This window comes from Ictidomys tridecemlineatus, chromosome 9 (genome assembly GCF_052094955.1).
Source record: "Ictidomys tridecemlineatus isolate mIctTri1 chromosome 9, mIctTri1.hap1, whole genome shotgun sequence".
NCBI classification, from domain to species: domain Eukaryota; kingdom Metazoa; phylum Chordata; class Mammalia; order Rodentia; family Sciuridae; genus Ictidomys; species Ictidomys tridecemlineatus.
The window spans coordinates 95832144-95976322 of NC_135485.1; the positions used below are offsets into that span (position 1 = coordinate 95832144).

Genomic DNA, 144179 nt, shown 5'->3' on the forward strand with positions numbered 1-144179 from the left:
GTGGCAAAGTGACCATTCTTTCCATAGTCCAAGGCAGCAGGGATAGAGTGAGATAGATTATTTTATTGAATTAACTGTTTTATTAGAAAAAAAAATTTCCACATCAGGAATGCATCACTCATATTTCTGGAAGTTTCTGGGGAGACAGAGCAACAGAATTCAGGTTATCAGTGTGTAAAATAAGGGAAAGGTAGGTAGAATAAGACCTTTGGAAATAGAAGCTTGAATTTGTGACATTAAATTTCACTGACAATGAATTTTGCTTTACACTAACAAGCTTATGAACTTGTGCGAATTCTAAAACACGTGCAAATTCTCTTGTGTTCAAGGCCCTTTTGAATTGGGAGCCAGCTTTCTCCCTTTTGAAATGTGGAAAATTGAATTGCAAGAAACAAACTGCGAGAGTGTAATTATGACAGGGAGGCAACTAGTTATCTTCAGTGAAAACAAAACTCAAGTTTCAGCTCCAACACTTACGAACCCTTTCATCTCTTGAAATGGGGTCACCACCTCTTGCCTCACTTACTTCATAAGGTTTTAAGAAGATGAAAGAATGTATGTCAAGCATGAACTGTAAAATGCTGTGCCTTATTAAACATGCCACATGAATTAAATGTGCACTACGTATGTACTCATGGTAGCACCTAATCCATTACTGTTCTAATTTACATTAGTGAGCAACCCAGTTTTACACTTCTGATATTCTTATGTACTTTATTAGAAGAAAATGAAATGTTAGGTGTTAAGATTTGTGAAGCTTCTATGACTTTACTTACCTATTCCTTTTTCATGGGTACTGAGAGAAGATACAACAAGACTCCTAGGTCACAGACAAAGGACTTCGTAACTCAGCACAGCAGTAGCTGAAATGTCAGCATGGTTGCTTTGAATTCCCTTATTCCCCAAATCCCATGGAGAGAGGTGACTTGGAGGGATCAAGACAGATACCACACATGTAGTGGGTTTGTCAATCAGTAGAGAAACACTGAGTTTGGGATTTTATTGTGTTAAACAGAAACAAGCCTCTTTATTTTGGGCAATATGCTACCTAATCCCTCAAGACGGATCGCTGCAAGCACAACAGCCTGGGTAACAATCATCAGGGTCATGCATTCTTGGCAGACTCAGCAAAAAAATGTGTTGGTATAAATGCTCAGGGCCCATAGCTGGTTGCTTCTCCCAGCATTTAGATGAAATAAAACCTGGTATCTCAAGTAGTAAGTAAAACCTTACTATTCTACTGCAGTTCTGCTAAAATAGTAAATAGAAAACAAAAATGGCAAAATAAGTGGCAATGTATCCAAAAAAGTAATCAGCTTCTAGTTTTTCAGAATACCTAGTCATCAAGGCCCTCCCAATGTTTTCTTAATCTTGCAAACCCAAGATACCATATTTTATGCAATTGCTGTTCTTGTTGCTGTTTTGTAGTACTGGGGATTAAACCCAGGGGTATTCTACTACTAAGCTAAAACCATCCCTTTTTGAGGCAGGGTCACCCTAAATTGCTAAGGCTAGCCTCAAATCTGTGATCCTCCTGCCTCAGCCTTCTGAGTAGCTGGGATTTCAGGTGTGTGCCACTATGTCCAGCCAGTAATTTAATTTTTTAAAGTTCTAACTTACTTATAGGTGAATTTTACAGTACATTCACCTCTTGATGTCAGGAATTGTATTTATCAGCAGCTCTGGTATGACACACAGTGGAACTCAAGAAGCTAGTGAACAAGTTTAGTTCCTATCTTCCTATCTCTCAGGAGGAGATTAAAAATACTGAAGACGATGAAATATCATCAAAACTTGCAATCCCTTCTAAATAGCATAAATTATCATTCAGATAGAATGAAGGCTCTTTCTGAGTTCAAGATGTAAGCATCTTTAACCTAAAAATCTATATCCATAGATAAAACATGCATATAGATGTTGCTTTTCCATCTTCAAACATGGTGGGGATGGGATGGAGGTAGTACCTTTTAGTGATACTAGCTAAAATCTTTTACCTACTCTTAGCATGTCCAACACTGGTGAAGACTTGGACACACCACCACACCCTGATTGTAAAATCAACAACGGTGAAGTCTCAACCATGCATGTATGGTGATCAATTTTTCCTGCCAACCATTCTTTTTTATTTTTTGGTACTGGGGATTGAATTCAGGAGTGCTTTTCCACCGAGCTAGATTCCCCAATCCTTTTTGTTTATTTTTAAAAATTTGAGACAGGGTATGGCTACATTGCTTGAGATCCTCCTGCTTCAGCCTCTGGTGTCACTGGGATTACAGCCATGCACCACCGTACCCAGGTCCTACCAATCATTCTTATTTTTGTTTTAAAGTAGTTATTACTTACAAATCTTACTCACCATTATTATGATTCAAAATGCCACTTTCACTGGGTGTAGAGTTGCCTACTGATTCGTTAATTGGAATTAGCTTAAAAAAGAGAATTGCCATTTTAAAAATGTCTAGAGATTTTTACCCTCTCATAGGAGAGGCATCAAAAGTTTTCATATAAAGAGAACAATGGAACCCAGAATAAATCCACCAATTAATAAGAGCTGCCCAGTCCCCTGTGTGAAGAGCAAAAGTTCACATTAGCCTCTCGTACAACACATTCTAGACAAGGGCATAAGGGCAGTCTGGGGCCGTAGCCAGCAAAATCAGCATGCAATGTTTCAAAAAGGACAGGACTTAGGCATGATGAGCTTTCTATTAGGCCTGGGTGGAGGTGGTGGAAAAACTTTACTTTTCTCTATCATTTCCAGATGATATCTATATTCAATAATCCCTGATCTTTGAACCTCAGTATCTTATCCTACTCCCTTTGACCCATTGAACTACTTTCACTAACTTTGACTTTTGGGTAGGGGTCATCCTCTCATCATTCATCAAGGGGTCTAAAAATAACACCCTGCAACCTGCTTTGGCAAAGACTAAGGAATTCAGAGGGCATTGACCTCAGATCGCTTGGTGGAGGCACAAGGAGACATTTCTTTCAGAAATGAGCGACAGGACTCTGCTTTCTTTAAAGAATTAATGATTTTTGCCCATTTGTAAACTGAAAATTAGAATTATAGAGCATGTAACTATTTTTTTCCATAAATGAACTTATATTGTTGTACCTTATTTTTTATTTTAAATTTAAGGGCAGGAAAAATAATACTGTGCAGTTGACTCATGGTTCCATTAACTGGAGGTTGTCACCTTATTTTTAAAATAGTGCTAGAAGAAAATAACCCTCTGGTGGTTTTATTAAGTACTTTACTACTAAATAAATATAAGAACACATTCTGTTAAATTGAAAGAAACAGTAATACTAATTTTGAAAAGACTGTTGATGTCACTGTGGTTTATTGGATAAATACAAAGTATAGGCTCTTTAAAGCAAAACCAAAGGGATTAAAAACCAAGTACACAAATCCTCTTTTGAATAGAAACATAAATTAGTTTAACTAACAATTAGGCACTTAAAATGCAAATGTAAGAGGGTACTTTTAGAAGTATAAACAGTAGTTATAACTTCTAAATTCCTCCTGAAATGTTTTTTTTTTACAAATACAAAAGCATAAGCATGGAAAATATTTCTAAACACAACAACAAAAATTTCCTCTCATTAAAAAAAAAAGAAAGAAAAAAGGAAAAAGAAAATAAAAAAGAACCTGAATTCAAATATCATATGATAGAACAATGATTAAGGTGGGTAGGAGATAACAGTTTCTGAAATTTACATATTTGATTAATAAACTATTCAATAGCATACAGTAGATATCATAATGAAAATATATGTCAGGAAAATAATGAGTTCTAGACTTAAAATTTTACTTTACAACAAGGCACTTAACACATTGAAATAGTACAGTAAATTTCCAAAAGAATGCAACTGGCTATCCCTCAAAACCTTGTAATAATATTTCTTTTGTGAATATACTGTAACATAACCATACATTTTGCAGCATTAATCATTGCATAGGAGGTAAATTAAATAATAAATTCCAACTTGGCAACTAGATTAGCTTATGTTTATAGTTTTTCTTTTAAAGGACAATTTAAAATAATTCCACACGACAGCACTCTTCTTTCATGATTCATTTAGAACACAAATATAGTTATTAAGTAAAAGTAACTCAGAACTTACAAGGTGTCTATTTGTAAAGACTTATCTTTGGGTACCTTTGACATGATTTGCAGTGTTTGGATAATGAAGTCAAGAGCACTTCTTCATAAAAGCAATATTTTCAACAACTGAGTCAAAGGAGTTAAATTATTGCAACACAATGACATTAAAAACACAAATATGAGGAATCTTTATACATAAAAATAGAAAAGCCTTCCACACATTACACATAACTTATAATATGCTTGATTTAAAAGCTGTAAACTCATTTATTAAGAAATTCCTTCTCACACTTCCTTACACTACAGAGGTGAGTGCGTTAAGACCGGCTTAAGTGTTTAATCAGTTTTACAGTACAAAATTAAAACAACAACAGTAAATGAAATGTTCAAAATATTCAAGGAACAGGATGTGAGCTTTCAAATACAAAGGAAACTTACGAGTTTGAGCATGTAAATTTTAAAAAATAAGAAAGACAGCTGACTTGGGGTTTCAAAGTAAACAAAAGTGTAGGTAGTTATAAAGGGAGACATTAATGATTGTGTAGCTAGAGGTAAAAATGATCTGCAAATTTTCTTTGATCATATGGATGAAAGATTCAAATTGCAGCTTCCTATAATCTGAGCACATTTTACAAGTGGGAAGGGCTTGAAACGTCTCTAAAATAACTTTTCCCCCATAGTTTCAGTTGGCAAAAATTGAAAAACAAATGCCTTTAAAAACAAAAATACACACTATAAAGTGACCTCTGCTTTCCAAAAAACATACAACCTATAGCCACAAGGGGGCGCTGGTAATACAGCAAAAACCCCCTAGTGACCCTAATGCCACGTCACCCACAAAACAGTTTTCAAGCTTACTCTCCAAATAGCCTGTCTTCCACAGCAAAACTTGTTTCCCAAGATGCCGGTTAATTAAATGACAAATTTGTCATTTATTCAGATGGAACTGGGGGAAGAATGCTTTCTTTTCAGATCTAGGGGAGGAGCTTGAAAACTAGAATCTGAGAGAACTTCATTTCCATTGGAAAGAATTTAGGAAAAGGTATAGCATAATTTATAGGCATTATCTATTATAGGTATTTCGTAGAGGGACTAAATTACAAGAAAAGGTTTCAACAGGAGCACAGGCTTACAAAAACATGGATAATGGATAAGATGTGAATCTTCACTGGCAAAGAAAAGATGTTGCAAAATTTTGCTGTTTCACAAAATCATAATTGTTTGTTTTCTATCTATCTCAGAGTAGCATGTTGGGGTAAATCCCATGTTTGCTTTCCCACATGTCAATGAGTTTCACTATTTCTCTTCTTTTCCCATCTTGAATCTTTGAACGACCCCCACCCTCAGCACCTGTCAGAAAGCTATGACACATCTTGTGTAGACTACATGGGAGCAGTAGTGTCCACACCCTGAGTCATGGGTGTTTATAAAGTTCTTGAGAAGGTGAAGATATTATTTTTTTAAAAAGTGAATTACTTGATATAAGTGCGAGGCTTACTGTTTCAAAGGTGTCCAATAATCAATACATACGGATTTTTAAAGCTTAAGCACTTTTCCTTATTCAATTGGAGAAAAGTGGGTTATCCAAGACACAGATGAGTGAGGCTCTAAGGGACATTAGATTGTTTTATTTGAATTAGAGGCTCAGGGAGCAGTATCCAGGCTTTAGTGTCTGATGATTTTCCTCCTAATCAGACAATGGAATTTAAAATCAGTGTTTTCAAGCAGAACACCTTGTGCTATCACAATTGGCAATATTTAATAGATACACTTAAGCAAAAATTACATAGAATGATGTCTAAACACACAAGGCATATGTTTATTATCATTTTATATAATAAAAATACTGGAAAAATCCTTGTGTTTCAAAATCTGCCAAGATGTTTAAGGTTTTAATTCTTATTTAAAATAACCAGATTAGAGAGCCTTCTCCCGGTCTTTGAATTCAACCACTTTTCCTTTAGTGATTCTTCTATTACATAGAGGAGGGGAAAAAAAACACTTTGAAAACTACACAGAATTTTAGCACCAAAGGATAATGACCTCTCTGAACAGATCTATATTGTGCTTTTCTCAAGCAATTTAATGGCCAATTTTGTATAATCAAGGCTGACTAGTGTATAATGATAAATTTAGAGATGTTTCTCATGTAAGAGGAAATTTCACCTTTAATATACTTGTAACTGCCTCATCCCAATCTACTGGCCTATCCTATCTCTGCCCTCATAGAATATTTTCTAAGTTTACCAGAAGTCTTACAAATTGACCTTTAATTAGTTAAGAATTTAAGCCAAGAATTATCCAAAAATTTCAATAGCAGTAAATAAAGCACTAAATCTGATAGTATTAAGTCTGATCAGATTTTTAAAATCCACCTGTTTTGCATCAACTCAATGAAATTTAGAAACAATTATCCCTCTTTTTCCATGTAGCTGTGCCTGTCTAACAAGTTGATTCCAAAAGCATATTAAAGTACAGCACCATGTATTAATTTTCACAGGGTAAAAGTCCAATTACTCAGTGGTGGTACATGTCCTCAGGAAGAGTGTATGGGAGCTGAGGCTGTTGATAAAAGTCAAAGGTACATTAAACCTTCAGGCTCTGTCTTGTTTTTTCCATAAAGTACAATGCAACTAGGAAGAAATAATTTTTAATGAAATGTGCCCAGATATCTTTTGGGGTTCCAATTAGGAACCTTAAAACAGACTTTACCCCAGCACCTGAGCTGGAAGGGAAATACATACTTGTTCCCCAAGGGGTGTGAGCACCTGTTCACACACGCATGTTTCCAGCCTGTGCTGGCGCAGTTGACATCCCTGGGGTCCCAGATGCAAATCTGCCAGTCAGGCTGCATCTAACTGTGTGCATGAGGGCCATTCCTTAGCAGAAGGAACCCCCTGCTTCCTGTGTATCTGCCATAGATATTTTAAAGTGAAATATTTACACATGTGTAAAATCTGTGGGTGAGTCAAATACTTTTATATTTCCTTGGATCACCTTTTAAAATAAAAAGATAAAATCGTCAGTTAAAAACATAGGACTAAAAGTGATACATAGTGCATAGGGTGGTAGCAGCAGAGTGCATTCCTACACTCCCCCCAACCTTCCTTGCAACAGGGTAGAAGCAAAAGTGCACCCAAATGTGACTCACAGCCGTGGACTGCCCTCCCCACCCAAAGCCTAATGCTAAAAACTACTTTCAACATTAGGCTACTCTATTTACACCGTGGCTGTATACATCCAGACATTTTATTCAAAACATTAACAAATTCTTCTGACCCTGGGAGGAAAAAAATATCCTGAAAGAATGCTGAAGTAGAAGATTTTAGTGGCGAAAGAATAAGAAAATGGGTAATATGTTCTTTGGCACCTCTTTAACAAGCTCACTAGTAAAATCCCAGGATGGGGGCTTGTCTCCAATGAATGAAGAGCTGCAAGAAAATATATCTTTCTCAGGCTGAATTAAAAAAGGAAACAGTCAAAAAGTAATACTTTGTTCATCTTTCCAATCATTTACACAAAATTTTGGTCCACGTCTTCATTTACCAGTCTGTTTTCCTAAAATAAAAACAAAGCTATACCTTTGGTTGCAGCATGAAAACTCTTTTGGTGTAAGAGCTGGTGCCTCTGGATCCTCAGGTAGACTTCTCGTTATCCTCACCAATCTTTTGGACCCGTGAATACTTTTTGCATGATGACTTGAAGCAGCCAGGAGGCCAAGACAGTGGCCAGGAGAAGCAGCAAGGAATTGAGCCTTGTACATTTTTTTCAAAAAAATAAAAGATGGGGAACCACCACGCTCGAGATAAGAAATTAGTCTGTGAAGAGACTTTCAAGTTCTGCAAAGGGGAGGAAAAAAGCGAAATGAGACATCTTTCATGATTCGTCCCCTAACTTTTTTCTTAATTAAATGGTCATTCATTGTAACTTAACAGGGGAGGCCGAGTCTGTATCCCATGGCAGTGACTGCTGTTACCCACTTTCCTCAACTCTGCTGTGACTCTAGTCCTCAGCATACCAAAGCACCTTTTCCTGTTTGAGGCACATGCCATTTCTTCTGCCTATAATTTCAGTAAGAAGGGAGACTTGGGAATGGTATTCAGTAGTAATGATTTCTAGAATGTGTGAGTGTCACATCTAGCTGCCTCTACTAGAGCTCAGAAGGTTGAAGATATTGAAGAGGAAAGGCGAAAAGTTTGATTTGGTAGTGTGAAGAGGCATCTAGAAGGAAGTGCTAAGAAGGAACATGGAAACAGTAAACTACAGAATAGGAGAGAGAACTACAAGAAGAAATAAAGGAATGCGTAGAAAAGGTATTTATCAGTGGACACCAAGAGATGGATGCAGGTTTTTCTAGAATGACATATTGATCACTCACAAATTTTCCAAACCTTGTATGTACTGAGAAATACTTCGAAGTTTATTCAGAGATAAGTAAGTCAAGGTGTTGGGAGTTGCAGACCAATTCTATTACACTAAAAAACCACATCAAAACTTGAAAAAGAGCAGTGGAGGAGCAGATCTACCTTGGATCTGGAGAGGGAGAGAGGAGTTAGGGAAAGCTTTCTAGAAGCTCTGCAAGAATGAATAGGAGAAGAAAGAACAGTTCCCCCTGGAAATAGGAAGAAGCAGAAATAAATAAGGAAGGAGAAGAAGGGAAGCCAGAGGGCACCAGTCATCCAGAGATGTACCAAAGCCAGTAACTCACAAGATATTTATTTTGCCTGATTAAAAAAGAAAAAGATACATGGCTGTCTCTCTCTCTAAAAATTAATTTATGTGCTTTGAGAATAGAGCAGGTACCAGGCTGGACCATGATACTCGTACAGAGATGGGTCCTAAATTTTAATCTAGTACATCTCTCTCTCTTCAATTCCAGTATAAATCAGCTGAATTACTAAAACACCACAATGTGCTCTGCGATTTTACAGCATTTCTATCTTTGCATGGCCTTTCTATTTGTGAAGTTATTTGGCTTCCTATTAAGAAGCAGGTGTGGCTCTAAGTATAAGTGGACTGTTGAACCCCACAACTGGGTGGGGCCAGCAGTTATTCCCATGAAGCTCTCTCAAACCCCACAGCATGAAAGGGGTCCTCTGAATTTCAAGAAAAGAAACCATCCGAGGATCGTCACTGCTCTCACCTTTTCATTGGCCATTGAATGGTACCACCAAAAGAGCCGTGTTGTGATATAATAAGCAATGATCACATCAACAGTGTAGTGTTCATGCGCTACAAGAATGCAGATGATCCCGGCGGCACTCAGGAGCCAGCAGATTAAATGATACCACCAGAAGTGACGAGGCGAATCTGGACAGTGGAAAAATTATAGAGTTAATGAGATTTCCAGAGATGATTTTATCTATCTATCTATCGTGGAGCTGGGGACTGGACTCAGGGTCTTGCTTATGCTAAGCAAATGCTCTATTACTGAACCACACCTGCAGCTCCCAGAGATTAATGATTATAATCTGTCCTAATTACCTGGAGTAGAATAATCTAGGATTGGAAAGTTACTAGAAGGAGAAAACTGACCCATATGAGTCACTATGAACCATCCAGGATTTGCTCAGGTAGGAATGGGCAGCGGGAAGAGGTAGGGGCGGTGGAGGTGGGGACAGACCATGGGTAGAACAGGTATAACTGTCATTCACTGTGAGGGGAAGGCAGTGGCTCATAACAATAGATATTCGAGGCCTTGCCCTCTGCTAATAAGCTGCTTAATAGGGAAGAGAATGGATTTCTTATGAGGTTGGCTGGAATTGGCTTCTCCTGGCTCACCTAAGTAACCATGCTGGAAAGAGAAGCAGCAGGTGTCAAAAGAAAAGGTGCTCATTCATGAAAATAAGGGGAAAATGTCAAAGCAGGGGAAATTTCAGGTTATAAATGCACTTTTGTTTCTCCCTTGTGTATCTGGGTGGAACAGGGAGGGGCCCTGTAGCAAGCAATAACTCGACTCTTGGCAATTTCATACTGTTATCGACAACAGCACTGGGAAGCACTGTTCCCTATGAAAACCTTAGGAGTCTTGCCCATTCACTTATAGATTTTTAGCCTTCCTTTTTAGTCATTCATTCCATCGATTAGCTGTTAGAGAGAACTGCAGAATTGGTGGGTTAAACAGGGTGGGACTTCTCACCCAAATGTTAATGACAGGCACAAATGGAACCTATTCATCTCTAATTACTTGGTCATCTGTTTCATTTCTTTCTTTTTCTATTTTAAAGCTTTATTGGCTCACAATAAAAGTTTAATAATCCAATAAACTGAAATTTATTCTCTCTTTAAACTTTTTTATATTCTCAGCTGACATTTTCTTTCCAGTGTAGAAGAATGGTTGACTAGCAAAAGGCTGCATTCCTAGAACTTCAGATGAAACACCAAGTCAGTCATCACTTCAATACAAAATCTCTGTGATAAAATAGCTGTTGCTCTTTTGGTACCAGGTAGAACAGAAAGGGAAAGTAAACTTACATTTGCATTTGAACGTCTGATTTTCTAGTTTTGGATATGCTATTTATTCACTTGCTTCATTGTACAACCAAGTTCTCCAAGGTAACTCAAAGAAACCCAGAATTTTCAAATTTTATTTTATTTTATTTTATTTTTTGGTACTGGGGATTGAACCCAGGGGTGCTTAACCACTGAGCCTCTTCCCCAGTCCTTTTTGTATTTTATTTAAAGACAGGGTCTCACTGAGTTGCTTAGGGCCTTGCTAAGTTGATGTTCCTCCTGCCTCAGCCTCCTGAGTTGCTGGGATTTGAGGCATGTGACACACCATGCCTGGCATGAATTTTAATGCTGAGAGAGACTTTAGTCTTAGGGCCTGAGGGGGTCAGATCCAAGCCCACTGTTGATCTGTTAGGCTCAGCAGATGAAAACTGGACAGGACATCATCCTGCAGCATCACAAACCGAGCCTTCCTAAGGTCTCATGCCAACCTTCCTTGATTACTGGGTATTTATGAACAGCTCAAAATGTTCAGGTAAACCAGAGCCATTTTGCATTTTTTTGGGGGGGTGGTCACAAAAAGGAAAGCTGAAGTAGATAAGGAAAAAGGAAGTAACTTGAATGGTCATTTTACTACTCTTGAACTGAAAGTGAGGTTTTAAGAATAGCTGGAAACCCTAACATTTTTCTATGATGCTACCACTGCAGCGGGACCACTACTCATGAATTCAGAACATTGGCTGACCCCTTTCTCCCAAAGGTATTTTAAAATAAAAACGGCAAAATGGTAATCCTCTTTGTTCTCCATTCTACCCATAACATGGAGCTAAAAGATGGTGACACAGGTGGCTGGGGTGTGGCTCAGCAGCAAAGTGCTTGTCTTCCATGTGTGAGGTACTGGGTTCGATCCTCAGCACCACATACAAGTAAATAAACAAAATAAAGATAATGAGTCCATGCACAACTAAAAAATATATTTTTTAAAAAAGATGGTGACATAGATTGTAACTGACTTCACTGTCTGTGTGGGATCTTAAACATGATGGGCACTGAATAATAATGACAGTGGAGTTGGAGTGGTGGCAAGGTTAAAAATGACAATGATCTTTCCTAGCCAGACATCTGGGGTTAAGAGCATGGCTGATTTCTCCAGGCAAATTTTATAAGGAGTCTAGGTCCCACTGATAATATTTGCACAGTTGTGTAAAGCCCTCTTTTGTTAAACCACAAAATGGTCGTGGTCCCACCTTTTCATTTGGTCTCACAACTAAATTTAAATCCACTCATCACAAGAGAGCAAACAAGAGTCCAAGCTGAATAAAAGGCAGGAGAGCAAAACATACATAAATGATGCATGTCATTCTAGAAGCAGACTTTTCAAAGAAACCACTGGAACCTCTACTTCCTCAGAACAACAACACATGGTGTAATTTAGAAAGTGACTGTTTTCCCTAATCACAAAGAAACAGGCACAAACATGGAAGACCCTGTTTAGATACAGAACTGGTTATGAATCGGAGTTTGTAGTATTAAAGATTTGCCATTTTACGTCTTCCCCCAAAGTGGAGAAAAAAGCAGAATATAATCCTTTACATGCTACATGTAAACTCACACAACTTTTAAAACCCCAGCTGATGGATGTCTTGGGAGAAAAATATTTCTACATATTGGGTGACCTTCATCAAAGAGAAAGGTAACTACAAGTTGTCAGGCTCTGACGTTAAAAACCGAACAATAATGAAAATATACCTTGTTTATAGATAGGGAAACTATTCCTTGGCAATTCTATAAGATCAGATAACTCAAATTTCCTAAAATCCTAAACAAAGCCAAGAAATGAAGTCCAGAATCTCTAGGGTCAGTCGACTTGAGTCTGAACACCCGATCCTCCAAATTCTGGCTGTGGTCCAGGGCCACAGTCATGTGGCTTTCTCTGTGCTTAAGAAGAAAGACTGGGGGGGGAAACAGTGCCTCCTGTTGCAAGGATTATATGAGTTAATTTGCATCAAGGGCTCAGAACACTGCTTGGCCTAGAAGTAGTAGTATCACCTCTATGCTACTAGTGTTAATATCACTTGTTCCTCAGTTATTTTGGAAAACCGGCCTAAAGTCTCCTGGGATGTTTTCTCTTCATTATTTTGTGGTTTTCAACTCACAGGGCCTTTGCTCTGACCCTTCTAATCCTCCCCACCCCATCCTCTTTCATAAGTTCCTTTTGCCTTCGAATTAGAGAGAAGGTCCCACAAACTAAATAAAACCGTGAGTTAGAAAATAACTTCTTATATTCAGGTGGAACTTCCCCTGGAAAAATCTAGAGTTAGAAATATAAACAATGCACTTTCTGGAACCAAAATTTAGGTATTAGAATATAATGATTAAATTTCAAGAGTCTGTCCCCTGATATTGGTGTATAAACGAGATTTAGCCACCGACCCCGATTCCCCCCACCCTCACCATATACCATAGAGTGAGTGGAAATAAGGGAGAGGTACAGAAGGCCTCTGGCCTTCAAACCAAGCATGACAAAGACCCCACACGTAGCTAAACCTATTTGGATTAATGAAAGGCCAAGAGGGGAGGAAAGAGCCAGAAAGGGGGCGGTGGTGGGTGGGGAGGTCTCTATCTGCAGAGACACTTTTTCTACAGGCTAAGTGAAGAGAACTGAGATGTACTTCTAAGAACACTAGCAGGAGGCATCTTGGATCTAAAGATGAAGGTGAGCACCGAGCAGCCTTGTATACATGAAGGAAGAGGTATCACCATTTCAAAAGGACTCTGAGATGATGGGCCCAAATGGGCCCAACCTCAGGAATCTACAAAATTGTGACCTGACAATGAATAAGACATTATTTCATCAATGAAAGCTACCAGAAACACAAGGATGCTGTATAATGGAAAATGACTATATAAATATGAAAACAGATTTCAAGTTCTTGCCTCCAGGTTTCCTCTTAAGAAGAAAATGATTGGAACTGGCAAAAACTTCCATCAAGATAAGATGTCTAATAAAACATAGAAAGTGGCTAGAAAATGATGGAATGAAGTGGGACTCAGAAATGGTTTAAGGAGGGAAATGAAGGAACTCCCTAGAATCATGGAATGGAAGGGTCAGACAAATAATTCAAAGTTTATTTACTTTTGGATTTAGAATGGACTAATTCTTTTTGCAATAAATTTAATGTTTCTATTCTTCTTAGATCCAATATTAATAAAGCTTTTCATACCTTGAGTTGTTTGGGAAGCATGCTAAGTGTTAGAGAGAAGCCATAGCCAGGTTTTAAGACTTTGGTGGTCACAAATACTTAGTTGAAATGATAACACAGACACAGACACAGACACACACACACACACACACACACACACACACACACACAAAGTATTTACATCTGTCATAGCTATTAACCCCAATAGAATAAGGGCTCTCCCATCCATTTCAGAGCCAAGGGACCCCTCTGCTTCAACAATCAATTACATGGGAATGAACCATTACTTACATTCCTTGATGAACAAATATGTAAGTGTCAGCACAACTGTGTGACCACTGAAGAGGAAGTCTCCACACAAGATGTGCGACCCAGTTATGGACAATCCACCACCAGAAATCAACCGGAGAATCCGCTGTATTTTTGCCTGAGAGTCTCCATTGAGCTGAATGACACAAGAAGATTCAGAAGAAAATTTACAAGCTGATAAAAATTATGTTTCAGCCTAAGTGTGTGACAGAAAGGTCACCAGGTTGTGATTTTTCCCTCCCTTCTAACCTAAAATGTCAAAAAGAATCCAAGGGGGAAGGTCCTCAAATTAGATTCCATGCATTGCACTGGCCAACTTTATTGACACATTTTAAATTATTCAATATGTTGCTAATAATATGTTTTGGTGGGCATTGTGTCCTTGGGCAAAGCTTTTAAAAATATTAATAACCAATGACTTCACCACAGTTATGCACTAAAAAGCAGATCAAAGCTACTTTCTTTCCTTTTTGTAGGGGGAAGTGGAGGTTTGGGACAGTTAATATTTTATTCTGTTGTATACCACATTACTAATATTCTGCAGTGCCTTCGAATCTTGTATTAAGTGGGCAGCCTCAAGTGTACCTAACAGCTATATTAATGTCTGATCAAAACACTACAGTTAAAAAAAGAAGAGCTACAACTCATTAAATCATTCAAATAGGATTGAAAATGACAGATTAGTGATGTACTGGCAGTTTTAAAAATGACTAGCTTTGATCAGGGAAAACATCCCCAAAAGAACCTATGTGCTGAGGCGTGGGGTCAGGAGAGGGCTGCTGTGGTCAGGGGCATTCTATAAACCTCCTAGAAATCATTATGGTGAAATGGAAAATAACATTGGGCTAAGGCAGGAAGTGCAGGCAATGGGCAAAAGTTTACTAACCCTATTAAACTTTAAGCACACAGGAAGGAGTTGGTCAAAACAGTAGACATAGAAAATCGGAATACAGAAATGCTGGGGGGAGCTACGTGAAAGGTTTCAGATGAGTCTAGAAAAGCACCGAGAGGCTTAGAAAATCAAAGGATACTTGGAGAGAGATCAAGAAATAGTGTGAATGGAAGAGAAACACAGAGAGCCCATTACTGACTACTTCTTAGGAACCGGGGGGACAGGCACATGACATGCTGCTTTTTGTACTCAATGATGATCCTTCTGAGAAACTGACCCTTGACTTGTGGCTGGCCCAACCTCCATAGTGGTACTCTGGTGGTGTGAGCACAGTCAAATCTTATGCAAGTGGATGCATGATATAGGAGGGTCAGAATGTGCACAGGGGGACGAGAGTCTAGGAGGGGAGAAATAAGTCAGTCCCCAAAGCAGGTGGCAAACCATCCTATCCAGGACAATAAGGAACTGGGTCAAGAATCCTTGCCTAAAAGATCCCTCTTATGGTACAAAAGTGTCCTGATTTTAAAAAATCATATTGGGGGGGGGCACTGGGCTTGTGGCTCCGTGATAGAGCACCTGCTTAGCATGTGTGAGGCACTGGGTTCGATCCTGAGCATCACATAAAATAAATAAATAAAGGAATTGTGTCCATCTACAAATAAAAAAAATGTTTAAAAATCTTATGGATCCAGAAAGCCTTCTGGTATTGAAGAGACTATTGTAAAAAGTTGAACATACCAGATTGCTTGGCAGTTAAGAATAAGGTGCTGCGTAGAAAATGACAACACAAGCTTAGAGGAAGGGTGGGAAATGCAACTGTAGGCTTTAAAGGAGTTTCAAAAGCATGCAGACTGTTGACAGAGTTGCATGACTCGCTTCAGGCATACCGCATAGAAGTCATGCGACAAGCTACATAATGCACTGCGACATGCCCTTGGTATTGAGGATTCAGTCAAGCCATGTGCTTTATCAGATTGGCCACATGAGGAATTTCTTCTGATGAGGTTGGAACAACTACTGCCAACACTGAGATCAAATAAAAAGGTACATACGCTCTGTCCAACCATTGTGTTCCCAGTTTCAAAGGACATATTATTCTTCATTTCAAAACCATAACTTTTTTTTCTCTACTCACATATCCCAACTCTATAATTTTCTGAAGGCAAAAACACTTAAAGCCCTCAGTCCCTTTACTTGGGGTCAACGGTGTAAAGAAATTAGGAGCTGAGATAAACCACACGCCCCCTTTCCTCTGCATTCAGTGGTGTTGGTGGACAGACATCCCTCCCCAAATCCATGGTTTTGTTTTCCAAAGTCTCAGTTGCTCACTGCCAACATAGTCAGAAAGTTGTTTTTTTTTTTTTTATATTTATTTTAGTTTTCGGTGGACACAACATCTTTGTATGTGGTGCTGAGGATCGAACCCGGGCCACACGCATGCCAGGCGAGCGCGCTACCGCTTGAGCCACATCCCCAGCCCAGTCAGAAAGTTTAAATGAAAAAATATTGATTAGTTTTAAAATAACTTCTATTGCAGTATTGTTATAATTATTCTATCATTAGTTATTGTTAATCTCTTACTGTGCCTAATTTATAAGTTAACTTTACTCATATGTACATATGTATATATGGGGAAAACATAGTATACCTAAAGTTCAATATCATCTGAAGTTTCAGCACTCATTGAGGGTCTTAAAACATACTCCCCACAGATAAGTGGGGGCTACTGAATGGAGATTCCTGATACACTTGATTATATATGGTGTTTTCAGAACAGAGGAAAGATTCTCTTCTTGTCTTCTTAATTCCTCAGTACTATTACTGCCAATCCTAATAATTCATGCTTAGTATAAATGCTAAATAAAACCACAAGTAAAGAAAAGAAAAAAACTGGTGAAGAAAAGGAGAATAATGGGTGTTAGAATTAATGGATTTATTTTTTCTAGTTCTTTTCCAATTTACTGGGCCTCCCCATCACATGTCACAAGACTCTCAATACTATTAATTTCTTTGTTTTCAGACACAAGTCTGTGCAGTAACTGGATATGGAATTAAAGATGCACAAACCTAAAGAGAAGCATCAATCAAAACAGCCAAGCAGACTAGGGTTCCAATGTTCCTAAGTGTTCTTACAACTGCGACCTTCATTAAACACCTCCCATAAAAATAACTGACGTGCAGGAGAGTCCAATATGGGGTCTGCCAAACCAGAAACTTACAGGCTGTCCCTTCCATTAAGGAGAGAGGTCTTTGGCCATCTATGGCTGGGATAGAGGGGAGAGCTGTCCGGAGAGCTCTCCCAGGGAAGGAACCCATGCTCTATCCCAGCCAAACATTCTTGGGTCAAAAGGATTTAGAAAAACTAAATGATCTCATAAAATCATTTCATAATCAATAAACCAAAATTTATCTAAATACACATTGAAAAAATACAAAAGTCTTGACTGGAAACCAAAGCGGGGGTTGGTGGCTGAAGCAAACTTTAAGTAAAGGACTTAAAGTGAGCTGCAGGATAGATGAGAGAGGGGGTAAAATGTGGAAGTCACGGGTTCACGATGGTGACTCCTGTGATCACATCTGGTGGATTGCAAACTGCAGGAGCCAGTCACTAGCTGGGACACCCTCCGATAGTGATTTCAGTACACAGAGCCCTGGCACTGCTCATCACGAAGGGCATGCCATGGAGCCAGAAGCACAGGCAACAGGTAGATTATCTCACAGCCTCCTAACCACAAAACTCTGAGTGGCACTCAGTGCCAGCCGGTGAACCACATTTAGAATGCAATTCCAAACTCCTCTTCTGTAGCACCTCATCTCTAATCAGGCAGAGTGATCTGGAACCATAACCTACAGCTGCCTGTGCTTTGGGAAGAGGTGCTGACAAGTGAACACAGCAGATGATTAGTTAAGGAAGCTCCCCAAGTTTCCATCAGGAATGATTGTGGCTCAGTTATCCCACAGCACATTTACCGTTGTGGCTCCTGAAAATTGCACCTCTTTCATGGAGGGCAATCTTTAATCTACTGTCCTTCCATAATCATAGCAATCCATCCCTGCAAACCTCATCCATTAAAAGGATGGGCTTGCCCTTTTTTTCCTGTGGCCATTTCTTCACTCAACACACTACAACAGGACATTAGAAGAGTTTATTGTGCTTCTGAACTCCTCCCATGCCTTGAATTAGCTTCACTAAAAAGCAGCCAATGTGTACACTGTTTTAATTACAGACACTTTCTGCTTTGATGACTTTGGAAAATTATGGCTTCTCCCAACCACACCTATATTTGGTAAGGGAGACTGCTGGCTTCTTCAGAACAACTCTATTTTTTCCTTTACCTCAGACATCTGCTTAGTGTTCAGTAAAATATGATGTTAGACTTCATTCCCTGTCTAGAAAGCACATGATTTGTACGCTTCCATTTTATAAGCAAGTCTATACAGTTACTGGATATGGAATTAAAGATGTACAAACCTAAGGAGAAGCATCAATCAAGGTATGCAAAGGTCTAAGGGGATTAACAGCTCTCCCAACAGGACAGAAATTGATTGCTGCTCAGGGCCGTTTCAGGAGACATCCCCATACAGTGTCTTTGCAGAAGGCTACCCTGCCTTTTACAACTGCTAAAAACTTTGAGGGTCATCCTTGACTGTTTTCTCTCAAATCCATATCCAACTTATTAACACAGCCTATTGATTCTGCCTTCAAAATATGTCCTGAATTAAATGATTTCTCATCAATTTCACTGCCACCATTCAGGTTTAAGTTCTTACAGTGGGTCATAAGAGCCTCTGAAACCTGTGGTGTGTACCCCCACTACTGCCCCCCAAACTCCCTGCTTTTCCTCTGACCCAAAGCAACTGAAATATTTGCTTGGCCTGGAGCTCATATCCCATCCTGGGGCTGTTCCCTTGCCTGGTTCCTGCCCAAATGCTCTCTTATTAAAGAAGTCTTTCCTTATCTCTATAAAATAGTTCCTACCCACTTACTGCTCCTCATCAGACAATCACCTGACTAATCATCATGTGATACATCTGAAATTATCATCTGTCATCCTTCAATAGAACATTAGTTCTAGGGGCAGGACTTCATTTAGGTTATTATTGGGCCTGGGAACATAAGCTCAATATTTGTAGAATGAATGCATGAATGTATAAGAAAATGAGGTTACAAAGCAGAAAAGCAAAATGATGGTAATGTTCAATTAGCAGAAAATGATATTTTTATACACAAAGATGTACTTTTACCAATTTTGATTTCTTCCCACAATCTAAAGAAACATAAAAAATATGTTAGATTTCAGTGAGCACCTATGAAAGTATGTATACGCATGTTCCATACAGTGGGTGTTTGGTAACTGTTTTCTTGATTCCCTCTAAATGGGAATGCAAAGCTGCTTACCTTTGGAGCACACTGGAAATGCATTCCAGGCACAGGGAGAGTAGTAACGTACATTGTAATACAGCGATATAGGTATAAAGTTCCAATGATAAAAAAGAATCTGCGCCCCACTATTGACCTAAAGGAAGAAGAGGGATGGGGAAAGACAAGCTTACTGGTTGCTTTTGTTCTTAATGCAATCAATAAAACCTAAGTCAAGAAAGAAAACTTTAACAGGTTAAAAAATAATTAAGAATAGCATTAACAAACCAGTTTCACACAATTTAAAGGCTATGAGCTGTTCATTCTGTAATTCCATGGTGATACTGTACTTCCATTTCCAGAAATAATGATTCATGTGCTACAATAAATGTAGGTGATTTGGAGCCCAAAATGACTAAGTGTGTAGGAGTGTGGGCATTAAAGTAGACCAGGAATTTAGATGATCCCCTCTCTCTTAAAAAAATGTCACTCTTTGCCAGTGAATTCAATGACTTCTATGTTTTCAGTCAACTCATTGATTAATAAAACCCTCAAGGACATATCAAAGATATAAGTGAGCCACAGTCACAAAGGAATTAACTAATGAGCCAGGTGATGTGACATAATTGGACACACAGGGAAATGTGACAACCCATTAAACTCAAGTTCTATAAACAAGGTTTATTTGGGGACCATCTGAAGGTATTTTGACAACTTGGGAATGAACTATATTTTCTCTGACTAAACAAATTTCCGGAGAATTACATTTTGAAGATGTCCAAAGTGCCCTTATATGTTAAGGACATTTAATAGTGAAGCTGTAAATTGATTTACTTACTTTTATTCAATCTCCATCAAAGAGGAAAAAGAGGAGTACGAAGCTTTTGTATGCAGTTTGATTGTGTTTATTGCAGCACTGTTCACAATAACCAAGAAATGGAGATAACCTAAGTGCCCACCAACTGATGAATGGATAAGGAAAATGTAGTGCCTATACACAGGGAATTCTATTCATCCATAAAATGATGGCATCCTGTCATTTCTGACAATATGGCTGGGACTAGAGATCATCATATTAAGTGAAATAAGCCAGGCACAGAAAGACAAGCACCACATGATCTCACTCATGGGGAATCTAAGAAAGTTGATCTCACAGAAGTTGAGAGTACAGCAGTGTTGCCAGAGGCACAGGAGGTTAGGTGAGCAGAAGGAATGGGGAGAGGTTGATCAGTGAGTTCTAAGCAACGGTTAGACAGGAACAAGAAGTCCTGGTGTGGTATTGCACAGTAAGGTGACTATAGATAACATTAATGTACTGCATATTTCATAAAAAAATGTTTAAGGACTCTAAATGTTTTTACTATGAAGAAATGATAAATGTTGAGGAGATAGGTATGTTTAATTTTATTTAAATATTACGTATAAGGAGGCTGGAGTTGTGGCTCAGCAGTAGAGTGCTCATCTAACATGTGCAAGGTATTGGGTTAGATCCTCAGCACCACATAAAAATAATAAAATAAATATATAAATTTCCAACTACAACTAAAAAAATTATTTTAAAAATATTACATATAGGGCTGGGGTTGTAGCTCAGTTGTGGAACGTTTGACTTGTACGTGGGAGGCACTGGGTTTGATCCTCAGCACTACATAAAATAAATAAAGGTATTGCATTTATCTAAAACTAAAAAAAATGTATTTAAAAAAATATTACATGTATTCAAACATCACATGACAGTTCAATTTTTTCTTAACATTTTTATGTATGAGTTAAAAATCATTTAAAAGTAAAGAAAGACAAAAATGCCTAGGTAGACATCAAGGGGTCCGAGTGTCCTCGCAGCTCAAGGTGACAGTCCCTTTTTTGTTGTTTGTTTGGTCTAGAAGCTCTGGCTCTGGGAATGGAAAATGAGTGGGATTCCTTTAACCTCTGGGTTGCTAGTTATAACTTCTCCAGAACATAAAATATATTATTGCAATTTTCCCACTCAGAGCTACCAGACTTTCCAAAGTAGAACTGATCAAAGACTTCTGGAATCACAGTGAATTTCAGGGTGAGACATGTTTGAAGTTTTTCCAAAGACTGTGGTTCTGACATGGATCAAGTTCTAATTCAGGTAACTATTGGATATTCTAATTTAAAGAATTGTGTACAAATACATATTTTAGCTGCCTGACACCAGTAGCTATTTTAAGAATGTTTCAGGGTTTCTGGGATTTAAAAAAAAAAGAACACTCTCTAGACTATGAAAGAATTTCTTTATTCCAAGACTTGCTATCCTAGCTCTGCCTTTTCTCCTACTGAGCAAGGTAACCAATAGTGCTCTCTCCCCACTTGGTTAAAGGAAGAACAATTCACCCTTTGACTCAACCACAGGTCCCAGAGGAGTGCTATTTGAATCGTGCTGCCTGCTTTTAGACAAGGTCAAGGAATGAGCAGAAAATTATAAGTTCATTATATTCATTCCAGCATTCTGAGTTTAGCTATACTCAGAACAGAAAACCTAGGTGAAACAAGCACTCTGTAGCATTATGTAGAAAAATAACCACTGCTTATGATTTCTTTCCCACAGCTTTGAGAGGTGCTTTTAATAGAGCAAAGAAGAATTTCTCATTGGGCTGAGATGTCTAAAAGAGGTAAAGCTGGGTGTGGTGGTACATGCCTGTGATCCCAAGTTCAAAGTCAGCCTCAAAAACTTAGGGAGACCCTGTCTCAAAATAAAAAGTACAAAAGGGCTGGGGATGTGTCTCAGTCGTTAAGTGCCCTGGGTTCAATCCCCAGGACCAAAAATGAATAAAAGAGATATAAAAAGGTAAACTCATGTGACTTGTGACTAAAACACTGGATACCATTAAAATGTATGGTGTGATGGCACACACCTGTAATCCCAGCAGCTGAGGAGGCTGAGACAGGAGGATCAAAAGTTCAAAGCCAGCCTCAGCAATTTAGTGAGACCCTAAGCAACTCAGTGAGTTGCTTAAAATACAAAATAGGACTGAGGATGCGGCTCAGTGCCCCTGAGTTCAATCCCCAGTACCAAAAAAAAGAAAAAAGAAAAAAGAAAGAAAAGAAAAAAAAAATGTGTGGCTCGGGTATATGCCCATGAGTTGTGACATAAGGAAATTTAATCTGGTATCGGAGAGGAAATGAACGTCTAGATGATGATTCAAATAAACCAAGGTGAAGATTCCACTTCAGGGTGGAGTTCAGCTACTTACTAGACCCTGGAAAATGTCTCTTTTTATATACAGGAACAAAATTTTGCTGCAAATTAAAGGAGAAAAAAAACCACCTATGGCCTGGGCAGGCCCTCTTATGTTCAGTGTATCAATTCCAGATACTGAAAAGAAAATCACTAACATTCAACAAATATATTCCTTGATTTTCACATATAGCATGCCTTAACTAAGTAAAACACAATTATCAGCTCTTTTACTTAAAACATACCATGAAAGTAATGTGAAAGAAAATGCTTAAGAATGACTTCAGTTTGTAGAATAAGTTTTCAAGGCTGCACCTGAGAAAAGTCTATGGCCAAGACAGACTGAATCACAAAGCAACAAAGAACGGGAGGAACAACATGGCATAAGCTCTCCCTTCTAAAAACCATCTTGTGGCAATCATACTGAAACCTTAATTGACTTGGAATCCTCAAGCTATATCAACTCCGATATTTTGAAAGCCCCAGACCATGGGTAGTGGTTGGATCAAACTCCTATATTTCAGTGATTTAACTGCTAGAATCCTAGTAGAAAGCAAATATTTAATGACTGAGATGAAAGGGGAGTTGAGGGGTCTTCATTTTTTATGGACCAGAAGTCAGAATTCACACGGAGAAGCATGAATAACCGCTTTAGATCTATGTCCAATTTTCAAGTGTCTTCAAAGCAAAAACGCTGGCTACTACACTTCCTGATTCCTCCTATTCCAAGACAGGGGTGGGGAACAGCCGAACCCAGTGAACTCTGAGCTCCTTTGTGGTGCTGAGGTGAAACCAGAAGACAAGTTTCCTTTAGAAATCTAAAACCCAAACCACAGGGACCCAGTTCTAAATTCAGTTTCTTTAAACAAACATTTGTGACTGGGTGGCCCACAGGCCAAAAAAAGCAAAAAACAAAAACACCAAAAACCTAAAACTTGAGAACTTTTGAAGACAGGCAAACCTCAAAGCTTGATAGTCATCTCATTAGGAATAAGGGAGAAAAAAAAGTTTCCCAGCCTCCTCCCTTTCCCCACTTGTCAAGAGCCTGAAATAACCCAAGCAAGAGTGTATGTTATTCCCTTCGATGGCTCTGGATTTATCATACAAATGCCCTAGCACCCAAGTTGCTAGAAATGAGGAGCCGGGCATTAAATTCCAACACTCTTTGAGTCATCCACCACAGTACTGCTGTATCCTTGCCAGTTTGATTGCTCAGTGAACACTTTTTGTCTCAGTGTCACTAAACTTATTAGGAAGAAAACAAGAAAGACTTACTTGTATCTCAGAAAGAGCCACTGGGTGATCCATAATCCAACTAATATAATCCCATTGATTTCTGATACAGAAAATGCCCATTTCACCCGATCAATGTAATCAAAAAACTTGTCTGGGAGGGGAGGGCTGAGCTCCTTGGGAGGGACCCTCTCGTGCACAACTGTGATCATGACTGTTGTCAAGACGAGGTTGAAGAGTGCGTACACGAAGGCAATGCCCGTTTTCCACCACTCTAGGGGAAACTTGTTCCTCGACTCGGTGGGCATAGCAATTTGGATATAGTCCGGGTACTTTTTGGTGCCCTTTCGCAGCCCATTGGATAAACTCTTAGCTTTACCATTGCCATTTTTGTTTTCTTCCTCGACGGGCTCAGCAGGTCTTGTGTAGGTGTTTGCTGGATCATTGGATTGATTTTCCAAATGTTCTTCAAGTTTTGCTGTCTCTATGATATCCATTGTCCCCAGTCTTCAGATCAAAAAGGAGATGGTAAAGTTCTTGTTCTTTGTGGTAACTTATTTTTTTTGAATCCTTCTACTTCCAAGATCAACATGGACTCTTATAATTAATTTTGTTTCCTAATACAAAATGCAGAAGGTAGCCATCTGATTATTGTTCCTGCCATGTAGCTGTCTGCTGCACGTCCACCACTCTTACGAAAGGAAGCCAATTCTCGTTCCCCCAAAAGATGTTACTATCCCACCTAAAAATAAAACAAAACTATGCTCAGATAATAAGTTTGTCCAATTATCAAAATTCCGAAACAAAAACATTCTCAAAATAAGGAAACAAATACCAAAGCCATTTGCTTTATAAAGATATTGTTAGAACACAGTTGACATTGCAGAGATTGAATTTGTTTACAAAACATTGAACTGTTTAATCCTGGTATTCCTGTCTCTTTTTGAACTGATGTCAGTATAAATAGGAACATTTTAACTATCAATTCCCTTTAAATTTCTTTAAATAAAAGACAGGACCCAACATTGTAAACACTTCAGACTGTGTTACTTGTTGCTAATCATGAAGTCATAATAAGCTAGAACCTGCCCAGAGGTCACATCATTCTCTCCTAAGACTGTATCTTTTCTATGAACCTTAAAGAAAAAATTAAAAACTCCGGTAAGTTGCTTCAATTGTCCATGCACGGAATAACTGTTAGTCTCTGCATCTGTCAAAATAGTCTATTTTCTGATGAAAACACGGATGTCCTTTTGGTGACTACATTTAAGAACCGATTCCAGAGCAAGACATTCAAGGTATTTAGAACAGCACTGCCTCAGTTTATCCTTGCATATTCAGAGATACACACCATGCACAGGAAAAGTTGGCAGCCTTCAAAATACTTAGTGAAAAGAAATACAGAACCTTGTCTATGTTTCATTTAGAAAGCAAGCTGTTTTAAGGATAAGATCTTTTACTACAAAGTCATGGTAAATTAGTAACTGACAATATCTGACGCAACCATCAGAGTTTCTATCCAACACAGAAACTGGCATCCAGAGGACTCGCTTGGGGCCACTTACTCACCGTGACACTGATGAGGAAAGGGTAAGCTTGGCTTAAGCTCCACAGGCTCCAAAGAGCAAAGACTTCTTTGGGACACAGAGCACCACCACCAACTCTCTTATACTAGCTAGCAACATGCTCCAGCTGTTCTTAATTTAGCAAAGCAGTATTTTAGTCACACTATGGAACCACCACCTGAAGAGGTTTTCAAACCTTGTAATTAGTCCCCACCCTGAGTACACTGCACAACTTTAGCATAATCCTTAGAATTTTAAAGGACTCTCTTTTCAGGGCAATTTCAGGAAAAATAGAAGGGCGAAAAAATTCAACATAGTGACAGCTAAGTCTTTCTTTAATGAAAGAAAAAAGAGAAAATTTAAAACAGCACCCTTAGTAGGTACAGGCTATATTTATTTACAGCTATGAGTGGTAAACAGAATAACTACAAGTGTTTACTGTGCATCTGCTGAAGGATATATGAGGGGAATTTAAAGGGGGTTTTAAATAAGCTAAAATACCTAGATATTCAGCCAAAGAGCTTGTAGTCTAACTGAAGAGATAGAACCAAAGCAACAAACTGTTGGAGAAGACTGAATACATACTGTCAAAGGAAGGCAAGGGCTAAACTGATCACTAGATAAAAATGTAGGCTTAAGTGGGCTCCGTGGTGCACGCTGTAATCCCAGCGACTTGGGAGGAGGCCAAGGCAGGAGGATCAAAAGTTCAAGGTCAGTTGTGGCAATTCAGTAAGACCCTGTCTTAAAGTAAACAAAATAAAATAAAAAAGGGGGTAGGGATGCAGGATGTAGCTCAGGGACAGAGCAGTCTGGGGTTCAGTCCCCAGTATTAAGGAAAAGAAAAAAATGTAGGTGAGTTGTACTTTATTCTGGTCCTGTCAAGAGGTCTCCCCTCACAGAAACAGTCCATATTTGAGAAAGCAGAAGCTGGAGGGAAGGTGACCTAACAGACAACTGGAGAATGACTGGAGAACGAGTTTGGCGGAGAGATGTCACTAGCTTTCAACATCTTGCCTGCCTCCTGTCCCTTTGAAAAGCCTCCCGCTATTGATACATTAAAGCAGGATGAGAAAGTCCAAAGCCCTCTGGCCTCACATATTCTCTAGAGTGCCCTCCCTCGTATATACAGTGGTGTGGGAAGCAGCAGCACCGTGAAAAGGTGCCACCGCAAGATAGTTTCAATAGCAAACCTTCAACACCACGGACTACTACTTTAGTAGGCACCAAAGTTCTAATTCAAACCACTGCCTGTGGCTTCATCAACCCTCGCCTGATCCATCAGAGCATCTTGCCAAGCTATCAGTCAAATTCCCATCAATACTTCACGTGTGCTCCTAGTCTGATGTTCACATGAGAAAGAAGCTTGTGATTTTGAAACCCCATTTCTTCCGTAGACATACAGATGAGCTTTGTAAGGTAGGCACCTAATTCTAGAACACAGAATGTGGAACAGAGGAAAATCTAATTAACTTTTTTTTTTTTTTTTTAAATGAGGAAGCACTCAGGCACCCACCTCAGGGGACTACGACTAGGATGACTGAAACAATTAATTGTGAAGAGCTTTGTGCCACAGGGAGTACCAGCACTCTAGGAGTACAATGCCCATTTGCTGTCATTAGTAGTAGGATTGATATTTTCCTTGGGATTTCATTAAGAGGATTAAAGGTACATAGCACTTTCCTCTTGTGTCCACCAAACCTGGGACTCAGTGATTGTCATCAAGTTGACGATTACCACACACTCCTTCCTATAGCCATCCTTTCCTATCAGCATCTGGGATCGTGACAAAATTAACAAGTTCTTCTCCACGGATGGCAATTCCATGAGCTCATTTGTTTAGGTTGCTATGCAGGAGCCAATGCCCAGCTTTCCAAGTCCTCTTATATGTAAAAAAAAACTGCAAGTTTACCTGGATAATAGAAAAAATTCAAGATTTTTTTCTTTTTTTGGTGGTGCTGAGTATTGAACCCAGGGCCTTGTGATGCAAGATAAGCACTTTACTAATTGAGCTATATCCCCAGCCTCCAAAAGTTTGAGATCTTTATAGACTCGTGCCCCTTTGGAAAACAAATGCAGACGCAGAAATATTGAATACACTGATATTGTTGTTAAAATTTTTTAGAAATAGGATACATTCCAAAAATGTAAGGGTGGCTTAAAATTAGGAAGCGAACATACTGATACATCACAAACACACGTGAAAAGCAAAGGTGTGATTATCTTGAATGCATCGAAAAGGGCATTTGATAAAATTCAACATGTGTTTGATTTTGTGGGGGAGACATATTCAATGGAAGGAACAGATTCACAGCTATACGCTTTCAATGACAAATCACAATTTTAGTACTATGACTTCTGCTCAGATCAAGCAAAAAGTTTCTCACTGTTGCTCTTCTTTTCTCTCCCCAAAAAACTTTAGAATCTTTTTTGTCAAATTATTAAAAAAAACACATATTTACATATCACTGCATTTCTCTGTTTTACTTAATGTCATCTCTACTACCTCACATTGTTTTAGTAAAAAAAAGAAAAAGAAAAAAAAAACCCAGGCAATTACCAAAATTATAAGAGAAATGCATATATGAAACCAACTATCTCAAAGATATAATATTCACCTGGAAGGTCTGTTCTAGTCATAAATTTCACACACACAGAGCTTCCGTACAGAACCAGTGATAACCAGTTAAAAATTTAATAGAAATATGATTGTGTATGCTGGCTATTGATGTAGCCACTATTCCAATGGAAAAAATGCCCTCAAGAACTTTGGTTTCTGTAGAAGGGAGTGAGGGGAGGGATGGGGCTGTGGGGACGGAAGGACAGTAGAATGAGACTGACATTATTACCCTACATACACTACACGTATGATTACACTACTGGAGTGACTCAGCAGCATGTACAGCCAGAGGAATGAGGAGGTGTGCTCCATTTGTGTACAATATGTCAAAATGCATTCTACTGTAAGATAAATAAATCAACAAAGAGAATGTCACTTTAAAAATCTCTAAAATAAAAAAGAATTGCTGGGGCTGTGGCTCAGTGATAGCACACTTGCCTGGCATGTATGAGGCACTGGGTTCAAATCTCAGCACCACATAAAAATAAGTAAATAAAATAAAAGTCTATCAACAACTAAAAAAAAATTTTTTTTAAAGAAATTGCTAAAAAAAATAAATAATGCCCTCAAGTCCTGGTAATTAAAAGGGTATGTTTAGAGCTTATAGGAAGAAAGCTATAACAATTAACACTAAGATCAAAGAAAACACAAAGCTATACAATATTTCACAGGAGAGAGGCTGAGATATTAACATTAGTCATTACTTTTAATAATCCCAGGAGTGTGTTTCCTTTAATTTGACAAACGTTTTAAGTTTCATCAATAAAAATAGGAACAACACATTTGCACTACTAGACACAAAACATAACTAAATTTAGGTGTGCAGCACCTTTACCCTGTGGTCCTCTTTTGTAAGTTTTTCCCAAGGAAATAAACGTACAAAAAATATTTCTACAATCATTTTTAATAGTTGCTTATAGGAGAAAATCGGAAAAATCCAAGTAGTTGAGATGGGATTAGTCCAACAAATTACAGTTACCTTTATATTGTGAAGTTCCAGGTGGTAAAACAGGCTGCACATCCAAAATCTGAAACACTCTGAAATCTAAATTCCTTTTGAGTGCCAATAAGATACTGCACAAGCCTGATGGTTCAATGAACACAAACTTTGTTTTCATGTATAAAATTATTAAAACTATTGTATAAAATTATCTTTAGGCTATGTATATCAGGCACATGTGAAAGAAAGAAATTCTGCGTTTAGACTTGGGTTCTATCTCAAAGATCTCTCTCTCTCTCTCTCTGTCACACACACACACACACACACACACACCACACACGCACACAAATATTCCCAAATCTCTAAACCCCCAAACTGGAAACACTTCTGATCCCAATCATTTCAGATAATGGATAATCAACCTGTGTAATGACTATAAAACTGCAAGACAGAGATTTAAATACTAGAAATGAATATAGAATACAACTAAGAAGAAACTTTGATTGAAATAGAAAATGTAGGATTTCAATAATTCATTCATTCAGAGGTCATGGTTTGATTAAAACAAACAAACAAAACTGGAAAGGGGCCATGTGACAGATACTCAGGATATAGAAGAAGGTGAAAATGTGAAGGGCCACTCCCATGAGACTCCATCAGCAGTTCTGACCAGAGGCAAGGTTAATCTGCAAGGCCACTGACCATGAAGTCAAAGAGCTTACATGTGCTGTTGACCAGATTTGCAAGTCCGCCTACCTATGCATTTGTAGTGCTTAAGGTGATAAGATATATTAAATATGTAAATATAGTTTCAAAATTAACTGAACTTATCTCAGTTTATTTGTGGGTTTAAAAATTAAGAACTTATCTAAGCTTAAACATGGGTTTTAATGTTTAAAAGAATTTAATCTGTTAAAGATAGAAGCTTAACATCCATCAAAGAAAATATATTCCTAAATGTTCAAATTGGAATTATGAATAAAATGATGCAGATATGGAGCCTAAAGGCTCAAGAAGAACTAAGTTTTGAAGAATTTTATTAAACTGAATGTCTGTTGAAAAAATAGTTGATGGGTTTCTTAACAGACCCAAAAGTTTTCTCATATCTTACATAAGAAAACTTGTCTCCAAAAAGCCATAAAAATGGAGTTGTCAAATGAAACAGCCCACAAAACAACAGTTCTCAGCAAATGTTACTTAAATACCAGGTAATGTACTTATATTTTATCTAATTATTCCTACAACAACACTAGGAAATATTGCTAGCCCAATGTTAAAGAAATTGAGAGAAAGTAAGTTGCTTGAGGTCAGACTGACAGGAAATGGCAAAACCTACAGTTAAAGCAGGAATCTGACCTCACAAGCCCCTGCTCTTAACTGGCTTACTACTACCTTTAGTGTTTGAGATTTTAATAGGTGAACAGGACAGTCAGCTGAAAAGACCAAGAGACAATTTTGAGGTTTTTCTTTTTTTAAAAATATACATAAATACACAATAGGTCCTCTAGACAGCATTATTAACAAGTCTTTGTAATTTTGCAAAAATCAATATAAACTTAGAGGGCTGAGGATGTAACTCAGTGGTAGTGTATTTTGCCTAGAATGTGTGAGGTCCTGGGTTTGATGTGCAGCACCAACAATAAATTAATTAATTAATATAAACTTAGGGGGATTTTTTTTCCTTCTTTTTGAATTGGAGATCAAATCCAGGACCCCTGTGCCTGCTAGGCAAGAGCTCTACCACTGAGCTACATCTCCAGCCCCACTCCACCTACTTTTTCTTTTGAGACAGGGTCTGGCTAAGTTGCTCAGGTGACTTTGAACTTATAATCCTCCTGTTTCAGGCTCAGAAAAATTTTTATAATTCATCCCTCTTGTGAGGAAAAAAGCAAAGGAGCCTGCTGACAATTTCCCTATAACCTATAGTCACAACTTAATTAAGGCACCATCTTAAATTTCTAATATAAGTATATTACTTTATGTAAACAGATCCACTTTGGTTAAGAAATCTTACATCTGTACAGTTTTTCCTAAAGACCAGTAAAGACTGGGACATCTTAACTTTTTCTTATTAATAGTCTTAGAGCTAAACTTGCTTGTAAAAATATCCCCATCTAAAATGGACAGGAGGCAATATGCTTATACAAGGATGCTTTGTAAGAGATGCAATTCTATTTTGGAAGAACCTGCAAAAGTTATTAATTAGTTTTACTTACAAATTCTCTAAATCTGAACACCCATTGCTTACTAAAAATTATCATGTATGTGTGATATACTTTCCCAACAAAAGGAACGTGGAAAAGTATCCTTGTCAGATCAAGTTTTTATAATGCCACTAACTCCCACATAAAATAAGATTTAAATTAGGGCTGAGGTTGTGGCTTAGTGGCAGAGCACTTGCCTCCAACATGTGAGGCACTAAGTTCGAGCCTCAGCACTACATAAAAATAGATAAACAAAACAAAACAAAAAAATATTGTGTCCGTGTATAACTAAAATTTTTTTTAAAAAGTTTAAATTGGGATGGGCAAGCTTCCAAAATATCTTGCTAACACTTTAGTCTGAGAATAACTTGGGAAAAAAATCTAAAATAAAAGACATAATTGAAAAACCAGCTACTAATGACTATACTCTTAAACTTTGTGGTAAGGAATATGCTTTGGTGGAGGACAGATGTTTTAATCACTCTGGCACATACCATTTCACATGAAGTAGATGGGATTATTTTATTTCTGATTCTTAGTTATTCTAAGAGAAAGGTACACCCTATCAATAGATATAGAAAGTAATTAGTGATTACCTGGGACTGCAGGTGAGGATGGGGAGTGATTGCAAAAGGGCTCTTTGGGGTGGTAGAAATGTTCTAAAATTAGAGATGATGCTTGTGCACATTTGTAAATTCACTAACAATCATTTAAGTTACCCTTAAAACAAATGAATTTTATAAGCTTGAGTTATGAAGCAACTCAGCTGTTAAAGAAAAAGACATAGCCCACTGGGATTATTCACTATATAATTAGAAAACCAAGGACTATTCCACACTGTTATTAACCTCCAGGTTCACATTTCCCTTTATAGTATTGTACTTACCAGCTGAGCACTTCTGTAGCAATGATTGCAAACATTTGTAAGATTTTTTTTTTTTTTTTACACAGACAAGACCAAGAACTAGTCAAGGAACAGTAAACTGTTTAACAAAATTCATGTAAACTGTGCTCCCAAAATAAACTTGTAACTAAATAATGTGAAATGACAAAAAACAGATGAGTTTTCTAGCAGAATTCATCATAATTCATTATGAGTTAGATGACTAAGGGTTTTTTTTTTTTCCCTTTTTGCAGTTTTAAAGATTGAATCCAGGGCCTCACATATGCTAGGCAAGCACTCTATCACTCAGCTATATCCCCAGTCCTTGACTTAGATTAAAGGGGAAAAATGAGGTCTTTCTCATTTAAAACAAAACAACAACAACAAAAAACAAACTAGTTACTTTAAATGGCTGACATGAAATACTTACCCAGGACAAATATTAGTTGTGCAAACTTGAAAACAGTAAATTGTGGGACTGGCAGTATTGCACAAGAAGGGATGGCCTACGGGTCCCACTAGAAGCTCTTCTGCCTTAGCTAAGTTGATCCTGTAAAGGACCTTCAGTGAGATCTGATCCAATGTTTTATAGGATATTCTAAAATTTAGCTTCTTTTTGTAGACTGTTTGTTGCCTGTTCAGTCTTCTGTTGGTGATTGGAAAAATTCTGATTATCAGTTCTGATCCTGGGTTATTTTAGAAAAACAATATTCTTGAGTTGTGTAGGAGAGGAACCTCAAAGGGCGGTGAAGTCACAGGGAAAGACAACTTGACAATCCTGGTATAATACGGAGCATGCGGTCATGTGAATAAGTGAACAAATGCATAAATAATTAATGGCTAAATAGGTGGACGGATTAGACAGCTTGATTAGACAGATGAGTAAACAGGTAGAATGAGACAGCACACAAGATAGGATTGGTAACTCAGACCCTGAAGATGGAAGAGGGCCATAAAATATAAGCCAAAGTCTAGGGAATATTTAAAAATAATCTTTTTAAGTTTCAATTCAGATAGTCTACATCAGAGGTTCTCAAAATTAAGGGAGGGGAGTGGGGGACATGCCACACCTTTGAGGAGCTTTGCCCAAATGATGGGAAGTGGTGGCTTTTGCTTGTCTCCACCTCCAGGACCCCTCCCGATTCCAGGCACATCTAGTGAGACTTCTGGAAGGTGGAGACGGGGAAACTCCCCATGGGGTGCTTTCCTCCTTCGTCTGACTGTTTTGGACACTGGGTAGAAAGAGCCAGGCTGCTTTCTCCTTCCCACGCCTTTCCGCATTTAAATGCCAGTGAAGTATGAGATACAAATGGCCTTAGAGAATGAGCGGGGCTGAAGGTTTGTCTTTGGGTTAAAATGCTTATCTACTTCTCATTCCCACGGAGGAAGCTATAAAGAGACGTTCACCCTTTTAGTAACCTGAACTGCAGCTGTGTGGCATTGGTGGTATGGTGGTAAGCATAGCTGCCTTCCAATAATCTGACCTATAATTTTATCAATATACCAAAAAAAAAAAAAAAAAACCCAAAACTAAACAGGATAGTTATTTGTTCACGGGCACCCCTTCATGCAACTGGCATTAACCTGCTCTAGGTTAATGGCCAAACAAAACCAGCCAGCACTTGTTTAGTAGAAATACCCTGGGGCCTTTATCAGAAAGGTTAAATCTAACAGCTGAACTGAACAACAGTGATAATTATCTGCTTCTATATTCCCAGCTTTCCTTATATATCCCTAAGATTTATATACCTAGAAACTGATTCCTTGGGGGGTTTTAATATTTATTACTCTGGAATAGGTAGCTGTACATTACCTATCAAAGTGAGAGGTATCTGAAAAGTATTTAATCCCATTTAATAGTTTGGAAAGGGATTTGTCTCATATTGGTGGGAATGCTTTCTCCCAAGAATAATGGCTGGTCTAAGAAAGAAAAGTAGAAGCTGAATCTAATAGCTTAGCATTATACTCCCTGACCACACAGCCCTTTCTAAATGACATAGAGGTCTCATTCTAGGTTACCCCCATAAGTCACAATCAAAATCAACAGTCTATTTCCTAGTCAACCATAAAACACTATTAGATTTGGAAGCAGAATCTTACTGCAGGAAAATCAGGATAAGAAATGAAAAGGGGAAAAAATGTAAAAGATTAGTTCCTTTTAAATAACTTCATTATTCTGCTTTTTTTTTAATTAATTAATTAATTAATTAATTTTTTTTATTGTTGGTCGTTCAAAACATTACACAGTTCTTAATACATCATCTTTCACAGTTTGATTCAAGTGGGTTATGAACTCCCAACTTTACCCTGTATACAGATTGCTGTTTCACATCAGTTACCCTTCCATTGATTGACATATTGCCTTTCTAGTGTCTGATGTATTCTGCTGTCTGTCCTATTCTCTACTATCCCCCCTCCCCTCCCCTCCCCTCCCCTCCCCTTTTCTCATCCCTGTTTAATGTAAATCTTCTTCTCAAGCTCTTCCTCCTTACCCTGTCCTTGTTTACTCCCCTTATATCAAAGGGGTCATTTGGTATTTGTTTTTTAACGATTGACTAGCTTCACTTAGCATAATCTGCTCTAATGCCATCCATTTCCCTCCAAATTCTATGCATTATTCTGCTTTAATAATACAACTCCTTTATTTCATGCTTTTCAGATTATTTTAGAAATATACCTATTGATTTCTCCCTCCAGCAGGTGGTAACCAAATAGTGTGTATATTTCATACTATTTCCAATACTCTGCATAGAACAATATAAGCAGGCTACTGAAATAGGTGTTTAAAAATGACTTCTTCGCCGGGCACAGTGTCGCACACCTGTAATCCCAGCAGGTCAGGAGGCTGAGGCAGCATAGTGAGTACAAAGCCAGTCTCAGGAAAAAATAAAAATAAAAAGTGAGTTGCTAAGCAACTCAGTGAGACCCTGTCTCTAAATAAAATATAAAATAGGGCTGGGGAGGTGGCTCAGTGTTCCAGTGTCCCTAAATTCAATCCCCAGTACCATCCCTGATCCAATCCATACTTCATTAAAGGACTATCACAAATGAGGAAGAAACAGCAAGAGAACAGCCTTACTAAAGAGATTCAATTTACCTAAAAGATTAAAATCCTGAATCTATCAGAATGCCATTTAACGATTTCAGAGAATGCAAACAGTTACACTGAATTTAAAATATACCTATAAAGCATTTATGCACTGAATTTTCATTTATTCTAATAAATTAAGGGAATGAAGAAACTATCATAAAATGTCAATTTCCAAAATTTTCACCAGAAAGACTGTATATTTTCAAAAATTCACTTGAAGGAAACAAAAGAAGTTTGGTTTATTCCTCATAGTATTTAAGTATTATTTTAAGAACTATTAGTGGCTAAGTATATGGGTGTTCAGAAATTACTGCCAATAGACACATGGTCCCCTAGGGGAAAATGAAGTGCTTTAGAACAAAATTCTTATGTTTTTAGTTTTAGAGCAACTAATCCAATAACCTTCAGGGATGACGCATCTCTCTCATAAGAGGCAGAACAGCTCACTTAAGACTCTTCATTTTCTGTGATGTACATACACAATGGATTTCCATTTAGACATGAGAAAAAATGAAGTTATCTCATTCACAGGAAAATGGATGGAACTTGAGGACATTATGGTAAGCAAAATAAGTCAAATTCAGAAAATCAAGTGTTGTATGTTTTCTCTTTTATATGAAAGAGAGGAAAAAGGCGTGTGTGTGTGTGTGTGTGTGTGTGTGTGTGTGTGTATGTGTGTGTGAGAGAGAGAGAAAGAAATCTCATGAAAGTAGAAGGAAGACCAGGAAGACCAGTAGAGTACAAGAAGGGGAACAGCAGAAGGAAACAGAAAGGGGAAATAATGGGTAATAACATAGACCAAATTATATCGTTATTTTGTGTGCATGTATGAATACGTAACAAATCCCACTATTATATATAATTATAACACACCAATAGACCATATGGGGAAAAAGACCTTCATTTTCATTTGTGATCAACTCTGTTGGTTTTCACAAGTATAAAGTCAAGTTTCTAGTAAATGTGTCTTTTGAGGTCCACTCTACTAAATGTCACCTGTACAAAGCCTGAGCAATCCACCACAAAGTGTAGGCTGCTGTTGGTATAACAACTATCATGCAGTGATATATTTGTACACCATGGATTTTACAGTGATTCCAAACCAACTGTCTATTTCCCTTTTGAAAAAATCCTATAACAGGATTTTGCTCTCTTACTTTGCATTTCCCTTCAGAATCCATAACATCAGAAACTTAGGTCCAATATACCCAAGCTGTCTCTTTGGCAGATAATTAGATAAAAAAGGGAGATGAGTTTGTAAAAGAAAAAAGATAGTAGAACAAGTGTAAAAGAGTTTCTGCAATGGCCCTGGGCGACTAAGTGAGACCCTGTCTCAAAACAAAAAATAGAAAAAGGCCTGGGAGTGTGGCTCAGTGGTTAAGTACCTCTGGGTTCAATCCCCAGTACCAAAACAAAACAACAACAACAGCAAAATCCCAAAACAAAAGAGTTTCTGCAATGAAACTAAAAGAGGAAGAAGAAATGGATAAGTATTGGGTGTAGTGATATACACCTGTAATCCCAGTGACTCAGGAGGCGGGAAGCGGGAGAATCTTGAGTTCAAAGCCAGCCTCATCAACAGCAAGGTGCTAAAAAACTCAGTGATACCCTGTCTCTAAATAAAATACAAAATAGGACTGGGTTTGTGGCTCAGTGGTTGAGTGCCCCTGAGTTCAATCCCTAGTACCCAAAAGAAAAAAAAAATGGAAAAAGTAAAGATAGACAATAGAGTTGTACCTAAATAGTTCTTAGGGGCCCAATGTCAGCCACATTCAGTGAAAGCTCTGCTAACAGCTTGGGGACTGTGAGAGACACTGGGATCCTATGGAAAACCAAACTCTGGTAGCAACTGTGTGTTGGTGCTCCTACACTTGACATTAAAAATGCAAGGACCCCTAAACAAAGCCAGAGTAAACATAACCACAATAAAACACACGAAAACATAACAATAGCACTTTTTAGCAGGTACTGTTAGTTATTATGCGACAATAAACATATAACAAATTACAAATTCCACATAAATAATATATAAAATATGAGTATTTATTTGATCAAGGCCTTCTCTTGGGGCCCAGGCTGTCATCTCGCTTTGCTAATCAATCAGTTTTTCATTCTCCAAATTTCTGAAGGCAGGTGATTTCAAGAACCCAGCCTTTGAGCCCCACTCTCAAATACCACTGAGAAAACGTGGAAAAAAACAGGAGGAACGGAGAACAATTTTTGCTGTAATCATCACTTTTGTAGTAAGTGGAGAAATAAAGAATAAAATTGAGGAGGCCAGGTCTCATAGCCACAAATCGTTTCCTTATTTCTGTTTGGAGTTGATTTCTCCTATACCTTCTCTGAGAAATGGTAGGTCAAGGAGTCCCTATGATACATACCTCCCAATTATTAATAATGAGAACTTCCTGCAAAATGTCTCATTGACAAATTAACACACAAGCATCTACCTTATTGTAATTCATGGAAAAGGGACACTGGAAATTTACCTTGAAATAAAGCCCATTAAAATGCAATTTAAGCTGTCATTACAAAAGTATAAAAACTGCACTGAAGAGTTGGACGGATCAGAAATAGGCACATTGTTTTGAACATCTCTTTTTTTATTATTGATTTATACCCTTCAAGTTTAATCATTCATAAGCAGTTTTGTATTTTTGTTTTTGTTATTTTTGTTCTGAGGTGGGGTCTCACTATGTTGCCCAGACTTATCTTGAATATGTGAGCTCAAGTTATCTTCACGACTCAGCCTCCTAAGTGTCTGGGACTAAAAGTGCACACCACCATGCCTGGCTGTCATAAGCTCTGTTGTGGTTGTAGTTTTTAGATATACACGATGGTAGAATATATTTTGACATATTATACATACATCTCTTTTTAAACACAAAGAGCTTTAAAAATGTATATCTCTTGAAACAGTAACTTTATTGATAAGAATTTGTTTTGGAATATATATTAGATATTAAAAAACAATGTTAAAAACAGTAAAACATTTTCATAATCTCAATATCAGCAGTTGGAGACTAAAGCATCCATAATATACACTGAATTATATATCTAAATTTTCACAAAAAGTAAATGTGAATGTTCACGGCATGATTTACCAGTTATAATTTGCAGTTTGATTCATAATGCTTAGTGGGTATTTGAGGGATAACAATAGTTAAAAAGTCAATTCCTTTATAGAGCTTTTCATGCTGCCAATATAAAACAATAATAATATTAAAGATAAAAAGTACTATGAAAAAAATAAGTGTGATAGGGCAAAAGAATAACAGGAATATTCAAAATCAGGGGCACCAGGATTAAAGGTAATCTCAATTTAAAATTTTACATGACTACTCATTTTCATAAAGGGAAAAAAAATCTGTGCACTATCCAGTCAAAAGAACATCTTTGTTCCAAACTGCTGAGGCTCATAATCAATTTCCAGGAATCTGTAGCTTTTTAAAATTCAAAAGGAATTCCACTGAAAATGCTCTATACTAAGACAATTGTGGATTTTTTGCCTCTGATTCTTTATTTCTAATTGATCAAGAGGATGTGCCAGTGTGTATCCAGATAATGTCTAATTACATTGCTCATAATAATTTTTTAAAAATTGATCTTCCCAGTGCTGTTTTCTAAGAAGTGTTTAATCTGTCTGAGGCTTTTAAGAAAAGGTTAAATATCCAATATTATGAACACAGAATATTTTTTTAATAAAAGCATTTTGTGGGAGCAGAAAACCTGAAGCTATCAAATATCTAAACAAAGACTCAGAATTCAATTTGACCTTCAATGCAGAAGGATATAAACTACAGGTATGGGAAATGTTTAACTGTATCCCGAGTTTAATGAAACAGTGACCAAACAAGATAAGCAGTTGTTTCTAGTCAAACATGTAGCAATTGTTACACTATTGCTAAAAGCCTAGAAGGTTAGGCAAATAAACAGATAACAGATATAGAAGATGATTATTTCTGTTCTCCTATTCAGGAAGGTAACAAGAGAAGGCTGGCTCCTATCCCAAGGGCCTTTTGAGTAACTTCTCCCACCATTTCCCCAGCCAGAAGTCACTTAAGAACAATGAGTCATGAAAACTTTAAAAAAATTAGACAAGAGCCTGAAATAATACTTGAAGTTTAGTGAAACCATATGCCATATAGAAAAATTCAGATGATAAAAATTAAGTGGAAAAATAAAAGACTTGTTATATACAATGTAGGATTTTTTTAAAAAGTCTATGGTATGTAGATGAAAACTGAACATAAAATTCTAAAAGGGAATAATAGTCCTGTTTTTAGTTAATAGCCTTTTAAAATGCCAAGCTCTACTTATCAGTAGTGAGTAGAAAAATCAGAAAATTAGTTACTCCATCTGGCTTAGCACTGGTCTATCCATGGAGTCAACTCTGATCAGAACTGTTTTCCATGGGGTGAGGCAGTTTTAGAGAAACACAAGATGATTAAAAGCACTGACTCTAACCCTAGACGTAATGCTAAAGGGAATCAGGAAACACTATAAACTCAATGCTCAATTAGAGTCAGGAAGCTAAAAGATGTAATTCCGTATTTAATCTTATTTCCATTAAACCTAATTTCCATCAATGATCCTACAAAAATAAGTGTTTGACTACAAACAATCACTTGAATTGCTTTTCAATATATATGTGTACTGTCAAAAACCTATATTTAAAAAAGGTTCACAGAAATTCTACTTTATTGCTCCTCATTAAAAATACAGCTTAGGGCTGGGGCTGTAGCTCAGGGGCAGAGCCCTTGCCTAGTATGTGTGTGAGACACTGGGTTCGATCTTTAGCACCCATTAAAAAAAAAAAACAAATAAAATAAAGGCATTCTGTTCATTTACAACTACAAATTTTTTAAAAAAATATATAACCTAGAAAATATTTTTGTTGTTGTTGTTTGTACTGGACATTGCATCCAGGAGTGCTTAACCACTGAGACACATTCCCAGTCCTTTTTATTTTTTGAGATAAGGTCTCATTAAGTTGCCAAGGCAGGCCTTGAACTTGCCATTCTCCTGCCTCAGACTCTAGAGTTGCTGGGACTACAGGCATATGCCACCACCCCTGGCTGAGCTTTTTGTATCTGCTTTTATTTCTACAACATTTTGTGGCATAATCTGTATTAAGAAGCACACAGGAGACTGGGAGCCCATTTCCAAGCTTATACTGATCAAGACCCAAACTGACATTCTGACTAATGTGTATCTAAATTTCAGAGCACTACTATGAATGGCAACAGTGATTGTGGGCTGATGGGGAGCATGTTTAAAGGAAAAGAGTGAATTCCATCTAAGGGTCCCATAGCCTAGAGATGGAAAAGGCAGATGCTTACAACTCAGGTCCCCAACTACACTTGTCATTTCCTTCTGTCAGACAGGCACCTCCTGATTTGCTTCTTTTCTCAGCAAAGGGTACCACCATCCACCAGTTGCCCAGAGGAAAGAAAATCTTAGCTATCTATCATCTCAGGTTCGTACACCCACTCTGCCCTGATTACCTGACACTCACCCTCAATCCTGTCCATTTTCATCTCCAATCTATTGATTTACTGCTGCGCTATCAAGCTTGGTTCAGATCACAAACAACTCTGCCTTACAGAGGGCAGGAATGAGTGCAAACACATCAGTAGCCAAAATAAATGTTAGGTGGGTTGAATCCATCCACTAAAAAGGAACGTAAAATTATTATGTTTAAAAGCATTATGGTAATAACAACATTGGGTGGTACTAATACTTGTACATGGTGAAAGTATTAAGAGAAAATAGGTAATGGAGAACAGTTTACAAAGAAGATATAAAGCCATGGACTTTTTTTTCCACAAGGAGAAACCAGGAACTTTGCAGCCACTGGATTTAATGAAGCAGACCCTCCCTCTCTGGTTTTGCTCCCAGTCCATTTCCTGCTTTATGAGCCACTTTAAAGCACTCATTGCTTATTTTGACTTATGAGGGAAAAAAACTTACAACAAAAACAATAAACATATCAAAATCAGCATAGTATAGTACACCCCATTTGCTATCACAATTATTAAGGGAAATCTTAATCTAACTTCAACCCAAGTTTTTGGGTTATTTGAAGCAATCTCAGAGACCATATAATTCCATCTGTAAATAATTCAGTGTACCTCTCTAAAATAGAGTCTTTAAAAAAAAAAAAAAACCCAACCCTATTGCTATTGTTACAAATAACCAAAGTTAACATCACTTCCTTAATAATATCCAGTCAAGTTACCTTTCTCCAATTTTTGGTTTTTGTTTTCTTGCTTCTTAGATAGAGGTGTGTCCTTCTGACGTGTATTATTTCCTAGAATTGCTCACAAGGTCCTTCATAATCTGGCCTTTGCTTTTACAGTCTTTAAAACTTGCATTATTCCTTTTCCCGATTTAGGGAAAAGGAATAATGCCTTCAACTATATGCACTTAATTTTTTTTCCACTCCCTGGAAATATCCCCTTACCAGGTCTTTGCCTGTCATTTGTAGCAGGCTGCCTCCTCTCATCCAGAACCTCTGCTCAGACACTATGTCAAACCTCAGGACATGGTGCACAGTCATATCCTCCAAGAAACCCTTTCTGCTGTGATTCCAAGGGCTTTGTGTGCTCCTGCATCCAGAAATGAAGCCTCTACTACCTGATGACCAAACCTTCTGCTTCCTCTCCCTCAAGTTTCATTAAAAAACAAACACTAATTTATAGTTTTCAGCTTGTTAGAAATTAACCTTCCCCTGTTGGGTGCGCTGTGGCCAAAATTTTCATGGTATGGTTATCATTCTTCATCTTATGCCTTTTGGCCTGTATGTTCATGCACAATTATCATGCAGATCTCCTTCATATGATGATCTATAGGTGCAAAGAAGACTTGTGTTCAAAGATCATTTGTCAATAGAGGTTGAGTACCTCTCTGAAATGCTTGTGACCATTAAGATTTGTTTTTCTGTTCTTTCTTTCTCATTTTTAATTGTCCTTTTTTTTAAAAAAAATATTTGCGTATATATGAGTTTTCTTGGGAATGGGACCCAGGGCTGAACAACAACAAAAAATCACTTATATTTCATATATTCCTCCTATACACACAGCCTTAAGGTAATTTTACCAAAAATTTTAAAATAATTTTGTGCATTTTAACAATGCATCACATGAAGTGGTGTGTGTGGAATTTTCCACTTGTGGCATCATGTCAGTCCTGAAAAAGTTTTGGATTTTAGAGCATTCTGGATTTCAGATTTTCAGATTAAAGATACTCAAGCTACAATAAGAAAATCTAGAGAATTACTTAATAATTCTTGGTAATTTACAGGATATTTAATAATCATGAAGATTTCAAATGTAAAAAATAATTGTGTATGACAAGGACAAGGATCAAAAGGCTACTGGAAAAAGACTCAAACTGGAAGGCAGGGATTCACAACCCCAGGGCAACGGGAGCACAAAACAGCTTCACCTTATTCTGAAAGTGGCACCAACTTCCTAAAACTTACATGCACTCAGAAACATTATTGCTTTTCAAAAGATAACAGACTAAATAAACAGACTTTATAGATATTTTGGCTGAAGTACAACCAGAAGGCTATAAGACAACTGTCAAAGGAAGTTTCTGTAGAAAAGTTGACCACCTTGTATAGATTTCATCATCTGTAAGTTGGTGCATAATCACTAGGCAGAAGTAAAAAAAAATTCTGAGCCCATAACAAATCTAATTTATATTGTGAAGCCAACTGATCATTTTTGGCTTTGTTATTTGAAGAAAGTTTTTTTGAGAGAAGTATTTACAAATACTATATATGCTTCGAACAATTTTTAACAATTGGGATCATGCAAAGCTAAGTGGAATTTATCACTTCTATGCTATATTCTTTCCACCAAGGAAAAAAATTTGAGACAAGGACTTGCTGTGTTGCCTAAGCTGTCCTAGAATTCCTGGGCTCAAGCAATCCTTCTGCCTCAGCCTCAGAGTAGTTTGGGGACAACAGGTGTGCACCACCACAACCAGCCTGAAAATCTTAGGTTGGTTTGGAGCTTTTTTTATTGTTATCATCTTGATTTTTTTTGTTTATTTGTTTTTAGATTTTTGCAGTGCTGGGGGAGTGGAGCCTAGGGCCTCATGCATGCCAGGCAAGTGCTCTACCACTAGTCAAATCTTCCACCCCCAAAATATTATTTTTATTTTAGTTTAACAAGATTAGAATGTTTGGGCTGGGGTTGTGGCTCAGCAGTAGAGCACTTACCTAGCACATTTGAGGTCCTAGGTTCGATCCTCATCACTACACAAAAATAAATAAATTAATTAATTAAATAAAGGTATTGTGTCCAACTACAATTGAAAAATAAATATTAAAAAAAAAAGGGCTGAGGTTGTGGCTCAGTGGTGGAGTACTTGCCTAGCATGTGTGAGGCACTGGGTTCGATTTTCAGCACCACATATAAATAAATATATAAATAAATAAATGTCCATTGACAACTTAAAAAATATTTAAAAAAAGAGATTATAATGTTTTTAAGTGCTTAAAATTTTGAATTCACAACATATTAGTGACGTAATGTATTCATAAAATCTTCTGAAGAATAAGAGTACAGCTAACATTTCTATGGTACTTTTTATTATACAAACACTAATAAACATACTTAACTTACATAATCTTCACAGCTCTATGAAGTATGCATCATGATTACCACATTTCACAGATGAGCAAAGAGAGATAAGTGAATTGCCCAAGGTTATCAGCAAGTAAATAGCAGAGCCAACATTTGAGGCTAAGCGTGCCATTCTATGCACTGTTTGAGAAAAGCACCTGCAAATGCACACACAGGTTCGGGATGAATTCTCACAGCAAAGGAAAGGAAATGGGGTACCATGTCTTTGTGCGCCAGGAGAAACAGTGCTAGAGACCAGCAGATTCTCAAAGCCAGCTGTTCCCGGCCGCTTCTTCTTGCTATACACTAAAAATGTTGCAGAATCAACTCGGAAGACATTTATAATATTCCTTTTGTAAATGTGATTCCCAGGCTAGGTCACCTTTCCTCCCCTAACTTTTCTGCTTATGTTTAATTTCAAATAAAGGAGATAGAAATGCCCTAGAATAATTCACCTAGACATGGTCAGATTGTTGTTGTCAAGGAGGTGATGGAATGAGGGAAGGAAAGACATTACAAAAGAGTGTCCCAGGAAGACCTTGTGAATATGTCTTCAGGCTCCCATTTTGCTCCAACTTACAGAACTCTCTTTGTGTCTATTTTGGAGGAATTATCCAAAAATATCATCTGAAATATGGCTTCCATGGCTACAAAAGCTGATAAACTAATAGTGTCATGGTAAAACCTTGGGTCAGAAGTCAACTGGCCATAAGCAAGCCACAATTAGGTCTGGGTAGGTAATTTAGCAGGGCCAGGTTTCAGTTATCTCATTTAGGACAGTCCCACAGATTTCTTAGATGTTTAGTCATATTTGCAAACAAGTAAATAAAATTATATAAAAGAAGAAAAAGGTATGTTATTCATCTCACTAAATACAGCTGAAGAAAGCAAATAAAAATTTCATTCTTAAAGAAAGAAAAGAGGTAGGGTAAGGTAACAGTGATGGAGGACACTAATGATTAGATGTTCCAGGTATGTTTCCTTAGTGCTCAGAATAACTCTTGGGGCTTGATCCAGTGATGTGAGACGTCAATATTTCCAAAAGCTTAAACAAATTTTTTTTTTTGGTGATGTTCTTTAGCTTGATGAAGAGAATTTATGGGTAACACATTCATATGGTCTTACTAAGGTAATAAAAACAATCAAAGTTCACTTAACAACATGGTCCCTACATTATGCCTTTGCTGTTCTCAGAAGCAAATTAAACACAGATATGTTTGTATGGTAACATCTTAGAAGGGAAGGGAGGAGGGATGGGAATAGGAAAGACATGAATGAATCAGACATATCTTTTCTATCCTCATATATAAATATGTGAGCAATGTAACTCCACATCATGTACAACCACATTAACGGAATCCTAATTGGAATAAATTATTCTTATTCTATGCACGTATAATATTTCAAAATACACCCCACTTCATGTTTAAAAAATAAAAACAAAAACCCTTGGCTCTGTCATCTTTGGGCCTGCCTAGGTAAGTCTGGAATTCCGAGAGCAGGTCATCAGGAAGGGAAGCCTGAAACACTGGGACAAAAGGTAAAGCTGCTGTCTACAGGCAGAATTTCTTCTTCAGTTGAGCCTCAACTCCACTTTTAACTTATTGTATCAGAACTCATTCTCAGATTATCTTCAATACTTTAGATCAATTTATTACAGATTTTAATAACATCTATGAAACACATTCACAGTAATATCTAGATTAGTGTTTAAGTGAATTACTGGGGACTGTAGCCTAACTAAACTTAAACATCAAAATGACAATCTCATATGCCAAAATAAATAAATAATGTGCTTTGCATTTTTATTTTGTAAACTTTATTTCTTCCCTGTGTATTTACGTAAGGAGTTGATGGCTACCAATTTATTTTGAGACAAAATGTGTATAAAGTGTGTAATTCTTACTAGTTATAACTGCCTCCTTTAATGTTTTTCATTAAAATGTTTGTATGTCAAAAAAATATTAGTATTTTATTATCTTAAAAATATATCTTAGAAGCCCATATTTGGCTTCTAACCCTGACTCTGCCATTTGATGAGAATTTTAACAGTCTCCTTGGTCCTGTTTCTTCTGCCCTACTTTAAACTATGCTAAATAATTAACCTTTGACTTATTATAATTTAAAAACATGATTTACCTTATATCTCTATTCTTCAGGTAAGCACACAGGATAGGTCACACGAGAAGGGAAATCAGTCACGAGCAATCACCCAACAGCTTCTATCCACTATTTAGGCATCTGAACGGAGCAAGAAAGAGGCTGTTTTTGGAGGCCTGATGCAAATCCCCTTTCCCACCAGGACTAAAAACAATTAAATAAGATCTTAAGGAACAGTGCTTCATTCAGGTTCATTAGACAAAAGCATTAAAACTAAAGAAAATAATTTCATAAGGTTGAAGGTTAAGGTCCAAACCCTTAGAACAAGACATGATTAACTGAAAGCAAGTTAAACAATGGAAAGTTACTGGGTCAGCTCAGAAGCCAACACCAATGGACCTACAAGTAAAGTACCACGTTACCAATTGACCATCATATGCATCCAGATACAAACTTAGTAAATAATAACACTCATTAGTCCAAATCCTGATTAAAATAGTTGGTGTTTAAAAGGTCTTTCTGGAAATATTTAAACTTGGGAAATAAAAATGTTCCAAGCAATCTGAAATTGCTTGCATATCTTGATTTAAGGAGTCCATGTATTTTACTAGCATCAAAAGCAGAATTTATAGTAGCAAAGAAGACTAGACCTCTCTGATAATGATTTGCAATCCTAGATTTGAAATTTTTCTCTGGGTAGCAGACTGTTCCAATTTTTACCCTAGACATGACATACACACCGGGGTCAAAAAGTTGAAAATGGCAGCTGATGTTCTAATTTTTGCATTAGAACTTTGTTAATTAAAATAACAATTTCTACCTTAAAGACTTTTGGAACAAATAAATATAAACAAGTTTAGTTAACTCGTATCAGTGTATGTATTTGAATCATGTGAGGAATTATGTGTGGTTTCTCTTTATAAATAAGTCATGTCGGCTTAGTGATATTCTACGAGCAAAAGTTAATACAGTTTTCTATCAAGTAACAATGATTCCTGATGAAGTATCTAAAATTCATGTAAATGGCAACAAATGGGAAAATTCTAGGCCCTTCATAAAATAAACCAAACTTATGAACATTTCCCCCGTATCAACAACACACACTTATAGGAAGTTTTTCAAGGTATATGTCCACATGTAAAACAGGGGTTCCACATTCAAAGTCAAATTAAGTGAAGCACTGTGTGTTGTGGCTTCAAGAAAAGTCAGAACATTTTAGAGTTGAACATTTGCTTTTCTCTTACTTTTAATAGAGATCCAAGTTAACCTTAAATCACTGTGATATCATGTTGCTAATAAAGAACACTTGATATCATGTTGTATTCTTAAATGTGTGCATTTTTTGTGTGTTTCAATTCAAAAATAAATATTTTGAGAGGCTGGTGTGTATATACAGTCCAGTGGTACAATGCACACTGAGCATTGCAAAAGGCCCTGGGTTCAATCCACAACATCCAATAAATACATAAATAAATAAATAAATAAATAAATGCTTTCAAAAAGAAATCTTTATAGTTATTGAATAAAAAGATGTCATGTACTTACTTATGGGCTGCACCTTTGGCCATGGGTACAAATTAACAATAATGATGGGTTTCTGAAATAACCCTGAAATTTCCTCCCTAACCTTTTCCTCTTCTGAACTTTAGAGTCCCCCATTTCCTTGGGAAACACCCGCACCTGAGATTTGATCCACCCAGACACACTGGAATGAGAAAGATTCTGCAAATGCAGGAATAAGAAAGACGCTGATTACCTACATTTCCTCTCTCCAAATGACATAGCACTCTCCGGCCATGTTTAATTGCTATAGAATATCATGTAGGCACTGCCCAACTCCTAGACCAAAATGCAGTCACATATTCCCCATACCATTCGCTGACATTCTCACCTCTCTTTAAAAAAATAAAGTCCAGAGAAGTCACCTGGGATTCAAGGTCATTGGTTCTCTCCCCTTCCCTATGTTCTTACCCATTTTTGTAGCAGGCCCTGCAGTTTTACAGTTCACTGCTTACACAGGGCTCTCTCCTCTGCTGGTTATGAGCTGCAAGGACAGAGTCCATGTCTTATTTGTTGGTGTCACTGGCTGCTAGCCAAGTACCTGACATTCTGGGCCTAGAATGGCTGCCGAATGGCTACATCAGCCCACACACTCAAAGACACCAGAGTTACCTTACCCTTTTCCAAAGAAGCACAGGTATCTTTCTTTTCTAAATGAGTCAGAGATGTGTCTACAGAATTGTGGGCCTATCAAATACTAGTCCCGTCTGACTTTCTATGGTTTACTTCATGTAACTGCAACTTCTATTATAGCATATCTTACATAAATAGGTGGGATATGATGCAAGGTGTAAGGAACACACCATATCTGGCTTCAGAACATCAAAGCAATGCTGATGTAGCTTTTCGATATATAATTTTCAAAGTACGTAATTCTGAAAATCCTTGGAGAGGCTTCTCAAATGATTTATGGTTGTAATCTCTGTAATTACAGTCCTTGGAATCATTAAGGAATCAGTAAATCCTTGAACAGGGTCCTGCTTATCTTTGTGATTTCTTCATTCCTTCATGATTCAGCCCTCCGGGAGTTGTGGAGAATGGAGGGTGAGCCACCCCAGCCCCAGAGCTTAGATAATTAGGGACTCTGGTTCCAGAGCTTCCCAAACATGGACATTGAAATATGGACAAGCACTTCATGAGGTTGGCATCCTTCTGCCCCCATCTTGAGTTACGAGAAGTAAAATTTCTAACAAGTTGCAGAAATGGGATTTGAATCCAGGCAGTGTAGGTTCCACTATGTTCTGTTGTTACTTTCTGGCTATTTTTTTTTTTTTTTTTTTTTTTTTTTTTTTTTTTACAATCAGGACATACTATGATTTTCCCCTAACAGCAGCAGGTTTCCTTCCCTGAGAGTCTTTCAGGGCAGATGGCACACCTTTTCCCCTTCAACGCTTCCTGGGGACAGTTAGCACAGAGGTAACCGGCTGTTTGCCCTGTGAGGTGACATCCTTCCAAATATTAGCTGGTCCCACCTTCTTACATACAGTTACCAGATCTGGGCCATCTGACTCCCTCAGTGCCTCTGAGAATGTTTATCCACTCTCTGGTGACTTAGAAGAGGGGCATTTCCTGGAAATACTGAGGTTGGACATTTCATTGTAGTGAGGTGTTTAGAGTGTGTGACTCACTCCTGTTGCCTAGTAACTCATTTGTGTTTGGCAGGATGAAGGCAACCGAAGCACAGGTACAGTCGGGCACAGGGCAGATATTTATTCAGCACAAGCCCTTCCCAACACTGGACTGTTGATTTAATGTTTAAATCTTGACACCGTTCTTTCCCACTTCCTTACTGGTCATAGAAGCTCCTTCCATCTTTCTTTGTAAGTCAGGAGAATTCAGAAAGTATTATATTATGCAAAAAATCACCACATTCCTTATAGCTGAAATAAAGGTCACGTTATTTTTCCTACTGAATTGTCTCATGGTGTTTGGAGGGCAGGCCGCTCATCCCCAGAGCTTGTATAATTGCACACTATGGTTCTAGTGCTCCCCAAATATAGATATAAAAAAATGCGCAGCCAACTTTACAAGGGAGACATCCTTACTGCTCTCATCTGACTTATAAGAAAGGAAACTGAGAAATCTAGCAAGTGACAGAAAAGGCAATTACAGGACCCTTGCAGGTATAGGGAACTGGAATTACCCAGTGTCATGGAGGTTACTTGTCATCCCTAGAAGAATTAGTTTTCTCATGAATTCACTGTTAACATAATGTACTCGGTAAACAGCACTGAGTCACTAATTCTGACCTCACAGTTAAGAGATAATTTTTTTATACATAACAGGACCATTGACTCATTTAGTGGGCTATATTCCAGACCACAGAATTGTTAACACTCAAATGCACATACTTTCTTTTTCTTTTTATAAAACTTTTTTTAAAAAAATATTTTTAATAGTAGATGGACATGATATCTTTTTATTTGTTTGTTTGTTTGTTTATTTGTTCTATAGAGGAGGAAGAGTTTATTTGAGGGCTCACGGTTTATTTATTTTTTTAATGTGGTGCTGACAATTGAATCCAGTGTCTCACACATGCTAGGCAAGTGTTCCGCCACAACCCCAGCCCTTTTTTTTTCTTATAACAAGAATTGATTAGCACAATATAAATAGTTTCAAAAATTAGGGGATTCACCCTCAAATATCATAAGGAATATAAATCATGGGACAGCTAGACTAAGGTCACCTTACTAATCTTTTGTCTTCAAATTAAAGATATCATGGTCTTTAAGTCACTGTAGAAGCCAAAAATTTAGAAAAAAAACACTTTGGTTTGGCATCCTATATAAAGTCTCCACCAGTTATTATTTTCCCCATAAATGTTATGACTCCATCACTTTCCTGGTCATTTCTCTACACTAATGGATAGAATTTATTCAAAGGAAGAAAAAGTATTTTTTAAAGCCACACACACACACACACACATACACACACACACACACACACACACACACACACACACACACATATATATATATATATATATATATATATATACACAACCTAGCATGGGTGGGTATTTCCAGTTTATTTATTTTTTGTTTGTTGTTCTATTTTATTTAAATGTCATACCTCTGCCCATGGGATATACCTGCTACAGACACAAGAAGGTAAGATATAAGGATATAACTAAATATTACTTCTAATCTTAAAGGGAAAGTCCTAGATCCTAAATTTATTTATTACTTTCAGACTAAAGGATACCAAAATAGTTTTAGAAATTTTTCTTCTTTCTTCTCATCAAATAATATTCATTATATTATTTGAATGGGTTTCATAAGTACTACAAAAGTCAAACAGATAATTTTGCTTTGTTTTTCACAGCTGTAAATGGGTATATACGTTTCCTTAGTAAATTTCATCTTTAACATGTTAAAACTTTATCTTCTATGAATTTTTCCCCTTAAATATGTCTCTCAAATAGAGAAATCTTTCCATGTCTAAAAGCTTCTTAAATTCTACCAGATTAGATTCTTAGCAGATTTAAGAAAAGAGTACTCTCATTATCTAGAACTGGCTAATTGTAGGTTAGAGTAACAGGTGGCAAGAAATATGAGGATGAATTGCTCTCCAAAGTATTTTAAAATCCTTAACCATGTCTAAAGCAGATTTTTCTAATTTGGGGTTCATAGTTGACAGGTAGACCTCCTAAAGCTGTAAAAATCATCTTGGCTCCTACATATAATGGAGAAAACAAAGTATTCAGTTCTGTAAACTCTCAAATGGAGTGTAGGTCCTGAGCAATAAACTTCCAGCAGATGGCTAAGGATTTAGTTCATAATTTGTTGCTGACGACCTGCTTAATACAAACTGTAGTTAAAAAAAAAAAAAGAATATTTTTTTCAATGTTGTAATTGAATATTTCTAATCATTAAATAGGAGTAGAGTTCTCTACCTCTGACAGTGAGCACAGTTTATTGCATTTGTGTACTCTTAAAGTGAAATTATCATTAATTTTCTCATATTTTGAAAATGTATCTAACCTTCATTTAGCTACCTGTTACGGCCAGGCAAACAAGACAGACTTTGTCCCTGATATCATAGATCTCGTGAACTGGTTGGGGAAACAAATAAAATCACACAGTGAGTAAATGTTTGCAAAATTAAAAGTTCAAGACTAAAGGAATACATTGCCAAGGCACACAAGCCATTCCGGAAAGTTCAGAGAAGGTTTCTTGAAAGAAACTCTAAACTGAGATCAGAAGGACAAAGTGTCAGGCATGTTGGGGTAGGATCAGTAAAGACAGATGAGGTGGTGTGTTCAAAGGCCTAAGAAGCAAAGCAAGGTATGCATATTTAGCAATGGTGAGTAAGCTTGGCAGAAATGGGGGGAAGGTTGGCTCTGGAATAGCCTGGTAAGACCTATAATACTTGGGTTTTGCTCCAAGGGTAAATGGAATCAGGGAGCAACACACTCAATTTTGTATTTTTTAAGATCCCACATATGATTTCTTATGCTCAGTGGAAAATGAAATTATTCTTTTACCCAAGGATAGGTGTGCAGGAGTCTCCATATAACCAGTTTTCTGTAGTGCCAGTGAGCTATTACCATACGACCAGGGAATAATAAGGGCTCAGCCTAGGAAGAAGTACAATCTGAATTCCAAATCCAGTTCCACCACATTCTAGCAAATCACTTAACTTTGGGAAATTCACTTAAACCCTAGATGCCTCAAAGCAGAGGTAATAATAACTACCTCACAAGGCTGTTATGAAAACTAAAGCATTGAGAATAGAGGCTGCCACCATGTCAAACACAAACCGGTCAACCCTGGGATTGAGAACCATTGTTCCTGGCTATATTTAACATTTTAAAACTATATATATATAAACTCTGGGGACTGGAGGTGTAGCTCTGAGGTAGATGATGTGCTTAGCATGCACACAGTCCTGGGTTACATTCTCAGCACCAAATAAAATAAATAAAATCTTTTATCTTTAGAAGCTATTTCAGTTCCTTAGGAACAGCAGCTTAAACAAATAAATCTTTATGTTTAACTGTCTTACACATTTTTCTATTTGAATTTTTAAAATTTTTAAATGGAATGCAAATCCAACATAATTATACAAAAATAAAGTCTGATTTCTGTCTTTGGGCCTTGTGCCATATTTGGGCAAAACTCTCCTGTCCTGCAAATCAGCATTTACGTGGCCTAATTGGCCAAAAAGTGGCCCTGATCTGGAGTTTCTAGGACTACATATTTGCAGATAAGCTTCAGAGTCAAAGCATAATTCAGAAATCAGACTACTTAACTAAAATTCTGTGCCTATGAAATCTAAAAGAATTTGGTAAACCAGTTTTTGAATAATTTAATTATAGAGAAGGAGAGCAAGGAGCTTGTATATCTAAATACAAACATTAAGATAACCAAGAATCAGTCATGTGGCTTCACCACTAAGCATAAAACGATCTAATTCCCAGGGGAGACTTCTTGCCATCTCCATTTGTTAGGTGTAAATGCTAAATCAGTCTATTCAAAAATCTGAAAGACTGGACATTTTACAATAAAACACAGATAAGTTAAGACCTAGTGCTAAAAGTCAATTATGTGCTAACATATCTGTGTCATTTGCACTAATACTGCAGAAGACAGACTATCTAAGTCTTTACAATGCTGAGTGTCTGCAAGGGGGTTGACCACCCTCATGTCAATGACTCACTAGGAGGCTTCAGACAACTCTGCCTATGGCAATACTCACAGCTATGATTTATTGCTGCAAAGGGATACAAAGCAAAATCAGCAAAGGGAAAAGGCATTTGGGCAAAGTTTGGAGATAACCAGGCACAAGCCTTCAAATGAGCCTCTCCCAGTGGAGGCAAATGAGATGTACTAATTTTACCAGCAACAGGTGTGAAGTAGTGTAGACCAGGGTTTTAAAATTTTATTTATTTTTAATTTTTTAAATTGAGGTTGGTCACTAACACATCCTCTGCCAGACAGAAACCCAAATTCAATACTCCCTGCAGGAAAGCAGGTACTCAACATATACCTTATTTTTTTTTCTAAAAATAGTGTAGAAGCTGGCTGTGATGGTACATACCTATAATGAGGAAGCTATCTTAGCACTGATTTATTAATTTTTCCTCCATATATTGTTTAGAGAAATTTCTTCATTGCAGAGAAGTATAGTATGCTATTTTTTACAATTTGAAGGGGGAAAATATAAATTCATACTACTATTTCCTTCCATCTGCATAAAGGAATCCAGAAGGATCCATTTAGGTACTGACAACTTGGGAGACTGAGTCAGGAGGATCACAAGTTGAAGGCTAGCCTCAGCAATGTAGCAAGAGCCAAAATAAAATATAAAGGGATGGGGATTTAGCTCAGTAATAGGGTGCCCCTGGATTCAATTCCCAGTACCAAACACAAAACAACAAAAATGTGTAGGAACGGTGAACCCCTCCTATCAGGACTGGTGGGAATGCCAAAGGACTGACCCTGCAAGCAGGTCTAAAGGACAGCAGCCTCAGGCCTGCGATGTCAGCTCACTGCACACTGATTTGTTTCAATTAGCTGTAATATAGGATCAAGCTATAGCAGAAAGGTCTTACTTTTAGTTCAGCTAAGTATATCACATACCTGAGAAACACTTTTGTCCTGTATATTTATGGAATATACAATGTAGCACTTTAAATAAGGGCAAACATCATCTTAAAATTTATAATAGAAAATCTAAAATGACTTGGCAGACTTTTTTTTTAATTACCCTCTGGCAACATGTACAATGATTTTTATTAAAAAAACCTTTAATTGCAGCTCTATTTGATTTTCCAAGAATTTTCTTTTAAAAATGCCACTGAAAATTCCGAATAAATATTATTCCCAAATTGGAACTACTTTTGAGAAACCATTTAACCTATCAGGATTGGCAAAACCTCCAGACACTGAAAACAAGTACCTTCACAAGTTTCTGGTAGAAATGTAGTAAGAAAACCTACTCTGGAAAGCAGTTTAATGAAATCTGTCAAAACTACACATACACCTTATAACCTGCAATTCTCCTTTGCAAGTTTACACAGATGTAATTGCATACATGAAAAGTAGCCTATGTACAGTTATTTATTGCAGCATTGTTTAAAAGCCAGTGATTGGCCTCAACCCAAATGTCCATCAATGGGTCACTATTTACATTGTGGTACATCCCTACAATGGACAACACTGTAACTGCTTTAAAAAAAAATAATGAGGAGCTCTCTTAGCACTGATTTGTTAAATTTTCCTACATATATTGTTCAGAGAAATTTCTTTATTTCAGAGAAGTACAGTATGCTAGTTTTTACATTTTGAAGGGGGAAAATATAAATTCATATTTCCTTCCTTCTACAGAAAGGAATCCAGAAGGATTTATTTAGGTACTGACAACAGAGGCTGGTTAGGGACTGGATGGCAGAAGCAGAATTTGGTCTCATTCCTTAAGTCTGAAAACAATAATGGATAAAAATTATATACTCCTGGGGCTGGAGTTGTAGCTTAGTGGTAGAGTGCATGCCTAGCACATATGAAACACTGGGTTCGAATCTCAGCACCACATAAAAAAATAAATAAAAAAGTTATTATGTCCATCTACAACTAAAAACATTCTTTAAAAACTATATATACATACTTGAAAAGTAATCCTTTCTCAAGTCCAAGCTAAGTTAAATCAACCTAGTCCCTTTTTTGGGCTGTTGTTTCAACAAACTTCTAAAAATTCTGGACTGAGTAGAGCAGAAGATTTCTTTATTTTCCAAATCATGTTCCAACTCTCTCCTTTTCTACTTGTGTCCATCCACCATCTTGCAGGGGGTTTTCCCGGGGTTCCTGAGAGAACGAGAGTCCAGTTCTCTATGCCTTCCTGCTACCATTTGCTTTCTGAGGATATCTGGGAGTTTTTGAAAGATTCTTGAAAGCAAGAATTTGTTTTTTGTCCTCTGCCTCATTTGCCACATGGAGAAAAGGGCCTGGCACTAGAGAAAGTGTTAAGTATTTGTTGAATAAATGGATTCTTTTCTTCATCCAATGTCAATGGGACAGACAACACCACACAAAGGGAGAGAGAAAATTTGTTGGTGTCAAATATATTAGAAATACTTGCCATTCCTAGTACTGGCCCAATATAGGCGTTCTGATCCTTGCAACATTCCTAGAATTATTCTGGGTTTTATAGAAGGTGAACAAATAAGCCTAGAGAATGCTGTGTGGAACAATGAACCTTAATTATTCACAACATTTTATTTTTTAATTAACTTGTGATTACATGTACTTTGGGTCCATGTTAGGATGGAAGTCTTTCCAGGGAAACACAACACTAATTAGTCATGAGGTAAAACAATAGCTACCTTAAGTCAAATGAGTTCTAGTCCTAAGGTACCCAGAGGGAAAAAGAAAATCTTTCACACCAAACAGAAAATCTTTTGCACCAAAAGTGCAATAACTATTTTTATTTTCAAGAATAAAATTATCCTTGAAGTTAATTTCAAGCAGTCTAGCAGTGAATTTATTCACACAATATCGATGTCAATCACACTGAGCACAACTTCTTCCTCCTCAGTGGGCACAGAGACATCTCTTTAACCTTGGAATATATAACTTTTTTTTTTTTTTTTTTTTTTGCACTAGGGATTGAACTCAGGGGCACTCCACCACTGAGCCATATCCCCAGCACTATTTTGTTTTTTATTTAGAGATAGGATCTCACTGAGTTGCTTAGCACCTCATTTTTTGCTGAGGCTAGCTTTGAACTCGTGATCCTCCTGCCTTAGCCTCCTAAACTGCTGGGATTACAGGCATTCGACATCACACCCAGCCTAACCTTAGAATATGTGACAATAAAAACAGAATAATCGTACTAGTAATACTTCAATAATGTGTTGAATATGTGCATAGCTGATTGATTTATCGTGAAGATTTTTAGTGCCACAAATTTTTCTTAAGCTTGGTTGAGGCCACTGAGCATTCTCATTTAGCAGAAAGGTTTAAAACTTTGGGTCTTATGTCCATTTCTCTTGCTGTATTTAAAATAGCAATCCAATAAGTGAGGAACCATCCATCTACCTGAAAGAGCTTGCCATTCAAGATTCTCCATAGGATAAAATAAAAATTCTAAAAGTATTTGTGCAATATATTTTATAGGGCTAGGAGTGGAGGTGGGGATTAAACTCAGAGGCACTTCACCACAGAGTTATATCCCCAACCCTTTTTATTTTTTAAGATAGGATCTTGCTGGTTTTTCAGTGACAACAAGATCCAGCCCTACACAGGATCTTGCTGGATCTCATTGTCCTTTTCAGCGTTTTACTACTTGCTCCTTACCCTCCAATCCCCTCAACAAAATGATCTAACCCCCACCCCACCCCCCTACACAAAAATAGGATCTTGCTAAGTTGCTTATGACCTTACTAAGTTGCTGGGGCTGGCTCAAATTTGTGAACCTCCTACTTCAGCCTCTGAGTTACTGGGATTAGAACTATGCACCACTGTGCCCGGCTTGTGCAGTATCTTAACTGGAAAAGGGGAGACAGCAGAGAAGTTGCAGAAGTGGTGGCCAGCCAACCTTGAGCTGATGATACAGCATTAGATACACCAATCCTACCTTTTGTAGATGATAGCATGGACAAGTCCACCTTGGTCCTGTGGCAGTTAACACTCCAAGTCTTGTGGCAGATGTTTTCTGAGCGTTGTAGGGCCAGAGGATGCCAACTGTAGGAAGGGGAAATGGTCAGGTTAAGAATGATGCTTTGAGCCATGTGTAGTGGTGGACAACTGCAATCCCAGTGACTGTGGAGGCTGAGAAAGGAAGATCACAAGTTCAAGGCCAGCCTCAGCAACTTAGTGAGGCCCTGTTTCCAAACAAAAAAAATAAAAGGGGCTGGGGATGTGGTTCAGTGGTTAAGCATCCATGGGTTCAATCCCTGGTCTCAAAACAAACAAACAAACAAACAAAAAAGACTGAAGTAATGGTACATGCAACATTATTTTAAATAAAATAAGCCAGTCAAAAAGACCACATGTTGCATGATTTCATTTGTAAGAAACATACAGAACAGACAAATGCAGAAACACAGAAAGATAAGTGGCTACCAGGGGCTGAGGGAAGAGGAGAATGGGCAGTGAACATGAGTGGGTATGTGGTTTTTCTCCAGGGTGATGTGTTCTAGAACTAGATAGCAGCTGGCTGCAGATTCAAAATATACCAAAAATACAGAACTACACACTTCCTAAGAATAAGTTTTATGGGGTGTGATTACTTCTCAATGAAGTTGTTAGAAAATTAAAAGGAAAAATGTGTACCTGAAATGCCACCTAATGATAAAATAAACTTCAACCAGCCCCAAAGTTCATACCAGGGTAAGGCCCATCAGAGTAAGTGGCCTAGTGTCACATGTCAGAGGCTGTAGGCTTCCCTCCAGGGGCCACACTTATCCCTATGAAGAACACTACATATTTGGAGGATATTTTCCTTATCTCAACTTGAACTTTAATCCATCCACTCCCCTCTGGCAACTCCACCCACCACTACCACCGGCCTGACTCTACTGCCCAATACCATCCTGCTTACCCTGGATCATTGTGTCCCATTTTCCAAGCTGATCTTTCTAAAAGTTCACACTCCTACTTTAAACCCTTCAGAGTTTCCCCACACTTAAGAGATCTCTAGGGCACTGAGATACCAATGTATTTTATTTCTTAGGTAGCAGGGGCAAGTCAAATCAAAACAGATAATTGTTCTTGGGCTTTAAGTTTGTGAATAGTAATAATTTATAACTATTTTAATGTGGTATAAATGATACTAATAATATTGTTATCTTCTAGGTTATATTCAAGTCCATTGCTCTAAACATGGTACCTTCTAGTCACTTACATGTGGGCCCTTGTCAAAGAGGAGAATGGGGCTGCCAGCTATGGCAGAACACAGCTGTAACCCCAGCAACTTGATTTGAGAGGCTGATCCAGGAGGATTGAAATTTTGAAGCTAGCCTAGGTAACTTACCGAGACTCTGTCTCAAAATAAAAAATAAAAAGGGCTGGGAATGTGGCTTAGTAGTAGAATATCCTTGAGTTGGATATCCCCAGTATTGGAAGAGAGGAAGGGAGCAGAGAGTGAATGGCTAAAAGGTAACAACCGGAAATTGAAGGCAAATACATGCTCACCATTTCAAACAACAACAAAAAAGTTTCTATACACATTCTAAGGTGGTGTTATGTTATAAAAACACTTATTTTGAATGGTATCATGAAGTTTGTGATTTGTTAATATAAAGTTTATGGATCATGCGTAATTTTATAAAGGAATAAAATAAATGATATAACTTTCAACTGACGGAAATGAGGTAGAATCAGAGAGCTTGGTAAATACACGCCAGGTGTTCTTGATCACAAGATGCAGAGGAAGAGGGAGAATTGTTTCCTGTGACTTAATGTCATTCCACCTGCTGCCAGGGGCAAGTCACTGCAAAGGCAGCAAAGCTGGTGGATCCTGAATAAGGATCCTGAAGTCCACCCTGAGCACCTGTGTGACTCCAGGTGAGAGCCCAACCCTCCGGGTGCCTCAGTTCCCTCATCCAATTGGGACAATAACTATGCTCACTTCATAGGATCCCTCAAAGCACTCAAGAATTGAAGGAATTAATAGGAATGAAGAGCTTAGAAACAGCCTCTGGCATTTAGTGTCCTATGCATTTGATAAGATGGAACTAAGATGGGAAGAAACCGGGGGAAATTCAGTGTATTAGTCAACTCTTACACACTGATGGAACTTGGGCTGCATATTTGGTTCTCAACTCCTTTGTTGCCAGAGTCAAATACAAAAACAAATAACCTACAGACCAAAACTCAGAGAGAGGAAGAGGGAGAGAGTCCATATCTGTATGTATTTTGAGGAAGAGGACTGGGGAATAATATTCTGTTCTCTAGAAGAAACAAAGCCTTCCTTGACTCGTAGCTTGGATATGTTCGCTGTGGGTCCATAAACAAGAGGTGACGAGGAGCAGTGATGACCAGGCAAGCCATCGCAGGGTGCTCTGATAGGCTTTCATTATGTCCCTCCATGAATTTCAAAGACTAATGCTCCAGAAGCGCTTCGGTAAGAAGCCATGAAATGTGAGAGGAATGACCAGCTCTCATGGGCTGGCTCTTTTCAGGGACACAATTACACCAGAAATTCTCAGTCCATCTTTACATCCGTTCCCCACAGCCATGCTTCTGATGATCACGGTTGAGGAGAGACTGGTCCAGATTTATGAAGCAAATCTCCTAACATCAGGAGATGGCCAAAATAAACCACATGAAAACATTAAGAAACCTGATGCGTTGAAAAGCATCTGTTTTTAAGCTTAATGGATTTGAGAGTCATCATCTGGCAGAAGTCATCATCTCAGGGGATCAAACAACTTGGAAGGATATTCCCATCTGTCATAGTCACCCGAGGCTCTAAGCTCTTGTGGTTAAGACATATTTTATTGTAAATTGGACAACAGATGAATTTTCTGTAAAAGACTGGTTACTAGAGAGCAAACCATGGGCATGGTGGTACATACCCATGATCTCAGAGACTCAGGAGGCTGAGGCAGGAGAATCATAAGTTCAAGGCCAACCTCGTCACAAAATAAAAAGGCTAGAGTTCATAGTGGCTGCCAATCTTACTGGAGTGAGATGGTATCTTAGGGTGGTTTTGATTTGCATTTCTCTGACTGCTTGAGATGGTGAGCATTTTTTCATGTACTTGTTGATTGATTGTATGTCCTCCTCTGAGAAGTGTCTGTTCAGATCCTTGGCCCATTTGTTGATTGGGTTATTTGTTATCTTATTGTCTAATTTTTTGAGTTCTTTGTATACTCTGGATATTAGGGCTCTATCTGAAGTGTGAGGAGTAAAAATTTGTTCCCAGGATGTAGGCTCCCTATTTACCTCTCTTATTGTTTCTCTTGCTGAGAAAAAACTTTTTAGTTTAAGTAAGTCCCATTTGTTGATTTGGAAAGCAGTTTGGAGATTCCTGGGAAAGCTGGGAATGGAACCACCATTTGACCCTGCTATTGCCCTTCTCAGACTATTCCCTGAAGACCTTAAAAGAGCATGCTACAGGGATGCTGCCATATCGATGTTCACAGCAGCACAATTCACAATAGCTAGACTGTGGAACCAACCCAGATGCCCTTCAATAGATGAATGGATAAAAAAAATGTGGCATCTATACACAATGGAGTACTATGCAGCAATAAAAAATGACAAAATCACAGAATTTGCAGGGAAATGGATGGCACTAGAGCAGATTATGCTTAGTGAAGCTAGTCAATCCCTAAAAAACAAATACCAAATGTCTTCTTTGATATAATGAGAGCAACTATGAACAGAGCAAGGAGGAAGAGCAGGAAGAAAAGACTAACATTTAACAGAGTCATGAGATGGGAGGGCAAGGGAGAGAAAAGGGAAATTGCATGGAAATGAAGGGAGACCCTCATTGCTATACAAAATTACATATGAGGTTGTGAGGGGAATGGGAAAATAAACAAGGAGAGTAATGAATTACAGTAGATGGGGTAGAGAGAGAAGATGGGAGGGGAGGGGAGGGGGGATAGTAGGGGATAGGAAAGGTAGCAGAATACAACAATTACTAATTGGGCATTATGTAAAATTGTAGATGTGTAACCGACGTGATTCTGCAATCTGCATTTGGGGTAAAATTGGGAGTTCATAACCCACTTCAATCTAATGTATGAAATATGATATGTCAAGAGCTTTGTAATGTTGTGAACTACCAATAAAAAAAAATAAAAAATTTTAAAAAAATAAAATAAATAAATAAATAAACATCCAAACTCCAAAAAAAAAAATAAAAAAAATAAAAAGGCTAGAGCTGGGGATGTGGCTCAGCGGTAGTGTGTTTGCCCAGCACCACCAAACATAAAAATAAAAAGGCTGGGGATGAGCATGATGGCCCACACCTGTAATCCTATGGACTCAGGAGGCTGAGGCAGGAGAATCACAAGTTGGAGTCCAGCCTCAGCAATTTAGCTGAGACTATCTCAAAAAGAAAAACAGACTGAGGATGTAGCTCAGTGTTAAGAGTGCCCTTGGTTCAATCCTTGGTATTGCAATAAAATAAGTAAATAATTTAAATAAGACCTGTGCGTCTTCAGATAGTCCCAAACTACCAATAGTCCCTTACCATGATGTAGTTGAACGTCCATGGTTACTCCACAATTCAAATAATAATTGAACTTCATGTGCCTAAGCCAACATCCCAGTGATTTGTCATTCTTTTCTACTTAATCCAGCAAAGTATGTTGTACTTGGAGTTAATTATTTCAAAATTTTTCTTCAGACAGAGTGATGTTAAAATCTTTTTATTTAATAGAAACATAACAATTGTACATATTTATGGGGTACTGTGTGGTGTTTCCATACATGCACACATCAGGGTAACAGCATCTCCATCATCGCAAACATTTATCATTTCTTTGGGAACATTCCAAACACCCAATTTTGAAATATATACTAAATTGTTAACTGTAGAAAAGGGTGTTAATCTTCAGGTTGAAATCAACTACAGCAATGTTTTTTTCATTTTAATATATGTGGAGTATTGTTAAAGAAAGCAGAAATAGATTACTTAAATTGTGGTTCTCAGGCATTGAAAGTAGCATTCTGCAAAGGAGAGAGAGCATTTATAATGAATCCCTGCGCATCTTGGATAAACATCACTTCTTCGGAGAAGTAAGATCAGGCTTCCTTTCACTTCCCCCACCATAATTCTACACTTTTTCTCCATCCTATTTGTTTGCTAATTGCAATCGTTTAGTCAATCAAAAGACAAGATTTACTTGTCTTCTTTCTGTGAGACTTTTAAGATTCATGAGGGAAGAGGCCACACCTGCCAGGTTTTCTGCTAGTTTTCAGGCACAAAGCCTGGAAGAGTTGATGGCTATATCTGAGTACGGGTTCACAAACTAACTCTATAAGAAGCACATGTCAGCTCCTTGAAGAACAGGTAAGGAAGTCACTGAAGCGATCCTACAAAGGAGGGAGGGAACGAAAGCATTTTACTCTCATCAAAATGTGCCCCACAGTTGGATACTTGGAAGGTGCATTTCAGAGACAGAGTCCCTGGATGTACCTAAGGCAGATATGAAAGAGAGGGAGGGAGAAAGGGACTGTGGAGGACTGACCCACTAATATAGGCGGGTGCTTTCAGAGTAAAATCTTATTATTAGAACTTAAATAGTGTTTTCTAATTATAGACTCAAACCTAAAATATCTTGAAAGGTCACTCTGTACTTCCCACTGCCTAATGCACACTGCATTCAAAACATCCCCAAAATAGGAATCTTTTTTTTTTTTTTTAAAAAAAAAAAAAAGCCCAGAGAAGGAAGGTTGAACAACAGATTGAAAAGCCCTGTGTTCACAACCTCTGCTTTCTGCAGTTTTTCTATTAGGTCCTCTGTGGATCAAACAACCAGTAAGCTGGTTCACTCCTCCAAGACACAGAGTTGTTATTGTCACAATCAAACTTCTAAAATCCTCAGAGTAAAAGTCATAAGAAATCATAAGAATGTCACATAATAGTGATCGTTGAATATTTTTAAAGTCTGTCAAATGCCTTCAAACCTTCTTCAGGGAAAAAAAAAAAAAAGCCCCTTACACTTGCACATTGAAAGTCAGAAAGTAGTAACAAACAAATATGAAGTAGTAAGCAAACAAATATGAAGTCATTTTCTTCACATATTAAATTTTTTAAAAATTAAAATTATAAAACTGCTTTCCAGGACTACTATTAAATGCATTTCTTACCTTTTTGTAAATCTAAGCATGTGAACAAAGATTTAGCTCTGAGCATATTCACCATGACATTGTTAAAAATAGAGAAAAAATTGAAAAAAAAAACTTTAAGTGTCTTAAGTGCAAGTGCAAGATATTGCTTAAGTAAACTGTGGTAGACACAATGTAATTATGAAATACTCCTTCACTAGGTTCAGTGGGGAGGGATTAGAAGTTCATGATATACTCATGGGTACAAAACAATGATACATATCTGACCCTATTTATCCTGTTATTTGAAAGTTGCATATGTAAGCATAAATGTTACTGAAAAAAAAATGTAAAATGTTAACAGGCAATAGATTTCTAGATGATTTATGTTTTTCTTATCTAGGTATTTACTTTTCTAAAATAAACATGGCCTGCTATCATAATTTAAAAGTAAAAGAGAAGATCTGGGGCTGTAGCTCAGTGGTAAAGCATTTGCCTTGCATGTGTGAGGCATGAGGTTTGATTGTTAGCACCACATAAAAATAAATAAAGATACTGTGTGTTCATCTACAACTAAAAAAAAAATTTTAAAGTTTAAAAATTAAAAGAGAAAAAAAGACATTAAAATTCCCCAAATTTCCAAATATCAGCTACCATATTAAGTCTCTAAAAAAATTTATTATGACAATCTCAAGGACTGTTTGGTATCCTATTTACTAAAGATAAAAAAAGCAAATATCATTTTTACTTGTGGTCATTATATGTGTGTGTGGGGGGGTGAGCAAATAAAAATATTCAATCCTGGAATTTTATAAATTTTCCTTTTAGCAAGATGCTATTTGTGGTGATGTACCGCCAAGTAGTAAAGAGGTCAGCCTCTTTGATTAAAAATAGCATAATTATATAGTTGATAAAATTAAAGCAAAATGTACATATTTACTATGATTGCTACTCTTAGATAAAAATCATGCTTTTGAAAACATAAAAGAAACTCCAAGTAAAAATAAAATGGGACACTTAAGGGACTCAGGACAGAAAGAAATTGTGGGCCTGAGGATATAGCTCAGTGGTAGAACGCTTGCGTAGCAGGTGTGAGCCACTGAGTTCGATCCTCAGCACCACATTTAAAAAATAAAACTAAGTAAAATAAAAGTATTGTATTCACCTATAACTAATTTTTTAAAAAAAATTTGGCCTGGGTTGAGAGAAGGGGGTAACATCACATAAGCTGCCCAAAAGGTTCTCCTTTGCCCAGGTAGAAAAAACAGAAGTTGGAGTGCAGAATGAGTCTTCAGAGTAATGGAAGTATGATAAAACCACAAGGATCCTGTAGTGTGCATACCTAAGAAGGTTAAAAGAATGACAGAACGGGTGTACCTGAGAAACCTGGGAGATCTAAACGTGTGCTGAGCATCCAGGAAGGCAGTGTTCTTTCGATCCCCAGTCATGGGAGTCTCTTGGTAGAATGAACTGGAATTACTTACTTAGTAACTCATTTCCTCTAGTTTTTTTTTTCCTCTTTCCTTATCTTTTGTTGTCCTTGCTTGTAAGATTTCTAAGAGGGTGTTTGCTCTGGCTACCTCACCGGTTATCAGCAGTTTGCTTGTCTTGTGAGAAACTGTCTTTCAAACATGAACAATCTGTCCTTGTCAAAACTGTTATAAAGAGGCACTGGGTTTCCCATGCGCACCACACCCACCTCAGACCTCTGCACCCCGCGAGTTTCCAACATTCCTTCCAAGCAATCCTAAAGCAAACTGCATATCAGCATATTTATATAAACCCTTATCTCACAAAGCACAATCTTTCACATCATTTTTGAAGTCTCAGAGGAAGGACATATTAAGAAAACAAAATGGGAACCAAGAAATTAAGCCCTCGGGATCCAAAGAGCTATGTGGTATTGAGATGAAAGAAACTCTTAAAGTACTAGGAATAGCTGGATAAAGGGGAAGGAGAAACAAGGAAGTGAAATGGGGGACACATTAGAAGTTTTTGCAACTGTATTTTGAGCAAGAGAGAGGAAGATGAAGCAAAGTGCCCGGTAGCCTAGAGAGATGACCACATCTTGGGGGTGGGGCGGTGGACAGAAGTACCCCAACCAAATAAAAGGAGGGAGGCTCTGCTGGTGGAACTGAGGCACCACTCAGGTTCCAACAGGTTGTCACAAAATGGGATGGTGCTGCTGACAAAGCAAATCCATCTTCCACGTGCTTTTACCTTGAGCTTCTAAGTCACGCTGGGCCAGTCACGCTGCCACCCACTCAGGTGGCAGAAGAGAAAGTGAACTGGGAACAGGCTTTAGTCACCTTGATCTCAGAATATGGCACCTTCAAGGGGCTGGGGTTGTGGTACAGTGACAGAGTCACCTTGATCTCAGAATATGGCACCTTCAAGGGGCTGGGGTTGTGGTACAGTGACAGAGCGCTTGCCTAGCATGTGTGAAGCCCTGGGTTTGATCCTCAGCACCACATAAAAATAAATGAATAGAGGTACTGTATTTATCTACAACTAAAATAAATAAATAAAAAGAAAAAGAAAGAAAGAAAGAAAAGAATAAGGGCTGAACACATGGAAAAAGCCCTGAGGTCCCCCAACCATCTCCTTCAGTATCCCTGGGTTCAAGTGTCTAAACCTTGCTGTTGAGAAAAGTGAAGAATTATTCATCTTTACAAAAAGGTTAACAAATAGAAAATAATCCCAGTTTCCCATGAAAGTTCTGAACAAGCAAACATGTATGCATGTGGGCTTTTTCAAGTGGGAATACATATTATTTTTTTACTTTTTTCCGTGTGTGTGTGCACGCGTGTGCGTGTGTGTTTTGTAGCTGGGGACTGAACTGAGGGCCTTGTGCGTGCTAGGCATAGGCTCTACCACTGAGCTACACCCCCAGCCCTTTACTTGTTTTCCATGGCCCTTTGGTTAAACTGTAATGATGTATTACCTGGTCAGCCACCTTCTAATTGACAGCAGTGAGAAATATGACAAAAACAAGAGGCAAAGGGACTTCCTGGGCAAAAGAGCATGGGCAAAGTATATTTATTACAATCAGAAGACCTGATTTTAATCTGGATTCTGATATTACCGCAATCTTTAAAAATCACTTGAATTCTGTGATCCTCAGTGAATTCTACCTCAAGTAGAATTCTTCATCCCTCTATCCCCAGTACCTAGAAATTTGTAAGGTACATAATAGGTGCTCATCAAGCATTTGCTAAAGAAAACAAATGAACTTGTTGGACTAATAGTCTTTCAAATTTGTTCCAACTTTCTATAATGGTACTATTTAATACAACCACCATAAGCTACATGGAGCTACTTAAGTTAAATTCATTAAAATTCGAAATTCAGTTCCTTAGTTACTCCAGCCACATTTCAAGTGGTCAGTAGTCCCGTGTGGCTTATAGTTGCGGTAAGGGACAGTGCACAATTTGGGGGACATTCCATCACCACAGGATGTTCTGTACAGGGCTGTCACAACAGTGCATAACTTTGGGCAAAAGGCAAAATCTTGTACCCACATGAAGAGGGGGCTCTCTAATTCAGGAGACTTTGTGAACCATTTACAGAAGGCATGCATGGAAACTCATGCACGAATGAAACATTGTTCCCTCAGAAAATCCGTCTTATTTTTTAAATATTTGCTTCTTCTGGTGGCGCACACCTGCAATCTCAGCAACTCTGGAGGCTGAGACAGATGAAGACAAGTGTAAAGCCAGCCTGGGCAACTTGGTGAGACCCTGCCTCAAAATCAAAAATAAAATAAAAAGGACTGAGGAATACAGATCACTGGTAAAGTATCCCTGGGTTCAAGCCCTAGGAGAACAACAACAACAAAGTATTGCTTCTCAGGATAGTTTCAACAAATTGTGTTGGAACAACTGGATAACTACATACACAAAACAAATAGAGGGGCTGGGCTTGTGGCTCGGCAGTAGAGCGCTTGCTTCACACGTGTGAGGCACTGGGTTTGATCCTCAACACCTAAAAATAAATAAAATAAAGATATTGTGCCTATCTACAACTAACTAAATAAATAAATAAAACAAATAGAGGTACTGATTCAGAGTATAACATGAGAAAATCTACTTGATCTTGGGTTCAGCAATAGATAAATATCCATCAAGCATAAGCCAGGAGAGAAAAAAACTGATAAGTTGGGCTTCATTAAAATTAAATACTACTCAAAAAAATCAAATATTGCTCTACAAAATGCAGTTAAGAGAATGAAGACAAGTCACAGACATGGAGAAAATGTTTGCAAAACAGATATCTGATCAAGGACTTATATCCACAATACACATAGAACTCACAAAGCTTAAGAAACCAAGAACCCAATTAAAAAGTGGGCAAGAGAGGCTGGGGCTGTAGCTCCATGGCAGGGCGCTTGCCTAGCATGTGTGAGGCACTGGGTTCAAACCCTAGATCACATAAGAATAAACAAATAAAATAAAGGCATGCTGTCCATCAGTTAAATAAAAAGTGGGCAAAAGATCTAAACAGACACCCCATTGAGGAAGATATATAGATAGCAAATTATCATAAGGAAAAGAGTTGAATACTATCTGTCACTAGGATGCTGCGATTTAAAACAATGAGATACCACTATATACAATAGCTAAAATCCAAAACACTAACACTACCAAATGCTGTTAAGCATGCGAAACAAATGGAACTATAATTCATTGCAGTGAAAATACAAAACAATACAAATTTGAAAGACCGCTTGCCACTTGTTGCACAACTACATAGTCTTATCAAGTGACAAGGCAACAGTTACTCCTCTGTATTTACCAAATGTCTTGAAAAATCAACAATCTGTAAAAAGAAAAAAAAAATCTTGACAACAATTTCATTCCTAACTGCTGAAAACTGGAGGCAACCAAAATGTCTTTAAATAAGTAAAATGAATAAACTATGATGCATCATACAACAGATGATGATGATGATGATGATGATGATGATGATGATAATGATTGTGATTATACTAAGGATTGAGCCCAGGGGCACTAAACCACTGAACCACATCCCCAGCCCTTTATTTATTTATTTGTTTGTTTGTTTATTTATTTATTTTTATTTATTTTGGTACCAGGGATTGAACTCAGGAACACTCAACCACTGAGCCATATCCCTGGCCCTATTTTGTATTTTTAGTTAGAGACAGTGTCTCACTAAGTTGCTTAGTGGCTTACTTTTTGCTGAGGCTGGTTTTGAACTCTCGATCCTCCTGTCTCAGCCTCCTGAGCTGCTGGGATTACAGGTGTGTGCCAACCATGCCCGGCTTTATTTTTCATTTTTTTTAATATTTATTTTTTAATTAGAAGTGAACACAATACCTTTATTTTATTTTTATGTGGTGCTGAGGATCAAACCCAGTGCCCCTCCCATGCTAGCCAGATGCTCTATCTCTGAGCCACAACCCCTACCCCCTTTATTTTTTTATTTAGAGAAGGGACTCACTAAGTTGCTGAGGCTGGCCTTGAACTTGTGATCTTCCTGACTCAGCCTTCTGGGTCACTGGGATTACAGGCATGTGTCATTCATGCCAAGCTAGAATATCATTAAGTACAGAAAGAAAAGCTATCAAGCCACAAAAACCTGAGGAAACTTTAAATGCAAATTGCTAAATGAAAGAAGCCAATCTGAAAAGGCTACATACTATAGGATTCCAACTAGGACATTCTGGACAAAGCAAAACTATGGAGATAATAAAAAAAGATCTGTGGTTGCCAAAGGATAGGGAGGTTGGGATGAAAAAATGAAGGACAGAGATTTTTTAGGACAGCATAATACTACAGTGATAGACACATATCATCAGACTTTTCAAAACCCATATGTAAGAGTGAACTCTATTGTAAACCATAGACTTTGGTTAATAACAATGTATCATATTGTTTCATTAACTGTAACAAGTGTAACCCACTAATGTGAGGACACTGGCATGCAGGGGACACAGAATATGGAAACTGGTTTCTGCTCAGTTTTTCTGTAAACCTAAAATTGCTCTAAAAAAAAAAGCCTATTAATTTGCAAAAATAGTACTTCTCAGAATTAGCTATAAACTCTCGGTAATAAAGACAGCAACATTTTTTTTTTCAAAATTAAAGCACTCCAAATACTGATTTAAGCTCTAAAGCAATACTGCAACATTATGAAAAAGCAGCCCCCAGTTACATGCCTTAAAAACAATGATAATCTGTTCAAACATAATCACTGACTTCAATCTGCTTTATAATTCTAAAATGCTTACTAAGGCCTTGTAAACACACAGAACATTCTGAATATGGTTCCATGATGACAAAACAATGGTGGTCAGGTTGCAACTCCAGCACCGACTTCTACAGGTTTTCATATTCAACATACAAATTTATACTGGGTATGGTGTCGGCATGCCACTATAGCTGTCATCCTGGCTACCTGGGGGGCTGAGGCAAGAGGATCACAGGTTCAAGGCCAGCCTGAGCAAGCTGGCTAAACCAAGTATCCAAATTAAAAAAAAAATAGGGCTAGTGATATCACTCAGTGGTAGAGCACTTGCCTAGCAAGGGCAAAACCCTGGGTTCAATGTCCATCACCACAAAACAAAACTAAAAAGGGAAAGAAAAAAAGAAAATGAAAAAAATCGGTTGTGGTTTTAGCTCAATGGTAGAGTACTTGCCTAGCATGAACAAGGTCCTGGGTTCAATCCCCAGGGTCTCTCACACACACACACACACACACACACACACACACTGAAAAGGCTACATACTATAGGATTCCAACTAGGACACAAATTCGTTAAGATGCTACTTAGTAAAGCAAATGGCAGGGCCCCTCTTAAGCAGCCCTGCTAAAATGAAAACTCTTTTCAGTATGTAGCACAAGCACATATGGGGGGAGAGGTAGCACAAATACGAAGTGTGCACTTGCAAAATTATACCTTCCTGAAACCAAACCCAAGAAGACTTGTTTTGCTTCCAAAATGACATTTTTAGGACATCCCCTAAAATCATTCTTGGAATCCTTTTTGGTTCATAAGTTTGATGATGGGGTGTTTAATGCTGTTGTGTGAAATATGTTTCCCTCTAAACTTTGTTATGACTTCAGTAATTACTTGTCTCATGGGGGAAAAAAAAAACAAGAATATTCTTGATTCACATTAAAGGACCCCTTAATTTAAGAGTTTCTTAGCTGCTTGCCTCAAGGAATCATGCTACCCAACAGGGCTCCTTTCTTGTAAACCCTCTCCTGCAGGAGGGCTTTCTTGCATTTTGGCTTGCTGGTTCCCATTAGGTTCACTGTAACCATGCTCACTTGGAGGCTGTGGACTATGTTGGCAATGCAGGAGAACAGGGTGCAACAACACTGAATGAAATAATGACCATATACACTCCCCTTCCTCCCTGCCAGATCAGAGGCTCCTGGAAGACAGGAGAGTCACTCTCTCTTTGGAGCATTTCCTATTTTCACTACCAATGCCAGACTGCTCTCAAAGGCTCAGAAAAGGGAGTTTCTTCTAACCTAGACCTCCTACGCACCTTGCAGATTGTCACAAACATCACTGGCCTTGTCCTGTGGCCCCAGGGACAGACTCCCTAGGGAGTCACAATAGGTGCTCACTGGCTGGGAGCCTCTTGCCCCTTCTCCAGAGGGGTTCCCCTTCCTGGCTCAGCAAAGCTGCTAGTGTAAGCTGCATGTAAGAGTTCTGGCTTGTTCCCCACTTGAGGGGACAGGGAGAAAGATTTCCCTTCCTCTTTTCTAGGAGACTCAAAATCGCTGTCACAACTGCTTATTCACTTTGTCCCCCAGCTATGGGGAGGAAAGAACAGATGGTCCAGTCTCCATCAGAAACCAAAACCAATAGCTACACAAATTAGCAACTGAAAGAAATATAATTACTTAATCTTTGTTTGACTGTAGCTAGGTTCCATTTAAAAAGGAGCTATTTGAAGAGATGGACGGGGAGTGTCATTTCTTTGGATCATTTCAGTATATAAAATTGCATCCTGCTAAGAGCAGACATTCATAGAAAAAAATCTTTTTTAATAACATAACCACTTTGGCCATTCCACCTGGCCAAATCCAAGATGATTTTTAAGAGGTATTTTAAGCACCTCTTGAAAACTGACAGTGTCTTCATAGTTCACACGATACATACTTGCCAATAAGATAAAAATGGGACCACAGAAATACCAGCCACAAACCTAAAGATATTTTTTTCTGCTATTTTCGAAAATTCCTTGTAATTATTTTACTGTGATTTTAAATACAAACATCTCAAAGGACTTCCTGAGAGTTTCTGTCAATTATATCTACAATTTAGAATTACATAGGGAACCTGGTTGGTCTCCCTGAACGCCCTTCACAAAACAGTATTCCAAGCAATGCAGGATGAATTTCCTCTTTAGCACTAACCCACAGGATGTGAGGTCTCTGAGCCTTCCCAGTGAGTGTACCCTCAGGATGAAGGATGGCATGAGGACTGACCTCAGTACTCCAACCCCAATCTCCCGTTGCCATGACAGCCTCAGCTAACTCTGCTTCTCCTTGTTGACAAGCACATCCATGGCAATTCACAGCTGACACTGCACTGCCTCTGCTACTTCTGCTTCCAAACACAGTGTCAGGAAACTATTAGTAACACTATGGTTTACAAAGTAACCATAAGGCCAACTCATCAGGCAGCTAGCTGTATTTGTTAACTCCTAGATATGGATAAGGAGTCCATCCACACTCTCTCTAGAAGATAATCAACTCTTATTTGAATGAATAAAAATGTTTTTGAGGACAAATAATTTTTAAAGAAGCATTTTGTCAAAATGTCCTTCAAGTTTCATGTTGAAAGGATCAAAGGGTTCTTAGAATTCAAACACAGCTAATTAATCACCCAAATAAAAATAGATATGTATCCAATCCTAAGATGGTTTGACAAGTAGCATTCTAGTAAAAGCAAGGTTCAAGTACATCATGTAAAATAAAAAATTCAGCCTTCTTCAGTGATGACAGCAAAGCAGGACTGAAGCTCAAGTGCCTGTACAAACAGGGCAAGGAGAACAGAAAAGAAACTCAGGGACCAGTACTACCCATTACCTTCAGTTTGTCTTTCCCACGAAACCACTCAGAACAACACTTCTCAACCCCATCCTACTGTGTGTAAGTTTCATAATTTTCCTGCTCTTTGCTCACCTATTAAAGGCAATTTACATTTCAAGAAGGAAACCAAAACAACCAAAAGGAAGATTTTTAAAAAGAGAGGAAAATGGGGCTGGATTACATTACAGGATAAAGAGTCTTAAAGTGGGAAAAAAAGAAAAGCAAGGTCTACATATGACTAGTGGCCCATGAAGAAATAATAAATTAATAATTACAAAAGTTTGAGGTCTGCTTGGTAGAATGAGCCTAACCTCAAAAATCATGGAGATACAATTGGAAATGACAAGAGGTCATTAAGATGGGTGGATATATCTTAGTTTCCATGACTATCCACCCAGACAATTAGAACTAGGTTGATCCACATTTCTCTCTCACATGCTTTAACACACAGAAACAGATATAGAGAAAGGTCCCTGGGCTATAGCTTCCTTCACTTTATTTCAAGTACATTCCCTGCATTCCGCTAATATATACTACATGAATTATCCTCCATGAATGTATATCTTTTAGACATGTATAATTTCAATTCAATGACAGAAGAGTCACAATGACCATCTAACCTTAATTTGCTTCCCTTAAAAAGTTACTAGTTGCCCATATTTTAAGTTCAAGTTTCTTCTCTCTTCATATTAACATCATCTTTGGAGACAAATGCTATGCTAACTTTGAGATGCAGAACTGATCATCAGATTCTTCCTCTTCATTCCTGTGAGCAGCACTTTTGTCACCATCTCCACGACTCTGTGCCATTAGAGTACTGAAGAGTCTGCCAAGCTAACTAATCACAACTTTCCACACATCCAAATCCTTAGGCTGCAGAATAAGACCTGAATTCCTCCTCTTGGTATTTCACATCTTCCTGCCTATGGTCCTTACCAAGACCACCCTGGAGATAGCACTACGCTGGGTTAAAAAAAAAACTAGTTAATCCCACCTTTCCTAATAATCTTGGTTTTGCACCTACATATAAAGAAGTTAGACTCACTAGGCCATCTAAGAATTTTCAAGGTCTTAACTTCCAACCTTTTCATTCCACCCTCCCCAGCTTCATGAAAATTAAAAAAAAAATGCCATAGTAAGTTGACTCTATTAATGTTGTACCTACTAGTTCTTGTCTGTGTCGGGAAATGTACAATCCATTTAAAGATCCAAGGACACTAGGCTAAATGAAAGTCCACTTCTCACTGTCCCCACATGAGCCCTCAATAGGGCATTTTGATAGACCATGGATTCTCAATAGGGGTATCTTAGTTTTGCTTTCTGTTTCTATATAGAATACTTGAGATTGGGTTATTTATAAGGAATAGAAGTTTATTTGACACATGATTTTGAAAGCTGGTAAGTTCAAGATCAGGTGGTCACATCTGGTGAAAGACTTCTTGCTGGTGGGGACTCCCTGCAGACTGGCAAGAAGGGTGTAAGCATGACAGAGAGGTTTTTGCAACAAAGCTACCCTCTGTATAATCAATGAACCCATCAGTCCATAAAAGGATTTAATTGAGTCACAAGGGACAGACACTCATGATCCAATCACATCTTAAAGATCCCATTTGGTCCCACCTCTAAGAACCTGGCACTGGGGATTAAATTTCAACATGAGTTTTGGGTGAAAACACTGTGATTGAAAGGTGAAAATTTGGTTTGTGATTCTTCAAAGGGCATTCAAATTTCACAGGATTAGGAAATCAGTTAGGAAAAACCTGTCTAACAAGCTTCCTTAGAGAAGTGGTATTAGGAGAAAAAAGAGAGAAAGAAAGACAGTGATAGAGGAACCCAGAGAGGGGCTCAAGTCACTGAGTTGGTTAAATCACCTCAAAAAAATTCCCAAGCCTGAGTCTCAGTCTGATATTCACAGGGCTACAAATGAACAGCATCTTTTTTTTTTTTTGTGGGGGGTGGGGAAGGGTTTGGAAGGAATATAAATATTTTGAAACGAAAGACTGTCCATCGAAATGGCATTTTTTGACTCCTCAGGATGTTCAAGTTCTAAAAGATCTTTCCTATCCCTGTGGCTGTTTTTCTGTCATCAACTGTGTGAATAATACTCAACTCCTGAAGAACTTAACAACAGAACTGATGTGATGACTCCAGACTCTTCGTTTGGCATCTAGAACATGGCTCTTCTGTCCCCTAACTCACTGACAACTCCATCCCCTTAATTCACTTTGCTATTCCTCAAAGCTTCACTGCCTACAAAATCTCCCTCGGTGTTCCAGATGTCCCATGACTTCATGATGTACCATTTCTATGTTGACAGTTCTGTCCCTGCTCTCAGCCACACATGCAAGTCACAATCACAACTGGCTAGGTGACATGTCTTCATGGGGATGACTAAAGAGCAACTCAAATTAACCAACAGCCAAACCATAACTCCATTCTTTACAACTCGCCCCCTCACCAAAACTAGAAAATATGCCTGATTTCTCCTACTCTCTCATGTCATACACACTATCCTAAATCCCTGAAACTCCCAAACCTAGCCACCATCTTCCATCTCTAATGTCATCCACCTACTTGGAGCTGCATCACAGAATGTTGCTACGGCTTCCTAAAGGATCTCCTGTCTTTACTCTTACCTACTTCTAGCCCACTCTCTGCCCAGCAGCCAGAGGGCTGCTATCACAATGTAAACCAGATCATGCCCTTCTTATAACACTTCATAATGCCTTCTCGTGGCATCTGCAAAGAGATTTAGATCCCTTACAAAGTATGCAAGCCCTACCCACCCTGGACCTGCTAGCCAAGCCACATCTATCTCTCACCTATCCTACTGCTCATCTGCTGAAGCTAGACCAGACTTCCCATTCCTTGTGTAAATAAGCTCTTTCTCTGGTGCACATGGTGTGTCCTCTGCTGAGTGTTCTCATCCTTCAAAATCTCAGTGCAAATCTTCTCTCTCCCCGACTGCGCCACAGTTGGCCAGCCCCAGTCTCTCTCTACTTCCTTCAAGGAACTAGTCCCAATCTAAATTTACATACTGATGAGTTTTCCTTGTGTATCAGCCTGGCATTCTTCCTTTCTTTAGCATCTTTGCCTCTCTTCACACACACATTCAAACAATCTCCTTTAAAGAAAACTTGAGTGACGTTCACTGCTGAATCCCCAGATCAAAAATGTCTATTATATAGCATGTGCTCAACCGACATTGTATGGAATGCACCAATCAATTTCCCTAGGAACTGAGGAAGGATGTACTTCAGCCACCTGTGTACAAGTATCTGCTAAAGTCAATACATTTATGGAATCCAAGGCAACCTGTCCAGAGAACCTGGGGAGAACAGCAGCTTACCTGATGGCTGGAGAACTGTCAGCTATGAAATCCTTTCTTTGTACCCCCAACCCCGCACAGAACTGCATGGTCTCCCTCATCCTCCCCCCTGCCCCATCCCTGCTCTGAATCTATTGTGCTGGTGTCTTCTTACATTCCAATGGTTTCTGTTCCAGGCAGACCGATATTTGATATCAAGTAATGATTTCTCTGATCCAGGTTTTACAGTGGCCTTGATTCCTAAACTGTCACAATAAACATCAGAACAAGGGCACTAATGAGTAAACATCATGTCACATATAAACAGGGCAATGGCAGGGTGAAGGTGGCAGTAGATAACAGGTGGACGACCAAGTGCCAGAGGAGTAGATGTCGTGAAGCCCTAGGGCTGAGACTGGTGCAGACACGAAGGCAAAGGAGCCGTCATCTTTCCTAGACCCACAAATCTAATAATCCAGGTTTTTGTTTACAGGCCAAGGCATGTCTGGTTTTGAAATTCACAAGTTCAAGCAACTGATAACCTTAGAGAAACATCTCAGCGCACTCTTTGGTCAGTTAAGTCATACTGGCAAAAGGTACCAGAACCAGTTTTTCTTTTTCTTTCTTTCTTTCTTCATTTTTTCCCCCTGCAGTTCTGGGGATTAAGCCTAGGGTCTCACATATGCTAGGTAAGACCACTGAGCAACGTCCTCAGCACTTTTTTTTCCCTTTGGTACCTGGGCTTGAACTCAGGGGGACTCAACCACTGAGCCGCATCTCCAGCCCTTTACGGCCTCAGCCTCCAGAGCGGCTGGGATTACAGGCATGCACCACTGTCCCTGGCTCCTCACACACTTTTTATTTTTTATTTTGAAACAGGGATCTTGCGAAATTGCCCAGGCTGGCTTTGAACTTGAGCTTCTCCTGCCTCAATCTTCCCCACAGCTGGGATAACAAGTGGGCACCACTACCTCCAGCTCTGAGCTGCTCCATGGTAGAATGTGGGTTTTGAACTACAATACACTAAAGTCATTCAAGAGCAACTGCTATGGTTTGGATATGGTTTGAGTGGGTCCCCCACACCTTTATGTGCTAGAAGCCTGTCCCTTGTGTGGGTTGAAATGTGGTAGAATCTTTAAGATGCGAGGCCTTCTAGAAGGTAAATTAGGGGGCATCGCCTTCAGAAGGAACCAATGCCATCTTTGGGAGTGGGTTAGGTCTCTTGGGACTGAAGTACTTACAGCAAAAGCAGATTGCCAAGTGAGGCCACCCTACATTTGGTCTCTTGTGCATGCACTGTTTGTCACTCTCACAGGTGCTCCTGCCCTGTGATAACCACCCATCATGCTGTCACATAGCATGAACCACTCATCATGCTGTCACATAGCACCAATGCTAGCACTACGCTTTTGAATCTCCAGAGCTGTGTGTTAAATAGGCCTCTTTTCTTCCTAATGTACTCAGCCTCCGGTATTTTGTTATAGAAACACAAAATGGATTAAGATAGCAACCATTAACAGATTTTCTTCAGATACATGTGGTATAAATTGGTCTGAACTATACTGCCCAATACAATAGTTGCTAGTCAAAAGTTGCTATTGAGCACTTGAGATGCAGACAATCTGAAGAGATGTGCGAGATTTCAAATGCAGAAAAAAATGTAAAAATTTCAAGAATTTTTATATTGATAGCATTAAATATAATAATTTGATGTATTAAATTAAATGTATTAAATCAATTTCACCTGTTTCTTTTTACTTTTTGCAATGTAGCTGTTCGAAAACTCAAGTTACACATGTAACCACCATGGTGGTTCATATCTTATTTTCACTGGACAGCACTGGGTTCTCAGGGGAGGGTTACCTCCTGAGCGCAGGTTAGCACAATGATCCAGAGTCTGGTGTTTGCAAGTCCAGAAAGTATTAGTTCACCTAGGAGAAATAAGCTCTGGAGCTCTGGTTCACATTAACAAAAGATCCAACAGAGAACATCATCGATTAATTTCTCAATGATGGGAGACAGAACAGATACCCTTCTGGTCTCAGTGAAGGTTAATTACTTGGCCACTTACATAGTGAAGGCATCCTTATTCTGCTACAAAGATGCTATGGTTTAGATGTTACATTTCCCCTAAACACTCAATATTAAAGGCTTGGTCCCAGAGTGGTGCCACTAGGAGGTGGTAGGAGCTTTGCTCATAGGATTTAGTGGGAAGTCCTTAGGTCATTGGAGTCTTTCCCTTAAGGGGGACTATGAGACCCTGGACCCCCTCCTCTCCATTGCTTCCTGGCCATGAGGTGAGTACTATTATTCCACCAAATGCTCGTACCATGATGTGGGTCTTACTATAGGCCCAAAGCAATAGGGCCAACCAATTAGAAATGAAACCTCTGGAACTGTGAACCCAAACAAACCTTTTCTCTTTATAAATGGATAATCTTGGGTATTTTGCTATGGAAATATAGGAACTAGAAGGGAAGAGCAAATTATTAACTAGGAGTTGCTTAATTAAGATAAAATGCATGTAAATGAGTCAGTCCTACAGAGCACTGTACCTTTAACAAGAGCACAGGACATTTGTATATCAGAAGACTGAGGACCTTTTCCAAAAGCATTTTAGAACACACAGCAAGACTTCACTTATATTAGGTTTTTTCCAAACCTTTTGATAAGAGGAAATAATCAATCCATCTTCTATACACAGGCACGCATGCACACATACACACATGTGTATCCCCTAGTCTAACAAAGTAACTCAAAATCTACAAAGAATACATTTAAAAGAACTGTAAATATGAAAATAATCTCTCTACAGTTTTTGAGTTTCCAAAATCACACAGCTAATTTTCCACCTATGTTTCTTAAAAAGTAAAGTATTGTACTATCCTCTGAGTTCATTTGTCTCTCTCTTTTTTTTTTAAACTGGGTACTGAACCCAGGGGTTCTCTACCACTGAGCAATACATTAGCCTTTTTTTTTTTTTCCCTTGAGACAGGGCCTCACTAAGTTTCTGAGGCTGGCCTCAAACTTTCAATCCTCCTGTCCCATCCTCCCAAGTTGCTGGGAGTACAGGCATGTACCACTGCCCTTGGCTCGCCTTCCTCTTTCAAAGCCAACAATGGACACTGGAGTTTTTCCTAAGGATGCCAGTTCTCGTGTCCTAACCTGCTTCCCTTTTTCACTTACATTGTGATTACACTGGGCCCACCCAGATGACTGTAAGGATGGCCCTAAGAAGGGCCTTAGCCTAAGTAACTCCATTTTAAAATAAAACTGCAGTCCCCACCGGGCGCGCCTATGGAGCCTTCCAACATGGTCATCAGGCATAGCCTGATAAAATAAGTCACTCTCCACAACCCTGATAAAACTCGAGGGAAGTCTCTGTCATTTGCCTTCACCCTGATAAATGCAGAGGGGAGAGATCAGGCAGAAACCACCAGACCAGATATCCTGACTTCAGGACGACAGACATCCCTCAGAAACCTGGAAACAGCTGATAGGGACTGAAAGGGCGGACAGAAGCCCCAAAATTTAACATAAACGATAGAGCAAATGAACAGACATTCAGCCAGCCGACATTGAGGCACAAAAGCCTGAGAGCCTCATGAGGACCTGGACTGACATCCCAACCCTTCTCATCCGCCTGAACCTCTGTGTTGTCCTCACGGCTCTCAAACTTTACAGCATCCTCTTGACTCTGGTGAGAAAAGGACTTCTCCTTACAACTGTCTCCTCATCCGGCCATCAAGTCCACCCCAGGAGAAGCCTCTATCAGTTCCTGACCTGGTCGCTGCAGTCTGAGTGTACATCTGCTGGACTTAAGACCTAAGACGAGTTTAAAACTAGCACTTCAGCTTAGCATGCAGAGGGAATATCTGTAATAAGTCTGTCATGATTAAGCGTGTTTGCAATGCTTGGAATTAATTTAGAATTGTTTGCTTTGAATTGATCATGTCTGTTGCAGTGCCCAGCATTAAGGATTATCATTCCTTGATTAAGAACCTATAGCGTGAAATTGTATTGAGTGATTTGAGTGAATAAAGCATTGAAAAGGGCAGAAGTGTGTGGACATTCTTTCTCTCTCCCCTTGACTACATATGTTGTACTTTTGCCCATCTCAACAATGACCTAGGATAATCTCAATTTCTCGTTGTGATGTAACATGACAGAATCCCAGGTTCTGAGATTAGCATGTGAGCGTTGCTGGTGAGCCACTGTTCTGCCCACTACCCACCCCGCCCGCACCCCACTAGTAGTTAGAAAACAGTGAAAGAAACCTCATGTGGACAAGTTCCTTTCTTCTGATAAGGATTTTAAACTACTTTAAAAATTAAAAATTCTAAAGCTAAAAAGCAAAACATAAATTGTGTCAAATAGCAGGTCTGAGACTTCTGCTTTTCTTGCTCAGCTGAGTGTGCCCATCCTGGACATGGGAGAGGGCACTTCTCACTTCCTGGATTCGCACCAGGGCTGACCAAACGCTCAGAAGCTTTGAGAGAGAAATGCTTGGCAATACCACTCTGGAAACGAAGCCCTCAAGTCTTTTACTGAATTCTCGTATCCAATGGCAGCGTACAACCCACTTGAATACAACATTCCAATATAAGATCAAGATGTAGTCCTCCCCATGTGGTAAATGGTAAGGAATTGACAGCAAGTTTGGACAAGTGTGATTTTTTTCCTTTGATAAAACTGCATGGGCGCCAGGCACAGTGGCACGTGCCTGTAATTCCAGCGGCTTGGGAGGCTGAGGCAGGAGGATTATGAGTTTAAAGCCAGCCTCAGCAAAAAGTGAGGCGCTAAGCAACCCAGTGAGACTCTGTCTCTAAATAAAATACAAAATTGGGCTCAAGTGTTGAGTTCAATCCCTAGTACCGAAAACAAAAACAAACTGCATGCACAAGTGGGGCCCAAGCTGAGACACTTGTTAGATCTACATCAGGCAGAGGTTAGACATCACAGGCCAACTGCCTGCTTTCTTGCTTGGTAATTTGTATCTATTACCAAGCAGCCATGACTTTGGATAACAGACATGAATGCTAATTGTGCTGCCCAGCAAGAGGGTGTTGAAGTTGATGGAAGCTCTTCCCACACGTAGTAATCCTTACAAAGGACCCATTACACTCTCTCTCTTTTGTGATGCTGGGGCTTGAACCCAGAGCCTTGGGGTTGCTAAGTAAGCACTCAGCCACTGAGCTACACTCCAAGGCCCCAACTGCCTGCTCTCAAGACCTAATTCTATTGTGTACTGTGTGATTTTTAGCAAGTGATTTAGCCACTCTCTTGTCTCAAATGGGGATCCTTCAAACAGGGATGAACATATCTGCCCTCATGTTTTAAGAGTAAATGAGGACGAGTTCTAAGTACTCGGGACAAACCCTAGCACCTCATGAGCACTTAAAGTATTTGTTGAGTAAAAATTTTAAATGTCCCTGCTGGCTGCTTATAACTTGCAAGGGCAAACTATTCCAAGGGAACATACTTCTCAGCCCTAACTAATCCATCATAGAGGACATATTTTATATACAGGTTAATATGTGCAATGATGTTCTTCCAGAAGTGCTCTAAAATACTAATTTAACAAAAACAAAAGCCCTCTACTGCTATTGAAGTTTGGTAGCAACTACTGGGGTAGGAATGACTTGGTCGAACAACTCACTGAGCAGAGGCGAATCCCAGAAGACAGTAGCAGCTGTGTTAAATAACCGTCTCAGGGCCTCCTAAAGAAAGACGCACAGCACTGGCGAGGACAGTAGGGTTTGTGATGCTTAATGGCCCCGGCATTTTCTGGGACAGTGGTGTCCATGGTACAACACTCTGTGAGGGACAGTACCAGTTGTGCTAGACTAGCCCTCCTGGCATCTGCTGAGAGGAGGGCAGGCATATTATAACTGCACTTCCAAAGCTTCTCAGCCTTCGCAGCTGATGCTACATACTTCTTATGAACATTCTCAAAATACAATGGCAGTGTACAACTCACTTCAATCATTTTATTTTAACCCCAAAGGAAAGGGGAAGGGGTTGGTGGGGGGATAGGATCCAGACCCTGTCAGCGCAGGCAAGATATAACACATGGATATTTATTACAGAAAAAAACCAAGTTACCTTAATGAGAAATATCTGATTTTGCCCAGGTATGGTGGTGCATAACCTGTAATCCCAGCCACTTGGGAAGCTGAGGCAGGAGGAGCACAATTTGGAGGCCAACTGGGCAACTCAGCAAGCCCCTGTCTCAAACAATTTTGCTCAGTGATTGAGCACCCCTTGGTTCAATCCCCAATACTGCAAAAAAAACAAAAACAAAAAAACCTTGAGCCACTGAACATTTACTTTGAGCCAGGTATTACTCTCAAAGTTTTATACCCACCAAGTCACATTAATTCGTATGGTCACCCTAAGAGGTAAATGAACCTAGTGAAAAACCTGGTGATGATCATAAACCTAGACTGCCACACAAAACCTGTCAGTTCTCCTTATGTATTCCTTCATGACTTAAAGGCCAAAGAACTAAGAATTACAGACATCAAATTCTTTATCAAAATAGAGGCCTCCAAACCTGATATCTCCAAAGAGATGTCAGACAGCCAGGAAGGATGCTGGGAAGGGCATAGGCATCCCAAAGAGCTGGGCTCACTTTTGAATCCCTGTTTGCTTCCCACCACCTCTACAGCCTTGGGTGCACACACTTTCTACATTGTTTCTAAACTTCCACAGCAGAGACAATTTCTATTTTGCAGGTCTATCTGGAAACAAAGACAGTGTTTCACCTAATGCACAGGAGTGCCTATCTCACGGGATCTACCATTATATAACCACCACTATTTTACCCACTCCCTTTATATTCTGTGTATGGTGGAACTCAAGAAGCCAACTCCGCTGTTTGACCTGCATTTCCAAGGCTGAACTCTGCATCAGCCAATGCCGACAGTCTTCCTGAAGGTCTGCACTTCTCTGTGGGGATGGGCTACAACATAAAGGTCTTTCTCGGAAGAATCTCAGTGGGTTAAGTGGCCTGTGATCTAAAACCACTTACTTGGTTTTTGACCCTCTTCCCTCCCCCTAAATAAAACCGCATTCTTTCATATTATCTCAAGATGTTCGATCAGACTACCGAAACTAAAAATATCCCCCCCAGGTGAGGAAAAGAATCCTTATGCCACCTCGGTGGAGTGGGTCTGTGAGGAAGTGACATCGCAGTACACTCACCCACCTTACCCCACCCAACTGGGCCCTCCAGGATCACAAGACAGCCAGGACCACAGTTCCATTGGGGGGAGGCACCACCACTCTCTGGTATATTCCCTTCTTTCTGTCTGTAGCTGCCTTCCCACCTCCAGGGCTCTCCCTCCCATTAGTCCCTTCTAACGGGTGGAAAAGCTTTTTTTAAGTTTAATTCCTACATATCTTGAATTTCCAATCATCTTAATGAAAAGAGGTGATTAAATTCTTGTGGTAGGTACTCATCCCAATTTTCCATGGGCATGATGTCTCTGGTTCCAGAGATTCAATTGGATAGCAATCACCTTTGTTCAGATACTCACTGAATACCTTCTGGGCCTAGGCAAGTACGGCCAGGTAAACTTGGAGCTGGACACCCCCAGGGCAGGTATTTAAACTCCTTTCCACTACTGCCTGAGGCTAGCCCTGACATCAGGTGCTTTTTCCACAGGTGAAAGGAACCAGGAGACATGAACTTCAACACAGCCCACCAGCTGGGAAATGGCACTTACCTGAAGGACCCTGAAAAGTCTCTCCACTTGCCCTGAAGGAGCCTGCCTTTCATTTCCCTTTTAAATGATTTTAGTCTGTGACTCACTTTTTAAAAAAACATTGTATACATACAGGAATCCAGTTAATGAGTCCATGCTTTGGGGGAGGGGGCGGTTACTGAGTGTGGAACCCAGCAGTGCTTTATCCCTCATCTACAAGCTATACCCCTCGTTCCCCCACATACACCGTATTTTTTTTTTTTTTTAATTTTGAGACAGGGTCTTGCTAAGGTGATGAAGCTAGCTTTGCACTTGGAATCCTCCTGCCTCAGCCTCCCAAATCACAAGTGTTTGCCATCATGCTCAGCTAATTAATGCTTCTGGAAAAAGAAACAACACTTGAGTTTGGTTTGAAATTTTTAAGTTATACTATCAATTTAAAGGAAAACAGAAAATTATAAGACTGCATTTCAAGTTGTTACAAGCAAAACACCAAATGATATAAAGGTTGGGCAATAGGGCAAACCAATTAGCAAGTAACCTTTGATCCCCTTGACACTTAATTTTATTAGCTGTTTCTTTAAATGTTACTTTGGATCACAAAGTCATTGAACTGATCTGAGTGGATGAATTTGACACTGCTTATATGAAAGCATGCTTTATGAAAATTATAAGAAAAAAATTAACTAGCATTAGAAATGGGACTATAAACCCAAGGCAAAATTAAAATTTTGACTCAAGGTGACCTATTTATTTGATATTGATGCAACTTATTCTAAACCTAGTGATAAATCTACTAAATGAAATGTCTGGAAATACTTTACTTCACTGGTACTAAGGAAGTAAAATTTCTTTGTAAGAGCTGCCTGGCAAAATTAGCCCTGCTCCACTGTGTTATAATACCTCAAAAAATAAGTTTAGCTCCACAGGCCAATAACAAAAGCACAAACAGTGCTTTAAGAGAGTTCCTATGTTCCCTTTTCATCAGATAATCCCTTGAATAACAAGCTACTACCCCGCTGTGCAGCTCCACAGAGGTTGATCCTCTTGCTGAAATCTTATGAGACTCAATAAAGAAAAACAGAAGTTAAAATTCTTTTAAGTTAAAAAGAAAGGAGGTTGGGCATGTTGGCACACGGGGATAATCCCAATGGCTCAGGAGGCTGAGGCAGGAGATTGCAAGTTCAAAGCCAGCCTCAGCAATTTAGGGAGACCCTGTCTCAAAACATAAAGGCCTGGGGTTGTGGCTCAGTGACAGAGCGCTTGCCTAAGCATGTGTGAGGCACTGGGTTCGATTCTCAGCACCACATATCAATAAATGAAATAAAGATCCATTGACAGCTAAAATATTAAACAATAATAAGAAGACATGAAAAGGTCTGGGAGTGTGGCTTATGGTTAAGTGCCCTGTCATTCAATCCTTGGTACCTGGACTGGGAATACACTTCAGAGACAAAGTGTGTGTTTAGCATATGCAATATCCTGGTTTTGATCCCCAGGAACACATTTTAAAATAATAATAATAAAATACATAAAAGCAGGGGGAGAGAAGATTCTGTATTTCTGAACATGGTTCTTTAAAAGGCAGCTAAATTACCTGGTTCATTGGCCCACATCTGTAATCCCATCTACTTGGGAGGCTGAGATAGGAGGATTGCAAGTTGATGTCCCACCCAGGAAGCTTAATGAGACCCTGTCTTAAAATAAAATAAAGATCTGGGATATAACTTAGAGGTAGAGCACTCCTGAGTTCAATCCCCAGTAATGTGAGGTGAAAAAAGAAAAGGTAACCAAATTAAATGTATTTCACTTTTTAAAAAGTGAAGTAAATTATAGAAGAAAAATTTCTTTTTTGAAAATGAAATACTCATGGATCTCCAGATAAAGCTAGGAAGATATTTAAAGCAGAGCTGCTTAAAATAATGACAACTGGAAACAAACTAAGTGTCCAACGATAGGGGATTAGTTGAGACGCATGCAGCCATGTAGTAGAAAAGAAAAAACGATAAAAACGATGCTATAGAAGAGTATTTTAGAGACTAAGTGGTGTCCATATGGGGGGGGGAGCAGAAAATAAAATATAAAGAACAAACCCAGTTTTGCAGAACACAACTTCCTAATTGTGAGACTTCACAAAAGTTACTGAATTTCCATAAATCAGTTTCTCCCTCATAAAAAGGGGGTAATAAGAGTACCTATCTCTAAATGTTGGAGTGGGGATTATGAGATGTTATAGTTACATGAATGCAGGGGACACTTTTGGCCCAAAGTAAACTCAGTATATGTTACCTCTTTATGTTGTGTGTGTGAGAGTGGAAAACAGTGAGAATAAATAATGTAAAGTGGTTTTCTGGGTGGTTAAAATTTCTATAGTAACACATTGCTTATAATATGAGGAAAACTAATAAATGGGGATATCTGCACACAGTGATAATCCTCTTAAAGATCTACCATAGTGATTTATTCACGGTAAACAAGTCTTGATAGAGCTAAACTGAGCCTTCAGATTTCATTTAAACAACTTGCTCTGGACCATTTAAAATGGTTTAAACTTAAGAGGTAATTTGTCTTTAATGTTTTTTAAACGGCAAAGCTAGACAGACCTGCATTATTCAGCCTCATAAGGATTTATGAGCCTCAATTCAAGAACCTTCAGAAAGCCACTGGATTTCTCCTTATCAGGGAGAGGCAGCCTACTACAGCCTAATCACTTATTTCCTTCGAATTCCCTAATCCTCTCCTCTTTGACTCCTTTTCCCTCTTCATAATTAAAGTCTGGGGTTTCTCTCTACTGGACCATAGGTTTAAAGGACAGTAACAGGGATTCCTTCCTCTTAGCTTCAGTAGCATCTGGCAAAATGGCTGGCATATAGTAGTTGCTTACTAAGTGTTCAGAAAATAAATGACTTGAATAAATATCTCATAGTAGAAATTCAGGCTTCAATTCTACCATATGTGAATTTAAAAAAGATCAGTAAGCCTTAAAGTCTGAAATTTAGTCTGAAACTCCAAAATTCTTAATAATTTTTATTTTATTTTATTTAGAAAAAAGAAATATCTTGCTGGTTGTGGTGGTGCATGCCTGTAATCTCAGCAACCTGGGAGGAGGATCAAAAGTTTGAGGCCTGCCTCAGCAATTTACTGAATTCCTGTCTCAAAATAAAAGGGACTGGGGGGTGTAGCTCATTGGTAGAGTGTCCCTGGGTTCAATTCCCATAAGTAATAATAATAATAAATATCTTACCTCAAAGTATCACTTTAAAAAAGTTCTCATTTGTACTTCACTATTTTAATATACATAAGATTATTTCTATTTTTTCCTTATATTTCATTTAAAGTTCCATAAACACCCAAGAGAATTTGAGTAACTTCCTTAAAATAGCAGTTAATAAATGACTACCTTTAGGTAGTCTTGGGTCTTGGGTCTGGTTGATTCCCAAGTCCATGATCTCTCTATACCATCAAAGTTGTTGTCATAGAATAAGAACAAATGCTTTCACTAAGATCTGAGCAAAAGCTTCAGATTCTTCTAAATATTTCCTGGGGTTTTCACCAGGATCTGGGAAAAGTGAAACAGAGCACCTCCCAGGAGCAGCAACCTAAGGGTCTCCAAATGGCTCCCTCCAGATCATAACTCAACCAGCTTTACTTAAAAATGAAACTAAAGAAACCAAATTAAATATTAACCAGTAAAAGAAACGACTTCACCCAGAAGACTATCAGCAGCAGACCCAGGATAGGTTTATAAAAAGGAAATTTTACTCTGCTTCTTTAAAAAAAAAAAAAAAAAAAAAGGTGTGTGGGGTGGGAAGGGGTAAAGTTGTAGAGTTTTCCACACATCCCTTCTTCCTGCAGGCTTGTCACTTTCAGTCACTGCCATGACGTGGTTTAAACAGTGAGTGGCAGTTCCTATGACACAGGTGGGAATCAAAACCTTCTCAGGTATCCACACTGAAACGTTTGACTTCCTGAAAATATCACTTTCCTCTTTCCACGTCAAGGAACTTGCCAATGGATTTCACATGCTAAACCTCAGCCCCCCAGGTTTACATATATGTATAAAAATCTGTGGAAATTAATTGATCATTACCTAAACCAGCTGGAATGTGGTCTTATTTATATATAAACAGTTACAATTTGTTGGAATCTGCTTTGTACCAGCCATTATGATTAAGTCTCATGTGCTTTAATCATCATTGTTGTTCTCATTATTAATCCTGATTGAATCCTCATAATCATCCGAAGTAGTTATAATCCCATTTTACTAGTTTAGAGAGCTTCATATACCTGAGAACCCACTGGTAACAGACGAGACCAGGAGTGAAGTCACGGAATTGAAAAGTTAAGGACAATTCAAAAGCCACGTCCAAGCCCTAATGATACTAAACAGCTGATTCTCTTCAAAATTCAGTCAAAATGGTTTTAAGGTCATTTTTGAGGTGGCAAGATTTAAATGAGAGGAATGGCAATAAATAAAAATAAATGATTACAAAATCTGAGTTGGTTTCTATTCACCGGCTATCTGTACCCACAGATGGTGACTAGGGGTCCAGTCCCACCTATCTATCCTAAGAAACCAAGTCTCACTTCAAGGGGTGCAGATCTGATAGCCAAACGTTGAAAGGTTTCTGCGTTAGCAGCCCAGCGCTGTGTTCGTTCACACATCATCAGTAAATGTCTCTCGAGATGGAAAAAAAAAAGTCCCTCCTCCACCACCCGAACTTCAGCCCTGACCTCTGGAGTGGCCCTGGACAAGCTATGGTTTAACCTGTGTGTGTCCAACGCCTGCAGCTGGTTACCCGAAATGGGCTGCAAATGAATGAGCTGAAATATCCTAGCAAGGAGACTGAGTCACACAGCCTTCCTCAGGCCGATGAAAATCCGAGGAAGGATGCCCTGGGGCGGGGCAGGTGGGGGCCGAATATTAGAGCCCCATCTAAGGCTGGAGATCCACCCCCCCCTTCCCCACGCGCTTAGCAGGACGCGCAGCCCCGCAGCCCCGCAGCCCATCCTCCCCGCGGCCCCTCCGGGCGCTCCTTACCCGCTCGCCGTGGAGCTCGCCACACTCCAGGCTGTAGGCACTTGCTCCCGGGAGGAGGATCTGTCAGGGGACCCAGCCCGCTGCTGCAGCCGCTGCGGCCAGTCCCGAGCACCGCCACCCCCAGGCCTAAGCCTCCAGAAAGTTTGCTCGGGGTCTAGTCCTCACGCACCGCGGCTCCGCGAGGGGAAAGAGCTCTCCCGGTTCCTCCCGCGGTCGCCACCCGCGAGGCCGCACTCGGCGGCGCTGCACCACTGGCCGGGCTCCGGGCGGCCGAGGGCGGCTCCGCGCGCTCCGAGGGCGGGGTCTCCCCGCCCGGTTCAGCCCGTGGCGCGGCGCGGCGCAGCGCTCGGTGTTTACCGCGGCCCCGCGGCCCGCTCTCCCCGCCCGCCGCGCGCGGCCCGCGCCCTGCGCGCTCCTGACATCATTCATTCTCGCACACCCTCGCCCGCCCACTCCATTTCCAAACACTGACTCACCCTCCGGCTCGGTGGCGGCAGCGCCCGCTCCCGCTGCGGTGGCTCTCCTGGCGCAGAGCGGAGCTCGAAAAACCGGTGCGACTTCTTAAGAAGAAAATCCCAGTGGACCCTCCCCTCTCCCGGCCCTTAAAGATGCAGGGAAGGAGGGGCTTGGCACAGCGGGCAGATTGGCTGGGTTCGCTGAGGTTGAGCGCCCGGCGCAGACCTCCCGGAGCGGTGACTTGGATCTAACTGGGAAAGTTCCTTAGGTGTCACTCCTAGCAACTTTCAGGGTGGGGCTGGAAAGGGATCTACCACCCCCGCACCTCCGCTTGATCCAGAAACTGTTTCCTGACTGTGGTGTGACTAGGTTTGGGGAAACCCGGGTTGATTCAAAGGGTGTCGCCCTGGCCTAGGTCAATGGAGTGGGTTTCCAAACATCACAGGATTGCCTAGAGATGTTAGTCATCCCACTTAGTAGCACCTCTAAGTGAACGGGAAGGGGCTTGAGGCTAATGAGACTAGCCATTTTTCCATTTGTCCTGTTAGTTGATTTGCTTCTAGATAAGGATAAAAAAATAATAAAAATAAACATTGGAAGAGTAGATCTTTACTCATTTGAGCACTGCGCTGTTCTCCAGATTTGGGGGCACAAGGTGGCTGTGTGTGGTTTCGCGGATGACCTCAGCAGTTCTGTTTTTAGAAGGGGTGTTGCCATCTTAAAAATGGTCAAGGATCTACATTTTCTTGGATACCATTCATACACCTGCTGAGCAGTTTTCAAAACTGTCAAGATTTTTTTTTTTTTTTTGCCTTGCAGTCCTGGAGATTGAATTTAGGGTCTTGAGCATTGGTGAGCAGTTTTCAAACTAAACGATGGCAGCTTCAGAGGGTCTAACTAGGAATCTGAGGGAATTGGCCAAATCTCTATTGAATTTATTTGACAGAAATGTTTTTTGTTAATTTCTATTTCCAGAAAAGGTACTTCCCGTTTAGAATTCGCACAGGCTTAGGGGTGATCCATTTAACAAAACAAACAAACAAACAAACAAAAAACGAGAGGCATCTCTCTCTGGGTTTCTAGAGTGGATATAATTTTTGTAAACAATCATTGGTCCATGGTTATTAACCATGATTGTAACAAAAAAAAAAGAACATATAAGGGTATTTCCCAAACTGACAACTATAAGATATTGTCACAACTCAGAAATTTCCTTCAAATAGCAACTGCTCCTGAAATTAACCAAAGGTTCAACATTATTGTGTGGAAAATGCATTCCTTTAAAGAAAGGAACCCAAAAGACAATACCAACAATCAAAATTTCTTTTTCTTTTTTTTTCTTTCTTTTCAATGAGAAGTTCATCTTCAGTTTTACAAAGGCCAGGCATTGTGCCCAGAATGCAATAGCAAATGGATCTGTTTGCTAGGATGCAAAGTAAATTCAAACAGTTTTGGCCAGCAATCACCACTAATTCAAAAGCTTGAGGGTTCCATGCATAGGTTACACAAAGGTTCTAGGTTCAAATGTGGACCCAAACATAGGCAAGTTTTGGTGAAAATCCATTCCACCTACAACCTATTTTATGACACAAATATTTGGACCTTATGGAAGTATGGACCAATAAAATTTTCTTTAAATATCGGAAAAATGATGATGTGGCCTTTGGGTTTATGTATGTAGATAAAGTAAAAAAAGCTCCAAAGCCTGCAATTCTATCCACATTGTTGCATGTAAACCCTGCAGGTCTTTCATGGGCCTTTATCTTTGTGAAAGACTATTTAATGGATTGTTTTTAACTTGTGGTTACTATTGTGCCTCAGTTTAAACATTGTGAAATAATCAGATCATTTTATTATAAAATTAAATACCTCAAATAGATATAATAGTGTAATTGTAAATAAGTTGCATGAAGTTTTTCCATGTTACTCACTGAGAAGGAAAATTAGTCATCGTGATTTCTGTTTTGAAAAAGTAGTGACATCCATCTCACAGAAAATAATGATGTCTTTTTTATATTTTTAACTATCTTTTCTTCTGATTATGTATCAAAATTTATTAAATCTATGATTTGTCACCTTTCGAAAATAATGATGCTGAATGCTCTAAGAGAAAGGATTGATAACTATGTTCTTGACATTTTTTTCCTAAGCCAGTACATAATGTAAATCAAATTTTATAGAAATTCCTTTGGTTTGATAAAACAAACTGATTGGGGAAATATACATATTTATAGTACTTATCTCCTCTTTTAATTACTACTGTTCTGAACATAACTAAAGTCATTTATTTAATCAGCAAGTTTTATTGTGTTTCCTCTTCATGCACATGGCTGTTTATCTAAGAATCACCACTTGCACCTTGTAAACATGTCTCAGCAATAGGAAAAGATTTTTTTTTAATTTTGCATGAGGATGTTTATTGTAGTATTATTGATGATTTTCCTGGGGTCCAGCATAGTGCCTGACATATAATCATTGAGTGAGTAAATAAATGAACAAATCTTTAAAAGTACAAACCAGTAGAATTCCAGCAACTTGAGAGATGGAGGCAGTTGGACCACTAATTCAAAGTCAACTTCAGCAACTTATCAAGACCCTGACTCAAAATAAAAACTAAAAAATGGGCTGAGGATGTGGCTTAGTGGTAGAGAGCCCTGAGTTCAATCCACAGTTTAAAAAAACAACAACAAAAAAAAAACAAAACCAGTAGTCAAGAAACTCCATATTATGGGATAATATATAGCCAATTTTAAAAAAAAGAGAATAAAGTAGTTCAATAGGCTCTAATTTAGAAAAATACCCTTGTTAAGTGAAAAATATAGCAGAAAAATATATACACCATTTTCATGAAACAAACCATATATAGTTTCTTCTTGGTATTTGATAGAGACTAGTTGCAAAACCCCTGCAGTTTTCAAAATCTGTGGTGCTCGGGTCCCTTATACAAAAAGACACAGTATTGGGCTGGGGATGTGGCTCAAGCGGTAGCGCGCTCGCCTGGCATGCGTGCGGCCCGGGTTCGATCCTCAGCACCACATACCAACAAAGATGTTGTGTCCGCTGAAAACTTAAAAAAAAATAAAATATTAAAAAATTCTCTCTTTCTCCCTCTCTCTCACACACACTCTCTCTTAAAAAAAAAAAGACACAGTATTTGTATATAATCTACACATATTTGTATAGATTACATTACCCCAAAATTGCTTATAATACCTACTACAAAGTAAATAGTTGTTATACTATATTATTTAGAGAATCATGACAAGAAAAAGTCTGTATGTGTTTAGTACAAGTGAAATTTTTATTTCATTTACTTATTTACTGGGGATTTAACCCAGGGGTGCTTTAACTTTCCACTTTCCACACTATTTATTTTAATTTTAATTTTTTATTTTTATATATTTATTTTTATATTTTATTTTCCACACTATTTATTTTTATTTTGAGAGAGTGCCTCTAAAAGTTGCTAGGCTGGCCTCAAAGAGATGGGAAGTTTTATTATTTTATCCTCCTGTTTTACAGGTGTGGTTACCATGTCCAGCCAAAAAGTGTCTTGTCCATGATTGGATGCTGAGGGGAGAAGAGGAGACAAGACAATGGGGGAGGTCAGTCAATAATTAAGTTTCCTGAAACGTCTGGAAGAAAATGTTCAAAACACAGATGGGTAGCAATGGCCTAAGAAAAAACTCCAAGACAAGGGGAAACAAAAGCACGAGTGGAGCATAGTTATGTCTGTAGACTGATGGTGAAAACTTGGAAAAAAAATTCCCTTTGACTACTTTCATTTTCCTTTTAGTTAGGGATCGTGTAACAAATGAACACGAACTTATCAGCATGAACCTGCACAATTGTATTCATCTCCTCATAGGACCTCATCATGTAGGTCAGAGGTCCTACACGGTTCTCAGCTTCAGGTTCCACAAGGGGAAAGCAAGGGGTTGGTCACAAAGAGCTCTACCAACCTTCTAAACTCAAGTTGCTAGCGGAACCTAGTTTCTTCTAGCTGCAGGACCAAGGTTTCCAGTGCTTTACTGGCTCACCTGTGGCCACTTAGCTCCTACAAGCATCTGGTCGAGATCCAGTAGCCGCCGTATGCTGAATCTTTCTCCTCACACATGGAATCTTTTTGACTTCAGCCACATCCCTGCCTCAGCTGGAGAAGGTTTTTTAAGGGCTCATCTAATTAATTGGGTCCACCTGAATAATTGTTTTAGTCATTTTTTTTTCTCACTGCAACTAAAAGATCTGACCAGTACAATTTTAGGGGGAAAAAAGTTTATTTGAGGACTCACAGTTCAGAGGTCTTAGTCCATAGAAGGCTGGCTCCATTTCTCTGGGTTAGAGTGAGGCAAGACCTCATGGTGGAAGAGTGTGGCAGAGGGAACCAGCTCATATGATGATCAGAAAACCAAGGGAGGGAGGGAGGGAGGGAGGGAGAGAGAGAGAGAGAGAGAGAGAGAGAGAGAGAGAGAGAGAGAGAGAGAGAGTGTCTCCACTCACCAGATAACAAATGTATACCCCAAAACCATGCCCCCAATTCCCACCTCCTCCAGCCATACCCCACTACTTCAGTTACCACTCAATGAATCAGAGGATTAATTGACATATTGGGTTAAAACTCTCACAACCCAATCATTTTGCCTCTGAACCTTCTTGTGTTGACTCACACATGAGCTTTTGGGGGACACATCCAAACCATAACAATAATCAAGGCTGATCTATTTTAAGAGCTCTTAATTATATCTTTAAAATCTCTTTTGCAATGTAATGTGTTCCCAGTTTCAGGGATTAGGGTGTGGACACCTTTGGGGTCTCATCCTACCAACCACAAGGTGACTCCATCAACTAAGAATAAGGAAGTGGAACAGATGGGAAGTTTTATTATTTTATTTTTTCAGATACTGGAGATTGAACCCAAGGACCCTCTGCCACAGAACTACATTTCCAGTCCTTTTTATTTTTTATTTTGAGACAGGGTCTCACTATGCTGCTCATGCTGGCCTTAAACTTCAATCCTCTTGCTTCAGCCTCCACTCACCTTGAGCTGCTAGGATTACAGGTGTGCTTCACTGCAGCCTGCCATGCTGAGTCTTACGAAACTAGAAAGTCCAGGCAATGCTGCTCCAGGCTAATCTCCCCCAGGAATCAAATCATTGTCAACATGCAGCCTCCTTTTCTTTGCTATTGCTAAATTCTCCAAGGACATGTTTTATATAGCCCAACACCCCTCTTAGGCCAAACATTTCCAAAGGTTTAGCCTCAGAATAATCATCCACCTTTTTTGCTATACAGTTAGGGGAAAATCATACATGTTCTCAAGAAATATTAGCTATGATTTTCATGAGGGATCATGCTGTCTTGGAAGTGACTACAAGAATTATAAGTGGGAGTTGGGTGCAGTGGTGAATGCCTGTAGTCCCAGCAACTCAGGAGCCTGAGGCAGGAGGGTCATAAATTCAAAGCCAGCCTCAGCAATTTAGTGAGGTCCTAAACAACTTAGTAAGATCGTGTCTCAAAATAAAAAATTAAAAGGACTTGGGATGTGGCTCAGTGGTAAAGTGCCCTTGGGTTCAATCCTTTGTAGTCCCCCTACACTCACTCCCGTGAAAAAAGATTATAAGCGCAGTAGGCTGGAGGAGAGAGTTGAGAGGACAGAGGGAACAGATTTAAATACGACCCCCCCCAAGAGACTCACTGAGTCTCCTCCTAAAGAGTGAGGGCCACCCCCACCTTCCTACTCCTGATCTCTATCTCTGTTTGATAGTCACTGGTTTAAACTCTAGTGTAGAGGAAGAGAAATCACTACTAGATTAAAAATTACATCTGATTTTTAAGAGTGTTCTGTGACTCTGTGACCCTCTCTGAAACCCTAACACCTTGATATTCTAGCAAGGTTGAATTTCAAGCTAACCAAACTAAAAACAGCCTTCACAGACAGGTGCCCGGCCAGAAAAGTGACTCCAAGTAGGAAACCAGGACATGCTCCCAGGACATGGCTGCCTCTCCAATTGTTTCCCCAACCCTATTCTAGTTAGAAGAGCACATACATCCTCCTCCACAAAGTTTCTTAAAGCATTGCTTATGATTATATCACTTTACTCCACTCGCCCTTCTTAAGAGAACTTGAAATGCAAATTAAGCAGACTTTTTCTTTTTCTTTTTTTTTTTTTTGCTGTAATTTAAAATGTAAAGGAGGATGATTTTGCTGGAGGATATGTTTGCTTTATGCAGATCTGACTTAAGCTGTTAGCTCAAATGAAAATGTCTAATGAGAAACATACAGAGTCTGTTTATCTAAACCTGTTCTTTAGAAAGGTCAGTAATAATTTTACAGTGCTGTGCTTTCTACATGAAAGTATCTAGTCAGTGACCTCAAACATGCAATAAATTCTACATCAGTTATCTTTACAACTTCCTAGTACTGTAGTTAAATATGGTCCAGGATAAAGAGATATAAAAGATGAGTAATAATAGACTTGATTTCTCCTCAGCCTCTTCAACTCTCCTGGTCTGTGTTTTCTGAGAATGGCCATTAAAACATATATCATATATACAATCTATAAATTCAACATGAAACAACACCTTACTTTTATACTAATGGTGTTACTGAAAAGAATCCAGAGCCCTTTCATATGCCATTAACTCATTTATTGTAGCTTTACAACATCCTCTTAAATTTAGCTACTATGAATCCTTAGTCTGCGTTCAGTATTTAATATCAAGTGCTTATAGATTCAGAAAAAGTAATTGTCTATGATTCTTTTAAAAAGAATCTATTTTCTTTTTGTGCTCTTAAAATCCTATATTTTCTATCTAATTTCCCAATGTTATGTCACACCCCCCCTTGCAAATACCCCACCTGCTATTCTTTATTCTCTCCTCCTCTGGCTCCTTTCTCCACTGCTGCCTTTTTTTTTAAGCCCTCTCTTCCCTTGATCTCTTTTAATTTATTATATTTACTTATCTTTTGCTAAGTAATTGGAGGGAAAGAATTTACCTTATTTTTATACTACATATCTTCATTAGCAATCTGTTGGTACTCAGTATATGCATTTGATTAGCTAGGCTTTTCACCCATTTTGACTCCATCCATCATGTAAACACCAAGTACTCACTGTATCCTGAGTTTTATAAGGAACACATGGAGTAGCATACATTCCCTAAATTCAGTGTTTCCAATACAGTTGGGAAAAGAAGAGAAACATAAGAAGATTACATTGATCATAATGTGATCATATTTCACCTGGAAACAAATTAAAACTTAATGTACTTGTTTCACCTTCGTCTTCAAAGGTTTTTAATCCAACTCATGGGTGACATGCCATTCTGCTTGGAACTGGTTTTAACTGTCCCTGGCAGTGCCACCAGGCTATCTAGCTGCTGGTTTCCCTCTGCCCCTTCCACATGCTAGGTAGCATGGTGGTAGATTACTATATAAACAGAAAAGGTTAAGAGAAAACCTAGAGTAGTTTTATTTATAAGAGTAGTTTTATTTCCTGAAATACATGAGCTCACAGAAGTCAGGATCTTGGCAGAGAAAAAGGATTCATCCTCAAAAGAGTTTGACTAAAATTGAAACAGGGGTTCACTTGATGCTTTGACTATATCCCTTGTGGCTTTGAAACTTACATGTTTTTTTTTTTCTTTTTCCCAACCTTCTTCTCACTGACCTTCTCCTCCCTGATCTTCTTTCCCCTAACCTTTTCATTGAGCTTCTCCTTCCTGATCTCTCCTCTCTAATCTCATTTTCTCTGAATCACCTCTTTAAAACCCCCCTGATCTGGCTGATGGGCAGAATCCCAGCTTTTGGGACAGGAGTCCCCTGTGTTTCTCATTTGCTCGCAAAGCCATAAACCTTTTTCATTTTTCTTAAAACCATGTCCTCATTATTGGATTGGCATTGGAGCCAAGGACCCATCTTTCAGCAACAAAATGGGTTTAATGAAGGGATTGTTTATATAGGGTATCATATCATCAGAGAGGCCGGCTTGAAGATGTAGTAAGAAATGTTGGAGAACAGAGACACTGGGGAGTCATTACACTCCTTTAGTTCTGAAGGGGCTAGAAGACAGAAAGATCCAGAACGGATGAGGACTGGAATTGTGGAAAAGAGTCTGCTTCACAGAAGCTGGGGCCTCCAGAGGAGGAAGTTAACCACAAAAACCACAGGAAGAGAGAAAGAGAGGAAGAATCACAAGTACCCTGATCTTTCTTTCTTCCTGCCCTTGGATTTCCTGTGTTGCCTCCTCTGGCTGACCCCACCCAGAAACTGAAGGATGAAGAAATACCAGAGATGCCTGCTTTAAAGGACCAGTGTCCAGGGGTAGGGAACAGGCTGAGGAAAGTGAAGACCAGATCTGGAGGATAAGTTTTGAATAGTCAGCACAACTCCATGTAAAATTGTGGGATCTATGCAGGTGAGGTTATGCTAAGGTATAAGGCAGCCCCCCATATATATATATGTGTGTGTGTGTGTGTGTGTATGTGTGTGTGTGTGTGTGTGTGTGTGCTTTACCACTGAGCTACTGTTTTACATCCCCAGTGCTTTTTCTTTTTTCTTTTGAGGCAGAGTCTTGCTAAATTGCCCAGGTTGACCTCAAACTTGAAATTCTCCTCCTTGTGCCTCCCAAGTCTTGGGGATTTCAGGCATGCACCACAAACTCCAGCATTCCAAACTCAGCTGGAAATGGGGACAGTTGGGCAAATGCAGGAGACTAAGCCTCAGCATTTAGCTTGGCCAAGCTCTCTCCTAGCCCTTCTTGCTGTACACCTTACATATACTGTTGAGTGCCAAGTGGTTAACATTTTATCCCTTCTTATTTTGGTGAGAAAAATATATGCTCTTTTGTTAGGGCAAATCTTTCCTTCATAGTGAGTGCCAATTAGGCGGAAAGGACACCAGCATAAAGGCAAGATGAGCAGTTAAGCAGGTTTTCCCTGGACAATTGAAGTTGAAACTCCCCAATACACATACAAATACACACACAACAAAACATTGTTTTAAGATTTGTAATGCACAAACTCTGTGAGTGGCCTCTCCTCAGAAATAGACAGACAATTAATCTGCACTCAGGACCTTAATTAATTAGAATTAATTTGTGAAATCAGTCTAGGGGTGTAGTAGTATACAAGTAATTTTTTTTTTCTAGTAGTACTGGGGATTGAAGCCAGGGTTGCTCTACCATTGAACTATCCCCAGCCCTTTTTATTTTTGATTTTGAGAAAGGGCCTCACTAAGTTACCCAGGCTGGCCTCAAACTTGAGATCCTCCTTCCTCAACACAGAGTAACTCTTGAGTGTCACAATTTACCAATTACTTAGCCAATTAAGACTCTGGGCCCCTTTGCCCATGGTAATGACCCCTTCTCTGGCAACAGAACCTGACCATAGATTCCTAGGCATTACCTATGGATGGCAAGGTTTTCCTAAACAATTGGGCATAATCAAGGAGACAGTGAACAGGAAGTAGTCTTCTTTTTTTTTAAATATTTTTTTTAGTTGTCAATGGACCTTTATTTATTTTTATACAGTGCAAAGAATCAAACCAGTGCCTCACACATACTAGACAAGCGCTCTACCACTCAGCCACAGCACCAGCCCAGTGGGCTGCTTTTATCTCCACCTATTTCTTGGCCATCAACTCCACATTATCTTGACCAAATAAAGAACAGATGAGGGGGCTGGGTTTGTAGCTCAGTGGTAGAGCCCTTACCTCGCACGTATGAGGCACAGGATCAATCCTCAGCACCACATAAAAAAAATAAAATAAAGCTTTTGTGTCCATACACAACTAAAAACATTAAAACACACACACACACACACACACGTGAGGGCAGAGAAGCAGACATTGTACTTGTCAGTAAGGCCACTGGAGTCCTTTGCAGGAGAAGTCTAGTGGACTGACCTTTGTAAAGGGAATTTCCCATCTTGCAAGGCAGGTTGGTGAGCCATAAACAGGTGAGCAGAAGATAAGCCTCTTCAGTTCCTGGCATGGCTGGAAGGGGCTGACATGGGTGCCATGACGTGGAAAAGTTGGAGAGCATTACAATAGAAAGAAAAAAGTCAAATAGAAGCTATGGAGGTAGAGATGGAGAAATGGAGGTGGAGGCTGGGAGTACAGGAAATTCTTATAGGAGACATTTCAGTAGAAGAAGGAGGAATGGAGGGTGGGAGAGAAAGAGAGTAATTAAATGTGAAGGGAAAGAAAAAGTATGTGGTGTTAAAGTGGAGAGGAAGAATACTGAGGGAGATCATGATTGTGACTGCCATTTCCTTTGTTAAATAAGAATGTTATCATGGAAATGGAGGGAGACCCTCATTGCTATACAAAATTACATATAAGAGGTTGTGAGGGGAATGGGAAAATAAACAAGGAGAGAAATGAATTACAGTAGATGGGGTAGAGAGAGAAGATGTGAGAGAAGGGGAGGGGGGATAGTATGGGATAGGAAAGGTAGCAGAACACAACAATTACTAATGGGGGCATTATGTAAAATTGTGGATGTGTAACCGACGTGATTCTGCAATCTGCATTTGGGGTAAAAATTGGGAGTTCATAACCTACTTCAATCTAATGTATGAAATATGATATGTCAAGAGCTTTGTAATGTTGTGAACAACCAATAAAAAAAAAAGAAAGAAAGTTATCAGCTCAGAGTAGTGAGGCAGGATCTTGATAGGGGTTTAAGAGAAAAAGTTATGAAGTTGGGCGCAGTGGTGCATGCCTATAATCCTAGTGGCTTGGAAGGCTGATGCAGGAGGAATGCAAGTTCAAGGCCAGCCTCAGCAATTTAGCAAGGCCCCAAGCAATTTAGCAAGACCCAGTCTCAAAATAAAAAATAAAAAGGGCTGGGGATGTGACTCAATGCTTAAGCACTCTGAGTTTATTCCCTGGTAGAAAAAAAAAGAAAAGAAAGGAAGAAAGAAAATTTCTGTAGAGCTAAGCTCTCTGTGGAGAAGCTGGAGTCCAGGAAAGAACCCAGTGGAATCTCATAGAATAAAGGAATCCAGATTTTGGGGCTGACAGCAGTGGATTAAGAAATGGCAATCCCTCCCCCCCACTCCTTCTCTATCTCAAGGCTATAAATGAATTACTCCCAATGGTACAACTAGAGTGTAGACTTTGTATTCCCTCTTTAAAAGCTTATGGTTCAACTGGGCATTGTAGTGCTTACTGGTAATCTCCGTGACTCCAGGAGGCTGAGGCAGAAGGATAGTAAGTTTGAGGCCAGCCTTGGCAACATAGTAGACCCTATCTCAAAAAAAATAAATAAAAAGGGAAAAGGTCTGGGGCTGTAGCTCAGTTATAGAGAACCTCTGGTTTCCATCATCAACAACAACAACAACAACAACAACAAAACATGGTTCCCTGACAGTTAGAATCAATATCTAGGACAGGAGTCAGCTGTGTATTATCCTTTGCTAACAAAGCAATAAAATGTTGTTTTCCTTTTTCTTAAAGACAAATAAATAAATACTCTCTGAATGATTCCAATGTACAATCATGGTTGAGAACAAATGGTATAGAAAAAAACTAACATAAAATAGACTAATAAAATTCATATGGGATAAAATAGACATTATTATTGCTGTGACTGCATGACCAATGTAATTCTGCAACCTGTACACTCAGAAAAATGAGAAATTATATCCAATCTGATTCAAATGTATGATATGTCAAGATCATTGTACTGTCATGTGTAACTAATTAAAACAAATAAAATTTTTAAAAAAGAAAGAAAAAAATTAATAGGGGGAATGAGGGAATAGCATTCAGATTCGACTAGAAAGACCCTGAAACTAGGCAAAGCGGATTGGGGCCTGAGGATATGTTGTTATCAGGGAGAGAGATTTATGAGGTTTTTAATTTGGAATGGGCATAGTTCCAAATGATTGTATGATTTCACCTCATTCTGGCCAGAGGGCTTTTGGAGCTTGTTATGGAAGAGGTAGTTAAAGGTCTAAAGTTAAGAGAGCTGCAAAGTTTGTAAAGTTAGCTGTTAAAGTTTCATGGAGGGTTGTTGAGAGCCACAGCCAAAGGGGCCCCAGCAAACTTCCAGCTGCCAGCAAGCTTCAGACTGCCAGCTGATGATTGGTTCACAGTGGCCCCAGCAACATCTAGCTGATTGGCTCCTCTGCGGTGATGTTCATTGGGCTGTTTCCCTGCCCTTCAGACTGCCAGCTGATGATTGGCTCACAGCGGCCCCAGCAACATCTAGCTGATTGGCTCCTCCACGGAGCTGCTCATTGGGGGACTTCTTTGGCTCCGCCCATGCGACCCAGCCAATCGGCCTCAAGAGCAGGAGGATTGTGGGAGGTTGGGAGGTTGGTGGGAGGAGAGGCTTGTGGAAGCCGGTGGTGGCAGTTGGGCTCTGAGGGTTTTTTCCCTGAGGAGCTGTTTTGTTTGGCGTTTGTAGTTCTAAAAATAAAGTTAGTTTCTTTTTGACAAGTGGCTCCTGATTTGTGCCAAGCCAGACTTCGGCAGAGGGTGGCCAGGAGGAAGGAGGGGAAGACTTGTTCATAGCACTGAGATTGGACACTGATCTCAGCTGAACAGGCTCTGACCTGCCCTTTCTTCTGTTATCTTTGGGACTCTGACTCCATGTTTTCCAGAAAATTCCTCTTGCCCTCTGAGAATGTGATCACTTTGCTTTTGTGGAACTAAGAAACACTGCTGGCTGGTGGTGCAGGCCCATAATCCTAGCTACTTGGGAGGCTGAGGCAAGAGAATCCACAAGTTTGATGTGGACAATGAAAGGAGACTCTGCTAATAAAACAAAACAATAGCAACAACAAAGACGCCTACATACCAAATCTTGATGTGGATTACTTTATCCATTTTCCTGCTTTTAAGAGAGTATCAGGGGCTGAGGATGTGGCTCAGGCGGTAGCGCGCTTGCCTGGCATGTGTGCAGCCCAGGTTCAATCCTCAGCACCACATACAAACAAAGATGTTGTGTCCACCAAAAACTAAAAAAAAAAAAAAAAAATTAAAATGTTCTCTCTCTCTCTTAAAAAAAAAAAAAGAGAGAGAGTATCAGGCCAGGTGTGGCAATGCACACTTGTAATCCCAGCGGTTTGGGATGCTGAGGCAGGAGGATTTCAAGTTCAAGGCTAGCCTCAGCAACTTAGACTTGAAGAAATTTAGTGAGACACTGTCTTAGAATAATTTATAAAGGAATTAGGGATATGTCACAGTGGTTAAGGATACTTGGATTCAATCTGTGGTACCCCCCCCCAAAACAAAAGGAGAGAGAGAGAGAGAGAGAGAGAGAGAGAGAGAGAGAGAGAGAGAGAGAGAATATCAGGCTGAGGCACTGAGGGCTTCAAATAAAAAATGTAGTGAATATTCAAGTAGAAAAGGCTAAATTCACCTCTTTTATTTATAATTCTGCTCAAAGTTATTTGCCCAGGGCCTCTTTATTGGGCAAAAAATAAAAACAGAAACAAGCCATAATTCTCCTACCTCTACAAATCCCACACTGTTTAGAAGAAAAACAGTCAAGGCTTGTGACTGTGGCATTTAATCTTTTATTTTATAAGGAATATATCTACTGCTCATTTATCTTTTCACAACCCACAGCCACTATGTGGATCTTACCAAGTCACATTGTGCATACTCTGATGGTGAATTAATTAGGTCATTAGAGTGGGTTGGGCTTCCAGGAGAGAAATAATTCCCACCCTCCTACTCCCTAACACCCAATTCAATTCCAAGAAATTATTTGAAAGTAGTTGGACCACAGTAGATGGTCAGGTGGGGAAGAAATTCATAACTCATTGTTTTATGTTATGAAGAAGTAGCTGGACTTCTCCAGTCAGGTAAACCTTAGCCTTCTAGATGGAAGACTGCCGGTCCTTTGCTCTGTGGCACTGCTCCTCACAGAGCACATCTCCAGCTCTTGATGGCAGCACGTAGAACCCACAGCACAAACCTCAAGCAATATTCGATTAAGAATTGTTGCCTTCTTGGAGGACAGTAAGCTCTCAAACCAGCAAACCCAGGTGAACTCTCCTTCAGTACCTGTTACCATAGCACCATGTATTGGCACATTTGGGGATAAGTCCTCAGTGCAGTAGGTGAGAGGAAGTGAAGCAAAGGGATGGTCACAATGCAGTCTGGGTAGGAAAAAAGAAGATTTTTTTTTTTCTATTTTTGGCAGGGTGGGGGGGTGGGGTGGGGGTAGGGGGGCACAAGGTTGAACTCAGGGACACTCAACTACTGAGCCACATCCCCAGTCCTATTTTTTTGTATTTTATTTAGAGACAGGGTTTCACTGAGTTGTTTAGTGTCTCGTATTTTTACTGAGGCTGGCTTTGAACTTGAGATCCTCCTGTCTCAGTCTCCCAAGCCGCTGCCACAGCGCCCAGCAAGAAGATATTTCAAACTGAAGGTATGATGTGCTCACCCATGATTCTCATGTCAACATCCAGTCCTAGGCCATCACCTCCTGTCTCTCATGAGGATCAGTAGTGGTTTCCTAATGGGGTCTCCCATCTCTGGTCTTGGCTCCCTCCATGCCATTCTACATTCTACAACCATTGAGTTCTTTCTAAAATGCTATTTTGGGCAGGGCACGATGGCACACACCTGTCATTCCAGAAACTCAGGAGGCTGATGCAGGAAGATCGAAAATTCAAAGCCAGCCTCAGCAACTTAGCAAGGAACTTATTGAGATGTGGTCTCAAAATTGGAAAATAAAAAGGACTGGGGATGAGGCTCAGTGATTAAGCGCTTGGGTTCAATCCCCCCACCCCACCCTACCCCCGTATGGGGAGTGGTGGGTGCAGGGAGAGAAAGGGGGGGAGAGCCATTCTGGTTTGGTTTAATCCTATTTCCTCTCTTGCTTAAACCCATTATGTAGCTTTCCTTTCCTTCCATTTTTCAGGATAAAGTACGAGTATAGCTTTAAAGGTCTATTATGACTTGATTTCTGCCTATCATTCCTCCTTTTGTCTTTTGCCACTCTCCCAGCGCTCACTCTACTTTGTAAACAAAGTGGTGAAGCTCTCTGTCCCTCTTTTTCTGAAAACTGTCTTCCTTCTTTATCTGCCTTACTCCCTCTTCTTAATCAAAACTCAATTTAACTCTTCTGTTGGTTTTTCTATTGAGTGTTTCATATTCATCATACCCTATATTAAGCATTTTCCTTATACATATCTTATGTGATTCTTACAACAATCTTGTGAGGGAGACACTAATTACAAATAATTAAGCTGAGGGTGATGTTAAGTTGTTTGCCAAGATGTAGAGATAGCAAGCTTCCTAAGGGCAGGATAGTGCCAGAGTTGCCTGACATTCAAACCGTGTCCACCTAGCATGTAGATGTAGTTAGCACTTACATTGAACTTGGAATACGCTGGGCCTATTTCAATCCTATATCTTGATACAATGGAGAAACTGAGGGACACCCACAAGCCACAACTAAGAAGTTTCAGGCTTGGACTAAGCAGCTTGTTCCAGAGAACCTACTTCTAATTGCTGCCATATTCTTCCTGCTCATGAACTTGGTATTGCGGAAACACTAAGGAAATAAATGAAGCAGTCAATTAAGTGACCACCACTTCTAAGGCAAATCCTTTATTCTGGAAACTACCTCTCATGAAGTCTTTCCACTATTCCAGTAGAAAGCTGGATGCATAGTCCCAGCCAAATAAAAACATGTCCGAAAGAAAGGATTTTTCTTTTTAAATCCAGTAGCATCCAAGCTTCACCAAATAGTAATCAAAATATTCAACTCAAACATTTCCCTCATTGTTTTGGCACAGAAATATATACTTGAATGACAATCTCTAGGGGAAAATTGGAGAGAAAAATCCAGTGGGATTAAGTGAAAACTTGAAATCAACCAGCTATATTGAGGGAGGACTGCTGTGGTCTGGGAAAAAAAGGAGAATGGAAAAATCTTTGCAGTTCCTAACAAGGCAAAGAAGTTTAGTTTGGCCTTGGCAAGTACAAATAGAACTTGGGTGGCAGAAAGAAAGAAAGCAAAGGAATGCTTTTATAGTTGTGTTTTGCTCCCTCCCCCCAAACAGAAAATGTTATTGCTCTGTTCTTTCTGATTTCTGTATTGTTTTGGTGCTTTCTAACCCCAAAGAATTGTTTTAAAAGATCATTCCAGCATTTTTTTTTTTTGCTTTTTATAAAATAGAAGAAATGTGAATGATGAACTGGAAAACACTTTGCTTTTGGAGAGATGATGACTTTGGAGATATGAAGTCAAGGGGGGTTGCTGAGTGGGTGAGGGACTCTTTCCTGCTGTTATATATGTCCCTCCAGCTGGTAGCTCCAGCAGAGACCCCAGTACCTGGCACAAATTCATGCCACAACTTTATCACTTTATCCCTTGGCTTCTCTCTCTCTCTCTCTCTCTCTCTCTCTCTCTCTCTCTTTCTGACATTTGCACTATCCTATACTTTGACCTATCTAGGATTACAACATACAGAATAGTCCTCACTGGTGATCTCAGCCCCTTAGTCAAATAGGTTTAACTCAGTGAACTCCATTTGCATCTTATTGATTATTGATAAGTGCTATTATTCTCAGACTCATTTATGTAAAAGAGGAACTTGCATGGTAAGTCCCTATTATTTAGAAATTTGCAACCAAATCTAAACCTTATTAATTATTAAGAAGTATACTTATTTTCAATGCAATGATAAGTCATTAAAGGATTTAAAAAAATTTATTTCACATATTGTTTTATGAAATTCACATAATATAGAATTAACCACTATATTGTTTGCTTAATTAACCATTAAGCAAACAATTTAGTGGCATTTAGTGCATTCTCAATGTCAGGCAGCCACCACCTTTATCTAATTCTAAAACATTTCCATCACTCCAAATAAACCCCTGCTCATCAAGCAGTTCCTCTTCCTTTCCCTTTGTAGGGTTTTAAGCAAAGGAATGATGTGATTTGATTGACGTTTTCAAAAGATTGCTGTGGAGAGAATGGGTTGGGCTAAGAGTGGAAGGGGGAGGATACACTCACTGGAGACAGCCATGACAGGTTGGGCTGGAAACAGTGGTTGCTGAGGAGGGATGGTGATTGTGGAGACAGGGAGAGCTCATGGAGCAGGAACAGGACTCTACTGATGGACTTAGGGAGAAAGAGGTGACAAAAAAGGAGGAGCTGAGCAGAGCTCACAGTGTCTGGCCTTGGCTTCTGGGTAGAACCCATTTTAGGGATGGCTTTGGGGAAGAATGGATTTAGGGAAAACGTTTCAAATTCAATTTTGTACAAGTTAGTTCTGAAATTTCTGCACTAGGATCCTACTAGGCCTCCTACTTGCTTTACCCATATTCCAAAAAATTACAGGATCTATTCAGTACATTGCAATAAGGAGAACCTTTAAAAGTTTATTTCAAAACCACCTATATCCAACTCTACATCCAACTCTGTGAAAGACAAAGTCATTTCAATCATTTTAAATCCTTCCATCTTCCCCCACCTCCAGTTTACTCCCCATTTACCATATGTTCTGCACCCCTCCTTGCTTATTCTGTTCTACTGGCTTCTTTCTTGTTCCTTGAACTTGCCAGGCACACTTCTACCTCAAGACCTTTATAGCGTCTCTTATTTTTTTTTTTCCTGGAATGATTTTCCTATAGATATTTTAGACATCTTCCTGACCTCACCTCGTATTCCTCAAAGCCTTTGGCCAAATTTCAGCATCATATTATTCTTTCCCTGGAAGTAGGAATTGAAACCAGGGTCTGGTGCATGCTAGGCATGTGTTCTACCACTGAGCTACAGCCCCAGCCTCAAGTTTCCTCATCTTAATGAGGCCTGTATCAAGTATCCTACTAAAAATTTCAATGACTGTCCATCCCCAACACTCTACTTTTCCTTCTTTTTTTTGTAGCGTTTCTATTTCATTATGTTTTGTTACAATTCTTTTTAAGGGTTATTGTTAATCTTTGTCTCCTGTCACTGGAAAACATCATGAAAGAGACAGATTTGTTGCTGATGTAGACCAAGAGCCTAGAATAGTCCCTAATACAGAATAGGTACCCAGTAAATATTGGTCTGGATGAATAAAAATAACTATTCAATGACTAAGAAGAGCTGTCAAATGGGAGGTTGGACAAATCAGTCTAACATTCAGATAAGGGGTGGGGTATGGAAATATTAAACTGGGAGTGAATAGATGGCTGGGAGAATGGATAAAATCATGCAGGGAAAAACCATGACTAGTAAAGAAAGATTCTGTTATTAAGTTTGGGGAAATTCCAACACTTTGAGGTCAGGAAAAGGTGGAGAAGCCAAAAAGGAAGACAGATAATTGGAGCCAGTAATGTAGGAGGAAAACCAAGAGATATCTAAAAGAAAGTACTCTATGAAAGAAAGGGGGTGACATCTCAACAGAGTCACTCAGGCTGTACATCTGGGAAAGATAAGGCTAGAAGAGCAACATGGAGGTCTTTGAAGACCTGGGTAGGAGTAATTTCTGTGGCAAGAATTACAAAGGTGAGTTTACCAAAATGACTTAAGGATAAACCGAAGATGGCTACTAAGTAACTAACAGGCAGGTAGCATATCCTGGAAATGATGGGCAAAGGGATTATTCCCATCCAGGGTTGGATAAAATGAGACTGTAATGGATTTCATCATGTTACTCCTAACAAAGCACAATTTTAAACTATGGAATGTTTGTTTCTGGAATTTTCCATTCAATATTTTCAGACTGATCTTCCATATGTATTTGAAAAAATGGCAAAACGTCCCATCAACCTAGTCCCTAAATGACTGTACAGAGGGGTCTCCCTGCCATCCTGTCCACCCTTTGCACTGAACAGTTATGTGAATGTCTTAGTTTGGACTGCTGTATCGCAGTACCCTAGGCTTAAGGGCCTAAACAATAGACATCCATTTTTCACAGTTCTGAAGGCAGAGAAGTTCAAGATCAAAGTGGTGCAGATTTTGGTTCCTAATAAGGGCCCACTTCCAGGCCTGCAGATAGTGTTCTTACATAGGGTGCAGAGGGAGAAAGCTTCTTTTTCTTATCAAGCCACCAATCCCTTCCCTTGTGACCTCATTGAACCTTAATTGTCTCCTAAGAGATACAATGCAGTCCACAGTAGTGAACAAGAAATAAACTTTACTAATATATGTTTATATATATTTTGGGATCTGTTTTTAATGGCAATTATCCCAGCCTTATTAATACAAGGGATTCCCAGAGGAAAGAGCAAAGAGAACTATGTACCAGGCCTTTCTAGAAGGTAAACTACTTACTCCACCTGGACCAGAAGATACAAGTGGTAGGTGAAATGCAGAATGGATGTGTTCAAGTGCCTGGCAAAAAGTATTGGCAGGGATTCAGCAGATCTATTACATTTAGAAAAAAAGAAATAAATAACTGGTGGACACCTGGGAAGCTTAGCAAAGCCTGTTGCAACTCCAGGATAAATGAAAATGTTCATAATGTACAACTTGAGACAGTAGGATATATTGACTGGTCACAACCACATCAATGACTGTGCCTGCTCACAGCCTAAAATTATAACAATGCTACACTGAGAGGGTGAGAAAGAAAGAAGTGAAGTTGTGTGTGTATGTGTGTGTGTGTGTGTGTGTGTGTGTGTGTGCGCACACCCATGTGGACACATTTCAACTTCTGGAACAGGAGGTACATTTAAAATATTTAAATATATCAAGAAGCAGCAGTACATGCCTGTAGTTTTGAGAGATGTCAATAATTACCAGAAAAACAGGATAAAAGTTTGGTAAGGAGATGTTAGTTTTCAGTAAAGCATTGTAGCATTAGCTGACTACTTTAAAACTATGTGTGCATATTGGATAAAAGTCATTTATGCACTAATTTTTTTCCTTTAAAATTAAACAGGAGGAACAGAGGAGATCGAGAAGAGCAGACAACTCCTTCAAGACGCTTTGCCTGCAAAACAGAGCAAGGGTAGCCCAAACATTCAGAGGAGGAGTTAAACTTTCTTAAAAATTAATGAAATAAACTGAGCATGGGGGCACATGCCTGTAATCCCAGCAACGAGGAGAGACTGGAATCTTTCTTGCAGGAGGATTGCAAGTTCAAGGCCAGCCTCCACAATTTAGAGAGACCCTGCTTCCAAATAAAAATAAATAAATAAAAGGGCTAGAAATGTAGCTCAGTCATAAAGCACCTCAAGACTCAATCCCCAGTGCCAATAAATAAATAAATAAATAGGTATAATATTTGAGTAATGAATGATTTAGGTTCATAATGAAGAGGAAAGTCCTCGATCCTCTCCTTTTCACCTCATAGTTTTCCATTCCCTTATCAATATTTACATGCTGTTTTCTTTCAGCAAAGGAGTGGTGTCCTGCCTGTGAGAGGAAGACATAGATGGCATGAGAGGTGCAGAGGGAGAAAAGCATCTCCAGTCCTGTGCATGAGCACCCAGCAGTGGCCCAGTTGTCCGCCCAGTTCTCCTGCCACTCAAGCCCTTCAGAGGGAAGGAACCTGCAGAACAGAGCCAGGAAGCCAGAAGTTGGGTGTAACTGCAGCTCTGCTTTCATTTTCAACGTCCTCACTAGAAACATGCCTGTGCAAAGGGAAAAGAAAAATCTAATTTGGTTTTCATGGTAACTGAAAGCTGTGAGCACCAAATGGGAGCGAAGAAGTGAACCAGGATCTCTGTCTCTCCTGCGATGCAAAGGTGAGATGCACTCAAAGATACTTTTCTGTTGACTCCTTTGCCCAGACCCTGTGTGACCATCCTTATAAAGAATCATAGGCTTGATTTTATGCTCATATGTCCACTGAGATTATGGAAAGTAGGGATAAATTTTATTGCATTCAAGTGCCTATAACATAATATGTTTAATATTAGTTGTAAACATACAGTGTTTACTCTCTGAACATTAGTGAAGCAACCATACCAGCACAGAACAATTGAAACTATGAACAATTTTAGAGCAAATAAAAATTCCTTAAGGAAAATGACTTTGCTGGCCTGCAAGTATATATGTCAAAATATGTCATGATTTTTAAAGATTATGTCTTAAATTACTTGGCTTCCCCTGCATCTCCTTTTTTCCAGCACATTTAAGAGAATGACAGATATGCTTAGTTTAATGTAATATAATCCACTACTGAATTACTGAACTCAAATGCTGAATAGATAGTGTTAGTGCAAACATATATGCCACTGCTTAAAAGTGGTAATTCATTTTGAAGGCAGGTGGTGGTAATTTTGAAGAATTCTTCTCATTCTTTAAGAAGAATCAATCCACTACTTTCAGAAGGATATTTCCTAAGCATTCCCCCTGGAGGATGTAACTCTCTGATGTCTTCTATGACACGGTCAGTCATATGGAAATGTCAATAGGGGAATGCAGGCACCTTATCTTTTAACTGTGGCATGAGGTTATACCAGCCTAGAAGAGGGAAATTCAGATGCCTCTGGGGACCAGTCAGGAAAGCAAAATGGGAGTGACCATGAGATTCAAGAGCTTGTGTATTAAACTAAACCTGCACTTGCACCCAGTTGAAAAAGAGTCTGCTGTCACCATCCTTTCTATGGGATTCCAATGTGCTATCTCTGTTTAGGAATGGGAATAATCCACCAAGAAAAATGGTGGCCCATGCCAGTAATCCCAGCAGTGTGGGAGGGAGGCTGAGGCAGGAGGATTGTGAGTTCAAAGCCAGCCTCAGCAACTTGGCAGGGCACTTAGCAACTCAGTGAGACCATGTCTCTAAATAAAAATAAGCACCCGGACTTAATCCTCAGTACAAAAAAAAAAAAAAAAAAAAGAATGGGATAATCCTCTAGGATGAAAACTGCCTTTAGAGTCTCCACGGTTTCTAACCTCACCATGGAGCCTAGTAGTGATTTTGTCCTAAAATAATCCAAAATGATTGCCAGAAGTTTCCACCATCCTTTAAGGCCTGCTAAAATCCCAGCTCCTTCCTAAAATCAACGCTTCCTCCTTTTGAAGATGAGCCTCAATCTTCTGCTGGCCTTCCTTTTTTTCCTGTTACAGAAATTCTTGTCCTACCGTGTCTTGGATATGTACTGGTTTCACCCCCAAATCTCAAGACCCAGCCTTATCAATGCCAAACGTATAAAACTCTGTAAAACTAAGGAATTGCTAAGATTAGCTTATAGAAATTATTAAAAATTATAGAAATATATCCAAACCAGGTATTCCCATTCAAGGTATTCTCAGTGTTTTCCAAACTGGTGTTCCTCAGAACATTAGTCCTGAGAAATGCTCTCTGAAAAGTATTTTGTGATCAAGTACTGCATTCTACATCCTGAGAGAGTCACAAGGCTCCCTAGTGTGGTAGAGGCTCTGAGATCAGGCGAGATTAAATAAGAGACCATGTTTTTTTTTTTTTTTTTGTGCAGGGAGGTGGGGTACTAGGGATTGGATTCAGGGGTACTAGACCACTGAGCCACATCCCCAGCCCTTTTTGTATTTTATTTAGTGCCTCACTTTTGCTGAGGCTGGCTTTGAACTTGCAATCCTCCTACCTCAGCCTCCTAAGAGACTGGGGTTACAGGTGTGCACCACTGTGCTTAGCGAGCCCATGTTTTTTTTTTACCCAGAGTTCTCTTCATATATTTTATCCCTTTTATTGGAGCCATTTAACAGCTTGTTTCTTCAAATGTAGCTTGTGGATAGGTAGCATCCCACAGTGGGCAAGGACATAGACTGGCCCCAAGCTGCCTACAACCCAGTTCTCAGCATTCATTGTCCCTGGGTAAGTTACTTGACTTCCATATGCCTAAGCTTTCTCATCTACTAAATCAGATAGCAGTAGGACACATTCTTTTTTTTTATCTCCCAAAGTTATCACCTATTTATTACTGAACCAACCTATTAGTGCAGAGCATAGAAACTAAGAGGAAAACCAGATTCCCAATAAAACATGTCCAACTTTCCAGACAGGGATGACATTTTCAGCCTAACATGGTAAGATGACAGTGACCTTGACACAGCTTTAAAAAGGGTGCAATCTCATGTGCAGTTTCTCAGAGACCCAGCATGGCTCTTCTCCAATATCTCCTCTTAGAGTCGTGTCTGATTTTATTACCAGTCTTTGCCTAAATCCATTGGGGAATGGGAAGATTTTGTTTTGCCTTTGATCAAGAACTTCTTGAGGCTGAAAGGGTTGTAAGAAGATATGGCAAGGCCAGGCAGAGTGGTTCATGCCTGTAATCCCAGCTGAGGAGGCTGAGACAAGAGGATTGCAAATTCGAGGCAGGTCTCAGCAACTTAGTGAAGCCCTGTCTCAAAATAAAACATAAAAAAATGGAAGAGGTGGTAGCTCAGTGATAAAGCACCTCTGGGTTTACTCCCCAGTACCAAAAAATTAAGATGACATGGAAAGTAATGGAGTCAAGAGAACACACCACAATGGTGGAGAAAAGCAGAAGAGCTATAGGTCTTAGTCTTTTTTTCTAAATTTTTCTAGTTGTTGATAGATCTTTATTTTATTTATTTATACATGGTGCTGAGAATCGAATCCAGTGCCTCACACATGCCAGACAAGTGCGTTACCACTAAGCCCCAGCCCCAGCCCCTATAGGTCTTAGTCTTATCAGGCTCTTATGAAGATTAAATGAGTTAATATGTATAAAGTATAATCTTCAGCCTAGCTTTGGGGTTTATGTTAGAAAATTAGGCGTCTCTCCACTCCAAATTCAGAAACAATTGAGAAATAAAAATATGGATAAAACTTTTGTCTTTGCTTTCAATAAAAGCTGTTTAGAGGAGGAGGCTCCCCACCTCCCTGCCTTCATACTCATTCAATTCGACCCTTTCAGTCACTGGATGCTGAAGACATGCTTCCAGGAGATGGGCAGTTCACAGGGTGAGCAGAGAGAGTGTTTGTCTTATATTATTAGTTTGCTTGGGCTTAGGATAACAGAAATTCGTAATCTCACAGTTCTGGAGGCTAGAATAGCACCTCTGAAAGTTAGGTGTTAGCAGGGTCATGCTCCCTGTGAAGCCTATAGGAAAATGAGCCTTCCCTGTTTCTTCTGGTGGCATCCTTCTGGGACATCTTTTGGCCGATGATGGCAGCATTTTAATCTCTGCCTTCACCATCACATGGTGTTCCACTTGCCTTTTCGCTTCATCTGCCCTCTATTCACATCTGTGTCCAAATTCCCTCACGTCATAGAGATACCACAGTCATCCAGAATTAGGAACCACATAACCTCATTTTAACTTGATCACCTCTGGATCACAAGACTCTATTTCCAATAATGTCCCATTGCAGGATTGGGGGTTAGGACTTCAACACGTTCCCTTTTTTCTGTTTGTTTTGAGGAACATATTTTAACTTATAACATCCTAAAGACAGGCTCTCTGAAATGGAGAGAAAGTTCCAGACGTGGTAGCACATGCCTATAATCCCAGCAATTGGGGAGGCTAAGGCAGGGGTATCACCAGGTCAAGGCCCCCCTCAGCAGTCTAGTGAGGCCCTAAGTAACTTAGTGAGACCATGTCTTAAAATAAAAAGTACTGAGGATGTTGCTCAGTGATAAAGCACCTCTGGGTTCAATCCCTAGTACCAAAAATCAATCAATCAATCAATCAATCAATAAATAAATAAATAAAATCAAGAAAAGGGGCACTAATGACAACCTCTCTTCCTTTTCCCCCACATCAAGCAGACTTATCATTCCTCCTTCCTTAGAGAGGAGACCCATAGGAGCCAAAAGAGGCAAGAGGTGTTCCAAGTTCTTCCTCTCCTCCTAGGGCTGACATTTAGAAATTGTCCTTTCTATGAGAAATGAAGTGGTATGGGCAAATTGCCCAATCTCCATCCCCAATATTTAGCTCAGGTATTTCTTTGGGATTAAGTAGGTCTTTGGAACTGCTTGAGATCCTGCCTTAAAATTTGTCCATTGGGCTGATGTACTGGCAAATGCCTGTAATCTAGCTACTCAGGAGATTGAGGTAGGGGGTTATAAATTCAAGGTAAGCTTTGGATACCTAGTGAGACCCTGCCTCAAAATAATAATAATAATGTACTGGAGGCAGCGGCCTTGTACTTCAGTGATAGAGCTCCTGCTTAGCATGCACAAGCCTCTGGGTTGCAATTCCTAAAACTGTAAAAATTTGTGAGTTGGAGTGCCTCCATCTCTCCTGGGGCCAACAGTATACTTGTGTGTTCTGAAAAAAAAAATGGTTACCTAGACTCCAGGAGACTCAAGTGTTCCTTAGTGTCGCACTTGGGGCCACCTCCAATTGCCTTGCCCTTGGGAACTAGGTCCTTTCAAGCCTAGTTTTTGTTATTGTTCTTGCATTGTCCTCATTGGTCTTGGAAATAGCTTTCAGCAGCTAATGTGCAATAACAACTTGTATTCATTCAGATTTTCTTTCTCTTTTTTTTTTTGTATTCAGATTTTCAATAAAGATTTTTGGGAAAGAAATGAATATTCAATAATAAGAAAAAAGTGGAGCAACAGTATTGTTTCAAATAGAAATGGATAGAACAAATCTGGCATCCTTGTTTGGGGAGAGTAGCTAAAAATTACTAAGCATTTACCAAGTGCTTGTATTGAACATGGGCTGTGGGTGGGAGAATCTGTCTCCAGAGTTTACACTTGCCAAAGTCAAACAAAAATATAGAGGAGAGAGCTGGGGATGTAGCTCAGTGGTAGAGCCTGTGGCTAGCATGCCCCAAAACCTAGAACTCAATTCCCAGCACAGAAGAAGAAACGAGAGAGCGAGGAAGAGAGAAAGTAATTGGAAGAGGAGGAGAAAGGAGGAGGAGGAAGAGGAAGAAGAAGAGCGGGTTGTCTGATGAAGGAACTTTTATTTTAAAAGAAAACATAGGATGGAAATCCAGGATGCATATGCACAGGTCAGGCGGCTTCTGCTGCCTCTGGAGAACACAGGCAAAGTTGGGGGTTTATTAGTAGAGTCTCCAGACAGAAAAATGCACCATAAGCTGTTTAAGGGAGTTGGCAAGCTCTGATTAGCTAGCATAGCAGTGACTAGGTAAAGTATGAAGTTAGTCTTAAGTTTGTAGTTGGCGGTTCCATTGATAGAGGCTAAGATGAAAAAATAGAGCCGGTAAGGTAGGTAGGCTGTTGAGCTGGTTTGGCCTGGTGGGTTGGCTCCTGGAATGATCATCAAGACCTGAGTATTTTTCTCCTAAGCTCTTGGCTCTGTTTTCCATGGGTATGACAAGAATGTTTTCATCTGTGTGTTCAATTTCCACACACTCTTAACCACGGAGCTACAAAGCCTCCTTTGTACAAAGCATAAGAGGTACCCCTTCCCTCTTCCCAGATAGCAGCTTGCCTAAGTTCTTCCGAAGTACTTAATGTATTTGGGGTTACCCTCCCACACACTTGATGTTGCCTTTCCCCTTAGATGGGGAGTTCTTCCGGAGCAAGAACTGATCCATACACACCTTTGTTGTCTAATTTGCTGCTGCCTATCACTCTGTAAGTCAGTTTTTAATTAAATGAACAAATGCTATTCTTACCAAAGGATTTTTTTTTCCAGTACTTTGCACATGTTAGGCAAATATTCTAACCACTGAGCTTTACCTCCAGTCATTTTTTAAATTTAAAATTTGAGGGGGCAGGTACTAGGAATTGAACGCAGAGGCACTTTACCATTAAGCCACATCCCCAGTCCTTTTTGTTTTGTATTTTGAGACAGGGTCTTGCTAGGTTGCTTAGTCCCTTCCTAAGTTGCTGAGGCTGGCCTTGAACTTGCAATCCTCCTGCCTCAGCCTTTTGAATCGCTACGATTATAGGCATATGCCACCATGCCTGGCTTAATTTTAATTTTTGAAGCAGGGTCCCACTAAATTCCCCACGTTGGTCTTGAACTATCAGTCTTCCTGCTTCAATTTTTCAAGCTGAGATTATATTGTGTACCACCAAGCCCAGCTCCAAAGGAGCTTTAAAAAATATTTCTGATCTCTGCAGTTATTAAAAGTAATAAAACTTAAAAGTAATAGGATTCATGGATTGTAATCACTTCACACCAAGTAACAAGATGTCCTGGTTAATGATCTATATTCAGACCTATGACACTGTGTTGATTGCTTTTCATTAATTGGGGCTTTTCCCACCGTTTCAATAGACAAATATGATTTCTTCCCAAGTCTCTGTGTAGAAGCAGTGCCAGTATTGGATGCCTGGATATCTTAGGGTACCTGCTGAGTGGCCATCTCAATAAGCTGCTCCTAGACCCCCCGGGATGGAGTGATTATGGACCTTTGTCAGTAGAGAACCGCAGATTGATTTGGTGCCCTGCTCACACGGGGAGCTCACTCACATAGTGCGTTTTGGGACACAAGGAGTGGAATGACCTTTGAGTTATATCCTATTTTTGTATGAGGCACCAGATTTCTGGAACTCTGAGGCAAGTCTTATTCTAATAAATTAACAGAAAAATATGTTTATGTCAGAAGAATATTAAATCAAAATCTAATGGTAACCAAACAGATGACTGGCTTTGCACTAGCAGGGAAGAAGCCCTGGCTAATTAGTTGCTTATTAAACTGAACAGCTTGCTCCCATGATACTCTGGACAATGTTTTTTTTTCATATACAACAAACGAGATGTCAGGGATAATAATATGTTTGTGGGGGAAATGACTGATACCAGAGGGTGGATGGGAACTGAATGTAGGAGTGGTGGCAAAAAGTAAGTCTATTCTGTTTTTTTTTCTTGGTTCTGGGGTGCTTTACCCCTGAGCTACATCCCCAGCCCTTTTTATTTATAAATGTGAGACAGGGTCTCACTAAATTTGCTTAGACCCTTGCTAAGTTACTAAGGCTGGCTTTGAACTTGTTATCCTCCTGTCTCAGGCTCCCATGTCACTGGATTACAGGTGTGCACCACCATGCCCCACTGCAAATAGATTTGATAGCAGGAAGAGAAACTTGTTCACTGTTGTATCCTCATCCCCTGGCATGGTGACTGGCATACGGTAGGCATTTAACAAATGCTTATAGTTTTTAGTTAGCTTTATCATTGTTGTGACCAAAAGACAGGATAAGAACAACATAGAGGAGGAAAAGTTGATTTGAAGCTCATAGTTTCAGAGGTCTCAGAACATAGATGGACAACTCCATTGCTCTGGGCCCAAAGTGAGGCAAAACATCATGGCAGAAGGGCATGGCCATAGAAAGCAACTCAGGACATGGCAAAAAGAAGCAGAGAGAGCCCCACTCACCAGAGACAAAATATAAACCTCAAAGCCACACCTCCAGTGATTTACCTCCTCCAGTCATAACTTATCTGTCTCCAGTTAGCACCCAGTTAATCTATCAGTGGATTAATTAGGTTGATTAGGTTACAACTTTTATAATCTAATCTTTTCACCTTTGAACATTCTTGCATTGTCTCACACATGAGCTTTTGGAGGACTCCACATAGCCAAACTATAATACTTACCAGATGACTTAATGCAGTTATTGGCCAAATATTAATAAAGCAACTATTGTAGTGTGAAGCTACCAAATACATTTAATATAATCAAAGACTTCAATAAATACTGAAACGTGATTTGCAGTGTAGGTATCTAATCATGATTGTGCTGGCTGGAAAAGTATAACATATAGTAGACATTCTTTAATATATTAAAAACTACCCACACTATAGCACTGCTGAGTTCCAACTCTCCTTTAAATGATTCATCCTAATACAAGTTCCAGGGTGGTGAGTTCTTCCTTAATGCTTAGCTAATATTTTATTCAGCTGTAGCTCAACCTGAGTGAAACAATTGACTTCAGAAGGACATCAATTGTTCTAGTTACCTCTGTGCAAAGAAGAGCATGACATGGGATCACAATTGTTTCGAGGACGTTTATAACAGGGGATGTGTTCATATTCTTATTGATTTCGCATAGCACTTTTAAAATAGAAGCCATAAATTATGCATGGCCAAGACCAATTAGGAACTGCAAGGGAACTACACTTAAAAGAAATGGCCCAAGAACTGTAAAGTCAGCTGGCTTAGACGGAGAATTTCTAACAATGATTCATATGCAGTGCTACTAGTTGTGCTCTTGGCCTTGGGGGAAGCTAAGGGATGTCTCTGATATGATGACAGCTGTGGGTTGGAAGTCAGCTGTGGAAAAAGCACATGGGACCCAGTGCTTGCCCAGAGCTGGGGTTATTAATACAAGTGGCTCCAGAACTATGCTCTTCACCACTGACGACTGTCCTTGAGAGGGACATTGAGCTTCTCTCAAGAGATTGAGAGGCATTCTCATGTCACAATGTGGACAGAAACATCAGAAGAGCAGATGATGGAGCTGTATTTGTTAACACTGATGCCGGTATCACTTGTTTGGACACACTTCAGCCATGATTTGTCTCATAGCTGTACCAGGATGTCTTGAGGCAAAAGCTAGATTATAATGAAATAGTGACATTCACTTAACCCATTAAGTCCTCAATTTTCAATTCTGTGAATATGTCAATGAAATTGAGGCAGTTTCATTAAAATAGGTTAGAAATAAAAATCTAGAGCTTATATATTATTATACTAATTAATATTATAATTACTATGATTATATTCATAGTTAATTACATATTACATACTGTATTTAAGATCTTAAGGACCAGGCAAGGAATGCACTAATTTTTCTTCTAAAGGATGGCAGAATGGTCCATGACTGGTTGGTGATCTCTAGGCCTGAGGTGACCCCGTGACAATTAAAAAGCACATCTTAGCCAGGTGTGGTGGTACAAGTCTGTAATCCCAGTAGTTCTGGAGGCTGAGGCAGGATTGTGAGTTCAAAGCCAGTCCCAGCAACTAAGTGAGACCCTAAGCAACTCAGTGAGACCCTGTCTCTAAATAAAATATTAAAAAGGGCAGGGGATGTGGCCAGTGGAAGAGCACCTCTGGAGGCTGAGGCAGGAAGATCACTTAACCCATTAAGTCCCCAATTTCATAGGACTGTAAACCTATAACCTTTTATTCCATTGTTCTAAAACATTTTCCCCTGCAATGAAATGTATTCATATAATTCATTCTTTCAGTACATATTTCTTTACTAAGTGTTTGATACAGGCTAGTTGCAGGGACAACAGAGGTGAGTTAGAGTTCCACACTATCTAGAAGAAGCTTGCCATTAGGCTAGTGAGGGAAAACAATTCAAAAAACTAAGTTGCAAAAGTAAATAAATATTTTCAAATATGGTGGTCTGTGTTATAAAACAGAAGTATATGATTCTTTCAGGCATTGTTAGAGGAGAATCTAATTTATATTTGGTGGTTGGGGAAAACTATTTTTTTTGAAGAAATGACATTAAATCAAGAGCAAAAATCTAAGTTGGCGTTAGTAAAAGAGAGTGTGTAGTATATATTTCCTGTGTCTATGTGGGAGATAAGTGTTGGGGGGGGGTGGCTGTAGGAGTAGCCAACTTTATGTGGAGGAAGCTTGTTTTTTTGGAGAAACTGAAAGAAAGGGTGGGTGTCATATGGTGTGTGAGGTGGAGCTGGGTTTGAGCTGGAGAGGTTGGCAGGGCCATGTCACTAGGGCCCTGTGGGTCATGTTAAACATTGGGATTTTATTGAGAATGTGTGTTTGCAGGTGACTACACTAAGATAATGGAGCAGGCACAGTGGTGCTATGAGCAATAGTTCCTCAATGTGAGCAGAGATTGGAGTGTGACCTTGAGCACAATGCACATGGAACAGGATCACATTTCATAGCACACGGTGTGGGTTATCATTGCTGGTGGTAGCACTTTATCAATGTTGTGAAAAAGACAAAATCATGCAGGAAAATACCAACATTGATTGAATCTCCTCAAAATGTCAGATATCATGAGCTTTTGTGTAAATGTTGGAAAGGCAGAGCCAGTAGACAGAGATGGTCCTGGCTGAAAGGAGAATGGGAAGGCAATTGTTGACCTGTACCCTATCCTAACAGAACCTCTCTTTATAATCTGTTCTCTTCTGCTGCTCAGCTCAAGAAATATGAGGAGAGTTTAAATAGCTCACCCACAAGACTCTTTTCCTAAGCTTACATTTTTTTCCCCTGTATGTTTCTTAGGAAAGAGTAACCAGAAAGTACCAATGCTTGTGGTTCTGTCCACATTTGCAAATTCTGGAATGAGTATTTAGTTTTGATTAATATCCTAGCAATAATTGCAAGAAACAAACTTTATAAGAATTTTTTCTAAGTATGTAATTTATAATTTTGTTCATTTCACCTGGGAAGTAATTTCTTTTTTCTTTAATACTTGGTATATGTGAAGCATATGTATAATTGTTCCTGAAAACCTACAATCCCTATGAATCATGGAAGACCTTATGGACTAAAAAAGGATGAGGCCATCATTTCAAGTTATGGTTTTATGAGTTCACTCATCCAGTATTTTTTAAAGAGGGACATTGCATTAATGCATTACTTATAGACCACCAGATGGATTTTATGATCTGTTGATTACAGGTGTATTAAGTCAGAAGAGTAACAAATTCTTCAATTTCAGCAGATATTATAGATCACAAGCATGCCTACTACAGAATGAATCTGAGTGCATTGGAAAGGCACTGGATCAATCGTTTCAGAAGATTAAGAATGAGAACTAAAATGTGCTAGGAACACATAGTACAGACCCTCCACATTGCTCAATAGATGCCTGGCAGCCTGGAGTCCTAAGGCAGTCAATCTTCATCAATACTTAACTTAGAATGTGCCTTGCTTCATTAACATTTTTTCCTTCTTCTGTCTTGTTTGCTTAATCTTAAGAAAAATGGGAAAACAGTGATGACCAGCTTGATAGCTAACTGTATGACCACAAGGAAAAATGATTATGAAGCTATTGGCGAAGGTAACCTGGATCCAGAGAGCGGAAAGGTTTAAACAAATAGTTCTCAGACCCCATTTGCCACAAGGTTATGAAGTCAGCCGTCTGACAGTGCAGACAGGCCATTCTCATACCCCTTGCTAGTTGTGGTCCTTGGAGACTGATTATAGCCATCTGGACTAGACAGTCTAGCCATTAAATTTGAAATAAATGAGACCACTATGGACTCAGTGTAACAGAAATAGTTTCATCATTCCCAACTGCCTCTTGAAGTCCACTTTAAAAATCCAAATGGCTCTCTACTAGAGTGGAAGGAAAAAGGGGACTTTCAGCTGTAACAATGGAATAAAGGTGAGAAAGTTAGATTCTGATTACTATCATTTCAATCTTTTTGCCATATATTTTTTTTTCAAAATTAACTTGTTCTTTGCTGTTGTTTCAGATTCAAGATACTTAAATATCCTTATAGGTAACATAGTAATCTTTTAAGGAACCATCTCTAAAAAGGTTGGGTCAAGAATTTATTAATTATATTTTGAAAATAGTGCTAATAAAGAGGGAAAGAATTACTTGCTCATGCCAAGCACGATTTTATTTATTTATTTATTATTGTATAGAAAGTTTTTCTGATTTTATGATTTGTGTTGGCACTTTATTTGGTATTTCAGATAAATTACATTAGGATACGATTAAAATGAAAAATGCTCTTTTAATTTCTCTATTTTATTGTGTCTTGAATTATATTGAGATATTTCATAATCTCCCAACAGAGATTGTTAAATCCCTAAAAAATAGGTAAACTTTGAGAATAATAAGGTGGATAACTTTTCAATAAACCGAGAGTCTAATAATTTTTAAACAAAGGAAACTAAATGGTAAAATAATGACTAAAAATTAACTTTAGAGCCAGATGTGGTGGTGCGTGTCTGTAATCCCACCTACTTGGGAGGCTGAGGCAGGAGGAGTGAAAGTTCAAGGCCACCTTCAGCAATTTAACTCTTAGGCAACTTATGGAGACCCTGTCTCAAAATAAAAAGGGCTGGGGATTAAGCACCCCTGGGTTCAATCCCTAATACCAAAACAAATTAAAAAAAATAAAAACAGCAAAACTTCACTTACACTGGAGTTTGGATCGGATATGACCCCAAAGGCCCACATGTTTAAAACTTAACATATGGCACCACTGGGAAGAGGTGGAATTTTTAAGAGGTGTGGCCTAGTGGAAGGAAGTTAGGCCACTGAGGGTGTGACCTTGAAGGGGATATTAAGACCGCTTTCTGTATCTCTCTGCTTCCTAGTCACCACGAGGTGAGCAGCTTTCTCCACCATGTGCTCCCTGCTATGATGTATTTGCTTTGTCATTGGTCCAAAAGCAATGGCACAAACTGCCCTTGGACAAAAACCTTGGAAATAAAAGTCTAAACAAACTTTTCCTCCTTTAAAGTTGATTATGTCAGGTATTTGTCACAGTGAAAGAAAAGTGACTAACACACATATCCTATGCATTAGTTTTACATACACTAATAAATTATTCTGTAATCCCAGCAACTCAAGAGATGGAGGAGGATTGCAAGTTCAAGGCCAGCCTGGTATCCTGTCTCAAGAAAAAAAAAAAAGAGATGTTAGACAAAAGCCAAAATTCTGTTAGGAGGAGCTTAAAGAGAATATCTAGAAGCTGAGCTTTTTTGGAGTTAAGCAATTGAGATATTTGTTTTAATTATACAATTGAGAGACTACACCTACCGCTTTTATTTGGATACTCTTTATGTGCCACCGTGAAAACTGAAGAAAAGGAAGGACATTTGAAACTATTTGGATTCCTTGCTGAGGAACAAATTCATTGCCTAGAACATCATAAAGTCTTGCAGTGAGTCAATTCCAGCCTTTTTGACATAAACCATGGCCAGTTGGAAGTATTTACTATATTTTATTTGCTGAAAGAGATCTCATTAACAAATGCTTTTCTGTAGTGTTTATATCCTGATGCATGAGAACACAAACTCTATTTACCAACTGTAGGTATTAACTTCAGTTAATTACTTGTATAAGACTTAAAGGATTTTAAAAAATTCTTTAAACTTTAGGTAAAACATAGCACTATTTATTTCTAGTCTGATTAATTTTAATACCTGGGATTATGTTTCCTGCAAGGATCTGTGCTTGGACTTATTCATAGATTCTCCACACCCCATGTTTCTCCATCTTCCAGTTCTACTGAGATCGCTTCATAGGTTATTGAAATTGTTAGAAGAATGAAAGTTTTGTTAAGTCAGGAGTTCTTTTTTTATTAATTTTTAAAATTTTTATATGATAGCAGAATGCATTACAATTTTTATTACACATAGAGCACAATTTTTCATATTTCTGGTTGTATACAAGATATATAACAATTCATGTCTTCATACATGTACTTTGGATAATAATGTCCATCATAATCCACCATCATTTCTAACCCCATACCCCGCCCCCTTCCCCTCGCACCCCTCTGCCCTATCTAGAGTTCGTCTATTTCTCATGCTTCCCATTTCTACCCCACTATGAGTCAGCCTCCTTATATCAGAGAAAACATTTGGCATTTGGTTTTTGGAGATTGGCTAACTTCACTTAGCATTATCTTCTGTAACTCCATCCATTTACCTGCAAATGCCATGATTTTATTCTCTTTTATTGCTGAGTAATATTCCATTGTGTGTATATACCACATTTTTTTTTATCCATTTATCTGTTGAAGGGCATCTAGGTTGATTCCACAGTTTAGCTATTGTGAATTGTGCTGCTATAAACATTGATGTGGCTGTGTCCCTGTAGTATGCTGTTTTAAAGTAAGTCAGGAGTTCTAGTAATTGAGAGGTAAGAATAGAAAACCCAGCCACAAGTTTCTTTCTGTACACTAATTCAGGAATTTTGACCCACACTTCTTTCCACCTTCTAAATATTCTTTCTGCACAACTTTTGCTGGTTGCATTAAACAATAATATAATAAAAGTCTGTTAATACATTCTTATGTTCAAGCATTTTCTCCCTGAAGCAATTAGTAAGACTATCTGGACCTTGCAATAGCTTTTCAATGGGATTTTTCACAGCGAATCTTTAATGAACAAATTGGTGATCAATAGTTTGTAAAATACTCTGGGATTTGTACACTATTGAAAAGATTGACCTACTATTAGCCTATAATTCATTTTTAGGACTCTAAAGTGTTTCAGGTCCATTGTCATTCTGGATAAAAGGAACTGTCGTAAATACCAACTTAGGTGGAAGCTGCCAGCTACTTACCAGTTTGTGTTCCATTTACTTCCTCTGAATTATAGAAATCTGTGTGGGTCTGTGGCTCACAAACCAGGGATGTGATTTCCGGATCCCCTTGCATCAACATATGGCTATGTATCCAGTGTCTCTCTAATGGAATATAAATGGAAGTGACATATGCCATTTCCAGGTTAAGACCCCAAACACTGATTGTTTACCTCTCTCCCTTATTCTCCCCCATCTCTTGAGTGGTAAACACAGACCATCCTGGGAGTAAGCTTCAACCATGCAGGTGAGAGAAACCCCCGGCTAATGGAGAAGAACAAGAGTCATTCATTCTTTCAGCTAGTATTCACTAAGTGTCTATCCCAACCTTCTAAATGCTGAAGATATACCAGTAAAGAAGAACAAAATCCCTGTCCTTCTTGAACTCAGACACTTAAAAAAAAGTAAATAAGTGTAATGTATAACTATACTATATTAGAAATAAGTGGCAAGGAGAAAAGTAAAGCAGGGAAGGGACATTTGACATAAATTCTTGGAATCAGGCTGTTATAGAAAATGAAATGGGAAGAACTAGTGTGGGGCATGGGTGGGTCGGCAGTGGGAGGAGAAGCTGTTGTCTTCTAGACGTGTGCTGGGCTGAAGGTGGAGCCAGGAAGATTTGCTGAGGAACCAAATAGGCAGTGTGAGAGAAAAAAGAGTTAAGAAGGACACCAAGAGTCTTGACTTGAGGGACTTGAAAACTAGGGCTGCTGTTAAGTTAGTTAGTAGGAGTACTGGCAGGGGTGGGTTTACTGTGACTTCATTTTGAAGGTGTCAAGGTTTTGAGCCTTGTTGGACTCCAAGTTGAGGTGTCAAGTGACCAGTAGGAATCTGAACCTGCAGGTCAGAGGAGGGATCCAGACTGAAAATATTAATTTGGAAGTCATCAACATAGATATTATTTAATATCAGATATTATTCAATAACATCAGATCACCTAGGGCATGAATGATATAGAAAAAAGAAATGGTCCAAAGATCATTTAAAAGTAAGACAGATGAGGGAGAAACAGCCCTATCTCCCCAAAAGACAAAACTTCCAATCCCCCCTAAAACAACCAAAAAACAAAACCAAAATAACCAGAGACAAGGGAGACCAGTATAGTAGAAAAAGGGGATCCAGGAGAGGGAGGAAGGGGGTGAAGGGAAAAACACTAGAGGGAACAAAATCTACCAACAATTATATGTCCATGTATAAATACACCGTATATATATATATATTATATATATAATCCTTTATATATATACATATATTATATATATATTTCTGATTTCTCTCTATATAAAATCATAATGTACTACTGCTGCTGCTGATGGTGGTGGTGATGATGATGGTGATGATGGAGGGGAGATCAGTAGAGTGGGGCAAGCAGATCAGAGGGAAGGAGAAGGGGAGGAAAAAGAATGTACCTGGGAATGAGGTTGGTCAAATTATGTGCATGTGTATAATGAATCTTATTATCATGTATAATTAAAACGCACCAGAGGAAAATAACAAAAAAATAACTTAGGGGGCTGGGGATGTGGCTCAAGTGGTAGTGTGCTCGCTTGGCATGCGTGAAGCCCTGGGTTCAATTCTCAGCACCACATAAAAATAAAGATATTTAAAAAATAACTTAGAAGGACAGCAAGAAAGGTAAGAGGTACAGCAGGCAGGTATGGTGTCTTAAAAGTAAGTGAAGTAAGTTAGAAAAATGGAGAGAACTTTGGTCCTTAAACAACCACATGGAGTGAAATGGGCCACTTATCCATCCTTTGGAACGATTAAATAAGGAAAAAATAGACTTTGCTATTTTGAGTCCCCTGAAGTGTTGGGTCTCTTTGATACAAAATTTTAAACTTTTGCCCTAACACCAGGCAAACAGTAAGTACTCTCCATATAAATCTCTAACAATGATGACACAATTAACACTTACAAAATTCTCAAATATTAAATATTCTCAAATATTTGAAATATGGTGTGTGTGTGTGTGTGTGTGTGTGTGTGTGTGTGTGTATTCATGTGTTTGGAAGGACTTAAACAAACATTTGATTTTTTTTAAACATACAATTTGGAGTAAACTATGACCATACTTTATTTATTCATTTATTTACTTAGATTTAGAGAAGGACTTTTGTTTCTGGGTAAATATAGTCAAATTATCTCTATCTAATTAGCATTTTTACCTTTACTTTCATACTGTCGAAGGGAAAATTGAGATAGTGAGAGATGATCTGTTAGAACAGCTATTTTTGTGATCCTTGACCTTAATTATCCTGTGGTTCTGTCATATTTAATTTGTGTGTTTGTGTGTGTGAGTGTGTGTGTGTGTGTGTGTGTGTGTGTGTGTGTGTGTGTGTGTGTGTGTGTATGAGAGAGACTAGGGATTGAACCCAGGGATACTCTACCATTGAGTCATATCCCCAGCTGAGGCTGATCTTGAACTTGTGATGCTTCTGCCTCCCTAGTGGCTGGATTACTGGCATACACTACCATGCCTGGCAGCATATTTAATTCTCTTGGCTTTTAAGGGTCAAACCAACTTATAAATAGTTCAGCCCAAAGGAAATAAACAAAGAAAGATGAACTAATTTTGATGCACATGAATTTGTTAAGTAGTTTCAAAGTTTGTTTTGGAGCCTAGTTTTTTTTTATAATGAGCACTTATTTACAAGCTAGCGACTAAATATTGTATGAGGGAAACTACTCCACGATTTTAAGACAAAGTCTATTTGCTGTTATCCTTTCCTCACATACCCTACTATCTTTTAACTTAATGATTACTTCTCACCATTTAAGCAGTGCTGATTTTGTACCCCCATAAACTTCTCATTTTGGCAAATAAAGTTTGGGAGAGGCCCAAACTTTACTTTTACTTTCATACGGTTGAAGGGAAAATTGAGATTGTGAGAGATGATAATAGAATGCAATTTGAAATATTAAAACAAAACAGGGGCTGGGGATGTGGCTCAAGTAGTAGCGCGCTCACCTGGCATGCATGCAGCCCGAGTTTGATCCTCAGCACCACATACAAAGATGTTGTGTCCTCTGAAAACTAAAAAATAAATATTAAAAAATTTCTCTCTCTCTTTAAATAAAAAATAAAAAAATAAATAAAAACAAAACAGACTAAAGCTATTAATGCAGAGCTGACTTTGAATAGGATATGCAGTTTTAAGTAGGAGACACACCTTTAGATCTGGCCAAAATGGTAAGGTCTTTATTCCTTCACTCATTCAGCAAACAATGTGACATGAGAGACAGAACAAAGCAGTGGATGTAAAATGATAAGCAGAGTAGACATGATTCAATTTTTGCTCTCATAGAATTTACAACTTAGTTGAGACTACAGATTTTAATCAAGTAATCTCTTAACGTGCCAACACATAGTATTTACAAGTTGGCAGTTACACTATTTCAAGGACTATGATGTCGGTACCACCATTATTCTCTTAGTAGACAAGGAAACTAAGATATAGAGAAAACTTGGCCAAGGTCACCTGGTGCATGTGACAGTAGAGTTTGAATCCAGGCAGTTTGGCACCAAGATCTATGCTCTTGAGCATTTGTTTATATACTCTGGCAAGTGTTCTGTAGGCAAAGAATAGGTTGATATCAAGCTTCTAACTAGGGCATATGCTCTCATTTGAGAAGAAATGGCATTGGACAAGAAATCCAAAAAATTGTGGTTGTTTGTGTTCAATGTTCCAGGTGGTTCAAGTCATAGAAATCAAAAGTAGAGCATTTAAAGGAAAAAGAAGTAGAAATAAAAAATAATTAAAAAAAGAAAATAAAGAAAAATATGACTTGAATTTTGCAATGGAGAGCTGGCTCAGTTACACAAGTGGTAAGAACAGTTTCAGACAGGGTACAGTGGTGTTGCCAAAAGCTCAGTCCTTGTTCCCCATGCCCATCAAATAACAAGGACATGGTTTGGAGAAAAAGAAAAAAGGTTTATGCTTTGCTACAAAAAGAGAAACACAGGGAACTCCTGTCCCAAAGGCTGTGATTCTACCCATCAGCAGGAACAGGGGGTTTTTAAAGAAGTAATTTAGAGAAAATGAGATCAGGAAGGAAAAGATCAAGGAAAAGAAGACCAGGGAGGAGAAAGTCAGGGAGAAGAATGTTGGGAAAAAGAAAAAGACGTGTAAGTTTCCAAGCCACAAGAGATGTAGTCAAGGCATCTAGTGAACCGCACCCGACTCCAAAGTATTTTTTTTATTATTTTTAAGGCATAGTCCATTGCTGAGTTTTTGTGAAAGTACCCCTTTTGGTTCAACTCTCTGGATCCATCCTGGCTCTTCATTTTTAAATGTCATAATAATAATCTACAGATAATTTAACTTAACTTCAGAGTATGTTTTTGCTTTCACAGTTGAGTATGGATTGTTTTACTTCTTAGAATTGACATATCAAGTAAAACCCACATTGACTTTCTGAGGAAGCCCAACAGTTTTCAATTTTTTAAATTTTACTTGTTCAAACTCATCGCATCATTTTCTTTCTCTGCTACCTGTAAGCTGCCTCTTCTCTCTGTCCTACAGCACTGACCTGAACTGGTTTTTCTGCATTTTCCTGCTTTTCCACCCTGCATTTGTGATTTCCATCTCCTTTGTGTGCTGGCAAGTCCCCTGGCATATTTACAGTTAAGTGATGGACACTGTTACTCTCAGGATTTCTCTCTAAATACCAATTGTGTATTAATCTCAAGAGGTGTTTGTCTACTTTGAACTCGCCATTCTAGTGTTGACCTTCATCCTAGAGCCAATAATCTTCCTTTCTAAACAGTAAATATCTTAGTTATTATTGCCGTTTATGTCCTCGGGTTTCAAATTAGAGTTTATTTGCAAGTCAAGTTTGCTGTTTTTAATGAGTTTAATTAATCAGAAATATATGTTGAGGTATATTCCTACTATTGTAAAACTGAGGGAAGTTTGTTTGTTTGGTCTTTTTAGGAATTTAAATTGTAGGTATGTTACTCTTGGTTTTAGTATATTTTTGTATGCTCAGAGCTTAGAGCCTGGCATTGTATGCATGGGTCCTTGGTAAATGTTTGGTGCTACAGCAACCAGTTTCTTTGGTTACAAATCTGCCCAAGTATTTATTTAGCAAGTTATGGATCTGTGGTTCTCAGCCCTGACTGTGTATTAAAATTATCTTGTTGATTTTAAAAATATGCTAATGCCCCAAGTTAGGATAATGAAGTCCAAATTTCAAAGGGAAGGGAGTTGGGCAGGGAACAGACATTTTATGTTTACTTAAAAACTTTCCAGGTGATTCTAACATGGGCCAGGACTGAGAGCCATTTATGCAGTCTAAACTTTTTTGAAATTTATCTTGATGTTTACCTAATTACATTTTCTCATTTTGCTATTATTGCACTATCTAATAACCCAGGCTTGCTACACAATGCAATATAGATATTTGCCCAACTTTTTAAAGCCAAGAATAAAAGAACGCCCCCCTCCCCCATTTCTCCTCCTTTCTCCACTCAGTTTATGTGTAAAACTTCAACTGCAGAAAGACAAATTGGGAGGTGATAGAGGTTTGCCCTCTCAGCCTTTGTTCCTCCCACTGGGTTTCTTATGATCTTACCCTTTGGTCACTAGTGCAGCAATTAGCTTGAGAAATGGTAGCTGGCAAGTCCAGTGCATAATTTGTGAGGAGCCCATCCTGCAAATGCTATTTGTGATCAAACAAATAGTGGCTTTGGGACTTGAAAAACTCAAGGAGGGAGTAGAGTTACAATTTAAAAGTTATTTAAGGTTCAAGGAGTTTTTGCCTTTCAAAGGCAAAGTAAAGTTAAATGAAGGGGCTTAAAATCATAGTTCTCAGTGTAATGTTTTCAAAGGGTCTTATTTTTGTAGCCAGTTTGGGGCATAGTTTTGCTTAAGATTATAAGCACTGCCTTGTAATCGTTTTTCTTCCATGATCCTAGTCTGTTTTTATAAGGGTAAGAAGTACCAGGATTATAGGGCATTTTGTTGTCCTTTTGTAGTAAAACACTACTGTTCTCTCCATAGTAAAAGAAACAGCCACAAAAATTATGATTCCACTTGTAAAACAAATAGATGAATAGCTAGAGTGGTTTTGGAAAGACCTATCCCACACAAGAACACAGAAAAGAAAGCGTTTATTTAGTGAATGAAAGAGTTCCAGCAGTAGAGCCCAAAATTTAGGATAGAATATTTGTTTTGTAGGAATGGGTATTGCTGACAAATCCTGATAAATCACTTTAAATTATAAACAACTACCCTTGTACTAAGTTTATCAGGTACAAAGTGAGATTAAAAAAAAAGTGGCTATTAAGAAAAAATATAACCAGCCAAACTGGATCCTTTAGACAATTTGAATTCATTCAATAGGATTTACTTAAATTTGAAAGATAATTACCAGTTTTGAATTTTTGTGTTTTATTAATTCTTTTTATTAACATGTATGATTATAATTTTACTATTCAGCAAATGATTACAAACTTTTATTTTTATACCCTAAATAGAAAATAGGTTTGTTATTTCTTGTTAAGATCATAAAAATTTTGAATTAACAAATTAAACTACCTTATTGTTTGGTCAATACCTACACACATGGAGATTCTTTGAGATAACAAGTCTAGAAGCTACATTTTGATTTAGCTTGTTGTCCACAAATTTATGTTTCATTCTGTTTTCGCTCATACTTTTCAGTGTTTGTGTGTGAACTAAATGCTTGAAATTTTTCAGAAAGTTAAACATACAACATGTCTGATGTATTTAAACTATTGGAAGTGTATGTATATGTCAAATGTGTAAGATAACTCGATTTAGAAAAAGGATAATCAAGTTACTTGGGCAATTAAAAAAAATTCTACTCTTACAGGGCAAACCATGGCAGGTTACTATTGACTTTCTGTTACTTGTTTACCCTGTCCCATTGTATATTGAAGTATATAACTTGTTTTTGTTTGTTTGTTTTTATAAGCACTCACAGCTAAGAGTTGGCCTTTAGTCTTAGAAGAGACTTTGAACTTGGACCTTTGAGCAATGCTGGGTAACTGTTAAGAGCAGCAGGACTCTTGGAGTTGCATTGTGAGATGGACATGAGCCTCTGGGGCCAGAGAAGGAATGTTGTATAGTTTGGACCTTGAATATACCCCAATATCGGATAATACAAATAAAACATTCGAACAGTGTCTGGGAGGGGCTGGAAACTTCAGGAGGCAGGGCTGAGTTGGAGGAAGTAAGTCACTGGGGCATGCCTTTGGAGGGCTAATTTTGTCCTAGACCCCTTCCTCCTACTCCTTCTCCTCTACCTTTTCCTTTCTTCTTGCCCTTTCTTCCTCTCCTCTTCCATTCATCCATCTCTCTCCTTTCCTCCCTTCCTTCTGCCACAGAATACGTAGTGAGAGATATGAGAAACCTAATATCTCCTGAATGGCAATCTTAGGTTTTAAGTTGGAAGACTTAGATGGAAAATTGGAAAACTAGATGAGAAATTACAATAATATGACATATGGTAATATTAAGTACTATCAATTAAATAATTATTATCATACCAAAAGTAACAAACTACTACTATCACTAATTTTTAGTAAATCTGTTCTAAGTACCGGACATTGTTCTAATGTTTTATTTGTATTATCCGATTTATCCTCACAACAACTCTTATAAAATTAATAGTATTATGTTTCCTCTTCTACAGGTGTGCAGGAGACCCTGAGAAGTTAAGGAACTTCACCAGAGTGCAGAGCTGGAAGTGGTGGGAAATGGTATTCAAATGTAGGAATTGTCTAGCTCCAGAACCTGTTTAACCACTAAACTGTACAACACACTAGAGAAATTCTTCAGTCATAGAGAAGGGAGAGAATTAAACAGTTTGTATGGTTTATTTTGATCATAAAAAATATTTTTTGTGCCTTTTATATAAATATGGCTTATAGTGTTCCTTTCATTTGATCACGTGATTGTTATCAGTTGTTTTATTAAGGTTTAGTTGGTGTTTATCTTTTTATACCTAGGATCCAGTTCCCTTGTGTTTTGTTCCAAATTTTGACCAAAGAACAGGAAGGAGTCTTGGCTGCAAACTAGATTGATCAAATAAACCTTCCAAATGAATGGCTTTCAAATGGGTTTGGCAAAGGATGTGTGTATAGTGAAGATAAATCTCATGTCTTAGCATTGGTAGAATGTTCCCTTAGGAGAAGATGGTTATTATTGCACAACTAGCATTTCGCATGGCAATTTTGAGATAAATAAAGGAATCTTTCAGTCTGAGAATTAATGTGCTATCTATAGTAAAAGGCTTATCTGAAAGCTCATATTTCATATTCTAAGGATGGGTGGTGCTTCAGTTACTCTATGTGTGTGTATGTGTGTGGGGGGACTACATGCACCACACCATGCCTTTTCTCTTAGTGAGATGAAAGTAACAATAATAATGATTATGCTATGAAGTTATAATTTATTTGGTTCTGTAAGCCAGGACTTCTTATACACAAAGCTATGGAATAAAAATGAGATTTAATACAAGACACTAAGTGCTACCAAGAGATCAATGGCACTCAAGTGCTGTCTTTAGTATTCTATAGATGGAAAGGGATGAGGAGAAGAACATGAAGTAGCTGATGCCACATTCCTGCCATGAGGAATCTATTCCTAAAACAGCTACCAGGGCACCCTCAGCTGGAACTTGCATGTCATGATATCCCTTTGATGGCAGGATTCAGAGCCTGGGTTGAATGGATATCCAAGGTGACTTCTTAGGTGAAAGTCCCTCCTCCATGGTAGAAGCAGCCTTTGGAGACTTCAGGCAAAGGAGGCTAGTAGCGGGGGACCATCAAGTTCCGAACAGATGGAATGACCAATGGGAGAGGAGGAAATGCTGTGACACACAGCCCATTGTCCTTAGTGCTTGTGTGAGCACGAGTTATTGTCATTTTGTAGCGAGAACTCTGGAAATATGCTTGGTGCATATGGCATGAGATTTTATAAGGCCTATGAAACTAGGGACTTAACTAATTAGAAGCCTAATTTGAGAAAGTTTGAAACATTTGGATAGAGGTTCAACAACGTGGATGTTTAACCAGATGACAGTACCAGGTGACTAATAATTGATACCACTTTGAGCACTATTTAGATGCTTGGGGGTCATTTTAGCTACTTTTCACCCATTTTCCCCCCTGAGGTGAATATGAAAGATCTAGAGAAAGAGGAGCTTCCACTAAAACAGCTATGCAGTAGTACCACCTAATCCCTGCGGTAAAATTCCAAGACCCCACTGGTTTCCTAAACAGGGATAGTACCACACCTTATATTTCTGTTTTTTTCTATATTCATATACCTGTGATAAAGTTTAATTTGTAAGTTACGTAGCCCGTCAGATATTGGCAACAATAACTAATAATAAAGTAAAACACTTATAAAATGTACTATAATAAAAGTTATTTAATAGCCACAATCACTATGTGTTTAAAAGAAATCAATAGCAGTCAGGACAGGGTGAGTGGTTTCATGGCTAGCCATTATCCAGATGTGTTTTCCTCTCTTAGTATCAATGCCGTATTTATTACTTAGGCATAATTTATATTTTTAGTGTTACTTATCATCTATTGCCATCATTAAGCAAAGTTCATGAGGTGACTCGTTCCCAGATTCCCTGACCTATCTGCCTAGAGTTCATTGGTTAATTACTCAGTGTCTTTTAGTTCCTAAAACACTCAAGAAAAAGTAGGAAAAATTTGATATTGATTTTACATCAAAACACATTTCACTTTTACCTTGTCCTTATTTATTTTTATCTTGAAAAAATCTTACCAAAATAATTTATCTTGGAACATTAAAAAATTTGTAACTGTTTAATCATGAATACTTTTCTCTAATTGTTTAATTATACTATGCCTAGGATGCTGTCTGTATTTCACATATCATATGCCATCTCAGTGATGAAGTCCCAAATGTTACTGTATATTCAATCAAAAATCACTTTTCTGTCCTTCATGTTTTTCTTTTAGGTTTACATCTTTGTCACACTCATTCTTTACTGTATTCTTCATCACATTGTGGTTCCTAAAAGTTAATAAATAGCCTCTGTGTTAAGAAAAAAATAAAAATAAATAAAAGTTATTTAAAACTTATGAATTGTTCATTTCTGGAATTTTCTGTTTGATGTTTCGAACCATAGTTGACCATGGGTTATTGAAACTACAGAAAAGAAAGCCCTGGGTAAAGGAAACTATAGTACTGGCTAATAGCCTGCCTCAGGTCCATGGATGATGGCAGAGAACATGAGACTGCATGTGAGAGATAAGACTGCATTATCAACTACAGTCACATGAGTATCAGCTCAATTGTGCCAGTGTCTTAAGTCCCAGATCTCATGAGGATACAGAGTTCCAGAGGGAGCCTGTACAGCAGTGAGGTGTGCCATAGAAGAGGAAACCTAAGCTTAGGGAATCCAGTGCTTCTTAGCTGTAAAGACCCTCTTTCTGGAGGGAGACAGTTACAGCATAGGGGCCTACAATGCATTACCTGATTTTCAGGATTACCAGTTGCAAAACCAATCTTAAGAAGTGGCTCATGGGGTGGCTAGGGGTGGAAGAGAGGGAAATTGGTCAAGGCTTTGCAAATTTTGGCACACATAGCACGGTGTGCGGGAGCACAAGAAGCTCATAGTGGACTCTCAATTGGAAAGAACAAATTTGGTTTTCAGGATGTCAACTAGTCACATTTTTATTATCTGCATCTCTGTGGGACCAGTATTGAATTCAAAGCAAAGCGCAAGGATTAACTACCTGGAGGGTCAGTGCCCTGACATTCTAGAAAGGTTACTGAGGCAGTGACCTTGTGATGATGCTGTTTATCCCAGGTCTAATCAACCCTCCCTGAGGTCCTATAGTTCAATATAAGAAGGCCCCTGAGCTGAATTTGAAGCTCTTCTCTAAGGATGTGGGAGTGGAGACTATTCTCCTCCTTACCCCTACACTGTCCAACCTAAATTAAGATGCATAAGAAGCAAATTATAGAAGGGTGGAACTAGCCTTTATAGAGCTGGGTTATGAGTGGAAAAATAAAATGACTAAGAAAATCTTAGCACAATAGAGCTAATTTTATAGGCAGGTTTAACACACTTTATATAAAAATGTATCTGTCTCCGGTCATGGTGACACACACTTGTAATCACAGTAACTTTGGAGTCTGAGATAGGAGGATTATAAGTTTGAGGCCAGTCTGAGCAATTTATCAAGACCCATTCTCAGAATTAAAAACAAAAAAAACTCTCTCTCTCTCTCTCTCTCTCTCTCTCTCTCTCTCTCTCTCTCTCTCTCTCTCTCTCTCTCTCCCTCCTTCCCTCCCTCCCCCCTCCCTTCTCTTCTGCTACCAGCCTCAATGGTCCTGCTAATAAAATGTCGGACAGGTAAACAGTTCTTTTGGCTTGTTGAGTTTCGGAGCTTTTCAGCTTTTCCACCATTCCTACATTGGTGCCGAAACCTGCGACAGGGATCCCTGTCGCTCAAGGCAGAATCCCATTCCCAAACTCAGAGCCTAACTGTTTCTGTCGCAGTCCACACTTCTGATGCCTGCTTGACATCCACTACCAGCCTGCGGATTGTTCCTCCTCAGGGATTACCAGCTACTTGCCAACGAGCTGGACGACACTCATGTCCACACAACCCAAGAAACCTACCTAGTGCTGAAAGATGAAGATATCAAATGACAACCCCACTGAAGGGCCATCTCTACCCCACCATGCCAAAGAAATAAGCCCTTGGTTTTCAGCTTTATATGTTCTAATCTGCCTTCTCCTGGGCATAGGGCTTTTTCTACCAGCCCTACAGACTGGACGACATGCCAGAGATTAATGCTGTCTCTTTTGTTTCTTTTCATAGCTGCAGGTTTGTGGTTTACACTGGACCTCTGATCCTCCTCCTAGCAAAGATGACACCTGTTACCCTCTGATGCATGCAATTCTTACAAGCCCTACAGGAAGATAGTTGGCTTATCCTCCCCACCCCCAGCCACCCCAATGAATGGCTCATTATATCCAACAATTTGTGGTTACAGGGCACCTTCATGGACTTCTCCCCAGAGGAAATCCATGTCTTCAGCGCCTGGATATGTGGCCTCCTGGCCCTCCTTCTCCAACCAACTGACCTCCCTCCCTCCCTCTAAATAACGCCCTTACTCAGCAGGAAGTAGCCATATGGATCAAAGAGCCCCCAAACCAAAACAAAAAAGGGAGGAATGTTGGTAAAGATGGTGCCCGGAGCACTTCTCTCCCAGGAGCTCAGGTCCATGACGCACTGAATGGTGCGAGCTGTGCGAACCATCACCTCCAATCTCTGTGAATGGTGCGAACTTTGAATGGCGCACCTCCAATCCCTGAAGTGGCAGGAACTCTCGGCCAATAAAGAAGTAACAGCCCACTCGCCCCTGCTCCTCCTCATCCCACGTTGAGCCCATAAATATCAACACCCTGTTCTTGCTCTCTATTTCTGTCTCTGTCTCTTTCTATCTCTCTTTCTCTCCACCCTTCTCTTCTGCCACTGGCCACAATGGTCCTATTAATGAAATCTCAGATAGGTTAAAAAAAAAATCTAAAAAGGTTGATGATGCAGCTCAGTGGTAGAGTGTTGGCCTAGCATGTGTGAGGCCCTGGATTTACTACTCAAAAAAAAGTTATATATATATATATATATATTTTATATATATATATAAATTACTACTCAAAAAAAAGTTATATATATATATATTTTATATATATATATTTAAATATATATATATATTTTATAAATGCTTTATGAATATTCATATTTCCCTTTTCTTAATCCATCTGGTTTCTGCCTTTTCCTCTTCTTCTCTCTCACTTTGCCTCCTACTCTTTCTGTACTCGTCTTTGTCATTCCTTCTTTCCATTATACAAATATTTAGGATAAGTTGCCTCAGAGAATTCCTTGCTCTTGATTCAGGAAAAAATTGGTTTTATTTTTAAAAGCACAAGTGAACATTTGTTCAAAAACAGAGTTGTACCAGGTGTGGTAGCCCATGCCTATAATTCCAGTGACTCAGGGGCTGGTGGTAGAAAGATCATAAGTTCAGGGCTAGCTTCAGCAACTTACCAAGACTCTGTCTTAAAATAAAAAAGAAAAAAGAAAAATGGATTGGGGATGTAGCAACAAAACCAATACAACAAAACAAAAACAGTTGTATGTGTTTCTAAAACAATGTGCCTTTAACCTTTTTCTTTTTTTTTTAATTTAACAAATTTAAATTTTAGAGCAGTTTTAGGTTCACTGCAAAATTGAGCAGACAGCACAGAGTTTTCATATAGCTCTACATGCTCCCCACCCAATTTTCCCCACTTGTAAATCCTCCTCCTCCAAGTAGCTCTTTTTTTTGGGGGGGGGGTAATTGATTAACCTACATTATCACACCATTATTACCCCAAATTCACAATTTACATCAGGATTCACTCTTGGTGCATAGTCTATAATTTTTTTTTACAAATTATAATGACATAAACCCTCAACTGTCATATCATTCAGAGTTTCATTACCCTAAAATTGCTCTGTGCTCTGTCTATTCACCCCTTCCTTCCCATGCCAATCATTGATCCTTTTATTATCTTCATAGTAATTCCTTCTTCCAGAAGGATATATATTTGATACTGGGGATTGAACCAAGGGCCACTTTACCTCTGAGCTACATCCCCAACCCCTTTTAAAATTTTAAAAATTTTGAAATAGGATCTGGCTATGTTGCCCAGGCTGGTCTGAACTCTGTGATCCACCTACTTTAGCCTCCTGAAAGTTGTGTCCAGCTTCCTACATATTTTTCTGAGGTTTGATAGTCTATTTTTTTTTGGTGTTGAATAATATTTGATTGTCTATATGTACCATAGCTTATTTATCCATTTAGCTTTCAGTTGATTCCACATTTTGGTTGTTTCCAAGTTTTGTAAATTATGACTAAAATTGATATAAATATGTATTTGCAGGTTTTTGTGTAAACATGTTTTCAGTTCATTTTGGGTAAACATAAATTTTCAATAAAAAGGAACATAAATTGCTAGATAATATGGTAGGGGAATAGTTAGTTTTCTTTCTTTCTTTTTCTTTTTTTTTAAATGAAACATCTACTATATATTTTTTAATATTTACTTTTTAGTTGTACACAATACCTTTATCTTGTTTATTTATTTTTATGTGGTGTTGAGGATTGAACCCAGGGCCTCATGCATGCCAGGCAAGCGCTCTACCACTAAGCCACAACCCCAGCCTTCTTCTTCTTCTTCTTCTCCTTCTCCTTCTCCTTCTCCTTCTTCTTCTTTAGATAAGAAACTTCCTGTTTTGATGGGTGCAGTGGCACATGCCTGTAATCCTAGTGGCCTGGGAGGCTGAGGCGGGAGGAGTGCAAGTTCAAAACCAGCCTCAGCAAAAAATGAGGCATTAAGCAACTCGGTGAGACCCTGTCTCTAAATAAAATATAAAATAGGGCTGGGGATGTGGCTTAGTGGTTGAATGCCCCTGAGCTCAATCCCTGATACGCCCCCCCACCCCCCAAAAAAGAAACTGCCTGTCTTTAAAAGTCCCTGTTATCTGTTTTGCATTCCCACAAGCAAAAAAATGTTGTTCCATATCATTGCCACCATTTGGTATGATCAGTATTTTGAATTGGGACCATTCTAAAAGGTGTATATTATAGTTTGGATTTGGAATGTTCCCCGGAAAGTATGTGTATTGAAGGCTTGGTCCCCAATGCAGCAGTGTTTAGAGATGGGCCTTTGGAAAGATGATTCGGTCACAAAGGCTCTAACCTCATACATTGATTAATCCATCAATGGATTCCTAAGCTGATGGCATTATGGGAAGTTGATGGAAACTGTAGGAGATGGGGCCTTGTTGGGGAGAGTAGGTCACCTTGGCCATGCCCTGGAAGGCTATTTTTTGTCCCCAGTTCTCCCCTACCCCCCACCATGAACATAGATACAAAAATTCTCAAAAAAACTTGAAAAACTGCATACTAAAACATTTAAAAAATAGTGCACCATGATCAAGTGGTGCACATTCCAGGGATGCAAGATTGATTCAACATATGCAAATCAATAAATGTAATTCATGACATCAATAGAGTTAAAGATTAGAATTGTATGATTATATCAATTGATGCAGAGAAAGCATTTGACAAATACAGCACCCTTTCATCTTCAAAACACTAGAAAACCTAGGGATAGTAGGACCATACCTCAACATTGTAAAAGCTATCTACGCTAAGCCCAAGGCCAACATCATTCTAAATGGAGAAAAATTGGAAGCATTTTTTCTAGGTTCCTTGATTCCGGACTTCCAGACCCTAGTCAGTGTCCCAAGATGGAAGCTTCCTCAACTAAAGATGGCAGAGTTGGCACCAGAAGTAACCAAAGATGGTGGTGGAGGCAACCATTTTCAGAGATGGGGCTGGAAGGATGGGCTGTGCAATGGCATTGGGCAGCCTGTTTGGTAATGGAGCCCTCTGGAGTGCAGAGCTGCAATGAACAGCTGCCCCCTGGCCCTGCTCATTGTCCCATGGTGGATATTTCAACTTGGGAAAGGCTATGGCAGTGGCTATAGTGTCTCAAGATGGAGGTGGTTTGGGTGGAGCTCCACATTGGTGGATAGGGAACCACAGTGCGTTGTTGGTCTCTGTACAGCACAGTGTTGGTCTCCCAGCCCCGGGGAAGGCAGGATGGGGCACAGTGGTGTTCTACTTCCACCTCTGGTAAGGCTGGTGGTCACTTAGTTTCACTGCTGCATTATCTTCTAGATGTTTTGTAGTTTTACATTTATGTCTATGAGCCATTTTGAGTCAATTTTTTAAAAAGGCTTAAGGTCTATATTTAAATTCATGTGTGTGTGTGTGTGTGTGTGTGTGTGTGTATGTGTGTGTGTACACATGTGCCCAGTTGTTGCACTTCTCAACAAAATGATCTTTTCTCCACAGTATTGCCTTTGCCTCTTTGTCAAAGATTAATTGATTCTATTTTGTGGTACTATTTCTGAATCCTCTAGTTTGTTCCCTTCCTCTCTTTCTTTCTTAACCAATACCATAGTGTTTGGTTGCTGCAGCTTTACAATCAGTCCTAAAGTTGGGTAGTATCAGCCCACTGACTTTGTTTATTAATACCTACTTGGTCTTTTGCACTTTCCTATAAAGTTTAGAATTGTTTGTTGATAACATGTTGGAAGTTGATTTGGAATTGCATTGAATCTATAGATCCAGTTAAAAAGAGCTGACACCTGGGTAATATTGAATCTCCCTATCCATGAACATGAACTAATTCTACACTTAATTCTTTTGTAATATCTTTTGTCAAAGTTTTGTAGTTTTCCCCATATAAACTTACATACATTTTGTAAGATTTATACCTAAATACTTTATTTTGGGGGATTGTTCATTTATTTATAAAGTGTAAACAATGGTCAGTGGAAGTCTGGTTAATATAATTTAGCCATCCAGGTTACCTATACTATAATTATTTGGTATTATTCATAATATATATGTGAATAATAGACTACAGAAGAATATTTACAGAAACAATTGAAGATACATTGTGTGCTTTTTTCTTAGTTATCCTCTATATTAGAATTATAATTATTTTCATAATTATGCTATAATTTAGTAATTTTTATTGAAATCAATATTTAATTAATGTTAAAAACAAGTAATCGTTAATATTATTGCCTCCTATATTTTACTGAATAAGTTTTTGAGATCTTATACACAGCATGATAACTATAGTTAATAATAATATATTAATAATATATTATACATTTTATAATCCCTAAAAGAGGAGATTTTAAAAGTTCTTATCACATATAAAATATGTAAGTATAGGTGATGATATATGTTAATTAATTTAGTCATTCTATAATATATCAAAGCAACACATCCAACCCATAAATATATATAATTGTCAATTAAAACTAAAAGAAAATGAAATAAAATATTTAACTCCTTAAAAGTTGGTAATGTGTTTCTTCCTTCAAATTCCACTTGTTCATTGTTAGCATATAGAAAATTGATTGACATTTGTATTTTAACCTTTTGAAACTTTGCTTTACTTGCTTGTTAGTTCCAGGGTTTTCCACTGGTTATTCTTTTGGATTGTCTACATACATGATTATGTTATCCCTGCACTGGATCTTGCAAATTTCTACTTGTGGGTTTCTATTCCCCAGTAAGTTATGCTCTGTATCTACCTCTCTGTTTCTCCAATTTTAGGAGCAGTGGTTTTTTTCCCTGTGGTCTTACTTCTCTCCCTGCTATCCCAATTATGGATTAGCATCCTCAGATCAGAGAAAACATTCAGCATTTGTTTTTTTGGGGGGGATTGGCCAATATTGCATAATATTCTCCATGGCATCCATTTACCTGCAAATGCCATGATTTTATTCTCTTTTGATGCTGAGTAATATTCCATTGTGTGTGTGTGTATATATATATATCACATTTTCTTTATCCATTAATCTACTAAAGGGCATGTAGGTTGGTTCCACAATTAAGCTATTGTGAATTGTGCTGCTATAAACATTGCTGTGGCTGCATCCTGGTAGTATGCTGTGTTGAAGTCCTTTTTGTATAGACCAAGGAGTGGGAGAGCTGGGTCAAATGGTGGTTCCATTCCAAGTTCTCTAAAGAATCTTCATACTGCTTTCCAGATAGGTTGCACCAATTTGCGGTCCCACCAGCAATGTATGAGTGTACCTTTCTCCCCACATCCTCACCAACACTTATTGTTGTTTGTATTCTTAATAGCTGACATTCTGACTGGAGTGAGATGAAATATTAGAGTAGTTTTGACTTGCATTTCTCTAATAACTAGAGATGTTTAACATTTTTTTATATATTTGTTGATTGATTGTATATCATCTTCTGAGAAGTGTTTGTTCAGTTCCTTTGCCCATTTATAAGGTTATTTATTTTTTTGGTGTTAAGGTTTTTGAGTGCTTTATATATCCTAGAGATTAGTGCTCTATCTGATGTGTGTGTGGTAAAAATTTGTTCCCAAGATGTAGGCTCTCTGTTCACCTCACTGATTGTTTCTTTTGCTGAGTTTGAATCCATCCCATTTATTGATTCTTAATTTTGTTTCTTGCACTATAGGAGTTTTATTGAGGAAGTTGGGGCCTAATCTGACATGATGAAGATTTGGACCTAATTTTCATTCTATTAGGTGTAGAGACCCTGGTTTAATTCCTAGGTCCTTGATCCACTTTGAATTGAGTTTTGTGCATGGTGAGAGATAGGGGCTTAATTTTATTTTGCTGCATATGGATTCCCAGTTTTCTCAGCACTGTTTGTTAAAGAGGCTCTCCTTTCTCCAACAGATGTTTTTGGCACCTTTGTCTAATATGAGATAACTGTATTCATGTGGGTTTGTCTCTGTGTCCTCTATTCTGAAGTACCATTTGTCTACAAATCTATTTTGGTGCAAATACCATGCTGTTTTTGTTACTATAGCTTTGTAGTATAATTTAATATCTGGTATAGTGATGCCACTTGATTCATTCTTCTTGCTAAGGATTGCTTTAGCTATTATGGGTCTCTTATTTTTCCAGATGAATTTCATGACTGCTTTTTCTATTTCTATGAGAAATGTAATTGGAATTGTATTAAATTTGTATAGTCTTTTTGGTAGTATGGTCATTTTGACTATATTAATTCTGCCTATCCAAGAACAGGGGATATCTTTCCATCTTCTAAGGTCTTCTTTAATTACTTTCTTTAGCATTCTGTAGTTTTCACTGTAGAGGTCTTTTACCTCTTTCATTGATTCCCAAGGGTTTTTTTTTTTTTTGAGACAATTTTCAATGGGGTAGTTTTCCTCATTTCCCTTTCAGAATATTTGTCACTCATATACAAAAATGCCTTTGATTTATTGATGTTGATTTTATATCCTGCTACTTTGCTGAGTTCATTTACTAGTTCTAGAAGCTTTCTGGTGGAACTTTTTGGGTCTTCTAGGTATATAATCATATCATTAGCAAATAGTGCTAGTTTGAGTTCTTCTTTTCCTATTCATATCCCTTTAATTTCTTTCATCTATCTAATTGCTCTGGCCAGTATTTCAAGAACTATATTAAATAGAAGTGGTGAAAGAGGGCATCCCTGTCCTGTTCCAGTTTTTAGAGGGAATGCTCTCAATTTTTGTCCATTTAGGATGATGTTGGCCTGGGGCTTAGCATAGAAAGCCTTTATGATGTTGAGATATGTTCCTGCTATCCCTAATTTTTCTAGTGTTTTGAACATGAAGTGGTGCTATATTTTGTTAAATGCTTTTTCTGCATCTATTGAGATCATCATATGATTCTTATTTTAATCTATTGATGTGATGAATTACATTTATTGATTTCCAAACTTCCATCCCTAGGATGAATCCCACTTGATCATGGTGCACTATCTTTTTTATGTGTTTTTGTATTTGATTTGCCAGAATTTTATTGAGAATTTTTGCATCTATGTTCATTAGAGATTTTGGTCTGAAGTTTTATCTTTTTTTGATATATCTTTGCCTGGTTTTGGAATCAGTGTGATATTGGCCTCATAGAATGAGTTTGAAAGTGTTCTCTCTTTTTCTATTTCATGAAATAATTTGAGTAGTATTGGTAGGAGTTCTTCTTTGAAGGTCTTCTATCCATCTGTTCCTAGGCTTTTCTTGGTTGGTAGACTTCTGATGGCATCTTCTATTTCATTGCTTGAAATTGATCTGTTTAACTTGTGTATATCATTCTGATTCAGTTTGGGCAAATTATATGACTCCAGAATTTGTCAATGTCTTTGATATTTTCTATTTTATTGGAGCACAAGTTTTCAAAATAATTTCTAATTAACTTCTATATTTCTATAATGTCCATTGTGATATTTCCTTTTTCATCATGTATGTTAGTAATTTGAGTTTTCTCTCTCCTTCTCTTCATTAGCATGGCTAAGGGTTTATCAATTTTATTTATTTTTTCAAGGAACCAAATTTTTATTTGGTCAATTTTTTCAATTGTTTCTTTTGTTTCAATTTCATCGACTTCAGCTCTGATTTTAATTATTTATTGTCTTCTACTGCTTTTAGTGTTGATTTGTTCTTTTTCTAGGGCTTTGAGATGTAATATCAGGTCATTTATTTGTTGACTATTTCTTCTTTTAAGAAATGACCTCCATAAAATAAACTTTCCTCTTAGTACTGTCTTCAAAGTGTCCCAGATATTTCAATATCAGTGTTCTCATTTACCTCTAAGATTTTTTTTATTCTCCTCTTTTATGTCTTTTGCAGCCCATTGTCCATTTACTAGAATATTATTTAGTCTCCAGGTGTTGGAGTAGCTCCTATTTTTTAATTTTATTACTGATTTCTAATTTCATTTCATTGTGATCTGATAAAATGCAAGGTAGAATCTCTAATTTTTTTTGTATTTGCTAAGAGTTGCTTTGTGGCATAATATAAGGTCTATTTTAGAGAAGGATCCATGTGCTGCT

The 144179-nt window shown here is 38.7% G+C and overlaps 1 protein-coding gene and 1 non-coding gene across 8 annotated transcripts; one reads left to right on the forward strand and one right to left on the reverse strand.

Moving 5' to 3' along the window:
- Window positions 1–3313: 3313 nt before the first annotated feature.
- On the reverse strand, window positions 3314–88829 carry Sgms2 (sphingomyelin synthase 2). Of its 7 annotated transcripts, none has more exons than XM_078021831.1 (8): window positions 88694–88829; window positions 56934–57040; window positions 45837–45938; window positions 23801–24500; window positions 19363–19480; window positions 14054–14207; window positions 9253–9419; window positions 3314–7948 (listed from the first exon to the last, which is right to left on the reverse strand). In XM_078021831.1, the coding sequence occupies exons 4-8, from the start codon at window positions 24253–24255 to the stop codon at window positions 7745–7747; spliced, it is 1098 nt and encodes a 365-aa protein (XP_077877957.1). In that variant the 5' UTR covers window positions 24256–24500; window positions 45837–45938; window positions 56934–57040; window positions 88694–88829; the 3' UTR covers window positions 3314–7744. The 7 variants fall into 7 exon arrangements, with proteins under 7 accessions (XP_077877957.1, XP_077877956.1, XP_077877959.1 ...); XM_078021830.1 differs by lacking the exon at window positions 88694–88829 and adding an exon at window positions 88218–88602; XM_078021833.1 differs by lacking the exon at window positions 45837–45938.
- Window positions 70088–70191, forward strand: LOC120892667 (small nucleolar RNA U13). Its single transcript, XR_005737448.1, has one exon. It is a non-coding gene; the product is annotated as a small nucleolar RNA U13 (small nucleolar RNA).
- Window positions 88830–144179: the final 55350 nt, after the last annotated feature.

What these genes read in the sequence shown, in the direction of transcription:
- Sgms2 (XM_078021834.1), bottom strand. Translation starts at nt 24,255, where the DNA reads ATGGATATCATAGAGACAGCAAAACTTGAAGAACATTTGGAAAATCAA. An exon ending in TGGCTCTTTCTGAGATACAA is followed by an intron (nt 19,481 to 23,800) that starts GTAAGTCTTTCT and finishes TTCTTCCTTTAG; the next exon opens with GTCAATAGTGGGGCGCAGAT. An exon ending in ATTCAATGGCCAATGAAAAG is followed by an intron (nt 7,949 to 9,252) that starts GTGAGAGCAGTG and finishes TCCCCTTTGCAG; the next exon opens with AACTTGAAAGTCTCTTCACA.